The sequence below is a fragment of the Rhagoletis zephyria genome, unplaced genomic scaffold, assembly GCF_001687245.7.
Source record: "Rhagoletis zephyria isolate East Lansing unplaced genomic scaffold, Rhagoletis_zephyria_1.1 Rzeph_scaffold_00977, whole genome shotgun sequence".
NCBI classification, from domain to species: domain Eukaryota; kingdom Metazoa; phylum Arthropoda; class Insecta; order Diptera; family Tephritidae; genus Rhagoletis; species Rhagoletis zephyria.
Genome location: NW_016158061.1, coordinates 28673 through 160263, shown reverse-complemented (window position 1 = coordinate 160263; position 131591 = coordinate 28673). Strand labels below are relative to the sequence as shown.

The 131591-nt window shown below is 36.1% G+C and overlaps 5 protein-coding genes across 6 annotated transcripts; 1 reads left to right on the top strand and 4 right to left on the bottom strand.

The window, feature by feature from the left end:
* Positions 1-18304: 18304 nt before the first annotated feature.
* On the bottom strand, positions 18305-46723 carry LOC108362288 (peptidoglycan-recognition protein LB-like). The gene is made up of 3 exons (XM_017615216.1): positions 45957-46723; positions 18617-18967; positions 18305-18532 (listed from the first exon to the last, which is right to left on the bottom strand). The coding sequence occupies exons 1-3, from the start codon at positions 45991-45993 to the stop codon at positions 18318-18320; spliced, it is 603 nt and encodes a 200-aa protein (XP_017470705.1). The 5' UTR covers positions 45994-46723; the 3' UTR covers positions 18305-18317.
* On the top strand, positions 37656-85890 carry LOC108362286 (trichoplein keratin filament-binding protein). The gene is made up of 3 exons (XM_017615213.1): positions 37656-37679; positions 37752-37829; positions 84166-85890. Exon 3 carries the CDS (start codon positions 84219-84221, stop codon positions 85851-85853), a length of 1635 nt encoding a protein of 544 aa, XP_017470702.1. The 5' UTR covers positions 37656-37679; positions 37752-37829; positions 84166-84218; the 3' UTR covers positions 85854-85890.
* On the bottom strand, positions 51998-54030 carry LOC108362287 (peptidoglycan-recognition protein LB-like). 2 transcript variants are annotated; one of them, XM_017615215.1, is made up of 4 exons: positions 53914-54030; positions 53697-53807; positions 52969-53400; positions 51998-52862 (listed from the first exon to the last, which is right to left on the bottom strand). In XM_017615215.1, the coding sequence occupies exons 2-4, from the start codon at positions 53794-53796 to the stop codon at positions 52678-52680; spliced, it is 717 nt and encodes a 238-aa protein (XP_017470704.1). In that variant the 5' UTR covers positions 53797-53807; positions 53914-54030; the 3' UTR covers positions 51998-52677. The 2 variants fall into 2 exon arrangements, with proteins under 2 accessions (XP_017470704.1, XP_017470703.1); XM_017615214.1 differs by having other exon boundaries at positions 53697-54030.
* LOC108362290 (peptidoglycan-recognition protein SB1-like) lies at positions 56135-57221 on the bottom strand. The gene is made up of 3 exons (XM_017615218.1): positions 56932-57221; positions 56481-56828; positions 56135-56388 (listed from the first exon to the last, which is right to left on the bottom strand). The coding sequence occupies exons 1-3, from the start codon at positions 57014-57016 to the stop codon at positions 56135-56137; spliced, it is 687 nt and encodes a 228-aa protein (XP_017470707.1). The 5' UTR covers positions 57017-57221.
* On the bottom strand, positions 74455-75657 carry LOC108362289 (peptidoglycan-recognition protein SB1-like). Its single transcript, XM_017615217.1, has 2 exons — positions 75144-75657; positions 74455-74666 (listed from the first exon to the last, which is right to left on the bottom strand). Exons 1-2 carry the CDS (start codon positions 75655-75657, stop codon positions 74455-74457), a joined length of 726 nt encoding a protein of 241 aa, XP_017470706.1.
* Positions 85891-131591: the final 45701 nt, after the last annotated feature.

Here is a 131591-nt window from a genome sequence, read left to right as displayed (position 1 = left end):
GATATATAGGGTGCTGGTTAAATAATGTGCTAGACTTTTATAAAAAAATAATAAACAATAAATAAATAAAAGCAAAATAGCCAAAACTGATCAAAAGGTCACCTAACTTAATTAGCTGACCACAAGGGTATGTACGTTTTTTGATTTCTGTTTCCATTATTTTAGCTTTGCCCTGTTTTTAATTGTGCACCACTTTTCTTTCGACTTTCAACAACGGTTTGTTGTTCTTGCTTTGCTGCTTTTCTTTCGTGAAAAACTTTTTGCTTTCGGTTTATCTCCTTAGTTTACATTTTGCGTTCTTCTTGCTAGTACATATATGTATATTCAAGCGTTTATATGTGTGCTTGTATGTGTTTTTGGGTAAAAAAAAAAACGCAAAAGTTGTTTTTAATTATATTTCGCTAGTTTTGTTGTAGTTTTAGGAAGTTTTACGAAAATAAAATCGTGCGGAGGCGGTGCTGGTAAAAAAAAAATGAGAAAAGGGGAATTCGAAAAAATGTATGTATGTATGTATGTATGTAAGTTCATATATGTAAATAGTTTGTGAAAAGACTGCGAAAGCGATTTATTTATTTCGACTTGTTGACTTTCTCCGAGCTATTGAAAATTGAATTAATCGGCGCTTTCTCCTCTGCGCTTCTGTTTCGTGTTTATTCAATGAATTTGTTTTTCTATATTTTGATGCCTCCGCCCCCACATTTGCGCTGGCGAGTCCATTAAACGGCCACGCAAATTTGATAGGTCATTAATTTCGATTGCAATGCAAATGTTGCATTTGGAAATTTGTAAATTTGCAGCGCTCTGTGCGAAGATCTCAGTTAGTATATTAAATGGCAGCAGAGCAGTTGCTATCATCGCTAAATTTAAACATTTCAAACGCTTTCGCGACACGCTAGGCCGTACATTGGAAAAAGTTTCGATCCGAATGCAAAGCTATTACTTTGAAAGTGAAAATATGTACATATTTTTAAGTATGTAAATGTATGCACATAAAAATTCAGCTGTTGCGCGACGCAGACGTGCGAAATTGAATGAAATTGTTTAACATTTTTAGAATTTTAATTTATGATTGTTTTAAAAAGTTGTAATTATTCCAAATTTTTTTATCATTTTCATTATATATTAACTGTATATTTAAAAAATTTTTTCGTTGCACATTTCACAAAATTCAAAACCAGTACAGTTGTAATTCATATTTCACACAAAATTTGTATTTTTTGGTATGTTTTTTGTTTTGCAGCATTAATCGACGGTATTCTTTTTAATTACAATTTTTGCTTAAAATTTCAATACATTTGTATAATTTTTAAAATCAACCAAATCGTCGTTTCTCTGGCACACAGCAGTCCACAACTTCCAAATCTCAACTAAATATTTTGGATATTCAAAAGGCCTTATTCGACTTGCCTACAATTTTCAAAAATCGCTCACACTCACTGCTCAAATTCACAGAGAAAATTCCTAATTCGCTTCGTGGCAGCGCCTTCCTTCCCAGCCGGATTGAACTTTGAGTGTTTTCATTTGTTTACTTGTCATATATTTTTGCGCTGTATTTTGAGTTGTTTTCAAAATATGCCCGGTCTCAATTTTGAGTTAATTTTTAAAAATTTCTCAAGCGATTTTTGCAAAACCCCACTGGTGCTTTTAATATAAAATGCAATCGAAGTTTTGACGCGATATTTTGTTTTGCAAAATAAAATAATGACTTTTTTTGGACAAATTCCATGCATTGTATACCGTGTGCGTGTGTGTGAGTCAAAACAGTGTGCGAAAATGCAAGTGCTTGGGATATATTTTGTATTCAGTTAAAGAAGCACATATGTCCAAAATACATATTTTTTTTATCGAGAGCATGCAGTTTTTCCCCAGGCTTTCAATATAAAAGTGTTGCGCTTTTTCTATCGTAATTATAAAGTTTATCATATTCTAAGACTTTTGTCAAAATATTTCGGAAAAATTTTAATATTTGCGTAAGGGGGATCAATTTGAAAGTATAAATAAATAAATAATAAATAGTGTCGTTATTTTGATTCCGTTGAAAATTTTGTAAATATTTTAATGCAGAATTTTTATTTCTAACTTTTCTATCATGTAAGGTGAATTTTTTGAAAAATATTTTATATATAAAGAAAATGGGCTTTTGGAGATATTTTTATACAGGCTCAGCTCAGCTAAATCTTAATATGAAATGTTTGCCAGAAGTTTTAAAATATAATACATTTTATATATCCAATTTAAAAACAGTACCGCTTTTTTTTGTATGAAGAGAGATCCGCCCTAATATAAATGTGAATGTACGCACATATATATATATATGTACATTCGTTTATTAAGCATTGAAATTACAAAAAAAAGTCAGAGTATCTTCTACTTTACAGTAAATTAAAATCACTTTCCGGGTAATGGTAAAAATGTGCTTCCCGTGTGATGAGTTCCTGGAATATTATCGCTAACGTCATGAAATTTAATAACTTCAGCATTTAATACGAAATGAAAATCCGGAATTGGTGGGAAGTGATGCAAATATTACAGAAACTCTATTCATTTGAATGCATGTCCATAAGACTGAGTTGGCTTCCATGTAAAAGGAAAAAGTTTGTATAGAACCTTTCTAATTTGAGAGTAAAATTACTCACTGACTATTGCCAAATTATCGCTGATATTCGATGCAGTCAATACACGGCGATGCTACACAACCCCTCACCAATAAGTTTTATAATCTCTAACCGAAGTCTTCATAGTCCTCAGAAAAAGAAAGTTTCAGACAAGTTTTACTCAACTTCAATTTGATAACGGAAATGGTTATTTGTATGTATGTGTTCTGTGTGTAACATAGAGGCAATACGAGCAAGAAACAGCGTTACTCATACGCCATGGACGAGTATTTATTTACGCGTTTGATCGTCACACTTAGTTGGAAAACAAAAACAATTATTACGCGAAAGTCACTAATCGCAGCCAAGTACTTCCCACTGCAATTATTTAGAGAATTTCTTTCTCTGCAAAGTAGTTTTTATTTATCTTTTTGATTAGTGCAGTTCAGTTGACGCAGTGGCGTTGAGTTGGATACAAATTTGTTAGTTTTTCATTAATTTAAATAATACCCCGGTGACGCTGGATAGAAAATTTTGAATATTTCATTCTGGACATATTTATCACATTTTCAGCAAGTCTTGAGTCTTTAGATTGTGCCAAAATGACTACATAGCAAATATGGCTTCTATAAAAATACATATATAGTATATATTCAATGTCCTCAAAAAAAAAAAACTTTAAAAAGCTTCTTGACTTATTTTATGAAAGTTCCACATTTACTAAACACACAAATAGTTCAGCAGCAGCGATTTACAGATAACACAGGTAAAGAACTCGAACTCACCGCTGGAGCATCGAAGAATATGAAGCAGTTGCACAACATTTTTGTGTTTGCAAATGATTTCACAAACCAGTGATTTCACTCCCATGAAGTTCGTCACATTTCCTGTACTTACACTGAACTTCGATGCGATAAGGGCAATCGATTTCCAGTTGCGATATGCAGTGTTTGCGTATAGTTACATAAAATCCATCCATTTTGAGCTATAAGTCCTTCCTATCTTCTCCAAAAAAAAGTGTACGAAGTTTTTTTTCTGAAGTCAATATTTAATAATTTCCTATATCAACAAACTTTTGCGCAATTTTAAGCGCATGAAGCAACTAATTCTACTGCTAAGAGTTTCACTCAAAACATGGCGTTTCAATATTTGTCTAGCCGTTGAAAAAGCTCGAAATTTTTAGCGCCTAATTAGTAAATTTTCACCTGAAATCTAATGAAGTATGCTCAACTATTTATTTATTTTTTTTTTGTGAATTTTGTAAAATGTCAACGCTTCGAGCTAAAAAAACATTGAGGCGAGTAATGAGAAGTAAATAAGAACCAAAAAGCGCAAAACGAAGGCAAAGAAATGCACTGCACAGTAAATATTGCCTGCGGTGCTGAGAAAACGTCAAGAGAGTAAACGAAAAAAACGGAGTGAAAGGGAAAACAAATTGAAATTACGCAAGTCAGTTCACTACTTTCTAATTTTTGCACTGTTTTTCAGAAAAAAGTCAAGTTCTTGTTTTTCTTGGAAATCACGGAGCTCAGAGCTAATTTCAAGAATACAGATTTGACTCATCTCAGTAATCGGCAAATGCCAATCGCGTTGTACGAGATTGCGCTTCCATGAACATTTTTTTTTTGTAAATTTTCTTGCCACTTAGTGTCAATTCCTTGCACCGTTCACGCTCACGCTTTAAGCCAGTCGCAAGCACTCACTTTCAGCTTAAACTTTGCTGGCTCAACTTGTAACTTTTGAACTGGAATTTGGACAGGGCTTGGGTAAAAATGTTAACTACTTGGGTTTCCTTTTACCTTGCGACAAGAACCACTCGTCCAGAAAATCCAAGCCCATCTTGACTGCTGATAAATTTCTCAGTTATGTGTTTCAATTTACCTGCTACAATTGGTTTTAGTAGGCGATTTTCGTAAGCAAGTTATATACATATGTATGTATGTATGTACGCGTATTCGATATGAAGCTTTCTTTAAATAAGTTGCAAATAATTTTCACATTTGTTTAAAATTTATTTAATACTATTCTCTCGTTGATCATTGTGGGATTTGCGACTCGTTATCCACTTAGCGATCGTATTGCAACTGTTTGGCAGTTTGAAAAATTGTGGGTTCATTGTGGTGCTGTTTCGCACTTTTCTTCAAGTTCTGTAGTAGATTTGTTGTTGCGTATACGCAACGAGTGCTGCTCGAATCAATTGCAATAATTGGGCGAATCGATGCAGTTAGTTGAGTGTGGCATGCAAGGCAATGCGAAATTCTACACTNTTTTTTCAAATTATTGTTGCTTTTCCACAATAAATTTTCATTAAAAAACGGCCTCGAGCTCAAAAAAAATTGTTGAATTAAAAAAAAAATAGTGGAAATCGAACGAATGACTTTTTTATTTTACCTTTCATTTAAAAATTATAAATTTTTCTACACCTAAATATCTATGGAGTAATTATGAAATTTTATTGTTGGAAGAGCACTTCTCGTTTTCTTCAAAACGTTGTTAATCAGTTCAGTTGGTATAATAATTGTTTTTCAAGGCAGCATCTCTTTTGCCTCTGCAGAAAATTACTAAAAAAAATAAAAGTCAACCCGAACAAAAATCGTTCACTGCTGTTTTTGTTGTAGCGACTTACTACTTACTTACTTACTTATGGAATGATGATTATGGAATTCAATGAGATTATGGAATTCAATGGGAGTTGCCGAAGGTGTTGATTGATTCTCGATGAATGGCCTGTCTATAAAAAAATCATATTTGTATGGCCGTTCTGGTTTATTAACGAAAAACTCTTGTAAAGATCGGTGTATCCAATTAGGTGTGAATAACAAATGTTTTTAATATTCTATCGGATTTCGCAATAAAATTATTTTTTTTTTGTATAAAAATGATTTTTAACACCTTGCTAAATATATCTCATTCTAAATTTTCGAAAAAAAGCTACAAAAAATTTGTTGACTCTTACAAAATAAAACATCTCGCCATAAAAAAAAAATATTTTAAAAATAGTTCTTGAAAAAGTCCATTTTTTTGAACCACGTTTTTTAAAGAGAATTAAACAGTGAGTGATTACGATGGTTTATTTTAAATCCGTAATTTCCTGGTGTTCACTACGTAAATCAACTTCAAAAAGTTCAACTTTAATAGCTAAGATAGCCTTAGGACAATCATGAGCATCTTATATTTAGAAATATTAAGCCCCTTTCTCTAGCTTTAAAACGACGTTCAGATAAAAAACCCGAGCTATAACGATTTGAAGAAGAACATGAAAATTGTAAGCGAGTTGGAGACATGGCATCATTTTTTGGACGAAACTATTTGCCCAAAAGTTCTTATAAAAACTAAGTAGATGAAAAGTCCAGTTGAATATTTGCTGTACATTTGATAAGTTCTACATTTTTCTACAAATCCTCATTTCTATTAAAGCTTTGGTGGATGACAGGGAGATGCATCACAAAAAAAAAGAAAAGAAAACACAAAAAAAAGGAATTATTTTCCATTTTAATTTATTTTCAGCATTTCAGCTTTCAAAAAAATGTTGTTAACGGGTTGATTTCTTGTTTGCTAAAGCACTTTATTTAAAGAGCCAGAAAAGGAGCAACTGCAACAAATACATGCACATCAGTACTGCTGACAATGGCCAAATATCGATGGTTGCTGCTTTTGTTGTTGAAGCGTAGAAACCCAACAACAAAAACATGCACCCTTAAAGCGCAGACATTTCACGAGTGAATTTATAAAAATTGACCGAAGGCAAACTGAAAATTGTTATTTGTTTGCTAATGGTAAACAAAACAATAAAGCAGCGGCATCAGCAGTAGAATTGGTTGCAGCAATAAAATCGCCAGTGTTTCGGAAAAACTGTTGGCAATTTCGTTTTCGTCACAATAGCAGTCACTACAAAAATAACAACGACAGTAGCAAAAAAAAAAATAAATGTGAAAATAAAAATAAATAGCAACGACAAAACCATACATAGTAGATACATAGATATGTATGTACATATGTATGTACAGCAATTGCTGCTGCTGCTGCTGCGGCTGCTGCTGTTGCTCGCGCGTTAACAGCAATAAACATTGACGACCATCGAGCCATGGCAAGCCACCAACTGCCGCAGCAACGGTGGCAGCTAATAACAAAAGTAAAAGCAAAAGCAACAACAATAGCCGCAAACTGCATTTTACAGCTCAATTGAAAATCACAGCGGAAAAATAGCAACAACACAAACACAATGAGTCGCTGTTTTTCCACGCGCTGCTGCACTTTTTCCATCGAGCAAAATGTGTAAAAGGCAAAGGCGAGAATAGGACGATAAAATTGACTGCGACAAGAACAGCTTCAAACACACAGTAAAGCGCAATAAAATGGCATTTTTTCCGCGCGGTGCTTTCATTGCGCTTCACTCGATTAACGCACATTCACACTAGCAGACCATATAATACACACACACACATATATATGTACATATTATACATACATACATATATAATATATTTATATTTATGAGCGCCGATTTTGTTTGTTATTATTATTGCTTTGGTAGCCATGCTTTATGTTGCTTGCAACAATTTCTACTTTTCTGCTCGTTTGTCTTTTCAATTGACATTGGGCCCTTTGTTGCCGTTGTTGTGCGCCATTGCAACAATTAATTGCTGTTTTCCGGTTTACATAGTGGCGCCCTTTATTGCTATAACAACAACAACAACAACAACCGAACCTAACAAAACCAAAACTAATCATATTTATATATAAGGGCTATTGAAAAAAAATTTTGCGGCAAAATGCGCAAGTGGTTTCAATTGCCCTTTCCGCTTGCGAAAATGTATGAACGAATCCCCTGCTGCAATATTTGAGGTTCTCGCCTCTTGCTGGCTAGTGTTCAATTTGGTATTGTTGTTGTGTGACTTTGGTACTTTATGAACTGTTCGATTGCAAAGTTAAAATTTTTCATTCAAAGGGGTGTGATTTTGTTCGAGAGGGCCTTTTGTTGTTGCTTAAGTGTGTTTGTTGTTTGTAGTGGAGGAGTATTCTGAAAGAAGCCAAAACGGTAGTTTTATTTCGATGTAGTATTTATTTAGGTGAATTTGATAGAGTGCTTCATCACGCCTTGATCAAGTTGGATTAAGCTGCTGCAGCATGCTGTGGCTGTGCGCTGATTGACTCCGACCGTCTACCTGGAAACAAAAACAATAACCTTGTCCATAAGAGCATTGTACTTCGCAGATTTTCGTCGAACAAATGTTCGGCAGACAGTCGAAAAATACGAATGAAGATACTACTAACTAAGAGAGCCCTCTGGAGCGGCAAACAAGTCTTCAACAAACTCGATTCCTTCAACCCCACGAAGGATACGACAGTTATCATTGCCGGAAAGTCCATTCTGATGGATTACTTTTATATAAGCCGATGGACCCGTAACGACCGGCATAACCAGTAGCACTTGGGAGCGTTCCAATTGTTTAAGTCCAACCAGAGCAAGATTTAGCATTTTAGTTTACCCCTTGGTTCTGCCAGCTCAAACAAATTTGTCTTTTCATGATAACATTTCAATGTTTTGAAAAAATATTGTTTTTTCCCAAAGGCAGCCCAGAGTTATATATATATATATATATATAGTGAATATACTAAATATTCTTTACTCTTTGAGATCAATACAAAGGAAGAAGAAATACCGAGTAGGTCGAAGTCCTTTTCAAAAGTGTTAAACTTTTTATTGGAAAAAATCTTTCCTATCGAAGCTCTCTAGGCCCAGAGCTCTAGCAGTGCAAGGATATCTTAACGTCCTGCACCAAACCTTCTTTAGAAAATTTTTCCAATACGACGGCCTCTTTCTTTCGTGGTTACTCAGTTGTGATCCGAAATACTTTTTTTTAACCGACTTCACAAAAAGGAGGAAGGTTATTAATTCGTCGGAATATTTTTTTTTATATGTATGATACCGCATGACTTCGGAACATGTTAACCGATTTCTAAAATTCTTTAAAAAAAAAGGATTTTTGCACTAGTTCAGAATAAAAAGTTGACATTTTGTGAAAATTTGTTGAATTTTCCTAAATTTTGTCTTAAGTGTGCAACTGTGATTTACACGGTTTTGGTTAAAGCTTAGACGATAGTTTAAAAAAACCATAACAAAAAAAAGAATGTAGCTGGAAAAATATTACCAAAATTAAAAAAAAACAACACGTGGTCATTTGTTTGAGTCACTGCATATCACGAAAAATGTGGCTTTATGTTCCACTCATGTGCCATGACTCTCGCTTTCGCGCCACACAAAATACGTATGCAACTACTATATAGTATATGTTCTCATATCCATACATATGCATTAGGGTGTCCATCGAAAATATTTTTCTTTTGATATTTCAAGACCCTACCCCCTAATTACCTTCCTTTTTATATCGTTTTAAATAAATATTGATGAATTCCTTATGCCGAATTTCCACTAGGCATTGAAATGACAAAAAATGTATGCCATTTGAAAAAATGCCATGTGGAAATGAACCTTATTACTATTTTTTTAATGTACTGACACGATTCTTTTTAATGCCCGACTTTGTCATTTGTCATTTTCGCCATTTAATGCCTAGTGGAAATCCAGCATTAGCCAACTGCTCAAAAAATCTGAAATCCGGTACATATACACAAATACATACATTCAAGGCCGTATTCAGGAAAAGTTACCTAACTTCGACAATTTGTTTGTGATTGCAATAAATGAGGTATCGGTTTATTTGAAAGTAGATTTAATTTAATTTACATAGTTTTAAATTGTAGAAATTTAAAAAATTGAGAAAAAATGTTTTTTTTTTATTAACCCGATGAAAAATCCCAACTATCCAAGTCGGAAAATAGATTATTATACATCATTTTAAAGGGTAGGGTCTTGAAATTTCCAATTTTTTTTTTCGATGGGCACCCTAATATGCTTGTATGCAGATAAAATTATTTTCAGAACTTAATATAAAACCACTAAAATGCAGCTCTTGGTTCGCTCTACACATTTCAATGCCTAAAAGATAAAAATTAATTCATATGCATTTATTTACATGCAAGTAGTTTTAGTACCCATAGCTACGAATACCCTTCGGCGAGTTAAAAAAGTTCTCGGCAAATGCAAATAACTTTTTACCAGAAAACACGAAAGGCTTAGGGCACATGAAACACATGCAAATCGTCAGTTAGAATATGTTTTCGAAATTTTTTAAAACTTTTAAAAAATTCATCGACACCGCAGATTTGTATGAAGTATAAAAATAAAAATAACGAATGGGCGTGCGAGTGAGGTTTGACATGCAAGTGCCACACTGTTGGTGCCGCTTACCATGGCGCTTGGCAAAAGCGCCCTAAACAGAAAATCAGAAATGTGAAAGTTTTGTGAACCACAGCATCCAAATGTTGCAGAAACAAAATGTAAACATGCCGCCCAACCGCAACACTTAAAAAATTCGGTGCGGTTTAGTGTGCCACCGAACAGGGAGCAACAACAAAAAAAAATAAAAAAATGAAAATTTATATTTCCGGCCACAACTCGGATTTAGGTATGCGGTGTAGTCTGGATCGATGATACACGAAAAAAGGGAACTTTCTTTTAAATGTGATAATGGGGATGCGATAATATTTATTGCTGTAGTTTCTATTGCCGCAGTGCAGTGCTTGCCGCTGATAGCTGCGAAAAAATTTAAAAGCAGAGCTTCGGTCTTAGATAAAGTTCGCTTAATCCAATGTCACTTGTGTTCTAGTAAAAGTTCTGAAAGGGAGCGATCGCTAGATATTTTTTTAACAGATTCTATGATAAGATTTGTAATATTGCCAAACAAAACTGATTCAAAGGAAAGCTGAGTCAATATTTTTTGTGCGCAATTCGTGCCATTGGCGCTCCTTTGATGTACCCCATCTTTGAGGCTGATCTATTATATTTAGAGAAAACTTCACGAACAATTTTTTCAGAGACTTCGTACTAAACTCAGCCATATGAAGGTCAAAAATACTGAATGGTCAAGAATAGATAGTCTCAGGTTCAGTAAAGCTCTTTCCTTTTTTTCTCTAACAAATCGGCATGGAGTTATCCACCTCGCCGAATGCATTTCAAAGCCTTTTGGCTGTCAACGATTGTAGTGCTATTCCTTGATAGAGACTAAGGGCCGGTTGTTCAATATCTGATTGACCCAAATCGGAGGTAGAAATCGTCGATAGTGTAGTGGTGGTCATAACCAGACATTGAACAACCGGCCCTAAGGGTCGTTTGCACTATGTCCAACTTACACTAACTAGAGGCAAAAACTCCAGTTAGGCACATCGACTGCTTTATCTTTCACATGTTATATGCATGAAATCGATAACGATGTATACATACATACATACATACATACTTCCAAAAATATATAGTAGATATAGAAGCCAATGCGACAAAAAAATTCTAAAAAAAATTAACGGTAATTCGTAGCCACTTGAAATTTGCACATTATCAGACTAAAATTGCAGGGGCTAAAAAACTGTGTACTCAAAAAAATTCTATCACTTCCGAGAAAAAAGTTTGAAATTTAGGTGAAAGTTTGTTACACTTTTTTGTAGTTTTCGACAAATTGTTGAACTTGGGTATATATGGGGTTTGTCCGAGAATGAACTAAAGTTTAATTGAAAATTCTTAAAAATAAATAAATAAACATAAGGGGCACACAATATCACTTGGAAATGGCGTGCTATAGATATGACCGGTACTGTATATACACACAGTTTACTTACAGCTTATTTTCGTTTAATTTATATTTAATTCAATCTACATACGTAAATTTACTCTAAACTTTGCAATGTATGTTAATGCAACAAAAGCGGATGTAATTGCTGCCAGCAAAATTAGAATAAAGATACATACATAATTAACAAAAAGCAAAAGCCTTCTGCCACCGAAAAAAAAGTTCGAAAGCATAATTTTGAAATTTTAATGCGCACGTCGCATATCTAAGTACATACATACGCCATGCCAAATTTGTGCAATTTTGATATTTCGAAATAAAAACTGTGGTTTATTTAGGTGGAATTTCTCTGTTAACCAACTACTTATGTATGTATACTAGGGTAGTCCAAAACAAGCAAAGTGGTAATTTTAAACCCCCTAGGATTGTTCTATATCGAAAAAAGTAGACCAATATTTTTTATTTTTAAATAAAAAATTAGTTAAAAATCGCCTAACGCGCTCAAAGTATTCCATAAATTTTCCAACTTTTCGTAGAAATGGTATTGAATTCTTGAAAATCAATATTTTTCGCTCGGAAAGCTCTAGTTCTCTTCAGGAGACTTCCAATAACAATACCCAATTGTTTATTTAACCATTTTTTAATACTAAAGATTTTTTATTTATCCCCCCATTGCATTTGCTGGCATTTTCTGGGGGTTTCGGCGGACCTATAAAATATAGTTGCTATGAAAAAATTTTTAGATAAATAATTGCGTGTTGTTATTGTGTATTTCCTAAAGAGAAACAAAGTTTTCCGATCGAATTATATTGCTTCTCAAGAATTCTATACCATTTCTACGAAAAGTGGTTTTTCCCCAGATAATATGTGTACATGGGAAACTTTGAGCGCTTTGAGGCGAACTCTAAATAAAAAATTTCGGTATTGAACAATCGTGAGAACGGTGAGAGCATAAAAATTCCGTCTTTACTTCATTTTTGGACCACCCTAATGCACACATTGTACATAAACACGCACACGCACCAGCGGCAAGTTGCGCGAAATCACTCCGATTCACCGGATGCTACCCAGCTGTTTCTATGTAACATTATCAATATTTATGCATTTCCTTGTTTGGTGTTGCTTTTTAATGATTCTAGCGAAAGAAACCAATTTTTTGCTGAAAATCTGCGAACTTTTTCTATTAAATACTGCTTACATTTTCCGTGAGCTGCCGTCGGCCCTGTTGACCGAAAAATGTTGTGTGACCGAAAGGCGGAACAGAAGTTGGCCAGTTGGTTGATCGCAAACGTGTTGCAAGCTGAGTAACCGCAAAGTGGCAGCTGTAAGCTGCAGTTCCTACACACCACAGCTACTCCACCGCCGCACCACTTTGCCCCTGTTGCTCGCTCAGCCATGCGCGTTCTACTTGAGAGTTGGCATTTGGTGGCGCTAATGCGCTATTCCCTCTACCTCCCCACCTTCGCCCCCCCCCCCCCCCCCCCCCCNTTGTTATGCGTAAAATGTTAAGTGCAGCGGATTTCGTAATGCAGTGGCACTTTTTGGCGCGCCGCACTTCCTTCCCTCCACCTTTCGCCTCTGCGTTGCTCCATTAACACTTATTCACAACTTTTTTTTCCCGGAAATTTTCACTCGCATTCTGCTTTCGCAGTTTTATGGCGCTTACTTTAGCGTATATTACGAAATTATAACAGCCTTTAGGGCAACAATATAGTTTTCTGATTATTTAAAGTTGATTTTGTTGTTACTTACCACCGTGGTGCGAGCGCTCGCGAGTATCCCCAAAGTCATCACTTGCATGCTCTGCTTCCGCTCTCGTCTATTCGCGCCGGCATTTGTTTGTTCGCACTTGGTTGCACCGAAATGGCAAGTTGGATTTAATGGAAGCGTTCTGCTTCCGCTTACGAATCATTAAAAGTATGCTGTTGCGCTATAATGCTCATAGTTTACGGCCTCGCTGAGTTGAGTGACTGGCGGGGGGGGGGGGGTTAAAAANTCAAATGGCAGTGGCAGCAGCGGAACTGCGCATTCGCTTCACAAAATTATTTTTAGATTATTGTGTATTTAGAATTGGAGCGCATAGAAAGTTTGCTTTTAATAACTAACCAGTTTTGTGTTTTCAAATTTAAATGTAATGGCTTTTTTAAATTTCGCGGTGCGGTTTTCAAATTCATTGCGAATATTATTTTAATGCGCTTTGCGTTGGCTCGAATTGTTGCATTTTTGTTTTATTTTCGACTCTGCTAAATTGCATACAACTGCATCAGCTTAGCTATGCTATTTATTCGCAACAGGTGGCATCACGTATGCAGCATATTTCTTTCACGAATGCCCAAAAGTATGCAATAGAATTATGCATCGCTGGCATAGCGCACTCGTTGGCTGGCTGGCTCACATTGTCTTCCCTTGCTTGCTTAAATTTTTCGTCGCAGCTACATTGGCGTCTCCGGCACTTTCGCTTAAAAAAATTTTAAGAATTTCCCCATAACGTATGCTCTTATATGTACGTAGATATCGGTTGGCACTTGCGCCTCATAACCTTCATTGCTTTATTTGCAAAGCAGAGAAAACTTTTTCAAATGTCGTTGAGAAGAGCTAGCGCCTAACTTAAAAAAAAAATTTAATTTCGCTCGAACAAAGAATGAACAATGAATTGCTATTGCAGCAAGCAGAAGGGCAACCAACTTGTGGAGACAACTAAAACACGCAACTCCTCAATTAAGAGTGAGCGAAAAATAGCGAAAAAAAGTTCGTAATGTACGCACAAATGTACATAAATGTAAAATAAATATGGAATTCTTAAAATTCTGAATATAATAATTTTTGCATAGACAAACAGGCGATGCCGCTGTCTGCTGCTTTTGTTAACAACTTTCAGTAGCATAATGATGAAAAAACATGGTGAAACAATGTCGTGTTTGTATGAAAAGTTTCGCTGGAAAAAAGTTTTAGAAAATACCTTTCTGTCTCAAAAAATCCGCACACACACTTTCAAGTATTTTGGCTTGCATGTGGCACAATGGCCACTGTGGTTACTTAACGGCAATCGGGCACAGTGCGTTAACATGCGTGCGTTCACATATTTTGTGTCTGTCTGGCAGCATCAAAAGTTTCGCCATAACATTCGACAGTTTAGGCGACATTCTGGTTTTTAGCATTTAGAATGGTTACGCTTTTGAGTAAAAAATGCGAAAAATATATTTTTTAACTCAAACTTTTAAGAACTCCAAAGGCACACATATAATTTGAAAACTTACATACGTTTATAAAGTACATTCATACATACATACACACCTAGTAATTTTAATAGCGCACCCTTTTGATCCTTAGTATGTACAGTTTTCCTTCTGTTTGTTAAATATTCATGATTTTTTTTATAAGAATTTTTCTGAAACAAAAATCGTGCAAATCATATTGTATAAAAAATTAAGAAAATGTCAACGAAGGGTTAATAATATTTCTAGAAAATATTCTGTTTTGTAGCCCACTCAAATTTGTAATAATAATGTGCAAGTTTCAAGTGGCTGTAAAATAGCGTTGATTTTTGACAATTTTTTTTTGACGGTGCTGCGCTTTTTTTCCATGTATGTAATTTTTTTTTTCGGACATATTTACTTTGTATGGAAAAGAATGCATGAAATTGCCAACAAAAATAAAATTGTTAAAAATCAACGGGATCTTGTACTCCTTAAAACTTGCACTTTATTGTACTAAAACTCCAAAACTGCATGCCCGAAATTTTCCTAAAAATATTATTACCTCATTCAGTCATTAAGATAGCAGCGCACCCCTTTGCGGATTTTTAATATATTTTTTAATTTTTATGAAATTCTATAATCGGATTTTCATGCGGTTTGTTGTATAATATGCTACATTTTTAGAAACAAGTAATTTTTGAGCAAAAAACAAAACCAACTTCAATTCTCATATAAGAGTTTAAGAGTACCGTTAATTTCTTTGTAATCCAATGATCGGATGTAAACCAAATAATATGGGACTACCTCTGAGGTTTCCTTTAAAAAAAGAAACGGTTGATATGGTCCAAAGTTATGCGGAATCACACCTAAAAAAAAATATATATATATTCCGACGAATTGATAACCTCGTCCTTTTTTGTAAGTCGGTTACAAATTAATGAATATTAAATAAACAAAAGGAAAGCATACGAGGAGTGTACATGTTAAACGCAAATGTGTGACTGTAATTTTAGATTTTTCTCCTTGGTTATATTCAAATTTCTTGGAATATATTCTAGCGACTTCTTGAATTTACAGCCGCAGACATCGCTGGTACATAGGGACTTGATGATTTACTAAATGACAGCCACTTCTGCTTTTGTGTTGTTGGAAGCAAACAGAGAGTGGTGGGGTATTGCACTTTTTAACTTTAGACTTTTTTCTTTTATACATATTTTGTTCGAAGTAGAAGTGTGCACCTACATTAGGGTGGTAAAAAAAAAAAAATAAAATATAGTCTCACTCCCTGGGATTGTTCTATATCGCAAAAAAGTGCCCCTATTTTTTATTTTGAAATAAAAAAATATTTAGAGGTCGCTCAAAGCACTCGAAAGTTTTCCATGCATTTCATATAGGGGAAAAACAACTTTTCGTAGATACAGTACAGACTTCTTAAAAATCAATATATTTCGCTCGGAGACTTCCAATAATAATACCCAATTGTTTATTTAACCATTTTTGGACCACCCTAATGCACATACAGTGAGCTCGCGATAATATGAACTAATTAAAACCAAGACTGTTAAATTTGCGAGATTGTTCATATTTACGAAACGCTCAAGAATTAAAAAAACAACAAGTTTCATTAAAAAAAAAAATGTTTTATTTGAAACTTTAAAAGAAACTTGTATTCGTTTTGTTTGTTACACAAATAAACAAACCGCATATGCAGGGGAATTTCGAGTATTGTGGTATAGGTATTTTTTTTTTAGTTATGTAGCAAATGTACGAGATTTATTGTAACTATTATTTATTATACGAGAATAGTGAAACTTAAGTTATAAAATATTTTTCAGTTAAATACTACTTGTATTCAAAAATAACAAAGTTATTGAAAAAAAATTAAAAGAAACCAAAAAATACCTACTTCAAAAGTTGGAGGGTAATATGGTATATATGGTTAGGATAATGTGGTATACTGTACCACATTACGATAACGCAGCTGTTATCATCTGTATCATGTTAAAAATTACCTGTGGAGGGTATTGTAATACCTTAACCGACCTCTTGTCTACCACCATAACCGATTTTCAAAATTTCCAAACAAACTCATACAAAACATAAACTTTCTATTAGCCGAGACTTGATTAACGAAATACAAAACTTACCTACTGCAATATTAAAATTTCTTTTCTAAAGCAAGTTTGTTTAACAAATAAAGTTGATTTCTTGCGTTTAAAAAACTTTAAAATCTTGGATCACATGTTTGAGGCATATTTAACAATAAGAAAACCGAATATGAAGTTATTCACTGTAAGCATTTCCGAGCGATACGTATGAACATTTCAATGCAAATAACTAGGGGGTTCCCCAAATTACCAAGCGCTTGAAATTCGTTAAAAAATTTTTAAATCAATAATGTTCATATTTTGGAGCTTTTGCCTAAAGTTCATATTTTAGAGTAGTCAATGGTAGCGAACAAGTGTTCATATTTAGGGATGTTCATATGTTAGGATGTTAATATTATCGAGAGTTCACTGTATGTATGTACATACAGTATCGGTCATATCTATAGCACGCCATTTCAAAGTGATATTGTGTGCCACTTATGTTTATTTATTTATTTTTAAGAATTTTCAATTAAAATATAGTTCTTTCTCTAACAAACCCCATATAAACCCAAGTTTAACAATTTGTAGAAAACTTCAAAAAAGTGCAACAAATTTTCACCTAAATTTCAAACTTTTTTCTCGGAAGTGTTAGAATTTTTTCGAGTACACAGTTTTTTAGCCACTGCAATTTTAGTCTGATAATGTGCAAATTTCATGTGGCTACGAATTACCGTTAATTTTTTAAAATTTTTTTTTGTCGCATTGGCTGCCATATAATGAATAAACTCAATTTATTTGTATACGAATGAAAACCGCAACACCTTTGGCGAAAAAAATTCTAAAAAATCAACGGTGACTTTCAGTCCCTTGAAACTTGCACATTATCAGACTAAAATTGATTGGGCTATAAAACTGTGTATTCAGAAAAATTCAAACACTTCTGAGAAAAAAGTTTGAAATTTAGGTGAAAATTTGTTGCACTTTTTTGAAGTTTTCTACAAATTGTTAAACTTGGGTTTATATGGGGTTTGTTAGAGAAAGAACTGTATTTTAATTGAAAATTCTCAAAAATAAATAAATAAATATAAGTTGCACACAATATCACTTTGAAATGGCGTGCTATAGATATGACCGATACTGTATGTACATGCAAAGTCGAAATTTAAAAGCAGTTTTGTTTTGTTATTCTGTTTTCTGATACCATTCCCAACCAACAGCATCATCTCTAATATGCGTCTCTGTGCCGCATTTAAATGACATCGTGAGTTTGTATTCTGCATTTAAAATAAGTCAAAGTGAAATCGATACATAAGAGTACTAATAAATAGCTTTAACCCTTGCCTTCCCTTTCGCCCTCTCTCTAAGCTATTAAAACTCTTCGAAGAAAGCTCCGAATTAATTTTTATTTTTATTTTATTTATGTAAAGGTTTTTAGGTTTGTTTAGCGTACCTCATAGGCTCTTAAAAATATGTATATTGGAGCGAGTTGGAATATACGCACTATGTACGTATGCATGTATGACTTATACAAGTCGATCTCAAATGTTGACATATTATTAATTACACATTTTTGTTTCACAGTTATGGTTACTAAGTATTACTATTTGTTTTAGCCTATTTAGCTTTATAAGTCGTATTTGTAATAGTTGCTATGCTTTGAAAAATAGATTTGCTACTTAAAATTAAGAGCGAACTTTGAAGAGGTGCAAGCCGCTGCGTAAACCTGCGCCTAATTTTCATTCGACGTCCTCCTCACTTTAATATATCATTATCCGTTCCATTGTTGGGATTGATTACAAAATGTGGCCACGATGAAATTTCGTCAAACAGTCTGGCTCCGGGACATTCGGTGTCACGCACCTGCTTATGCCCCAGCAGCTTGTATTGTGGATGGATGTAAGCTTTTTCTACGCCAAATTCGATCAACGATTTGGTCGCTTCCAGCATTTGTGGTGGGGGCAGTTCAGCTGAAATGAATCGGAAAAGAAAAGAATTTAGTTGGCTAGCTACTATACATACATATGTATGTATGTATGCGTGTATGTACTTACTACGCCAATCGCCAATCAGGACAATGCCAACACTCTTGTCATTGTACTTGGGCGCATGCGCACCAATCACATTGAAACCACGTCCCACATAAATCAAGCCATCGCCTCCGATCGCAAAACTATAGCCAATGTCATTCCAACCGCGCGTCTGCTGATGGAAATCCTGCATGGAGCGCATCGCTTTGATGCAGTCGCCGGACGTGTAACAGGCGCTCGGCATGTACGAATGATGGATGATGACATATGGCGCTGGGCCGTTGAAGTGTTCGACGAGCGTTGATGGGCGCGCACCCCAGTCGGCGCGCGAAACCATGTGCGTGGTGCGGGTGGCGGGCATCTCCTGGCCGAAACCTGAAAGGGGACGAAAAAAGTGAAGACTGTTATGAGTGAGCTGTTCTGTTAGCTTTGGCATTCGATTTTGTAGTTATTTACAATTGGAGATAATAAATTTTGCAAGCAATCGGTGCGGTTGGTTGGTGCCTCCCAACTGCAGGCGGGCAGGCGGGCAGGCGGTCGGTCGGTCTGTTTGGTTATTGCGACAGCTGTCACACGATTTATGTATTTAAAAAGAGTGTGATGTGTATTTTGACAATTTAAGTGCAAAATTGTTTTTATGTGCTGAAATATGTATGTGACAATGCAATTAGCTGAAACCTATAAATCATAAAAAAATTATTAGCAGCAAAGCCCCCTGACCATTGGATGTGCTAGTAAAAATTTTAAAATAGTTTTCTATGCACTCTTAATCAACAAATTTTCATCGAATTATTTCATATAACTAAGTACAAGGTAGCTGAAAAATTAAAAAAAGGCCGTAAAAACAAATCCATATCCATATCTGCTGTATAAAAAATCGTGCAAATTGAATATTGTTTTTATGTGCCAATTTTGTTTTCGTTTTTATGTTTTGTGATTTTACATGTATTTAACTCTAATCTAAATGAAATAGACATGTAATGATAAGGCGCAAAAAATCAAGCTGTTTTCGCCTGAACTATTATTTATTATTATATTTAAATACCGCAAAAAACTACAAACGTTTTTTTTATTGCCTGCATTGTGTTGAGCTTATAAGCTTTTAATTAATTTTGACAATTCATTTTGGCATGAATCAGTTAATTCAATCCGCTTTTAAAAAATGCCCGACTAACGATAAAAAAAAATATTGAGATTGAAATTTAAATGCTGCTGAATTAAATACCAACAAATCAGTTTGCTGTTTAAATTTTTAGATTTTTTTTTTCTCTTTCGTGTTTGCACAATTGCCTGCCTACAAAACGACGGTTGCGCGTAATGCGTACATATGTATGTATAAGCTATTATTATGTGCATTCATGCATGTGTTTAAAAATGTGTACGTAGTACATACATACATACTACTAGGGCGGGTTGATTTTTTTTTATCGTATAGCAAAAACGTAAACCACATAAAATTCTAAGAAAATTCTCCGAAGAAACCATGTATCTAAAATAAAATCCTAATCCGCGCCTCCCGACTTGAAAATTTATATGGCCGCCTTTGCCAAAAAAAAAAAAATAAATGTTAGAAAAAATTGGATTTTCCAAAAAGAAATCGAATTTTCTAAATAAAATTGTTTAGTAAGGTAGTTCTTTTGCACTTTATATTTTTTCTACACTCAAAATTTGTTTTCATTCAAAAAAAATATTCACCCAAGTAAAAAATTTTCAAGTCGAGAGGCGCGGATTAGGGTTTGATTTTAGACCCATGGTTTCTTCAGAAAATTTTCTTAGAATTTAATGTAGATTACGTTTTTGCTATACAATTTTTAATTTTTTTTTCATCCATACAAATCAACCCGCCCTAATACATACACATTTATATACAAAGTATACAAATATGTTGTTTGTTTGGTTTTTTTTTATTTGTAACTGTCATAACTTCATGTTTGCTGTCAAATGTATTATTTAGCATAATGTTTTTGTCTAATTTGTCATTATTAATTAAATGCAATTAAATTAGTCTCATCGTGAAATATGTTGCCTACTCTGCGATGCTCCCAGGCTGCCTCACCTCACCTACGCCAACCGATTTGTGCGCCCGAAAGCGCGCTAAACAAATTGCTATAACTGTTTAAAATTCATCAATGCTGACATTATAAATTCATCGCCATACGCGTTTGTATCGCTGAAATTTTATTCTCTTGTGTGGTCGTTTTTGGCTTTCATTGAATATTCAATACGATTCGATTTGTATCGTTTTAATTAAATTATGTTGTTACAGTAATAACAAATCGAACCAGTACGACTAATGTCGTCAAAAGGGATACAGGCATACATACGTACATACATACATACATACATACATACATACATACATACATACATACATACATATGTTTGCATGTAATACCATCAGATTAGTGTCGAATATTTTTTTGGTGTGTGCTCATGGATGTGCGACTGATTATAGCCAAGAGCTATTGAGCTCATCTGACCGATATCGAATAACATTCCATTCACGTTTCCTTTCTATGGGTGTAGCAAAATAAATGAGAGAAAACACATTAATTACATAATTTTCAATTATTCATATCGGCGTTTTATTTTTGAATGATGTTATGGATAGAGTTGCATGGATATTTATAATTTATCTGCTGCATAATGCACAGTACTTCCTACACATGAGAAAATCGATATAAAGGCGATAATGTAGTTCAGTTGTAAATAGTAAATCATTTTACTTTTTTCTAAAAGGTTTTAGAAATTTCAGTTTCAGAAAAGGAAAAAAAAATGAATGAGTAACTACTTACATCAATAGTATCATAGTTCAAAATAATACAAAATCGAGTTAAGTATGCAGAAATTACCGCTACCTGTCAATCAAAAACGGAAAAAATTTAGGCAATTCAAATTCTCGCATTTTTGTTTCAAAAACGGCATAGTAACATATATGTATATAAATTTAATATTTCTTTTCACATTTATTTGTGAAATCGGATTTGCCCCTCGTACTTCCTGAAAGAAAGTTCTGCATAGCCTTAGTTTTAAGCTTTACGTCTTTTTATAAAATTCTAAAATATCGCCTTAAAAAAACACTTTTTCAACGGAATAAAGAGTAAAGTCCCAAACGAACATACATATACATAAATTTTTTTTTAATTTGATCCCAACTTTAGTTTGGTTTATAATTAGGGGATTCCCTTAAACTCGTAAAGTCTTAAACCGTGTAAAACTCGTAAGTTTACGAGGCTTTTATGGAAACGCCCGCTTTGTGAAAATGTGTTAATAGTTGCGTAAAGCGACCGTTTGACAGATCAACCGGGATTTTGTGAGACAGTTTTTGTTTGGTAGTATTTTCCCTAATAGCCCGCCATCTTGTCTCTGTCACTACTGGCTAAAAATTAAGATTGGAAATGCCGAAAATTAGCAGAAAACCCATGTTAGTTCAGTTAGTGGATGAAAGTCATTCCTTTTATTCAACACTGAAGTTTACGATGTCATTTGCGCATCAAATTTGCCTCGTAATTTTACGAGGGGCTCGTAAATAGATCTCCATACAAATTTTGACATTTCTTTTACGCGGCTCGTAATTTTACGAGCTTTACGAGCTTTATGACGTTTACGAGGCTTTTACGAGTTTAAGGGAATACCCCTTTATATATTTTTTCTCGATACATGAAAATTTTATCTGTTGACTTTGATGATCATAAAAAAATCACTTCTTTTTCGGTAACGTTTGAACACAAATTTGGAGGGCAAATACTCCGCCATTATATCAAATTAAAATTTCCATTATTTTGCTCTCGTAAGTGCTACCTTCCATATACTACGAAAAATTGTAGCTTTTATTTTTCCCGATCAAAAGATTAAAAGAAACGTTTGGAACATTGTTTTTATCATGCTTTTGGTTTTTTGAGTTATGGCAGTAGGTGGAGTTTTTTGTAAGCGAGCGGGAAAAGAACGCTCAACTCGGGTAACATTTCTTTTTAATTACCTAAGCAACCCTGTGTTGGTATCTGGCAAGAAACATGTGATTAGTTTAACAGGATTTAGGTACAAAATCAAAATCAAATACAAAGGTATTTGCTAATATATATATTTATTTAAAATATAAGTCATGTATATAGGGAAACAAAAGTTTCCCTATCCACATTCCCATTAACAATTCACAATAGAGCAGTTTTTTCACTTAACAACATTACCCTTCAGGTCGCGTAATTTTTAACCGACCTGGCTGAACTCGGATAAATAGCCGAGTTTGTGTTGTGGCTTTGCATGTATTTCGCCATTTAAGCGAGTGTTCTTTTGTAGCTCGGTTGCAAAAGAATGCACTTAATAATGAAGTAAATGAGCGATATGTGGTAGACATTAGGGCGGCGATGGGCGGAGAGAGCTTTTACTCAGAACGCGCCCATACAAAATGTATAAAAAGCTTCAAAGAGCTTTGCCCGCGGGCAAGTCAGCGCCCATAACCGCGTTAGGGTATCGATTGAATGGAGAGTGTGAGGCATGCATAAATATAATCTGTGCTTGCAACCCAGCAGCTTTAAGTTTCGAATTATAAAAATACTTAATTTTTATATAGATTACACTTATAATTTTTTCAGAAGCTACCTATTAATATACCTTTTAGATTCATTTTATTCTTTCAAGATCGCTCGTTTGCTAGAACATCATAACAAACAGAAAATTAGGTACAGTACAGTATAGAATAATTACTACGAGGATTGCTATTTATATTTCTGGCCTTATAGTGTTGTCAGGCGTCATCTGAGGTTTCCATTGGAAAGTTTGACATATTTTACCATAAATACACTCAGAACTTTCTAGCCAAATGAGTGGTGTTCACAGTGGCTTTAAAAACGCATTTCAGCAAAAAAAGTGGAATTAAACGGTGAACATTTTGTTGCCATTATTTTTCACAATTTGAAAAGAATGCATCGATGAGCTAAAATCATTATAAACCGAACAAGGACCATCCCTTAGCACCGTAAAAAGTTGGTATGATTAATTTTCTCGTAGTCGCTGTTCGCTCACCGACAAATTCCATGAAGGTCGTCCAAAATCAGTTGTGCCAGAAAATATCAATACTGTGCGCGAAATTCTAAAGTAATATCGGAATGGCATCCCACGAAATTTAGACAAAGCCAAAAACGAGGCTCTTGTCGATTGGTGCAAATATGCTGGAACGAATGTAAAAGTATATTGATCATCATGGAGAATATTTTGAAAACCCTTAAAAATTTCAACAAACAATGTTCAGTTTTCAATTGTTTGGCTAGAAATATAAATATCAACCGTCGTAGTACTAATATTGCGCTGTAAAAAATAATGATTTGGTTGAAGATTGAGCTAGAGAAACATTTTATAAATATTGGAAATAAAACGTAAAGGAAAATCTCCAAAACGCAGAATACAAAGATATAATGGGGCACTTTTTAGTATAAAAATAATTTGTTTTAAAAAAAGGAAAGGGATTAGAATAGGTCAGGTAGCAGCACCGTGCGGAGCACAATTAGACATTGTTTATATTGTACATTGTGGCATAACTCGATACAAAGTTTTTTCCTGGAACGGTAACTGCGTTAAATAAGAATGCTAGGAAAATAAATAAGAATGCTATTAAAAATCAGGGACCGAAAATAACCGGGGTTTTTAACAGTCAAACTTGACAAAAAATATTCTTTAAGTCCGATATAAAACTTCATTCCTGATAATAAAGAAAACGCTTATCCAAAGTAAAAAAATTTGGTATCAAATGAAAGAGGACTGAAATAGATTTTAGACAGAAATGACAAACGAAAGTTACCACCTCTATTTTTATTATTTTTTCTATAATTTGTCACCAAGCTTAGCCCTGTCGATAACCATGTAATCGGCAAAAGCAACTGTCGGGTAGTCTCACCTTTCCAGCTGCTTTCTTGGAGCACAACACAAATTATAGAAGAAGCTTGGCTAAATAGTTACCATTTATTTATTATATTAATATTTTTTTTAACATAAAAGTATTCCGCTCGTATTCCTGTAGAATTTAGCTTTTGCAAGTTCTAAAATCATTTTACCGTTTACACACCTGTCTCATTGTGTACGGACATTATCGCTAATAACGTCAAACGCCAACTGATGCTCATCGGATGACATTCAATCACACATTTAAATCACTATAACCACTGTGCTCTGCCTCTGCATTAAGAATTATGTTTCTTGAATTCTTATAGATATATTTTTTTCGCAATAACTAATATTTGCTAATTCATCACAATATTAAACTTTCGGTATTTGTAATCTTTCAATCAAACGAGATTTCGGATTCGCAGCTCCGTATACCGCGTCAGCTTACCAGTTTCTGAATGCAATTCTCTCAAGCTTGCGCTGTCACCCAAAGCACATTGTATGCAAGTATGTATGCATGTAGGTTTTTATGTATGCACATATGTACACATGTAAATATGTAAATATATCCGCATACAAAAATGAATGAATGAGCGAAATCTGCCCCATAAGCACGGTGACCATATTTATGCGAGTCGAATACGGGACAAAAAATAATTTTGCTAATTTTTTCCATAAAAGCTAACAGATCTTAGCAACTTCTTAAATGATCTTAGATGTATATATTAGCCCTGACACACCATCCTTATAGTAACATCACAAATTTTTAGGAAATCTTTCTGGAGATCTTTACTCAACAAAATTTTTTACAAAAGTTTCGTTAAATTTTAGTACGATAAAGTGCTAGTTTTAAGTAGCTAGGACTTACCGTTAAGTTTTGGCATTTTTTTTTGTCGAGGGTACTACGCATGTTTTTCATACAAAGTTAGTATGTTCGACAATTTTAGTGCGCTACAAAACAGCAAACAAATTTTTTTTCTAAAGGTTCTGATTAAAAAGTTTGACATTTTGGTGAAAATTTGCAGAATTAATTCTCATAGTTTTTGCGCAAAGTCCGAAATTTTGATTTATATGGTTTTTATTAGGAAAACAGTTTTACTTAAAAATAATAATAAATATTAGATAAACAAGAGAAAACCTTGCTAAAATGTAGAATCCTAAATTATATTTTGATCACTGTATGTGTTCCTCGATTCGAAGCATAGGCATTCAGATTAGAAAATAATAACTGTTTATGGAGAAAGTTACGATCATATTCCAACATCATTTAAAACTGGTTCATAGACATGCAATTTTAATGAGATTTAAAGGCGTCGAAATACCGAACCCCGAATACGGGACAAATACAGGGCATTAAGAGAAATACATAACATTTGGCGTCCCGTATAAAATAAATTAATTGACAGGACATTGGTAAAAAAAAGAGGACTGTCCCGTATAATACAGGACGGATGGTCACCGTACCCATAAGCCGCGGCATGAATGAGCCGTTCTGCTCAGCTAAGTGACGCAGCTGTTTATGGCAAATAAGAAGCGTAAAATGCTGAGAAGACAAACAACAAAACAAACAATTTTATTTACATACACATATAACTAAATATGTAAAATAAAACTTTAAGTTAATTCTTGATTTGTGAAAGTAAAAGTTCCAGTCGTGCTTATAACTAAGGTGGAGGTTGAAGATATTAACACCTCATTAGCGGGTGGCAATGAGAGCGCTAGGAATAAAGTAGATATGTATTTACAATATCGGTTCTAAATCTTTTTTTTTTAACTTCTATCGACGTTTCTCGAATCAAAGCAATACACTAAAAAGAAACTAAGAGCAAAAATTAAAACAAGCTTGAGTTATTGTTGTGCAAATCTGAGTGCGTTTTTGTCTCTCTGCACTCACTGCAATACTTTATTGAACGGCAATTATTTATTGAACGCTCATGAAAAATCCCCGCAATTTCGATTCACATCACTTACGTGCAAAACACGAATTAAAACAAAAAAAAAAAACCATGCTCGTTATAAAGATATTAAAGATGTACACACTTTCGTACGTGTAGCCGCACAGTGTGTAAAATTATATCTTTTTTTGTGACAAAATATAATATCCCTAGAACGAGCCCAAATATTGAAATATACATAACTTGGCATAAAAAACTCCCGTTGGCTGAAAGAATTACCTTAACATTTTAAATGACCTTTTTTCCTTCCTTGACCTTAAAAAAGTATGCAATAAAAAATTTAAACACATTTTTGTTATTTATGCGTCAAGAAATCTATTTCTCGAAAAATAATACCTCAACCTTTTTTAAAGGGTATACAATAAACCTTAGGTAAAAAAAAAATACAAAAAATAAAACTATTTACTTTTGAAGGCCACTTAAAAGGTCTGATTGAATGCAAATTTAGCTTGACCTCAGAATCGACCTTAACAAGGAAAATGCGTGATTTTTTGTCCTTTTGACTACGAACTCTTCGAAAAAAATTTTAAGTCGATTTTTTTCGAATTTTGTGACCATGGGTTCGCAAGAACAGCAAATATATAGTTATGTTCAACACTATTTTACTGTTTTCCGGCCAAAAAAGGGGAAAAAGTGAATGTAATTTTAAAGGTCAAGGTTATATTTTTTTATCCAACGAGACTAAATTTTTCTGAACTCTCCACTTAAAGGCTTTAAAATACCGCTCATTATTCTCGTTCTCGTTCTCGATATATAACATTTTGTCACAAAAAAATATTCTTTTCCACACGTTGAGCCATAAGTTAAAGTATGTACTTAAGTTGATATGAAGCTACTATCTAACTCGAAATGGGCGAGCAAGCGTGTGGCAATGTTGTCTTAGTTGTGCGTAAAGGCCTTTGATTTACTGGTGTTTACTGATACCTTTTCAATGAATGAAACGAATGAAGCAGCAAAGAAGGAAACGAGTAGTTCAACAATGGAGAGTTTGTTTGATAGAATGTAAAGGAGAACGAAATCATCCCTGAGAAGCTTAGTTACAATAGTATATAAATACCGCTGAGTTCTCCAGCCTCAAACAGCAATGATAAAAATCCAGTAATGCGTAAGCGCGTTAGAAAAAGTTTATGCCTAGAAATGAGGATCAAAACAAACAGGCTTTCACTGGTTACTTGGTTCCCCGCTTAGATAAGCAAGAAATTATGCAATTTCTCATGGCCAATTAAGAGGGGGGGAGGGGAAGTTTCTTTACATTCATACACGTGGCTATATGTAAACATTTTCCCTACTTAATACTGCCAGTTTGTTGTTACCAATTTAGTAATTAAATTATTCTCATTGTTTGCTTATATTATTTTTAATTTCCATACAAACAGGGTATTTTTTTTTGTATTTTCAGCAACCGTTTTTTGTTATTGCCTCCATGCAATCATTAAATTCCCATTTAAAAACTGAGTAGTTTATTTTTCGCAATCGAGTGTGATTTTTGCGATAAAATTGTCAGTTGTTTAGCCATTTATTTGTGTGCGCACCGTTAGGGGAATAACACATGAAGTTGTTTCTTGTTTTTCCTTTTTCTGCTACGCTGTCGTTTTAGCGTTGGAAGTTTTTTTTTTTTTTGTTTGAAGTTGTCACTGATAAATTTGCAAAAGACTAAACATTTCCGTAAATTTTCGAGTGTCAGTCTGTAATTTAGTCATTCGAGCAATCTGTCATTTTGTAGCTTAGACTATTGGGTTCGTTAGTGTGTCATCAAAAAACAGTTGGTGGCAATTTGATAGCGAGAATTCGATAAAAAGGTCGTTTGGCGAGTTGAAGGATTTTTGTGTTTGTTTACCATTCATTAGTTGATTGTTTTTGTTTTATTAGCGAAAAATTCGGGTTTTAATCCAGTGGATGGAGGGTTATTGGACGTATCAAATGTTAATTTGTTTTTACGAAGCTAGTTAGTAATTTTTTTCTTAACTAAATGTTGACCTAATTTGCTAATTGGCGCAAATTTTTGTTTCTCAAACTTATATATTTTAGTGCATAGTTTTAGTTGCACAGGCAAATTCATTCGTGGCCTTTAAATTGGGGAGTGATTGCAGTACTCGAATGGGTGGCTTGTTTGAAATAGCAGAAGAAAACTATTTTTTAACTGACTTCAAAAGAGGAAGAGGGATCATGGCATTATTAAAAAACAAACGGTATTCCTAAATTTCTATATAAGCATATAAACGATACTCGGATATACATAGCTTTTGACAGCGTGAACAGAATTCTATGAATATTTTTTTTTTTTGTTGGAAAGCGAATACCTGGAGGTGGTCCCATACTAATTTGATTTAATTCCGAGGATTGGATCATGAACAAAATTAAATAATGGTTTTTTCTTTACTATTTATCTCTGCGTTTTTGTGGTTTTATTGCGTGACTACAACCTCTCCTCTAATAAAAGTGCAACGCTTTTTCCAATTCATTAACCTACTAACTCGATTTCGTTTTCAATATTGCGCCCTCATATATACTTCACAACAGCTATAAAGCCGTTAATGGTTGTCTACTATTTCGTTTATGTTTTGCCAAATTTTATGCCATGTCATTTAATGTCTTAATGTTTTAACAGTTCATCATTTCGGCTGCTGTTTCTTTCCGCGCCTCATCTCCATATCTCTACGATTACAGCAATCATTCACATCATTAACTCTGCCATAGATAGATGCAGTGAAATATCAATTTATTCCTAAGTCCTCGAATTAATTTGTTAACATTTCATGAAGTGACATAAGTACTCGCATAATTGCCGGAGGCGTTTACTTCTTAGTGTAGCAAAATATAAAGTTTCAAACAATTTTCAAACATAAATAACAACAATGCCAAATGAATGACAGCTGCGTTATTGACTGAAGACCTTTGCCCCTATAGCCTCAATGCCTGCTGTATCGGATTCGGTTATAATCTTTCAGAGTAAGCAACAAATTTTTTCTGTCCGCGCTTTTCAAAATACGTACTCTATGTTTACATGAGTGTATACATATTTAAATATTTACGTGTAAATATGGCATTGAATTAAAATGCAACGCCTAAGAAAAATTGTGCGATTTGTCTCTAAACCGTTTGACACGGATTAGTCTCCATGCGGCAAGAATAGAAATTAATTGGAAAACTGTACTAAAGTATCGCAGGTGCTCTTATGTTGCTTATAAAAACAGAGCATATGAAGTTCGTGACCAGGCGTTTTATTAAAAAAAAAATACTTCGTCAAAAAATTATCTTATCACTTCATTAAGTCATTGCATACGTACCAATTAAGGATAAATATCTCACTTGACATTAAGAGATCCCAACTGACATGTTCTTTTGCGACTAACCTCTGATTCAACCCTTACCAGTCGCATTTAGGACAAAGATGTAAACCCAAATGGAAAGTCATAACAAGTTAAGAGTATTGGGGGGAAAAAAAATTTAGAGCGAAAAAAGGGACTGGATTTCCGTGGTTTCATTCAGTAAACTTCTGAAGCGTCGATACTGAGAAAGTTTGTTGCTCAGCTTCTTACGATTCCATTACAGATAGGGAAAGCGAATACCAATGCTTCTGCAAAAGGGAGTTACTGTACTGATCACCAGGCATATATATCTTTCTATATCTTTTTTTTAAATATTCATAATGTTTTGCAGTATAATAAAAAGTATAATATTCCATCCTACTTTCAACCCAAGCCCCCATTTACAAAATATTTAGAAGTTATTATGGTCCATTGACTATACGCTTACAAAAAACGCTCGCAAAGAATTGGAAAATCAGACTATAACGCTCCTCAGCCCAGGTTTAAAAACGGATACACGCCATAATAGAGAAAGAAGGATACAAGGAAGAGCTTTGATCTTATTTCCTCATCTACAATATCTTTAGAGATATCTCTAAAGTGAGTGAAGTAGTTTGTGCAGCTGTATTTTATCCGCAGCATGGGATTGAACAGCCTGACACGCTTACGGTCTGCTGCAGCAACTGAAATCTTAGCGGCCCTAACTCGACATCTAAATATTGAGGCAATAATGGCTTTATTGTCTAACTCGCTTTCTATTCGACAGTGAAGGAGTGTGATAGACAAGTCGCTTTTTGGTGGGTGCCAGGTCGTAAATGAATTGAAGTGAATGAGCAGCACATTAGGCATCTAAATACCCTTGCCTAAATTATCTACGGAGCTAGACATGGCAAGGGCATCGGAAACGAAGTCATCGAATACTTGGCGTACCTAATAGGTGCAGAAAAATTTTTTTCCAACTCGGAAACCGATTTTACCTGCAATTCTTGAAGCTGTATTCTTTACTATAACTTTCGACTGGAATTTGTTAGATCCTGCATTTTAGATGCACCCAAAAAAAAACTTCTTTTAATTGAAGAAAAACAGCAATCAAAATGAAGAAAAATGGCAACGAAACAGCACTAAAGAAGTTTTATCCTCTTTTCATGTCGCAACATTTCTTCAAAATGATAGATTACATCCACGGTTCCATATTTTCGTGTACGTCTTTACACATTCCAAAGAAAAATTACGCATTCGGGAGAATTTTTTACTCATTCGGAAGAACTTTCAACCTTAAAGTAAGGAAAGTTTTTCTTTGATCCAGAGATGGATTTTTGGTTCAGTGTGTTAATAAGTACATAGCAGAGACTGCTACGATATATAAAGTCTAACTTAAATGTAAACAACGTTGTTGCTGAGTTGGAGTGTTAAACACAATTGTTTTGGTTCTTTGTACATCGGTAAATCTATGAACAGTTATGGTAAATATTTTATTATATGTAAATATATACATATGTACATAGGAATGCGTTGAAAACATAATATCGAATATTTAGTACTCAGTGAATTGTAAGCGAATGAATGTTTATCAATCATTTGCATTTATATGAATGTGCGGCATGCAAACTGCGAAATGAAACAAAATAATAAAAAATCAAACAAAATCGTAAAAATTGCCTACACACATGCGCACATACGTATACACGTATGTGTAACAGCCTGAAACAAACGAATTTTCGAATATTTTTAATGTTTATTTCTCCCGTGCAGCGGGTGGACGCTGTCGGCTGTTAGCAGCGACGGCATCAACCGGAAACCGTACTTAAATTGAGATTTTTTATTTAAATATTTATTGCATTTCACACAATTTTCAATTTTGCACAATATTACGGTTATTACTGTTATTTCATTTACGCAATCGCTATTTTGCCGAAATAAACAATATTTCTATAGCATTTACATTTTTATTGCTGCCATCTCACTTCAATTGATGACTCGACGATCGATGCAATAAAGAAAGAAAATGTTGTGGAAAATAATTGCACTCAATGGAGGACTCTGGAATGACTACTGGCAGCGGCGTATACTTTTTTTATTGCTGCAACCAGAGGTGAAAATGTGCAGAACACACAAAAATACTATTGACCCAGGGCGAAAAAAGCTGTGTGTATATTGAATATTAGGATAAAATACTCATAGATAAACAAAACAGCTTTAAAAATTATTGCTGCTTGTCTGTGGCTTAGCGAATTATTTATTGGCCAATTAAAAATGGCGTGTGCTAAAAGTTTTTATGGCACTTTACTTGAGCAACAAATATTAAGTAAATGAAAAAAGGAAGATAAAAGGCCTTGTTATTATAAAACTTAAATTAACGCCACTGCCTTCTAATATTCTGGCGTATTTAAGTTATGGCTTGGGCTGAATTAATAACTTTTTCTGCCATGAACCGTTACTTTGTTGAATTAAAATTTTTGTTTAAAAAAAGAATGTCTGCTGTGCATTTATTTAATGTCTTATTCGCGATTCAGATTTTATATTGTGAAAGCACGATACGAAATCTTGCAGGTTTCTAAATATCTCAATATTCCTCCGAAAAATTCGTCTTAACTACAACGATAATAAACAATACGTTTATCACATAAATAGTCTGTTCTGATAGCAGTCCGGTTTACAGGATTTAGTCAGAACTTACAGAAAGTCGTTCCTATTGACATAAAACCTGTAAGTGGGAACACTTTTGAGAGAGTAACTGAGCGACTGTTCCTAGTCAGAAGTTACAGGATTTAGTCCGGAGTTTTTTTCCTGTAAGTTCATGAAAACAAACAAAAACAGAAAGCGGCGAAAGCAAAGAACCTTATATTTGTAAAAAAATGGAAGTAAACAACGAAATATTTGAATATGTATAGATTTTATTAAATAGTTAGTGATATTTCAGCCAAATCAGTGTTGTACCAATGACATGTAAACAAACCGACTGGCGTTTTTACAGGAAATAGTGCTTTTTGCGTTCCCGTGCACTTCTGCATCTGTTCTCCTTTTACTCTCATTTGAGAGCGTAAAATTGTAGTTTGACAGTTCCACAGGTTTTAGTCCGAAGTTCAAAGGAACAGACTAAATATGTGTCAAGAGGTACATTACAAAGCGAAATTCCTTTCACACTCCTATGGGACCTAATATTTTGAAGAGGGCTGCCACCTGTTTGAAAGGTCTAACTCAATTAACTAATACAAAAAGTATATGAAATATAAAAATACCGTAGTCAAATTAAGGAATTTTAAGAAGTCTTTAGTTTGACCATTTGAAATTTTCGAAGAGGGTTGTCGCGTGTTTAAAAAGATACATTAAAATTATATATTTATATAGGAGGGTTGCCTTTAGTTCGAAAAATAAAATTCAAATTTATTCATCAGTTTATTGAAATACATGTGTATCATAATGTCAGATGAAAGACATTTAAGAAGATCTTAGTTTAGGAATACTTTTGAAAAAGAGTTTCCTGTAGATGTGTGGTAAAGTTTTAATTTTTTTTTTAATTAACTTTTTTCATCGGTATAGGGGATTTTTTGTCGGCCGCTGTGGTGTAGTGGTAAGCAGTGCGCGCTTTCACTCACCAGCACCTGGGTTCAAGCCCGGGTCAAAGCAACATCGGAAAAAATTTAGAAAAAGGTTTTTCTTAACAGCGGTCGTCCCTCGGCAGGCAATGGCAAACCTCCGAGTGTATTTCTGCCATGAAAAACAGCTTCACAAAAAAATACAATCGCCGTTCGGAGTCGGCGTAAAACTGTAGGTCCCTTCGCTTTGTGTGACAATATCAAGGTGCACGCCACAAGTTGGAGGAGAAGCTCGGCCAAACACTAACATATGTGTGTGTGTGATTTGAAATTTGAAGAAATTAAAAACATGCACTATGCCAGACTGCTCTTCACTAGCACTCGGATCTCTTATAACTCTGACTAAGTTTAGGAACATTTTTTAAGTTTTGGGCGTTTTAACGCCATGCGGGTTCTCTAGTTGTATATAAGCTGTCAACTTTTTTTTAGAATAAACGTGCTTGTGGCCGTATGTATGTAAATACTGAAGCTTAAAGTTTTACATTTCTAGTGGCGTTGTCTACTTATGTATGTATGTATTTGTAAAAGCGTAGTCTACATAAGAGTAGTTTCATTTACCAATTTAATGAGGCTCAAAGGTTGAACTAATTAGCGAATGAAACATATCGTTCGCGTTTGTTAAAAATGAAAATCAAAGTTAAAGTTACGCGTCAAAGTAAGAGCCTTCGGCATGAAATGCGCGAAACCGTAATTGAGAACTTTTTCGCCATTGACGAAGGAAAATACATTCATACAATTACAAAGCTTGTGAATAAGGATACTACATAACTACATATGTTTGTATGTTTATCAGAAAATAATGTATCAGTAATGGCTAATTCAAAATATGCTCACAAAACAAGGACAATCCGTGCTTTGGGCCTCAGGATACTGTGTTTGTTGGTAATTGAAAAAACGCATAAGTAAGAAATTGATTCCAGGCCTTGTAAGACCCTAAAGCAGGGATCATACGAGGTGTATGTACATTTGTAAATATTTGTAAATTTTCTCCGTAACCTAGTGGTATTGTTTGGAATGTTGTTATTGAGCTGAACTCATTCTTGATGAAAGTTTTTACGAAGACAACAGCACTCTGTGACCGCCAAATGTACAAATGTACAAATCGTGTGATCCCTGCTTAAGTCTGCGTATGTACTGAACTCAAGTACATGTAAAAAGATAAATATGTGTGACCGTATGTTCTCTGTACTTATAGAAAACGAGACTCTTAGTCAAAATCCTTTCAGGTTACGCATACGCCCCAGCAGGCATAATTGTACTCCAGAGGCGACATGAGAGAGCTGCCGTTGTTCTACATGTGAGTGTCGGGAATTAAAAATAATAATTCTTACTTATAATAAGGGAATGAGAAAATGGAACATAATTGCATATAACGCGCTTTTAAAACACTCCTTTGACAAGTGGAACAAAAATGGCGGCAGTTACTGAAAGCCAGCCCAGGCTGTGACGGCGAAGTTGCGGCCGGGGCGGAAGAAATAGTCAGAATGAATGGAAATCAAGTTAATTATGGTTCTCTTCATGTACAAAATTGACAGCGCGTTTGTGTGAATGTTTGTGTGTGTGTGTGTGTGTGTGTGTGTGTATGTATGTGTGTGTATGTGTGTGTGTGTGTGTGTGTCTGTGAACCTGCATAATCATATTAATTCGTCTGTGCGCTGAATATTTAATATAACGGTTATAAGTAAGCATGCAAATTGAAATTGAAAATGTTTTTTTTTTTTTGTTGCTTCGAGCGCATTGAAGTTTACATAGTATCATTTCATTGTTTACACCAAAATGCAAATACATAATTAATTTTCATTAATTAGTATTTAAATGTTGGTAAATACATTGCGCATACACGCGCCTACAGTTGTATGTATGTATGTATTTAAGTATATTAACGTTTCAAATTTACAAAAATTAGTAGAGTGGCAAATTAAACTAAAATGTTATGAAATAAAATTCATCTAAAGCGGGCGCTTATTATCAGCTAAATACATTCAGCATTATGTAAATATATTTGCTTAAATGTTATTCAACTCTTTTGCCATTAATCGTTTAGAATGCTGCTGTTGGTGTTGTAGTTGTACCGATTGCGTAAAATGTTGCTCTATTTATGTAGATATAATTTGTTGTGCCGAGTGAGCAGTGACTGGTTGGTTAAACTGTGATTTCTGTTATGTATTTTAGATAATTAGTGCGCATTGAGAGAATTGCCAAAACTAATTTGTTTAAACGGTGAAATATTTAATTACAACTATTTGCTTGTGCGTATGCGGGTGCGTGTCGGCATTTATTTGTGTAGATACATTTGGATTTACATATATTTCAATTTAGATTGAAACAAATCAACGGATTATCGCTCGCAGCTTTGACAGTACAGTTAAATGTATAGGGTGATTCGTGATGATGTAGATCTTTTACAGCAATTATTTGTGATACGTTAATGTTGCTTTCATTATTTTGTTTTTATCAGGCAATTGGTACTACGGTAGGGCTACCAGACGGCGTGGTTTCCTGGTTCTCATTGTATTCCCGTTTAGGCCGCTCTCCCCATCCGTTTGCTTCCGTTTTTTTCGTTTGCGGGAACATTTTTCACAATACATTTTGTTCTTGTGCAGAACTAAACCAAAACCTACCTACGAATTGTTCCACAAAACTACATTTTTTATAATGAATATCAGAATTTACTCCAAAATAATGAAACGCCGGAACCACAGCAACTGTACTTACAAGGAATATATAGACACCATATTCACTTGTATCTTCGATTTTGATTTGGGTTATAAGGATGCCGGTGGATGGGTTCAGGCTTATGGCAGCCCTTTACTACCGGCTTTGTCAAATTTAGTGATGGAGCCATACTTATTTAAAATGTGCGTAAAAATGATTCAAATGTTCTATGAAAATGCACATTCTGAAAGAAATACATTTCGCACTTTGCGCGATTTTTTCGGTCAACATAACTAGTCATCTAACAATCAGCCGTTGTTGCGTTTTATATATGTATCAAAGATAATCTGCGTTCCTAATAAATCACCCTGTATGCATTGGCAAAGTGTTACGTTAATAAATATGTAATTAAGACTGGGTGTAGCTAAATGTTAGAACTAGTAAACAATCATGGCCTCTTACGCCTTCTATTTTCTCTCTCGTCATGACTCGGCTACACTTCAAATCATTAAAATCATCAAAACTAATTTTGCTTATTTGCTATGCAGAGCAAATACGCTTTGCCGATGAACCGTTTGCACATTTTAATGAAGTTCAAGTAAATATCTGGGGAACATGTATTCGCTTCAGCAGCAACGCAATTGATGTTTATCGTAATTAGTAATATATATGTATGTAAGTGATTTCTTTTTGTAGTCGGGCAATCATTACGAAAACGCACACAAATCTAGGTAAATACTTGGGAATTGTTAAAAGCAAGAAATTTTTGCTCACTGATCTTGCAGCAGCATACATATTCCCCAAAGAGTTTTGGGGAATGCTACTAGAGTGACAGTCCTTGGCCAGATATACATCTGGATGGTTACGGTTACGTAGCCCCGACTGTCGTGGGAATTCCCATGTTAAAGCCCGATTTAAACCTGTATATTTAGCGTTCAATTAATAAAGAAATCAGGATTTTAGCCGAAATTTCCAGGCGGACACTTTTAGAATTTCGCGTGCTTTAGGTTAGGTTAGATTGGAATAGTTGGAGAATAAAACCTCTCAATACATCTTGATTTGGAATAAAACGTGTTGTAAATTTGTTATATGTACTTCTACATATCGACCCCTTTGCCCAAAATTATCGTAGATATGTTACATTTTCCACGAAATTCATTTTTTGATGTAACTTTTTTTACACCCCATAACGCATCACCTGTTCCAATATTACGGCTTAAATCCCAATAGCTACCCCAAATATTGACTGTAAATTTTATCGTATGTGATAATAAATTCTTTCTTGTGCGCGAAAGTATCATACGTGCTAAGAAATTAGAACGTGAAGACTTTTCTACAAAAAAATGTGCTAGCCAAACAGTAATATACGATAATTTTGCGCAAAGGGGTCGATATATTCTTGCAACGGCAATAGTCCAGTGCACTGTGCTTGCGAATTCGTCAGTCTCACTACCCCGTCAAATCCCAATATCTACGCCATTCAGTAAGGCACTTTACACTGTCTATGAGAGCTTAAAACTCTCACAGCTGATTTTAGGACATTTGTGAGCGTTCGAAGATTTCTGATCACTGTGGATTTCATTGGTATAGGCACCCAACTACATAAATAAAATAATTATCCAGTATACTCTCTTGGGACAGGATCCACCTGATATAATTTTAGTTGACGTAACTTATCTCTTTTCTCAGTATATAGGTATGTGTATAATTTTTGCTTTCAATATTTACACTACTTACATACTGACATACATCCGTTATTTCTTTACAGATTTTTGCATTTATTCATAAGATCGCCAAAAGCAACATTTATTTTCGTTTACAATACCATTGAAAAGAATCGGCTCGGGTAAGTTTCTGCTCGTACAATCATGGGTGTGTTCAGAAATGCATCAAGCCAAAGCATCATACGCATTTATTTCTAAACTATAATTGATGGAAATATCCAATATGCGCAACCACGGCTAAATGCCCAATTGGAACCTAGTTGCGTAATTAAGGCACTTCCATCAATTATAGTTTAGAAGTACAAGAGGCTGATGCCTTCGCTTGATGCATTTCTGAACGCACCCCTTTTTCTTTCTTATTCCCGAGTACGCTCGCTAAATAAACAATGAATTATGTAATAAACATACATATCGATGGTACTCTGCAAAAGCGACTCACTCAAAATTCCCTGTATTAAAGTTATAGGCCTCTATTATGAGTTACATTCGATCTTCGGCTGTGGTCGAAAGTGCTGATCGAACGAATTTTAATTTGATATTATGACTCTCATACGATGAAGAATAGCGCTGTGAATTTTATACATTTAGGTTGTTCGCAATATTATATTTTCCATTAATGAGAAGCTTTGTTTACAAATCGAGCAAACTAAATAGTGTGCATGTACATATTTATGTAAATTTGTCCAAATTAAAATGAAGTTAAAAAGAGAGCGAGTTTATAAAAATGTGGTAAAAATTAGTACAGCGGAGTTCTGGTTCGACGATTCATCAGCAGATGAGAGCATAGTAAACTGGCCAGGAGTAGAAAAGGTTTAAGTGGAGCCGAATATTCGAATATATTTTTACATAAGAATCAGCCTCATTGCGTAAGTCGTAAATTAGGCTGAATTGTACGACTCGACAACATTAGCATTGTGTACTGTCGTGCTGAAATAAGTAAACGACGAAATTTGTCGAAAACTATGCAGTGCTGCCAAGTTCTTCCGTTTTAATACACTAGTCGAGTGGAAATTTTAAGCAATGACGCTAAATTTTCGATACGATTCGACTCTCGAAAAACGACTTGCATTCGGCACGACTCTCGCAATGAGGCTGAATATATTTAGGAAATTCGTCTACATATTTATTAGAAACTTCCGACTGTCTAAAGAAGCGTTTGTAGCGTTTTTTCATTATTTTCCTACACTTGGCTACGGCATCGAAAGCAAAATTTTGTTTGACAGAAAATTCGATATTCAACGAAATTTTCGACTCGGATGCATAGCTCATAATACGAATTTCATAGTTGATCTTCGCTCTTCGATAACCAGCGAAGTTCGAAAATCGAATGCAACTTATAATAAGGGTAAAGTTCATCACCAAGCCTTTATTTAGAAGAAAAGAATTTAGAAACAGCAAAAAAATTACCTGACACTAATACTTGGTAGATCAGCCTTAATTTTTAATAATTGCCTCAGCTTTTCTAGATCACTGCCAGGTGTCGAATTCACGTATAAGTTTTGAGTTGCCTCTGTATGAAACACTACCGGTTTTCAGGATTTTAGCTTGGTTGCGATGGAAGGGTGACTTTTGGCCATTTAAAGAATATTTGTTTGAAGGACAAACTTTATATACTCAATAATAAACAGTCAACTAGTAAAATGATCAAATAATTCTTATCGTAACGTATGCTAAAAGCCGTTTTTGATGCTTAACGAGTACTGTAACAGTTAACGTCAGAACTTTTGGTTCTGGGTTGTTTGCTGAAAAAAAACTTGATTTAATTATGTGAAAGAAAAGTTTGAGATACCATCATGCAATTGCTATGCGTTAATATAATTGAATATTTGCGTTGTCCTGTCTCCACTTAATTTAACTGTATTTTTTACAAACTAATTAAGTAGAATTCAAAACAAATCTTAAATGATTTTGTGACGCGATTAAATTACAGTAAATTGGTTCACATCCGCAAATGTTTGCGTAGATAAATTAGCCACTTATAAACTACCCAACAGGAAAAGAAACTCGGGGACGATCAGTAACTGGTTAATGATATGCATCCCTACTTCACTGCTCCCGTATAAAGACACATAGCAGAAAAACGATATGCTCTATAAAAAGTGCCACAAAAAAAAAAAAATTAAAAATAAAAATCGTCGCAATTTTTAGTTGAAGCTTGCACTTGATCAGACTAAATTTATATGGGCTATTAAACTGTATTGATGAAAATTTGTTGAATTTTGCAAGTGATGAATAAAATTATGTGATATATTTTTTATATTTAGTCAAATGCGGGCAAGAAATATAATTTTTCATGCAATTATTGATATGAAATATTAATTTATCTCTCGTTAGTATGTTAATTTAGTGGCCAAAGTATTCGCTGTCAAACGTCCATGTCAAAGCCAACACGAAAGATCTATGTGAACCGGCCTTAACTGCCGTCCCTAAATTGGAGCGCTAGGCGTTGCGTTTTCCAACGCTATACCCAAACAACGCTGCTTAATATTTGACGTTTTCTCATTTCCTCCCGTTTCTTCCTTAACTATTTTGTCCCTCTCTCTTTCTTTCTGTCCCCTGCACCCAACTTCAGAACATAGCGCCCTGTCAAAAATGAAAATACCATTTGCTCGGCGCTAGCATCACGTTATTGTAGGATGTTTCATGCAAATTGTATGGGTATGAGGATTTTGGACAGTACTTCGGCGCTTGACGCGCCAAATTTAGGGCCGCCAGTAAGTGTAAGGTTGCGTCTCGAAATACGTTTTACTCCTTTTTTCTTCTGGTGTTTCTAGCAGGGAAACTCTATACCACAACTTATTTTTCGCTTGCGTGCGCTTTTTACGTCTACGCACTTACATACTCTTTGTTTAAAAATTTTTTTTTAAGCTTGAGCATCCGTTATTCTGTCGTACGTGAAATCAATGAATGAGAAAGTAGCACTGAAAAATGCTAGTTAATCGAATATTACAATTTGCAAAAAAAAAAAAATTTACATATCAATAATGAAAATACATAATAAATGAGCCAAATTATAAAAAATGTGTGTAATTCAAAATTAATTAATTAAGTCTCATACATACTTTCGCACGAATAAACACACACACTGGCACACATGTTTGCATAAAATACTCGTCGGTGGCTCTGTGATGTAGTGAATTGTGAAGAGTTCAACAATGCGAGTTCAGTTCGTGGCTGAGTTGCAGGTCGGGCAAGCTCGGGCAACAAGTGGAAAATTAAATTTAAATATGACAATTAAATAAAAGACCACAACACACTTGGACACGTAGCATTGTCCGCTAGTTTTTACATAAGTATTGTCATTGTTGTAAGTGTGTGGGTTTACGCTTATTTTTCGATTACTTATTTGTAATGGCCTTTAATTAGCGAATTTAAATTCATTTTTGCTACACCGATTTTAAATACTACGTTTTTGTTTCGGGTACTTTAAAAGTCACACATTCTGGCCTCATTGAGGTTTCACTGAGGTGGGCAATGTGACGGTAAGTTCCAAGGATATAATGCGACTCTGTATAGAGTAGACCAGAACAGTTTTTAAAGTTTTGATTGATTTCATCCTTCGAAGGTATTTTTTACCTTCGATATAGATATCAGATACTAACCCTATGCCAGTTTTGGAGGCATCTGTAAAAATTTGAAAATGTATGAAAAGTCCAGGCTTGTCGGTGGTTTTAAAGCATCACTCAGCATCTGGCAACTGAACATTGTAGACCCCGCTCAGAAAAGGTAATAGTGGCGCATTATACGGGGGCTTTGGAAAGAGATAGAAGTTCGTTCTAGTTTTGGTTGAGTCAATGGAAAACCCATTCCCAAACATGTAAAAAATAATTCTTTATGGGAGAAGGTTTTTCCTATAGCCAACATAATCCGACAAAATTTTGGCACTGCCTTTCCTAGGTATGGAAATAACCGCAATAACTGGATTTCCTAGGCTTCTTCAAAACCTGTTCATAAATAAGTTTTTCTTTTGTCTTCGAAGAACAAAGTTATGGGTATCGGAAAAAATTTAAAAGCCGTTGAAATTTTTTTTTTCGAGCAGAGCACAATCGACGATTTTGGTCTTTGGTGTGATCACCATTAGCTAGTTCGTCGAAATTGAAAAACAACTAAGACTGAAGAAAGCCTTTCCGATGAGCTATAAATTTATTTGCAAAGTCTGGCAAGTCGGTTTATTGAAAACCCTCTAGAAATATGGGCCGATTACAAAATGCAGTTTCCGAAATAGTGCAATATAGTGTACAAATACTTGACCATAAATAGTAGTCATTTCCGTGCCTTCTGAAAGGTTTTTTTCAAATGTGAAAAGCAAATATTTAAACACATCTATTTAACTTAATTATGATCCGATCGAAATCAAGCAATTAATTAGCAACTGTCGACTATTTTATGTTTTTATGTAATGCGATTTTAGTTCGATAGCGCTCTTTTAGTTAGGTGACGTAATAAAACCCAAAAACAATGACTTGTATGAAAATCACGATATCATCCTCATTTCAATAGAATTATTAAAGCTTTTGACATTTATTATTGTGCTGTGCACTCTTGCAGCTGCATTATTTATTATTGTTAATTGTTTTTTTTTGTTGTTGCTGTTTTCATACTTCAATATTCTTATGCAATTTCGTGTATGTTCGTGTTGTGGTTTCGCCTGATTGTAGCGTGCATTACATGGCATTCTCCAATAAAGAAGTTAACATTGATTAACAAATTGATAATTGTGATTGTGTTTGTGTTACAACGCTATAAAAAGTGCTTCTGAAAATTTGATGCCAGTAATACTAAGAATGAAGAAAAAATCGGGGACTTCCACTGAATTTCCTCTTTCATTTGGTACCCATATTGATATTCTACATATGTACCTTGCACGGAATTTTTAAAATAATATTTTGAATTAATGATAGCTTTAAATTTCAAAGTCCTTTGAGAAAAATCCTGACTTCGGATAGAAAAACTAAAATCGCAAAATTGTTTCGGGCATTTTGAAATTTTTTGGTTTTTGTTGCATGCTGTGTTATTAGATTATTCAGTGAAATGTGGCTGATATACATAAATACTTGAACTTCAATGCCCATTAATAAACTTATCTCCTAAATCAGTAACATTAATTAGAATGCTGGCACGTACATAAATACGTACAAATATATGTAAGTACATATGTACACGCGCTCATAATTTTATGAATGTATGTGGGTACTTTTTGTAGAAATTGTTGTCAGTGCTGATAAGAAAGTCATAAATGCTAATGCAAAGTTAGCAAAAGCTCAATCACAGGCAGTGCACGGACGTCCAGAAAAATAATAGTAGTAGATTTTACATACAAAAGATGGCACAAATTTGTAGTTTTTTTGTATCTATATTAGATAGTTTTTAAAACTGGGCCCGAATCATGGCATTCGTGATCGAATGAAACTCGATTGGAATGGAATGAAATGAAATGACAGCTGTATTCTCTCAAATACCTTTTAAATTGAAAAATCGAGCTCACAACCAAATGCCGTAATCTCTCAAACAAAACAAAAAAAAAAACAAAAGCGATTCGAATTTGATTCCATCACGAATGCAGTAATTTAGGCCCTGTATTCATTTANTTAATAGTGGTAGATTTTACATACAAAAGATGGTAGAAATTGGTAGTTTTTTTTGTATCTATATTAGATAGTTTTTAAAACTGGGCCCGAATCATGGCATTCGTGATCGAATGAAACTCGATTCGAATCGAAAGAAATAAAATGACAGCTGTATTCTCTCAAATACCTTTTAAATTGAAAAATCGAGACAACAACCATGTNAAAAAGGGGCTCAAGCTATTTTCTCCACTTAAACAAATTTTTTGACTAAAAAACTTATTGCAAACGTAAAATAACGGAAAAGATTGGTAGATTCTCAGCCTATGTTAATAAAAATGGTTGAAAANGAAAAGGGGCTCAAGCTATTATCTCCACTTAAAAAATTTTTTGACTAAAAAACTAATTGCAAACGTAAAATAACGGAAAAGATTGGTAGATTCTCAGCCTATGTTAATAAAAATGGTTGAAAATAAAATACAAATAAAAAGTTGTAAAGTCCGTGCACTGATCACAGGGCTTAATGGAAAGCAGTTACCCAGTTAACGAAAGTTTACAACATTATCGAATCTGTAATATTCCTAAAGTTTAATTAATATTTTTGCAGTTTTTCACTGGATTTTACATCAATGTAGTCGGGATTTCATTTAAAATTTTACACTACTACCTTATGTCGTGTATTTTAAGATCTTAACTACCCCTAGATGAACAAACAGATAGATTGAAAGGCTAATTAAAAACATGTGTAAATCCCTGCTTATGGTGATATAAGAAGGAAGACCTCCGATCACATTTTCTACGTGTTCCTAGAAGAAATAACCTTACCTTTAATAAACCCTTCCCTACAAAAGATCATTAAGGTTTGTTTGGCTATCTGCTCTAAGGTTAGATGGTGGAGCTCCAGTTCGAGAACTACCACAGCGCCGCTGTCGGCCATGTTGGCATCGCTCCTGTTTAGTGAGCGACTAACTCACTTTGGCTAAGGAGATTCACGAAAAATCATCACTTCTATCGAAGCGCATTTTCATCTCGGCGGCTTTGTTAACCAGCAAACCGTTATCGTTGGGAAGCCAAAGCATCCTTAGGAGGTGACAGTTTGCTGCGGATTTTAGAGCGGAAGCATCGGTGGCCCCTTTTTCTTTGAAAATGCTGCTAGAAACACCATTTCATTAAGCGGTGAACGCTACAGAGGCATGATACACGACTTTTGTGGCCAGAAATTGAAGATATGGACTTGGACGATTTTTGGTTTCAGCAAGATTGCGCGCCATACCAACCAGCCCATGTCACAATCGATATTTTACGCGCTAAGTTCGATAATCGTGAAATTAGTCATCTGGGCGCTATCGATTGGTCATTGCGGTCAATCGGAGCTGGGATTTGACGCTTTAATGCTTTTTTGTGGAGTGCCGCGAAGGAAAGATGTTATGCGAACAATCCATTACGGCTTCAGGCCCTTAAGCCGAATATCAAGCAAGCCATTCGCAAGATAGTGCTAGAAACTGTCATCGAGGTCTTGGAAAACAGGATGCGCTACTGTGGTACCGGATAAGGCAGTCACATCAATGAAATCGGGTTCCATAAATAATGGGAATGTTTACCGCTTCGAATAAACCATTAATAAGTCGAAAAATTTACTTGAGTTATTTTTTTTAACTTTTAAAAATAGACCACTATATTAGCCGTTCTTTATACAACTGTTTCAGCAACGTTTACTGTCAGTATAAATCCCAAATAATTCACTTCGCCGGTAACATTAATCCCTGACAAAGTAGCCAACCCACCAGTCTTCACAAATGCACCAAAATCTTCATGAGTTTATTTTTAGTTATTAAACAAACTGATTACATATATACAGACTATGTGATAATTTACAAGCCATTTTAGCTCGAATTTGACGATTTCGTTAACTTTTCTGGACTGGGTAAGTATATGTACAGATGTATGACAGTATTTACTTACATGTGAACATGTGTACATATATATGTATGTATGTATGTATGTATATGCATAAGTTCATTTGTCTGCACTAGGGTGGTCCAAATAGTAAAGTCGGAATTTGAATGCTCTCATCCCCTTGGTTTGTTCTATAATGAAAAAGAATATACCCCTAATTTTTTATTTAGAAATCACAAAATATTTAGAGGTCGCATAAATCGCTCAAAGTTTTCCATGTATTCTATATGAGAGAAAAAAAGAAATTTTCCTAGATATAGTTTGGAATTCTTGAAAATTTATATTTTTCGATCGGAAAACCCTGTTTCTCTTCAGGAGACTTCCAATAATAATAGCCAATTGCGCATGTAACGATTTTTTAAAACGTACTAAATATTTTTTATTAGTCCCCAATGCATTTTGTGAGGTTTTGGCGGGCCAATAAAATAGTGTTACAATGAAAAAATGGTTAGTTAAACAATTGGGTATTATTATTGGGAAGAAACAGGAACCATTTACATATAGAAAAAGTTTGTTTTCTCATATAAAATACATAAAAAGTTTGAGCGCTTAAAGCGAACACTAGATATTTTTTAATCTCACAAGAATTGGGGTAGAACAATCGTAGAGGGTGAGAGCATAAAAAATCCGGCTTTATTTTTTCTCATGAATTTTTGGCCACCCTAGTGTACACACATATAAGTAAGTAAGTGTATAAGTACATGGTGGCATATTGTATTGATAACTTACCCCACATTGATAAAAGGAATAAACCAAATGCTGTCATAATTTATAATTTTATTTTGCATGCACTTTTAATAATTCGTTTCTGTGCGATGGCATCAAATTCGCCAATTCACCAAATCACTTCGACTAATAAATTTTCTCCTGACCGAATTTATTTTTTTTAATTATTTCTCCTTTCTCTTCGATTTTCTCGGGTCGATTTGCACAGCTCGTTTGATTAATTTTACGGTAATTTTTTGTCAAAACAATTTTTGCCGGAACGTTTCATTTAATCTCCGTGGCAGCTATACAAAATCAAAGTAAACAGATTTCTTGTTGGCAAGAAATAATATTTGTTCGATTACGCGTTTTTTTTTTTGCGGATGTTGCTAACTTTTCGACTGCGATTTCTATTTGCTTTTCCGATTTTCCGGTTCGTTTTGGTGGTGGCCTGCGTTCTTCCGCCACTCGAATGTCTCAATTGATGATAGCCAGCCAACCCACTTCGACGTCCGTACGTACACTCGCTTCGAGCACCTTTGCGATGTGCGCTTAACTGTATAATCGCTATCTCCCAACTAACACCCTAACGTGCCGCACTCGAAGTCCGATGGCTGAGAGTTTTTTTTTTGCGATAAGTATACGAAAAAAAACTCGCAAAGAACACAAACATTGCGGCCAACAGCAACAGCAACAGCAACAATGGCGCGCTGTTGCCGGTCAGCGAATGGATGCAATAACAACACCAGCAATGATATTGGAGGTTACAAAAACAATAACAAGGCAACAGGTTTAGCAAAAACAACAGCCAAAGCAATAAAAACCAAAGTAAATAAACAAAGTTTAATGAAATTAAAATAAAATCACCGTAGCAAAGCTAGAGAGTTTTTTCCCAAGTGTGAGGAGCGCAGGCAGGGATGGCCCACGAATTTAGTGATGGATTTTTGTAATTAATACAGAAGCTTAATTTGAATTCAAATAAAAGAGCTTTGCTTGTTTAAGTTAACAGTTTTGCTTATTCTATGTCTCCCGCTGGGTTTCGAGGGCTCTCCGTCAAACTTTGCTACAGAAAAGAGCAACAATGAAAATACTAACAGTGAGACCTAAAAAATATACGTACAACAATCAATTAAAAATTATAAAATTGTAAATTAGGTCAAAAACAGATGAACGGTTTAATTTATAAGGCTAAATTTGCTACACAAATCCGGTTATGAAATGCTAGGGTTACGTTGTTCGATCATTCGCATTTTTTCCAAAACCGGGTTTCGAGTTTCAATAAAAAAAACCCGGTTCCCTATTTTGAAATTAAGAAAAATCCGAATAAGCCAGTTTTGTTTTGTATTGTTTTCTTACAGTGAAAATCTTATGTTGAGCCGAATATCATAATAAAATCATTAATAATAAAGTTTTTTTTTTAGAAAAGAGCAAAGTAAAATAAGTTCAAAAGTCTTAGGTATTTATATCAAAAGTAAAAGAAATAAAAATTAGTAAAAAATTCACGCTTGGTCTTATTTAAAATTTTTTTTTAATGCTTTATTGCATTTTTTCTGATTTTTTTTCTAAATTTTTGGAGTGCTCTTGCTGCCATAGCAGAAACCGGTTTATTCGTTAAAAATTTCGGTTTATTAGATATTTGATAAATCAAGGATATGAAAAAATCACTTAGCGCCAAATTCACAGTGCGTAGTTAACTCAGAATCGGCAGTTAACAAAATTTTTGTACTGAAAATGGCCCTTATAGATATAAAAAAATAAACCGGTGGAAACCAGTTTGGAAAAACCGAGTCCATCACTCCAGTTAGTGTCTCTTAATGCTTATGGCATTTCCGTTTTTTTTCAATTACCCTTAGTAAAGAACTTCTGTTTCTAACTGACTGATTTAAATAGTGTTCCCAAATGCATTCATAAATACACTACACAAAATTTAGACATAAACCTTCAGATAGTGGACTTATGTCGGTTTTCAATTTTTCTCTTTACCTTAAAAATGATGTACAAAAAATTGTTCGCTAAATTTTATTTGAAGCTTATTTATACCTACATAAGAACATACCATTATATGTAAGATAAGTCATTTCTGACAAAAAAGGGTTAACTTTAAACCACTGTAGGAAATAGTAATTAGGAGGTCCAAAATCCTCAACTATGACGCATAGACGTTGGCTTAGTCATTATTCCGTTGAGAATCTAAAATAACTTTATAATTGTTCCACAGTGCTTTCAAAAAATAAAAATAAAAATTCGGTATGCAAACATTAGGCTAGCACTGTTGAGTGCGGCGCTAATTGTCTCAATGCCATTGTTTTTGCACCCTCAAAAAATTATCTTTTGTTGTGGGTGTGCTTTTGAATAGCGGTTTATGTTTGTTTACTTCGTATGAGCATGCTTCCGCGATCAAAAACGGTTTTTTTTTTAATGTTGCCGAAGCTTTTTCTCTCACTTACAGTTATTGGTATCCAATTGTCTCTCCATTGTTGAAACGTGTTTATGCACTCTTGTGATTATTTGGCGCTCATTTCAGCGACTTTTCTGATTGCTACTACAAAATGTACATATGTATGTAATTTATCAATGTACCAATACTGCCGCGATATTGCGAGTACGATTGTTTCTTACGTATGTTTGTATATATGTAGATATATGTAGATATGTAAATTTGTGTAGATTAAAAAGATGGTAGTCAAAGAAATTGCTTGCAATAGTGATATGGAATATGGCATGTAAGATTAGAGGTTGTAACCAAATTTTTTTTGTCGAGTATTGAAAATTTTAAATATGACGCCATTGTTTTATCATCAATCGTTTACATAAGTAGATATGTTTGTGTCTTTTCCTATCTTTGAATCGATTTTTAATCCTGTTGTAAATGTGTTATAATTACGCATTTGACTTGGATACTCACGCTTGAGTGCGATCAGAGTTTTATCAACACCTTCTCAAGTGTATGGCTGGCTAGTCGTACCGTTAGGAAGCAAGCATAAAAATACTTCGTGCAATCAATTAAAGTGGCATTGAAAGAAAGACCACTGGCGTGAGATAAGTGGAATGTTTTTCTTTTTTTTTGTACATAAACCATTAATATTTTGAACTGATTTATTAGACCATTTGCATAGTATTACTTTAATAATTTATGAGGGAATTGGGCTTTACTACTTCTATTGTTTTTTACCAAGTGCATACGTACGTTCGTTAGTTACGGCTTTTTTGCATTCAGAGGCGCTGTACGATAGGGCTGCTCTATATTAGGGTAACGATAAGCATCTTTCACAATAAAAAATAAGTCGCTACTGTTATTCCATTAGAATTGTAAAATCTTTTTTGTTTTTTTTTTTAAATCAAATTGGTTGAGACTTTTTCCAATTCTATCAACGCAATCATAATAACGAGATTTTTGGAGGTAATTTTAAATCGGTCCAGCTCATATAAATCTCAATATTTTTGCGAAACATTTTGGCGGAAGTCTTACAGCATAATAAATATAACTCTGGTGAAAAAACCTAAATTTTTTTTTGGTGAGGCAACTTATTTACATACATATATGTACATATGTATCTAAGTATGCAGTTAGTTAGAAGTCTTCTGTATTTTAAAAACGTCAATCAAACAAAAGCAAAAATGAGGTATATTTATTTAAAATACTCTTTTGTATGCAGCTTTTTTTCCGCTTATCAGTTGAAAAAGTGGTAAGTAGACCACGAAGAGTTCTTACTTTGCTTTGCATTAATGTGATGGAATTTTGTGTTGGTACTTTTTCAATTGATATGAAAAGGGGATTTTTTCAAAAGCCAACAAAAAAAAAAAATTTTTGGTTTTACTAGTGTGCCACTTTTTCACATTGCACTTTCATGCTTAACTGGAAACACGCGAGTAGTAGATTCGCTGGAAATTTCGATAAACTGCAGCCATGTCAAAATCATAACCGACAAATTTTTTTGCTGTTTTTCGTAGTATTTGTGTTCCGTAGTTTGAGTTCAAAGAAAAATCTCATCATGGCGATGCTGTTTCATTTAAATGTAAAAAAAACACCACAAAAGTGGTTGCATTTTCGGGGAAACACCCAGCATATGGACTTGATCACGAATGCTTTAATAAAAAGAAAGACATTATTGGACTTTTGTTTCTCGTATTGCTTCCGTAAATTAAAATTGTTTACATTACACTCGTTCGAAAACTAGCAACTGAGTTTTCTAAAATGTATCCTCAGACTCTACATTTTGGGGGTTTCTAAGGTTTTGAGTGAAGCCCTACAAATTTCAAAATTATAACGGAATGTTGAAAATTTCGTGCTATTAAAACAAAAAAGTCATGTGCAAACCGGGTATTATTTGATGATCAAGATTCTCTTTTAAATTTAATATCCATCGGTTTGCTTTCGTGAAACTAGCTATTAATGGCACACAATATTCCTGTTTTTATGTTAATAAAAAATGCTCCTAACTTTGCTTCCACACTAAGTTTGACACTCAATTATTTCAATTTAATGACCAGTGGCAATTCGGTAATATTCCGAATCGGTGTAAGTCTTTTACTGTGCATTTTCATATTTTTAGTTTAAATTCAACGCTTGTAATAAACGCTGGACTGTAGTATTTGGTACTGAAACTGGATAAGCAATTCTAAACGCATTTGACACAGTATACATACACATACACATACACAGAATCTGTGTGAACATTTTCAATTAAACCCAAGTCTCAAATAAAATTAAAAACAAGAGACTGAAAAAAATAATATTTTGGAAAAATTTGCTATTCTTTTAATTCTTGTACAAAGTTCGAAATTTGGCGAAACTTTCATAAAAAAATAAACATAAAATAAAAGAAAAAAGCCTGTTAAAAGGTCCCTACCGAAAATCCGCTTTTTTAGAATTTTGATTGGTAATAGCAAAAATCTTGTTCACTGTGCTCTAAAAGCAATCTGTGTGAAATATGACAATTTTTGATCAATATCTTAGGCCCGCCCAAGGCCATCAAAGTTTAATATGGCCAAAAAATAAAAATTAATAAATAAATTAAGTAATAAATTTTTTTACTAAAATTGCAATAATCTTCTAAAGTATTAGTCCTACATAATTTGGTATATGCACCTTTTTTTGTAGAGAATCGAAGTTAGCTAAGAATTTTGTTTTTTTAGTATTGAACTTTGATGGACTTGGGCGAGCCTAAGATATGGACCAAAAATTTTTAACATTGCACATAGATATTTTTTAGAGCATAATGAACGATATTTTTGCTATTACCAATCAAAATTCTAAAAAAGCGGATTTTCGGCCCACGCTAATATTTATGTACTGGCTCAGAACGTTGCACAGTGAGATTGCAGCGGAAAAAATTAAGTTTTTTGAACATGCAATTCTTATATTTGCTTTAGACTTATAAAGCAATATCTGAATAAGAAAAATTCGTTATAACCTTACGGAGTTGACAATAAAAATGAAAATAAAAATAACAGAAGTCAGTAGAATTTTATTTAACTAAAATTTATTGCGACTTTTATTCAACTGAGCAATGTGTTTTTCTAATAACTTTTCGATTTTTGAAAAAAAAACTGGGCTCATAATTGCGACTTTTAAGGCGTTTTTGAGGTTAAGTTTGCATAGGAGGTATGTGTTAAAATAAACGGATTACTCCATTTTTTTTTTTGTTTTTTGTTATAATATTAATGCTAACATATGCGCAAAATTTCGGAATGATATGTTAATAGGTACGCTTTTTCAATCTCTCACGCCAAATTCTGTTTTTTTTCCTTTGCTTATTTTTGTCCATAAATGTTGCGTACGGAAAATTGTGATTCTACACAGTGGTCTTGAAGCAACCATAGCTATGACTAAAATGCCAACCAAAACGGCTTACATAACTGTCTTTGTACATAATCATAGATCAAAATTTCGTTGAAAATAAAATTCCATCTGCTCCTATGCTTAAAATATTATAAAATGTTGATCTAGAACTTTCCAAATCCAGTTATATAATCGCGAAGGTCTATGNCTGTGCGCTGTGACTCCTTATCGGTATCGGCGAAGGTACTTATACGTACAACATTCAAAGGGCCGGTACTTATAACATAATGAATGTTTCTGCCTATTAATTTAGCTCGCGAATGCCCTCAGACTGGCAGGGACACCATTGGCCCATTAGTTGTCCATCTTGGCGATTTCAAAATAAGGTATAAGCATATCTGGAAATTAGTATTTAGATTTCGTAAAAATAGCGCACCATGCTAGAGTACTAAGTGAAAATCATTTTTTAAGAAGTACATACCTAACTCTTGGGCTAGACGAATTTACTACTGGGTATTCATATGACATGCATGAGGGCATGCATTCTATTATTAAATTTTTACGTACTTTAAATGCCACTCATAATTTATAGTCGAGTAGTATTATTCAGTCTATTGCCGGGACTCCCCCTTTGATTTCAATTCTAGTACTTAACCTTCTTATCATTCAAGCAGACCACTCCAAAAGCTGTACGACTTCATTAAGCCCTGGTACAAGAATATAAATAACGATGATAACAATATAAAGATAACAATACACAATCGACTCAAAATTTGCTTTAGAAATTGCGGGAACCATACATTTGCTGTTTGGTTTTTTTTTGGCACAAATACAAGTACTTACATACAAATGTACACACAAATATGTTTGAACAATAAATACTTCTCGAATAATTTAATAGAAATAAGCTACAACAAAAAAATTTTAAATACTAATGAAAAAACTAAACCCTCCCTTAATCGTTCACTTTGCCTGCTCCCAATGCGGCCACTGCTTCACAGCCGCATAGAGTGCATCACCCGGACATAAAGTGTTGCGCACCTGCCGATGGCCATGCAAAATGTAATCCTCACGCAAATGACCAGCCTCCACCGAGTATTTAATAAAGTCCTGTGCGACTTGTTGCATTGGCGCTGGCGGCTGTTCCTCTACAACAAACCAAAAAAAAATAATAATGAACACTCTGTATCTATCGTTGTCATGTCATTGTCATTTATGCATCCACTCCACGCACTCCGCGCCACCATAACTCACCCATGAAATTACCAATTAAGAGCAGACCAATGCTGCGGCTATTGTAGTTTGGTGCGTGCGCACCGACCACCTCGTAACCGCGACCCTCGTACACATTGCCATCGCCGCCAACGGCGAAGCTGTACCCAATGTCCGACCAGCCTTGCTTGTCCATATGGAAGTTCTGCATGGAACGCATCGCTGCTTTGCAGGCGTCTTCCGTCCGGCAAACGCCCGGCTGATAGGAGTGATGCAGGATAACGTATGGCGCGGGTCCGCTGAAATGAACAACCTTGTTGGGGGCGCGTGCGGCCCATTCGGCGCGCGTGATTAGCCGCCAGTCACGCGTGTGTCCTAATATTTGGTTGCTTGGTACCTCTGCATCGGTGTTATCCGTGCTCTGCTTCCTGTCGTAGCTGCTAGGTATGGCACCAGCTTCGCTCGTCTCGATCGCTAATTGAATGCAAAGCGAAGGGAGTGAGTGGTGGCGGGGAAAGCATGAAAAAGCAAACATTTGTGGTTAGTGGTTATTTGGAGCAAACAGGCAGACATGCATTTCGGCTCATAACAATACGCCTGCCAGCTTTCGAATGCGGCTTGTACTAATGCCATGCTGCACACACACACACACACACATGCTCATAAATATACGTACATACATATCTATTCGCACCCGTTTGATAGAAGAAAATTAGAAATTTCGCAATTTGCATTGTTAGCGAACGCAATTTAACTGGCAATTAACTCACAAGTAAACATGGCCAACAGCAAGCCAGCCCACAACAGCAGTCTGTGCATCGAAGTGGTGCGTCCGGCGGGTGCGGTCCCCCTCCTGCTTGTGTCAACCATTTTCAACAAAACTAAATAATGAAATAATGAAATTTTCAGCGCTTTTTGGTCGGTTTGTTGTAGCTGCCTGTTTCCCGTTTCCGTGTAATGTTTTTCAACTTGCACCGATTCACGTACCCAATATTGACTATGTATTTGTTGTTTCGCTCTAGTTGTTGCTTTTATGTAATTCTATCCTCCTACTTGTTGTTGTATTATTGCTTTGCTATTCCGCTGAAAAACCGGCTGTGGTCATGTCCGCTTTTAATTGATAACTGAGCGCAGCTTTCCGATCACCAATTAAAAACTTCAGTATGCCCGACTGTTGTCCGTTGTTGTTGTTGTAGAGGCAATGCATAGGAAATGTTTACATGTGCCACATTACTGTTGCTTCTCTCCTTCGCTCCCCCTGAAACTTCCCCTTTAGTCCGGTTTTTCTTTTTGCGCGTGGCTTTGTTGTTTGATGGCTGAGACTTTTGCCGCTTGATCGCTAAATCGTTTCGAACTTCTTAATCTGTTTTAATCACGCTCGCTCTCAGCTTCGACATGCGTTTGCTGTTTGTACTTCGCTCTTTGCTTCTTAGCAGCGCTGAGTGATTCTCACAAAGGTCAGTCGGGCCAGCATGTAAATAAGTTAACATACATATATTTGTTTTTCTTTTTTATTATTATTATTTTTTTTTTGTTTCTGTTCACCAAATTTTCGGGAATTTTCTTCATTTTTACGTTCTAGTGAATAATATACAACAAAGCTCGCACTTAACTCACTGATATTCATCAGAGGAACTTTGGCCATTGCACCACTCAACGATATGTCTACAGCGGCGAGGGGCACCGCCTTGCCCGCGGGTAAAGCTCCCTTAAGCTCTCCATACATTTTGTATAGTCACGTGCAGAGTAAAAGCTCTCTCTGCCCATCGCTGGTCTACAGGTTTGATTATAAATTGAGGATAAATATGAGGCGCGGTGCCAATGCTACTAAGAAACTCTTCTGCTGGCTGAAGATATCACATAAAGCGCCATAACAAATAACTCAAAGACCAAGCTCCGTGATAATGAATTCCCAAGCCCGCTTAGATCAAAGCTTAATAAGTGGGCAATTTTGGGCTAAACTAACTTTTATGTCTGGCCTTTTAAGGAAACACTGGGCTATTATGCATATTTCTGTATCAGTCCAATGATTGCAAGTTTGAAAATTCTATTAGAAGTACAAGCGATTGCCAAACTCGCGGCCCCGCACCACCTCCGCCATTTACTCACTCTGCTACTTTAAGTATAGAAAAAATCCATTTTTATTTTTAGTTGTTCTTCGGATGCAGGCCGGTCACAGTCTTTTGGATTGAAGCCGTAAATTTTCTGCTTGTTCCAGGAAGACTTACCGTCCAAGCTGCTCCGTGTCCCACAAGGAAAATTAAAAAGTCGATGGTCTCCTGTATTATGTTACCATGCCTGAAAAGAGCTTCGATCCACGCGGATGGCATGGTCAACCTAATCACAGGTAGGTTTGAAGGCACAACCTCTAACCTCTATAATAATTCGCTATACGTAGTCGCAAAATATTTAGGAAAAAATTATTAACATACTTATGTAAATGTAAACTCTAAAAAGGCTATTACAGTTATTTTCTACAGAAAGCAGGAAAGGGACTAACTGTAAAAACCTTTTCTCCAAGGCGAAAAGGTACACTTCTCTGAACAAGTTAAGTACCTTGGTGTTAGTTATTCCCAGCCAAAGCAGGCCAAGCTCAGATATATCCAATGACTTGCCTGCCTGGCCATCTTTGCTGCAATGATAATAACGCGAACCGCGGCTTTCAAGGCACTTCTAGTTTTGTGGATGTATGTAGGCTTTCAGAGGGTTAGCTTCGGACGTATCTAACTTCAAGGAAATTGTTTACTAATATAACGAATTACAGTAATTCAGCGAACTGCCATGCAGCTCCAGTACTCAAAACAGTTATATCCGGATGAAAAGGGAAGCACAGAATTAGAGGGCAAATAGGAAAGCTAACAGACAGAGCGAATGTTTCGTGTCATAAATACATATCAGCAAGGATACTTCGCGGTACATGGATCAAAGAGGACCTGTAACCAAGTAGAAGTCTGCTATGTTAGATCGTCCTTGTTTGCGATAACCGTATCACCTGCTTTGATCCCTCCTCCAACTAAATATAGACGGCTATCAATTTGTTATTTGGCGCTAAAAATAAAAAGGGTATTCTTCCGACAACTTTAAAACAAAAATCTGTATGACTGTGCTTTGAAAGTTATTTATATCGTAAATTAAAATTTGTGCTATTAACTTTAGCATTGTCTATAATACTGCGAGGTGACAAATAACTCCTTCTATTTACTACTTTCTATGGCTTCACGGTCAAAGGCACATCCACAGTTGCGCCTGCCTGGACTGGCAGATAAGCCACAACCCCCACATCACTTTGCCAATGCGGCCAATTTTGTATCTCCGAAAAAAGGACATCGCCCGGACAATCCGTGCCATATCTCACCTGCCGATGGCCATACAAAATGTAGTCCTCATGCAAGTGTCCGCCTTCGATTGAATAATTAATAAAATCCTGTGCCACCGCCATCATCGGCGCCGGTGGCAGCTGGGCTGTAAAATTCATAAAATTGATTGTGCACCTTCAATTCAAGATCGTCGTCGTCGTCGTCGTCGTCGTCGTTGTTGCAATCATTGACCCTTACCTGTAAAATCGCCAATTAACAGCAATCCAATGCTACGATTATTGTAGAGTGGCGCGTGTGCTCCGACCATTTCGTAGCCGCGCCCCTCGTACACATTGCCATCACCACAGATGGCAAAACTGTAGCCAATGTCCGCCCAATGGCGGTCATTCATGTGGAAGTCCTGTATCTGTTGCATGGCAGCACGGCAATCATCTGCCGTCAGAGCAATGCCTGGTTCGTATGAGTGGTGAATGATAAGAAAAGGTGCCGGCCTTGCAAAGCGTTTGCGCTCCATGGGCGGACGTGCGCTCCACTCGTGGCGCGCTATAAACTTCCAATGTCCGTCGTCGGTAGTCTGCATGGGGGCTGCAAGTAGAAATATACATACATACGAATGCTTACATATTTAGTACATGCAGGCAATTCCATCCAGTACTTTTTTTCCTATCACACTTATGTATGTACATACCTGCCGAGCTGCCAAAGTGTCGATTGAAGAGGCTTTTACATGAAAGTGCCAACAGAAGTTTCAGTAAAGTGTTGGAGGTGTTCATGATTGCTGCTGCTTCTTGTTCGCTTTGCACTTACATAAGTACTTAGATAAATTTCAATACATTTTTTATGTTTATGTTTGCTTTTGTCGCTTTTGTGGATCTACCTGCTGCTGTTTATAAATCTGACTTTCTCCAAAATATGGCTGACTAACCGCCACTGCATTAGAGACAAGGTCGCTCCATATGATGGCTGTGCTGAGCTGCTGAGGGCGGCTAAAGTGAGGTGCGAACGAAAATTGCGTCAGCTTTTATACGTTAATATCTTTCACAATTATTTGCTGCTACAATAACATACAAAGTATGGTTCAGTTAGAGTTTTTTACTAATTCGCTCTTCCTGCGCTCTCAAATTAGGCAGCAAGCTGTTGGGGGATTTTTGTTAGCACAAGTTTTTCATTTATGGAAGTTGCTTGTTTTTGCTATGTCAATCGTTATGGTGAAATATTTAAAAAAGTCGAATTAGGCCACTTCTCACAAATGTGGCTTTGTTTGGGTATTATTTGTTTTGTTTAAGTTTGGTAGTATAAATAGTGACGCTTGGCGGAATGCTAAGAGCTCGGCATAACAAAGTACCCGGACGTTTTTGACGATTTTATACATTTATATTTTCCATACCAAATTTTTCTTATTTTTTTATAAAAGTAGATATTGTTCATTCGACAACAAAAGCCAAAAAAATCAATTCTTTTTGATTTCATACAGAACTCGGGGAAAAATTCAAGAAATAGCAAGATGCTTTCATCGAAATTTGCAGTTTTTCCAATCGATTTCTTAAAAAAACAATTCGAGTAAATGGACAAGTTTAAACTTGATTTTTAAGAATTTTTTCGTTGAGGCTGTTGCGAACTTTCTTTCGTATAAAAAAAGATTGCGCTCATACTTGAAACTTGCATTTATTATACTAAAATTTAATGGGTTACTCAAACATTTTCTAAGAAATCCAATTGAAAAGTTAAAACTTTCACATCACAAATTAGATGCAAAAGCTTAGTTCCACACTTAACAAAAATGAAAACAACAAATATTTTTTTGAGCTGTTCTCCAATCAGTCAACATTAGAATGGGAATGGCAAGAATTTATCTACAATGGAATCACAAATAAAATAAAAGCGATTTTAAAGGCACCCTCTTGCAGTTAAGGTCCTGAAAATTGACCGCCGGAAATTTTCACATTCGAGTCTCAGTTTGTTTTCAATCAAACAGCTCCACCCGCAATGCGATTTCATCTACCAAATCATTTCGTACTGCTGCCGAAGAGGTCGTTTCCTGCTATGACAAAATTGTTCCCTACGGCGCCATGTCTAAATTTGGCTTCTCACAGGATTTACACAGCTATGTATCTCTACTGACTGACGTTCAAATTGGGAAGAACCACTCCAAGCCATTCGAGACCAAACGAGCTTTTAGAAAAAGCGACATATTTTCGTGCGACTTTTTTTTAATCTGAAGTGAGTCCCCCAGTTCTGTATACAGCGTAAAACTCTGTCGCAACAAAAAAAAGACTTTGTAAACAAATGCTCAACAATGTCAATACTATTAAGTAAATAAAGTTATAAACGCACATAGATAAATCGCGTGCAGTAGGTAGATATGTATATTAAGTCTTTGATATCTGCTACTAAAAACCCCCTTTTCTAACAAATCGAACGCTATTACCACAGACTTAAAAATGTTACTTACAGCTAAATTATGCGCCAATCGTTTAAATATTAGCGAGTGCCACTGAAAAATTGTGAACAACTAAAACAAATCCAAAAGATAGCTGAACAACGCCCACAAAGCAGCGTAAACGCCAACTTGAAGAAGATAGTCTTTAGCGCGAATCAAGAAATGTCGCGAAGATTAAGTGAGACTTGCCAACCAGCTTAGGTAAAAGCAAACACAAGTACTGACATACAGATTTACATATTAGAGCAACTGGTAAATGCATAATACCTACTAGGTAAGTAAGTAAGGTATTTTTTGTGGTGGAGCGTGGTTTTACGCTTTCGGTATTCTACGGGGATTACCCGAATCGCATCACAAAAATGTTCAGCAGTGTAGAGCCACAAAACCGTTATTGGTTTTAGTGGAGCTTTTGCCGGCATACCTGCGTTAGCTACATTACCTGGCCTCCTGTCGGTTTCTTGGCCATGAACGCCTTGTCGCCATGGCTGCCAACTATACTTAGCTATGGAGTGCCATATTGAGGATGAAAAAGTGCCAAAATGTGCCAAATAGAAAAATGAAATTGCCAAAAAAGGTGCAATTCTCTTTTTAATTCTCCCCATTTGGCATTAAAACTACACTGAGGGAAATAATGCATAGTAAAAATGAATACTTTATATTTAATTATCGTTTAAAAATGTTCGTATTTAAAAATAATATTTTCATACAAAATTTATTACGCACGTATTTGATTGATCACATCTGAGTATGTATATGTAAGTGTACATAAGCACCCCAAGCATGCAGAGCGCCGCTCTGAGAGCGGCGACAACAAACACATACATACATAGTACAAATCGCGTGCTGTGGTGTTGATGGATATTCAACATTTGAAAGCAAATTTATATGTTTGGGTTTAGCTGAGTGCGCAAAGATGCTTGCCACAAGTTGTTGATATCCGGAGATGGTCGGGTTCGAATTCCAATGCAGGCAACATGCAAATTAATATTTTTTTTGTAGTTTTTGTTTTGATTATTCACTTCGCGGATGCTTTTTCAGTATGAACGCGGTCATTTTAATATGCGCGTAATTGAATTGAATATTTACCAATATACAGTACTTTCGTTGACGTTTATAGTAAGATCAATTACGTTTCTATTTGATTTTAATATTTTTTTCCCTCAGTGTATGAACACATTTCTAAAACAAAAGTCCAATACCAAATTAATATAAATCAGTTGTATACAATATAGAAATTAGAAAATTTTAGTTGAGAAAAACAAGTACACGCAATGGATTTCACAAAAATATATTAAAATATTAGTATTTATTTTTTAAAAGTGCCATTTTGGAACTTTGTGCCGAATTGAAAAAGTAAGTGCCATTTGAAGTAAAAGAGGGCCAAAATGGCACAGTTTGAGCCAAGATGGCAGCCCTGCTTGTCGCCCACAATTACCGAGCGTATTACAAGCGTATTCTTTGCGGTTTCTCACTCGCTAATGATGCGGAAATGCAACGATGCATTTTTTGTGGGATGCGGTGGGAGGCAAATGAGTGAAGCTTGAACCGATGACAACGTTAGCATGGAAGTGATAGTAAATGATATTCAAAGTTAATGAAGTGGAAACAACTAAGAGCGCTTTATGCACTAAATTATGTAATTAGCTTGAAATTGTTGCTCATAAAAGATTATTTTACTTGTTGTGCATAGATTTATTTAGAAGTGTGTAAGAAGGTAACAGTAGTAAACTTTCTTAGGTCACGAAAAAATTATGTTCTACCATTCGAGAGTGTTCTGAAAGTACTTTCGAGAAGTTGGAACGACACTACTTTTTAATCCACAAAATCTAAAAAATAAATTTTATTTAATAGTCTATGATCGAAATCAATTTTGCAAAGATAACATATTCACATTTGCGCATTGATTTTAATTGCGAATATAGCTAAAGGTTTTTCTGAAAGAACTTTGCAGCGCTGTGTAAAAACGGCTCCGCAAATACCCATATTAATGACCGCGTAATTATATAAATTATTTATTGATTTATGTGCACTCCTATAAATTACCAAAGGGGAATTTTTCAACGCAGTCGTCACAAAAAAAAAAAAAACATTTAAAAAGTAGAAAAAATTAAAACAACTTATACCGACCCTGATGGAAACAAGTGATTTTTTTTAAATCAACTAATTGAAAGAGTACTTCAAAACAAATGCAATGAGTAAATCGTTCGAATTTTTTTACTCTGTTTGTCTAAAAAAAAAAAAAAAACAATTTGTGTCTTGGAAGTATGAAAAAGCATCTGTGAAGTCCAGAGCGCAAGCGTATTCAAAAGAAACACACTGACTTTGAAGTTGTGTAAACCAAATTAATTTTAGAGGAGTTGAAATTAAATGCACAGTCTGACAAACTGAACATTTGAAAGCACATTTACATGTCTGGCTGTAGTTGAGCGTGCAAAGATGTTTGCTACAATTGGTCGCAGCCAAGAAAGTCCATGTTCCAATCTCAGTTAATTTTAAATTTTTAATTTCGGTTTTTCTTAGTTATTAAAAAGCATCTGTGAATTGCAGAACGAAAGCGTATTCAAAGGAAACATAATGGATTTGAAGTTGTTTACGCCAAATTCATTTTAAAGTGGTTGAAAATACATGCAGGAAAAGGCAATTGACTGAGTTGGTTACAGGTAGCATAGTGAGAATTTCAATTATTTAGTTGTCGTCGAAAATAAAGTAGTTTATAAATTACTTTCAAAGTAATTCAATTTCCTGCAGGGGAGTATCTGCAGGCAATTATTTGCAAATTTCGTTGAACGCAATGTAAATAAAGTGTCTGAAAAACCGTTAAAACAGCTGCATTTTAATACAAATTTAATGATAATGCTGTTTTTTTGCCTTATCACATAGAAAAAGATATGCGGTTAAATTGCCTTTGTTGAAAGCTCTCTACACAAGGCTAAGAATATTAGAATAATTTACGTTTGTTTAGCAAAATATCCCACACGGTTTTCAAAAGTGTATTAGTTATTCGGCCTTATCCTGAGTTTCGCCCGAAAAAAAAAAATTCGTCCGGAAAAAAAATTCACCCGAAAATTGTTCATCCGCCTATAGTGAATACACGAAAACCAAAAGTGAAAAGTGAACCGGTTCGGGGAAAACGAAACTCATAATAAGGCTGATTCTATCAAAGTAGTAATTTTTGTAATTTGGTGCAAAAAAACATAAAAAATCTAGCTTTCCCACTTAATTATCAAGAGTTTAGAAATATTTGTTTTGTGTTTTCTGCCAGTATATTTATGTATGTATGTAAGTTTAGACGTCTTCAGTTTACTGAAACGTTTTAAAAATCACCTTTCTCTTAGAATCTGTTGTTTATTTCCAATAATGTAAACAACAGATGAAAATTCCCCCTACACGCGTCAAGAGTGCCTTCACACACACTTCGACACACACACATCAGTATCAAAAGAAATGGCCAACAACAACAAAGCGTTACTTATTGGCACATCTATGCCATAGTTTGACTTTTCTTTTGGGATTTTTTTGGCAATAAATTAACGAATTATGAAGAGAATAAACATTTGTAGGTATGTTTCTTCATTAAGGTGGTTCTCGAACGCAATTTGTTGCCTTTTTTTATAGCTTCCACCAAAATATTTTATGTGGTCTATGTCAGCCTCAATTCAGACTTCTGGAAAACTCCACAAAAGTCGCGTGGTTGGTCATAAACCTTTAGATGGAACTCGTTTAGACAGTAAATCATTGCCTGAATCGAAGAATTAAGAAGATTAAGAACGCCTCTTTTCAGAATTTGATTGAAGAGGGAGGGCCCGATTTCAGTTGCCACTTCGAAAACGCTATATCTCAGGCTGTCATCTGACAATAATGTTTTTATTCGTTAAAAAAAGGTTGGTGCATTGGAAATGAAATTTATTTCATTATTGAAAATTATAAATATCTTTCAGATTTTTTTTTCTCTTCATCCAAGTTTAGTCGATTGCTATAGAGTTGTGTGAGAAGATATTGCTGCTCCAAGTGATTTTTTCGTTGGAACCAATATAGATTATATCTCCTCATCATATTCGTGTTCCACAAAAGCATGGGTTTCATGCGGTAGCACTGATATTTTATTTAAATTTATAATTTTAAATCAGATTGGAATGAAAGTTTAAAGGGTACAAAAGCAAAGTCTATATTACAGTAATTGAATGGAGTTGAAAAAACTGAACTGGGTGATATATGAACTAAAGAAATAGTTTCTGAAATGTAACATGATTTTTGGAAATCGTGAATGTATTTCTACCACGAAAAAAACTTCTCCTAAAACCATTCGCAGTTCGAAGGCGGTGTAGAACTGTATGTCCCTCCACTTTCCACGAGACCCCCCTTCAAGTATTGCAGTAAGTAAGTAAGTAAGTCCCTAGTCTTCGTGGCTGCTATCGGTCTTCTGTCCGCTGCATCACGTCCGATTGACGCAATTTAAATTGTATTTAGCGCTACGTACGGTAATCCATGTGACCTAGAACTTGAGCATCTGTTGTCATATTTCCGGCGTTTAAAGTTTACCCCGCTGCTGATTTTGTTGCTCTTGCTTATGTAGCGCCTGCAATGTTACTCAGATACTAAGTTTGATACAACTAATCTCCCATTTTGTGGATGACCACTCTAATGTCCAGTTTCAAGTTATTTTTTAATGGCCAGAGCTTCCTTCCAATTTGAATGAATACGCATCTTTTAATCTTTAATTATTTTACAAAATTTAAAACTGCAATTCATATGAATTTAGGCTCGAATATAGCGAATAACAAACTGACCATTGACAACAATTTTCAAGAAATTAATATAGCCAACAACCACTTTTTCTAAGCTCTTTGCGCCTTAATAATTTAATGAAATTTTATAAATGAATAATAAATGCCCCCTGACCTTTTCCGCATCATATTTTAGGGATAATAAATACCCTTTGCAACAAATGAAAACAAATGTTTACCAGTGTTCTTCGTCCAACCTTCATTAACTCCTGCTGTTATTGGCTTTTTGTACTGACCTTCTTTGTTCTATCCTTTTTTAATTACAACCGCATCAGTTAACTTTTTATCCTTTCTCGCCTTGCGTGGGAATCGAAACAGAAAGCCTCTAATAAACAAAAACAAAAACAAAAACAAAAGCAGAGAAAAACTAACTTAACAACCAAACTAAATAAATTAGCGCATAAAATAAACTTTTCGACCCACAAAGTTTTCGGCAGCCCATGATGACATATTCGCCGCGCTTAAGCTCCTAAGCTGTCAAGCCTAAACGCCTGTCGATATCCTCCTTTCCTGTACATGCAAAGCACAAATTGTGACAGTTAACACTTTGTGATGGTGTGTGTGTGTGTGTATGAAAATGAGGGAGAACCGACATTTTGGGACACAGAAGTTGTTGCTTTTGTCGGTGGCGTGATACAGTGCAATTTCTTAAACGAAGCCATAGACACGCAATTAATATTTTTATGTCATTCGCCGCTCTATATATATTTTTTGAATATTTAACGGAAAACACATGTGGATAAATTTTTTTGGTAATTATATTTCGCTTAATAAAACATACTTTTTTTTTGTAATCGACTAAATAACAGCGCATTAAATGTGTCGCCTTTTAGCTCATGGATCTACCATTAAAATTTGTATCAAAGCTTTTTTTGAAGCCCTTTAGCAGTTATTTATGTATACTGCTACATACAAACGTACTTGATTGCTTAAGTACTGCTACAAATATATCTATGTATGTAAGTCTGATGTTTATGTAACCTTAACATGCAATAATAGTTAGTAGTTTGCTGTCGCCACTGTTTCGGACATCCGTCCTAGTATGGGCTGATCGTAACCTTACTCCGAGCCTTTTCTGTTTGGGGCGCTTTGTTTCGCTCCGATAAGCGGAAAGCGAATGTGTCAGACAATCGACGCTGATTGAAGCGATTTGTGGTAGTTACTCAAACTTTTTCCAAAGATTATTAACTGTACCCTAATACATACATACATACATACATACATACATACATACATACATACATAAGGAAGCACTCTACATACAGGACATACTTAGAATTTATGTATGCGCTGAAGTAAGTTACGCTCTATGCCACGTAAAGTTATAGCTTGACCATCGTCTGCGCCTTATTTCCACTTCATCCTTCATCGTTTTCCATCAGCCATTCGTTTCAGTTAAAAGTTTCATTATGTCACTTGAAATGACAAAAGTTTTCCAACTACCACTCCCAGTTAAATGAAACACCCTCTGTTAACACCCATATTTTATGTTATTGGCGCAAATAAAGCGTTGAATAATTGAAATTGTTGCCACGTCCATAAAAGTGGGAGAGTGAACTTTGTAGTGTTTTCGATGATTTCCAGCGTCTGATGCGTGGTGTGTGTGCGACGGCGGAGTTTTGCAGCTTATAAACATCCCAGTAAGAAGGATGATTCCATAAGAAGTATTCAAATTGAATTGAATTTTACTGGACGATATATTTAGTGCGACCGGCGCGCAATGGACTACAGCAATCAAAAATAGTAAAAAACTTAATTCTGAAGAAACAATTACGCAGATTCATTGCAGGATATCGAACTAACTAAATAAAAAATATCTTTTTTTTTTAAATGCATATTTACAGTCACGGCACGAGTTCTAAGTAAATGCAATGAAAATTAAATCAATTTTGTAGAAAAAATGTAGATTTTGTTGCAAGTTCTTTAAACTGTTTTCACTTAAAATATATGTATATAAAAGAGTAATGCATGAATCGTTTGCATTTATGCAAATCCGTTATTCCGATGCATCATTTAGCCAAAGGTACACGCATTGCCATTGAATGAGATCCGTTCTCTATCCTCCTAGCAAAATATGGCGTTTTTTCAACCGTTTTCCGACGACGCTCTTCCCCTCAGCCGTCGATATGATAAGCAGCTTGCATTATACTTCTTTCTTGCATCAGCTTGAAGAAGTCACATGGCAGTAGGTCGCCTTGTCTATAACCCCGTTTGGCCTCAAATAGCGCTGAGGGATCCTCTCCAATTCGGACGGATGTTCACTTAAAAGTCAACTTACATAGTCGTATTAGTTTTGCGGGGACACCAAGTTAAGTCATTGCTTCATGGATGCAGATTTGTTCGTACCTATAGTCTTTTCTAGGATTTGATTCATAGTAAAAATGTGGCTAATGGTAAACTTACACTGATATCCAATCAGCTGGTTCACAAAAGACTTCAGCTTTTCGCACAGAAATGTTTATAATACCAGGTATGCCATATTAACCCCAAAACCCAAGAACGTAGCGCTGTGGACGTTTTTAAATTTAAATGTCAGTGCTACATTGTGTATCGCTGCATTGGTCAGCATACTTTCGAAAAAAAAAACAACTGATTTCGAAAAACTGCCACTGCTACCGCGCCATTGTGTTTTGGGCTTTAATTGGCGCAAACAGCTGGATCTTCATCGTTGTATATTAGGAAGAAATTTGTATTAATCTTAACATTAGCCTTTGTCTTTGTCCTTTGCCACTGCCTCTTTTTCTCCTCAACTCTCTCGCTCTGTCTTTATCGGCCTTAAACTTTCAACGCTTCCTCTCTACCCGCATTCACCATATTCCCCCTTCACCTTGGCACTAAATATTTAACGCAAAGGTCTCCAAAGGCACCTTAAAGGTTTCCCTTCAAAAATGATTTCATTAATTAAAAACTCTTGGTAGAAACAAGTTTATCCAGCGGCATTTCACATACCCAGAGCAGCTAGGTAAATAATTTTGTTTTCAAACTATTCGAGTAGTGATTACTTTGATTAATCCATAACTGACTTAGTTAACTGATTCTTTGCTCAAATAATCGAATAAAAACACAGGCCTAAGTAGAATAATATTCCAACGGGGTAGTATCAAAATTGACGAGTTGCCTATTTATTAAAGCAAATACGGTTCTCTGGCACTTTAATTTGCCTTGAAAGGCATTCACTTGAAAGAGTCAATCAAATGAATGCTGAAAAGTTTCGGTGATACGATTACTTCGAAACAGGAATTCTCTAAACTGCACTCCCCCTTTTTTCAATTTTCCTTTACATTTATTTTTGAGTTTTGATTTGTTTTGCTGAAGGCGTGTTTTTCGGCGAATTTGAGGGATTATTTCAAAAACTTTTTTTATAAATATCAAAAATGAAAATAATAACAATAAAATCGAAGTAATTTGGCCGAGGGGTAGGACTGATATGCCACAAAAGCTCTGAATCAACGCCAATTTTGTGATTGTACCTTTGTATGTATATTTATGTATGTACATATGTACACACATATGTGTCTATGCATACGTACATACATATATGCACACATACTTTTCAATATTTAACATTTATATATATAAATTACATACTTTGCCTTTGCGTGCTTTTACTCCATTAAATTTGCCACGCGCGACAGTCATTTAAATTTGGGGGAGGAGCTGCAAAGTTTCGACATTTTACTGAATTTTAAATAATGTTTTTTTTTTGTAGAAAAAACACCGACAAATTTAGCTATATAGGTATTTGCTTTTTTCAATTGGACCAGATTTCGCACTGCTGCTGTTTGCTGAGATTACTTACTTATTTACAGTAGATACTCCAGGAAAGCATAAAAATCTAAATATGCTTGAAGTATGTATATTAGGGTGGTCCAAAAATGCATGTGAAAAAGTAAAGTCGGAGTTTGTATGCTCTCACCCTCAGGAATGTTCAACACCGAAAAAAATATCCCAAAATTTTTTTATTTTGATATAAAAAAAATATTTAGAGGTCGATCAAAGCGCCCAAAGTTTTCCCCGTTTTTTATATGGGGAAAATACAACTTTTCGTAGAAATGGTATAGAAATCTACAAAAACCAATATTTTTCATCTGCAGAAGATTCCCAATTGTTTATTTAACCATTTTTTCATCGCAACTATAATTTATAGGTCCGCCAAAACCCACAAAAACCCCGAAAAATGCAAACGGGGGGNATTGGGCATAATGATTGTAAGTCTCCTGAAGAGAACCAGAGTTTTCCGATCGAAAAATAGGGATTTTCAAGAATTCTATACCATTTCTACGAAAAGTTGTTTTTTCCAATATAAAAATCCATGGAAAACTTTGAGCGCTTTGAGCGACCTCTAAATATTTTTTGATTTTAAAATAAAAAAAAATAGGGGTGTACTTTTTCGATATAGAACAATCCCTAGGCGGTCAGAGCATTACAATTACGACTTTACTGTTCTTGGACCACCCTACATATATGTACATCAACTATACACTCACTGATCCCAAAAAAATCAAATCTGGTCAAGTGGTTATTCAAAAACATAAACATTAGACGTCCTTTGATTTGATAGCTTTTCGGAAATTTGCATTTAAATTTATTGCAAAATATTTTTTTGTGAAATTTTCTTTGTACGAAAATCTGCACAATTGCCGATGTGTGCACGTACATAACTAAAGCGAAATTCTCATTTGAAAGTGGCCATATTATGCACCTACCTCCTCTCCTATCTATTCTGCATTTAATGTGTGTTGCACGTTGCTGGTTGCACTTTGCACGCTGCTCCTATTACGCATGCAAATTGCTTTGCTACACACATTTTGTTTTTATTTGTTTTATGTAGCTCTTTGCGTTTGCTTTGTTTCTGTGGCTTTATTTCTGTTGTTCTTTTGTTGCGTTGGTAAACTCGAATGGTGTTTACTGCTTAGACAGGTTGCACTAAGGTGCTTTGTTGCCACATTTGCGGCAACTGCTGTCATCTTCGTTATTTGTGCCACTAAGCCATCGCCTTACGTCGTCTCATCTGTTTTGTGCTGCGTGCATTTTGTTTCAGCTCTATCCATTTATGCTGACTTTTCTCACTTACCTTTGAGTTGGCTTAGTTGAGTGGATGCAGTTAAAGTTTCAATATGATAGAGTTGCCAATTAAATGCGAAAGTAGATTAAAAGTAACTTAATACATTCCTCAGTTGCTGTAAAAAAACATTTCTGTATTAAATATGGACGTTGTGTTGAAGGCAAAAGAAGGATTATTGACAAATCAATCAGAAAGAGAGCTTAATTTTTTATCTAAAAAAATAAGTACATAAAAATATTCTTTAAAGCTTTTAATAGTCGTTCTTTTAAAGGGAAAACGAGCTGGACTTTTTCATTTCCTGGGACATTTTCAACTGTTTTAAGGATATCTTCCATATAATTTTAAATGCAAAGTTGTAAAAAGAGCACCTTTCGCTGTCTTTTGCGCTTTCATAAATGCCGCTAGGTTGACAAGAGCTTCAGATTTAGTTCTGGAGGCCTCTAGCTCTACCTAGATCGGTTTGTCCCTCAATCGTTGTCGTCAAGCTCAACTAAGATTAAACCCAGGGAAGCGTTAAGTGACTCTCCGTATGTCGGGCACTCATTGGGCCCATCTGCATTTATCCTACTCTAGTAGGAGTTTAGTCTGCTGCAGTATCCAGAACGAAATTGGGCTAAGGTGGTGTGGACCTCCTGAGGCAAACGAAGTTCTGTCTCATCCACGTCAGGTGGCTGTGTTCCCAAAACGGTATTCACAGGTCGGGAGTCGGTGTAAGTCGAAAGTGTCGGTTAGTTCGTATAAATGCCCTCTGGCGTGCCTAGGCTAGGGCTCTGCAGCAAGCACCCTACTAGGAATTGTATGTGTGTGCCAGCATAAGAGATAATAGCCACTCCCTCTGGTGGCTGAATGAGTTTTGAAATGTAGTAATGAAACAGATGCGAGGAAAGGACAACCCCTTGTGGAACCCCCTCTGTAATTTTTCTTGGTTTGCTGGTTTTATCTCTAAAAATTACCGACGAATGTTGATGACTCAGAAAATTCGCTGAGTGCCTGTGCGAGAGAGGAAGCCTCAATGTCTTCTAATAGCCTGGAGCGGCTGACGGTGTCAAACGCCTTTGACAGATCCTCTAGCCCTCACACTAAGACTTTTTGGCAACTCCGCTATCAGGCTGCCGCCCTACCGTCTTATCGTCACCCGGCGAGCATACGTACAACAACAACTCATTACATTATCTCAAGTCATACAAAATTATGACAACCTGTTTATGCAACAACAGTCGTGTTGCAGATACTCGTACAAATGTTTGTGAATTGAAGTGGCACACGGAAATGTGTGATGCAACAAAAGTGAAAGTAATAGGCAACAAAAACAAAAGAGAAAAACGCCACAACAGCAACTAAAAGTAAGTACAATGCAGCAATTTTATCGCATCGGGTTTCTTTTTAAGAAGCTGCCATAAATAAATATACTCAGGTATTGTTGTAAGTTTATGTATATATATATTTATGTATGTGTGTATGTATGTGCAAACACAAGTAATGCTGCCATAGCAATTCACTCAAAAGGCGCCTAGAAGCACACCTCTAAGTGCATGTGGTGCTTACATACATACATACTTACATGCGGCATGTGTGCGTTGCATTTGCTTTCTTGGCTGTGCGCGTGCTCTCATATCAAAATGATGTTTTGTGTTAAAAGAAAAATATTAAAATGCACACTCATGGAAATTTCTTGCACCATATGCACACACACACATACATACATACATACATACATACATATGTAAACAAAATACGTGTACGCTCGAGCTACTCCCTTGGACTTATATATTAATTTACACTTTATTTTGCTGTAGCTTTTTGAAATGTTAAACCGTTTGCATCCTCAGGAGTTGGTGCGTGGCGTTGGTGTTTGGGATTTTGGTACTGGTGCCAGTGCCGTTGTTTTGGCGCTGGTGTGAATTCAGTCGTCGTCGTAACGTGCGAGGATGCCACACGCGCATTGAAGGCATGCACCTTGGCTTGCGGTGTTGGCAGGTTTGTTGGCTTTAGGTTGCAATGGCGCACGTTGTAAAATTTTCGTGATTGATATGTATATGCGTACATATGTATGCAAGCATGTATGCGCCTAGATTTGTATGTATGTACATACATGTACGTGTATGCAGTTTTTTCAAGCTGATGGTATTACACCAAAGGTTTCGTGTAGGTACTCAAAAAAACTTAATATAATCGAGTTGTGGCTGGAATGTGGCAGATGATTTTATGTGCAACAAAAGTAAAATCATACATTTAATTTTTGTGCTCTATGTGTTTAATTGTGTTATGTTCATATACATAACAGATATGTACGTATATACATACACATATGAAAGGCCACAGCAGCCAGATAAATTTACTGTTCTTAAATTAAAGTTTCTTCTTCCTAATTGTTCTTGGTTTGTTTGGAAATACCTAAGCAGTCCTTTATTTTATTTAGCAATTTATTTTATTTTAGCAATTAATTTAATTATTTCCCGGAAAAAGGAAATAAACAAAAGTAGGTCTTTGTCAAGACGACTTTTACATATCCACATTTCGCCCCATCAAATTCATTGTTTTTCTTGACTTTCTCTATTTTCCTTTAATTACGCCAGAGTGAATATTGATTCACTCAGACAAAAAAATACATAAAATTGAAGTGCGTAAATACATATGCATACATGTGTATTATTTATATATGTATATAAGAAAAGTGTATTAACTCAAAAATTCCCTTTTTTCAAAAAACCTAAAACTCAATATAATCTGAGCTCATCTTAACAATATTCCCCATACAGTCTATACTGTGCACTTTGTCCGTCCAGTAGAACTTATCCGCACTCGGTATGAACAATGGCAAAATTTAACAAAGTAGTAAAGCAATTGGTGATGTTTTTGCAGCCGACTCAAACCGACAAATGCTTGGTAGTACCAAATAGTACGACGAGGTAGTTTTTACTGTGCTTTCTGCTACAAATTATTGTAGCATAAAATGCTGGTTCAGCTTTTACAGGGAGGGGAAATATAAGATATGTGAAAAATTCTATTTCATAACATCTAAAATGGTAATTTTTGATATCAGATACTTTTGAAGAACATGTGCGATACGAATATTTTTGTGAGCATGTATGTATGTACCCTTGTGGCCAGCTGATTGAATCAAGTGACATTTTAACTAGTTTTGGGTACTTTTTTTATTTTGATTATTTATTTTTTATAATTTTATTATAAATCCGAATTTGGATAGCAAAATTTACAGATATTAACCGGTTATCCGGATAACAAAATATAACGGATATTAACCGTATACACGAATATTCAAATATCCGATATCCTAAAAGATAATTATTTTATTTTTTTTAAACCTATCCCACATTAATGTGAGGCCCTTGGAAAACAAACCAACCATCCTAATATGCACTCACTCATATACACTTTTGCAGCAAACCGAGAAAATCGATCAGGCTAATTTTTCCATGCTAAAATATGTTTGTGTAACGATTTGTGCTGAGCTGTGCGATGCCGTCAGATAAATATGCCAAACAGAAATTGAATATCGAATTTATGATACCCACAGGTCGTACAAACACGAGCATATACAAATCCATTTTTACACACACACACTTATACGCATGAGCTCACATCCGTCCACCACCGCCCCGCCCCAATGGATTTGCGCGTATTTTAGTTTTGTATTTGAAAACTTTGTAACACAAATTGAAAACGCTCGACGTCCGTGTGTACGCTGAGCCGTAAAAATTGAAATATGTCAGATTTGCCAAGTTAGCTTTGGGCGCTAAAATCCACACGCGTTTTCGAGCCGCATCGGCGGTTATGATTTGCTTAGTTAGTTAGTTAGTTTGGTGGTACCGCGCTGATCCAGCACTGCGATGGGTTCCGCGCGACGTACATACATATTTACTGTCAACCGCACAATTTGTGATGGGCTTTTGCCGTAAGCTGCGAGTCCATATTCAAATGTTCAGCTCAAAGAGTATATCGCGCTTTTAAATCGCTCGCCACAACTGAATTTGTTTTTGATTTAGTGCTTTACGGGACGGCTGCGAAGGGTGCTTGGAAAACGCAGTTGAGTAACGGCTAAATTGAGTTTTTCGTCTGCCGGAAAATGAAATTACAATCAGTTTTATTTTGGGATGCGCGGAGGTGGAAGTAATCGATGAATTTGTGTGGGCCAGTTTTGGGCGAACGGCAAGGTGGAAGTATCGTTCAGTGATTTTTGGATAATAATTCGAGTACTGCTATCGAGCGGCGAAATCGCTTCATTTTTTTTCGATGAATTCGCAAGTGGCTTAAAAACGTTTTGATTTTATGTGTGCGGTGCATTTTGTCAATTAATAACTAAAGTTATATTAGTATTGCACAAAAGTGTGGTAACGAATTTTGACTTCCGCCCGCGCCTTATATTTCGACAACAAAGTTCATTTGCTAAATTTTCACAGGTTTTAAATTAAACGAAAGCGGTTGTGTTACTTACGAGCTGTTTTTCTATTCAGTCATTGGTAGTGAGTTTTACGTGGCGGGTTTTAGGCTGAGCGCCCAGCCCATTGCTGGGTGCATCTTCCAAATTTTAGTGTGTAACGTAGCATTTTTTGCACTACAACATGCAGCTAACTATGCTCTGCTGCAGTGCGCACATATAACCAACGGTAAAAACCGCCAGCAATAGAAGAACAGCGTATTCAAATTAACCACCAACCATTTCGTTCGCTGAACTGATTGCGACCGCGCCCACCAATTAATTCTCAACCAGTGTAATTATAAAGCGTTAAACTTGTGCGAGGTTAGGTCAGTCTTGCTAGATCACCGCTGTCATCTTTCTGTCACCCGGAAATAGTTTGCCAGTTAGTCCGTAACCATTGAGAGCCATTCGCCTCCGATGAGGTTCTTCTGCGCCGATACCCGGTTCTCTCCCCTCTGCTTGAACGAAAGGTTGTCGGCGCTCTCGCTACAGAGCGGTGCATGTTTTATTTGGCGGGAGTTAGAGGCACCTTCGCCCGGCTCTGGATCGGCTGACTTTAGAGAGTCCTTAAACCAAATAAGTATGTAAATGTATATGCATGTAAATTGCTAATGTTGCCCAGGGTGCAGGAAAGGGTTTCGATGCCATCATAGACCGAGACTCACCACAGAGTGACCCTGTTGAGCATATCCAGTTAGTTATGGGATTTATGTCCAATCCCGATGGTAGATTTTAGTGGGTATATTAACATATTATTTGAAATCGGCGTTTCTCAAATATCGTTAAGAGAGAGAGTTAATCCTCAAATTCTTGTCTGAGAGTATCTTGAGTTCTGAAGATTAAGACCCCAAGATCTAGGGCAATAGTAATCGCTATTGTAGACTAGCTCACCTGCTGCGATTGCGAACATCGACAAGCTAATGAGAAAATTGTTAACTCTAAGGCTTTCCACCCTACAGCAGTAACAAAATACGGTTTAGTTCCCAGGTTTATTAACTCACCTCGTGCATTGGTAGTCCTGCTGTATTTCTTCGGAGCAATTTTGAATACTTATTTTCGACCAAAGTCGAATGAACCCTTAGATTAAATGTGGCAAAAGCTTCATTCGCTAGTCTCAAAATAATTTTTCCATTTAATTTTTAGTAATTTATATTTTGCTTAAAATTCTTATGTTTTTATTAAATATGTTATTAAATTTTTATCGAAGCCACGGTCTTCTGCAGTTCTTCTTTGGCTGCGCATTCCTTTTGCCTCTATGCTTCACCACCAAGCTATGCATATTTATAGGCGCTCGCACTCAGGACCAATTAAATTTTCTAACTAAGCGCCAGACTAAACAACTGGACAGCAGACATTAAAAAAAAAATAACATTACTCTCACTAATTTGTAAATTCATTTACAACCCATAATTCAATCCCCTCTCTTCCTGCCACATTTTCTCCCATCTCCGTTCTTTTCATTCCTTGCCAGACGCCTGCGTTTACTTTTTCCTTTCATCCACGTTCATGTGGCATGATGGCGCATAGTGCGCCCACTCTTTCAACTCATTGCACAGGCGGTTACCCGGACAGTATGTGCCTTTCACTTGGCGATGGCCTGGCAGTGCATAGCTTCGGTGAATGTAACCCACTTGCACGCCGTAAATTATAAGTTTCTGCAGTTTAACCAACATAGCGCTAGGCGGTAGAGTGTCTGTTGGCGATATAAAAGAAAGAGAAAGTGCTCATGAAAGTATTTAAGGATATTAAATATTTCTACATTATTTGGAAAATTTATTAAAATATGATTCAACAATTACCGCTCCCATTTTATCACAAATAGATCTGCTACTCGCATATGCTACACATCGTATTGCAGCTTCTAAGCTAGCTAGCTGACATAAACTTCTGCAATTCATAATCTTAACTACTTTCCGCTCTTCGCTTTCCGCTTGCATAAATGGCAATACCGTAAATCGCACTCGCCATTGCGCAATCATTCAAATCACATGCAAGCACCCAAGTCATTCTGCCGCACTCACCTCGCTGGCCACAAATACATCTTAGAATTGAGTGATATTTCATACCAGGAATCACCTTGTTACGCCATCCCACTTCGTTGCAGCTTTGCCCCTCTCGAAACACACCATTGCCTTTTTGCCCTTTTTCCGGCACTTAGCCACTCACTCACCTGTCCAATCGCCAATTAGAGCGATTCCAACACTCCGCGCATTGTAGTCGACAGCATGTGTCCCCCCCACAACGTCGAAGCCACGCCCTTCATAAATCTCGGCGCGGTCATCACTGCCACCGATTAGGAAATTGTAACCGATGTCATCCCAACCGCGTCCCTGCTGATGCGTGCGTGGTGTGGCGCGTACGGTGGCTGCACATGCGTTGGCGTTGCGTCGACATGCGGCCGCTGGTGTTGCGGTGTGATGAATGAGCACATGTGACACGCCATCCACGCGACCGTTGCGAGTGGGTGCGTGAAGCGGTGATGCCGCCTGCCAAGCGCTGCGAATTGTCCATTTCAAATTGTATTTAGCGCTGCTGTGGTTGTTGTTGGTCATATTGTTGTCTACTGTTGTTGCAGCAACTCGATTGCGATACTGGAAGGTTGCCGACGCTTTCGTGTTGGTGGTCGCGGTTGGCGCTGCCAAAAAGTAGAGACAGTAAGTGTTGAAAATGTTAAGTGGGTTCATGGAGAGGCGAAGATTTATTATTCTCATTCGATATGAATTTGTACACCTGTGCTGGATAAAATGCGCGGGAACTGTGTTTGAAATGAGAGAATAAAAATATGGAGTAGAAGAAATGGCAGAAGCAGTAGGGGGTTTGTATCGAAGCATGTCCAAAATTCAGGTGTATACATCTCGCACTTTTAATCATATGCAAAAGTATTTCGAAATTTCAATTTTGTGGGAAAACGCAATCAAAGTCAAAAAGACAGTTGAAAATACCAATATCTTCGCCATTTTTGGGAAGTTAAGCCATCTTTTAGGTTGAACATGTTCTACTTATCAAGCTTATTAATTGTATGATGAAATCTCCAAAAAACGTAAATTTTGAGTTACATCTCTATATTATAAAACGTGCGATCTCAGTGTTTGAGAATTTTATATGCGGTGCTAAAATTATAGTCAACTGTACAGATCGCTTCAGCGTCAAATCTCGCATGCTGCTAGGCGCACTATTTGTTGACTTGGCTAAAATAGAGCTAAAAAAAGGAACAGTCCAGTCCCTTCGTCTTGGTCTGCAGTTTGTATAAAAAAAAAACAATGACGATAATAAAAGCGATAACAATATCGTTAGCAAAATCGATAATAAAACCGATAAAGATATCGATAGCAAAATTGATAAAAATATCGGTAACAAAACTGATAAAAATACTGATGACAAAATCGATAAAAATATCGACAACAAGATCGATAAATATGTCGACAACAAAATCGATAGCAAAATCGATAATAATATCGATAGCAAAATCGAAAACAAAATCGATAAAACAACCGATAACAATATCGATAAAAAAATATCGATAACAAAATCGGTAAAAACATCGATCTTTATATTGATAAGTTCCGAAAATATCGGTAGCAAAATCAGTAACAATATCGATAACGAAATCGATGAAAGTATCGATACCAAAAGCGATAATAATATAGATTGCAAAATCGTTAACACAATCAATTAAAATATCGACAACAAAATCTATAAAAATATCGGAAACAAAATCGATAGCAAAATCGATAACAAAATCGATAACGAATATGATAAAAATATCGATAAAAAATATCGTTAACAAATTCAATAAAAATACCGATCGTTATATCGATAAGTTCCGAAAATATCGATAGAAAAATCAATAACAATATTTTCTTTATGCTTATTTTTGTTTTGATTTTTATGTTTATTATATTCATACCGCTTCACCGCCGTTCGCTGTAATTCTGGGTAGAGCTTTAGTTAATGAGCAAATTTTTGAAAAGTATAATCAATTTCAATCTAAGTCTGATTTAGCCGGAAAACCAAATGTCATCAATTACTCATTTAATTTCGCTATTAATTTTTTCTAAGGTGTCTGTATAGCTCTACGGATTTGCTAACGCTCTGGGGCGAGTATTCAAAATGGTATTTTATAAAGAAAAGTTCAATTCCGGCACTCACGCAAAGTCACAAAGTTGAAATGTTAGACAAGATTGATGAGTGCGGTCTGACAGCTGGTGAAATTGTAGGCGCAATTCCAGTTTGAAATGTAAATTGAAGCAAACAAAGCGTATGTATGTACATACGTATGTATTTATGTACCATCCAGGTGGAATGTTGCGTGAAGCGCTGCCGCCAAAAACATTTGTCATGCAACAAATGTAGCGGTGGTGGCATTGTTGGCATTGGCCTGCCATGAACTTACTTGCTCGTTCGACTGGCGGTCGGCGATGGTATTTGATAAGTTTTCGTTTGATATGAATTTAAAACACATTATGTTTAAGAATCAAAATGTGTGTTTGGAATTTCACTACGAAGCTCAAATACCTGCTTGAATTTCGGCCTTCAGGAAGCACTCCAGTAGCAACAGCTGAGTGAATATGAAAACTGTGCGTTTTGCCGTTGACATTTTAAATACGTTTGAAGTTCTATTCGCCACAAATATTTCCTTTAATGGTTTGCACAAAAACACTGCCTCTGCTTTCGCTTACTTGGAACCACTTGCGACGCCTGTATTAGTGACCTTCGGTCGTAACTGCGCCAGCATTTTATAGCAGCTTATGTTGGCGCTTCCTATTGTGTGCAACATTTATGGGCGGTATGTAATTTTTCGAAGATTTAAGGGCCTCTTTTTTTTAGAATTTTCCTTCCGAATAAACAATCAGTGCGAAATGTATATCTCTTTGGAACATAAAAAAGGAACAAACCAAAAAAAAAACACCTCCCACGCCTATCGGCTGCACATTGTTTCAGCGCCGTCATTTTTACTACGCACACCGCTACAATCAGTGTCGTCATCGAAACCGCAATTAATGTGGACGTCGCCACTTCCTCTTTCCCGCCCATGCCATCTACGCTAGCAAGGAGCTTATCAGCATCGGCTTGGCTTAGACTCTCATATTTCCGTTATTGCCTCGTCATTGCTGGCATTGTTATTGCTTTGTGCTGCTGCTGCTGTGGTGCCTTATCAGTGCGAGTGCCGGGGAAATCACTATTTAAAATTGCGATAGGCTGCTAGCGACTGCCTCCGTCTCAATTACGGTGGTCTATAAGCGACGTGACCGTTTGTCCGCATGTCTGTTTGCATGGAAATGAGCATCCGTCCGGGTATTCCCACTGTCGCGGCGTATGCCTCCTCCTCAATTATTTTTCATTGCATTACCCACGCGGCTTCTTTCCCTAGACTCGGTGGTGTTTTTATTTCTAGATTTTGAGCCTACCAAATAAAAAGCCCAGCACGTTCGTTATCGCACTCGGGTCGTCTTCCTCTGTGACTTATGTACTTTAATTGTTCGCTGTGGGCATCAAAGCTTTCAAGTAAGTATTTAGTAAATTCCGAACACCATTGCTCTTCTTTTCGTTGATTTTTTTTCTTTTACATTATGTTCTTTAAAGCCGTCTCATCTGCCATAAACATTTGCCGCTTGACTACCATCAGCTTTCTTCAGTCCTTGGATTACATAGATTTTTTAGAGCTTCCTCTTGTTGCCCTCACTTCTTCCTTGAGCTCCTCACTCGCTATCACTCCACAGCATCTTTATGTTCTCAGTCATCATTTTGGCACATTTTATGTTATTAGCTCGCCGCCTCTGCGCGCCATTACTCTCAATTACCAACAACAATGACGGCACAGTGAAGGCAATGGCTGCGTTTGTTTTTCTTGGCAGCGACAATCGTCGTCTTCACGCAAATCGAGCTGATTTTTACCCTCCATTCTGGCATTCTGGGGAATCAGATTGCGCGCTATACTGCAGAACTTAGCTTCCGCACGGCTCATAACGACTTTCCGTTATGACTGGCCTTAGCGGCCGCGTGGTTGATTGCTCGTTTCCCATTTTTATTTTTCAGTTTCAGTTTCCGTTTCCTCTTCCCGTTCGAGGCGGCGGCACAGCGATTCTTTGCCAATCTAGCGGTTTTGTTACTTTGCCTTTCCTTTTCATTGCTGGCCTTTGTTTTATATCACTCTGTGCTTTGCCGCTCTTCTTTCTGCTATTGATACTTTGCTAGGCATAACTATTTCCTGTACGAGTACCGTTGTTGCGCGCAAATGATTTCTAAACAAATTGCCCATCCATCACAAAGGCTTGAGAGCTGTTGTCTTCTTTTGATGATTCGAAGATTGCCACAATTTCATTGAACATTTTCTGCCTCTGCAGCAGAAATCGCGAATTTTCTCGCTTAAAAGTGGTTCATTAGCATAGCGATAGCGCCTTGTTGACGCATGTAAACAATTTGAAATACATATGTACATATATAGATACAATAGATACATATTTAGACAGTTGGACGGACATTATCTGTAAGAGATTTGTAAGGGGGAATTGATTTTTTCTTTAAATGCTTCGCATATGCAGTAAGGGCAATTGTTTCAGATAAAATTGCTTAGTAAGCATCGCTGGCAAGTGGGCCCATCCGACAGTTTTGAGCGTCGGATTGATGGGCGTAAAAAAGGAAAACTAACTTGCAACTAAATAAAATGTGGGCGATGCGGTGTTTTAGGATTTGAGAGTTGCGCCTTTTACATAAGTTGAATATATAGATTTTAAAATCGTTAAGCCAGAGTCACACGATTGGTTCACTAGTACAAAGTTGTAGAATTTTTTATTAGTACAAAAATAAAAAATTTGTTTAACATTTACAGCATTAAAAAATTAACATAAACCCAGCTAGAAATTGAATTGACAAATGTAAGAAATTGTTGGCCTAAATTGGTTTACATAAAGCCTAATACATCAAAATTCCGACACATGCCCAATCGTCTCACCCTGACTTAAGTTATGTACCCATATCGATAACAAATGTAAATTAGAAAGGGACTACGGAATGCTGTAAGATATTCCCATGATTTTGTATAAAACAATTTTAAATTTTCGATTGGTACAAAAACAAGAATACGCCCCAATACCTGTCGATTTCTATCCGGATGAAGGATTACTTGTCCTAAGCCTTTAATGATGCTTAAAAGCACGCTTGCGGCTAGCAAAGATAAAGCTAAAGACCACAGCCTTGTTAGTGAAGCTGCGGACTCGTTTCTCTTACCAGTCGGGTGGTAAAAATCTTCAAATATCCCTTCCATTATATATGGATCTAAAGAAACAAGAAGCTATGGTTCGATAGTAGCATTGACAGCTGCATCGGCACTGAAAAGCTAAGAATGGTCTTATCCAAGAGTCTTATGACCCAGAAACTCATTAAAAAGGATGCCTAAAGATATTTCTAAAAGCGCAATTACAATAGAATCAGAATGTAAAAAATCCAGCCGCCATAGCCGCATCTGTACAAATGCGAAAACGCATTGCGATTACTTTTGTGAAGCACTTCTTCTCTGGCTGCAGAGAGCGGACCAGCGGACCAGCAGACCAGGCTGTGGCAGTGGCTGCACAAATTATTTTCGAGAGCTTAAGATATTTCGCTGATTCGCAAATCAAGCTAAATGTAGACGGGAGTATGCTTTCAAAAGCTTAACTTGGTTATTCGAAGAAAATATCGATGGACACTGCCCTGCAGAGTTGGCCCTTGAGATAGGCGAGTTCCCTTAATGGGTTTCCTGAATAAAGATGGGGTATGCATGAGACCCCCAAACTGGTAATCAGAGGCACTACTGCTGCTTTATGATCGCACATTTCATCGTCTGTACCGGTGCGGTCTTACCGAACTAAATTCAGTCCACTTTTACTTCGAAGTCCCTTAGGCAATCATACGTGGAAGGGCCAAGCACACGCACATCCTGTTTTTATTTGAATCAGCAGAAGGATCCTGTACACTTGTATCGACAAATAAAATACTTCATCAAAATTCCATTACAATATACATACATACATATGTACGTGCGATATAAATATGCCCAATCAATTTGTTTGCCTATCGCACCACCGATTCGCAGCAGCATGCACAACATAGCTGATACATATATGTATGTAGTTATCACACGAAACAAAGTACATAACACCCGCTGCCAGCGCACCCATCCAATTAAGCGCGATTTGTTTAATTATCACGCACATAAAATCCATTTAAGTTGCTGTTAAAGCCTCTAAATAAAATTACCTAATAAATAACCCAACAGCCGAATGAGAGGGGGAGCAAAATAATATAACGGGGGTTATGAAAATGTGAAAGAATGAGTGTGTGAGAATGAGTCGAGTTGCCCGGAAGCTTAAAGCACAACAGGAATGCTGCGCGCAAATAGTTAAATACTACGCCTCTGTTATGGAGCGTGGAGCTGCGAAGTCACCAGGACACGAAATCACGGCTGGCAAGTGTGAGTAAATAATCAGCAGAACAAAATCATTAGCACTACATTCGCAGGCAAAGCGTGAAAGCCGGCGCAGCCTGTATTGGCTCATGCGCTGGTATCAGGCGTCAGGGTTCACACGCGCGGTGGAAAGTGATACAAAGGTGGATGTGTCACGCCTGGGATTCTTGTATTTTTTTTTGTTATACACTTTTCCGTTTGTTTGTTTGCTTAAGCGCTGTCACTGCCATTTAGCCCCACAGGCATTGGTGCGCTGCGGGAGGAATGAATGGAAACATATCAGCGAAGCCCATGAAATTAATTAGAACAAAAATGCGCCTATATTTGGCAAAGGAGCTTAGAGCGCTTGCCATTTGGGCCTACATCATTATTTGTTTGCCCGATAGTATCAGTTTAACTTACTAGGCTGCGTGAATTTAGCTAAATTTTGGTGTTTGTGCGGCAAGATTTTAATGTTAAAATGGGAAAACTTCATTGCGGTTTGCCGTTGAAAATCAGTTAACACGATTATCATTATCACAAGCGAACGGCATTAATGCCATTGATAATGAAGCAATTTGTGTGAGTGAAATTAGGTGCACGTTTTTGGAATTTTATTAAAACAACTAGCTAGAGCCATTTTTCCGAATCTTCATTTAATAATGAGAAATGATTTTTCTGCCATTACTGCACTACTTTTTTCATAAAAGTAGAATCGAATCAGTATCAGGACCACCCATTTTCATTTTATTCCATCTATCCCAGAAAATTGTTAGTTAGATAGGCCTTCTCAAGCGAAGTAAGTCTAAAGGACTTACCATAGAAGGGCTGCTGCTTTATTATTTACTCGAATATAAAAATTTAAACTAAAAAAATTAAAATTAATTTAACAAGCATTTTATGTTGCTATAAAACATGTTTGATATTTTATTACATTAAACGAGCAATTCACTTATATATGTAAATCTGTACGATTTTGATTAAATTTTGTATACACATAATAATTTGCATTCTAAGGTTATCTAAATAAATATTTGGCCGTATGAATAAAAACTAAGCAATTACTTTTTCTTAAAATTGTATACCTTTTACTTCAATTTTGTTTGAATAAATCGAGTAAAAGGTCTGAAATTTTAAGAAAAAGCATTTGCTTATTTTTTATTCATACGGCCCATTATCTCCGAAAGGACTTGTATAAGGTTGCCACCTATTCGAAATTAGTTACAAATTGATTCAAACATCATAATAAATGGAAATTATTTTAAAAATCAAATCTCTAATTAAAAAATAATAATAGGGTTGCCACCTATTTTGAATCGCGTATTTTTTTATTTTTTTTGTTTAGGAAATTAAGGTGCATTATTACTGTTCATTGGTACCGAGAGAAGGTTCTTAATTCCTTCCCAATATACTAAGTATCCCTTGGGATATTAGTGTAAGGTTGCCACTTATTTTCGATTCTACACAATTTATCTGAAACATCGCAATATGGAAATCAAATGAAAGGTATTGATGAGAACTTTGGTCCAAAAATATTTCCGATCAGGGTTGCCACGCTTCTATGTATGTTATACAAATTTTTATTTTGTTAATTTCAATCGGCATTATTTTTGTATATATTCACAGTACATATACGCTGGGTTCGAGCCCAGTTTCTGGCTAATATCCCAGCAGGCAATGGCTATCCTCCTTCTGCCAGGAAAAACAGCTTCTCATAACAAAAACAATCGCCATTTAGAGTCGACGTAAAACGGTAGATCCCTCCCCTTTGTGCGACAACATCGCGATGCATGCCACAAATCGGAGGAGAAACTCTGCCAAACACTAACATACATATCGTCGACGATTCTGCAAAACGGTCTATGTCACTTCATTACTTATTATTACCTTTGGTGCTTAATTGATCTGTTATCTGTATCTGATCGCTTCTGGCAATCGTTCGTCTTCATCAGCCAAAGGTAGACAGTTTTGTCATTCGTTTATTAGGGTGTAAGTGTTAACGGTACTAATAGATCGATAAAACTGTACAATTGTAACAAACACCTAAAAGGATTTCGCAAAGTTAGCTCAGTGAAGTTTAACACAGTAAAGTGCAAGTTTGAAGTAGCTAAGACTTACCGTTAATTTTTGGATTTTTTTTTTTGTATGGAGGAAAATGCTCCGTTAGAAAAAAAAAATTGCCAAATTTTGTGGGCGTCTTGCGCCAATTTTTGTGTTGCGCTTTGCATGACTTTAGTACTTTTTTAGTAATCCGAATAAGAGCATTTGTAAATATAAATAAAATTAATGACACTGTTGGAAAAGGAAACCATTTATGATATGACGACTAATGAAGAGAAAATACAAATATGTATACTTAACATCTCTGGGTAGGATTCACGGTGTATAAAATGTACTACGAGAAAATTGCGACATTAATTTTACTATAGGTCACTTAAGAATTAGAAATTAAATGTTAGATGATTAGTTTTTGACCAAAATGTAGAATTTTAGCAAACTTCAAAAATATTTTTTTTTTTATGAATTGGAGCAAACTCTAATGACTAATGTTTGGCCATTATTTCGTTGGGGTTTTAAAAAATAACTTCCAGATTGATACAGTGTTATTGCGCTGTGGAAAAATTCTAAGCTTGCATTCAATAAAAAAATAAAAATTTGTAAAAAATGTCAACAGCTCAATATTGACACTTGAAACACAATTTTGTTTTATTTACAAATATATCTAATTCTCAAACTACTTTCATCTTTATTTTTCTTCAACATTTTGCAGATTTCCCCTTTCCACAGACGACGTTCTCGTGGATCAAATAATAAAGGGCCAAGATGTCCGTACATTCCCATCAGATGCAGGCACTTTTTGCACGCCGTCGAGAAATTGAACATGATCGTGTTGAGCGCACAGCCGCTGTTAACCGTTATTACGATCACTGGGGCAAAGTGACAAGTCGCTTCGAGAACTGGACCAATCCCGAGTACTATAAGAATGCGGAAGAGCAACTGAAGCAACGCCGAGAAAAGCGCGAGAAGGAACAACAGCAGCATAAACGTCGCGAACGCTTGCGTGAACTCTTTGAAAAAGAGAAGGCGATGTATGAAAGAGAGTTGCTGGCACGCGATAGACCACGACCGCGCAAGATAAGCGCGACCAATGAGCAGCTAGAGAAGATTGGGCACAATCAGAGAGAACGTGAAAATATTAAACGTAAACTCGACCTGGAGGCTAAGTTGTACGGACGTTGGCGCCATGGTGTGGACGACGATAATGTGCTGTTCGAATCGAAGTCTAGCAATGAAACGCTCGCTAAACTGAATTGGCTGGATAAGAAAATCGAAGAACAAATGGATCGTGAGCGACAAGAGGCCCAGAGCCAGGAGCGAAACCTTCGACTACAGAAGGAGATCAATCGCACAGAAGAGGTGCAAAGGGAACGCCAACTAATACGCGAAAAAGAGATAAAGGAGATACGTGTGTTGCAGGAGAAGCATATGGGAGAGCTGAAGCAGCGCCAGGTTGAAGCAGATGATTTGAAAGAGGAGGAGAAGCATTTACGCACGTGCCTTGCGGATTTGGAGAAGGAGTTGGAGTTGTTGGAGGAGAGCTGCACCTTAGTGATGGAGACGACTGGCGACGTATCGCAAGCGTTTAACTTGAGAAAAATCAAAGTGTTCATACGCAAGCGCTCCGAGGCATTCTGCAATCAAATCAAGCTCTGCATAAGCATACTGGAGCGACTGATCGCCTTTACCACGCGCGCAGATACTGTGAAGCAGCTGCTGAGCAAATACAAAGAGCATTTGGAGGCGGAGTCGTACACGTTCTCGCAGGTGGAGGCTATGTACGAATCGGAGGCTAAGTACAACGTGCAGCGCCTCGAGTCCGCGTGGCAGCAACAGCATTTGGAGCGTTACCACGAAGTAAAGCAACTGTTGACCGAAGAGTGTTGCACATTTGGCGGTCGTATCAGCGAGAATCTTCAGCGCCAAACAGAGGCCTACGAGGTGCGCTCTACACACCTCTCGGCACTAGAGAATTCCAATGAAAAACTGAAGCAATTAATAGCCGAGGAAGAGCAGTCGCCGCGTAGCGCGCCGACATTGGCTGGCTGTGATTCCACGCTGCGGTTGAGCGGCGGCTTCGACCATCGTGCCGATGCAGCAGACCGCACCTCGGTGGCCGATGACAATGTCAGCATTGCCCAACTTATGCCCAGCAGCGCACGGATTGCAAGCGCGCCTACTTCTGCGACGCATTATGGACGGCGCAGACCCACTTCCACAGAACTGCCCAAAGTAACAAACTCCTTTACGAATTTGAACTTGGACGTTTGGCAGGATTTGCCATCTGCACACCATGGCATCGACTCGCCGCGTTTGACGACACAGCGATCGATCAGCGTAGTGACTCCAGAATCGGCGTCCCGCCCAAAGTTCGCGCGCAAACGTGTGGCCTGGACATAAATGGAACCGTTTTATTTTTAAGAATGCATTTTGTACTTTCTGGATGAAAAAATAAATTTTTTAAACATTGAAATAAAATTTTAAAGATAATCTAATACAAATTATAAAAACATATGTATGCATTTAGAAATTTCATTTAGATGCTAACAACAAATTGCAGTATGTCCTTTTTACCTTAAATGGATTTTAAAATGCCTTCGCTGTACGCTAGCTTTTCATAGTTTTCCGTAATTTATCACAGAAACCACTTAAAACTTTCTCGCAAACCCCATAGTTGCAATTAAAAAGCATTCACATTAAAAATGCTGCAGGCGGTTTTCCTTCACCTCTGACAACTGTTCGCAATGATGCAAAACTCATTTCACGCTGCATTATTTTGAACTGAAGATATCGGTGCTTGGGGGAAGTAGCCGGGAACCTTCCACTTAAACTTAAATTAACCGCTGAACTACAATTCCTGAAAATACCATACCAGCATCTTGATCTGAATGTTACTAGTAGTATATTATTTTCTCTTGGAAACGAGAGTGGTCAAAGTTTTTGCTAACTCAGCGAAGCAGCTATTTGAGGGCTGATTGTCGAAGTCGTGAAATTTTCTCACGTCCATCTAAATTTTTTAGTTTTAGGGTGGTTAATGATTTTCTACCTTTTGGTAAATAATTGAATTACTTAACTTTTTATTTACGAATCGACTTAAGGCATATTATCTTGTTTTGAGATATAAAGTACTGGTACTAACCCTCTAACTCCTATAGCAGTAGAGGTCTTTTTGACGGAACTTTTAAAAACTGGCAGTTGGAGGGTTAAGATGTTCTACAAATTTGTTTATAAAGAATTTTATTAGGAGTCACCCACACTATGTTTAAGATAATGCATTTTTTTACCAAAAAAAGTCCTGCCTTTAACCCTTCGTAAAAAGTTTCTGGTGTTGGTTTGGAAAGAATCCTCTTGTGGCTTGATTACCAAGTATTAACGCTAACGTTTGGCCATAATTTGGTTGTAAAGACCAAAATGGCTATTTTACTGATCTAGTAAAAACCTTCCTCAACTTTTTTTTTCTTAAATGGTAGCGATTCCACAACCCCAGGGCGCCTGCAAACCATGTAAAACATGTGGCTAGTGATTAGCTTTACAGTATTAAAAAAGACTTGACACCCAATTTTCGAACCTAATTTTACCGTATTATAAGGTTTATTTAATAATCGCTGCTAGTAATTTTTGCAACCGGTAATAAGTGGAAGGTTCTATTATCTTTTGCCCTATCAGTTAGAGTTTCTTAAAATTGCGCAAAACCCTTTAATTTTTTTTCTATTACTTTATGTATTTTTTTCTCTTATTAACGCCACTATGCTGAACAAAGAACATTTCCATTTGAGTTGATCAAAATTCGACAAATGGTCGGAGCTAAACACATGCGTCCGTTTATGTACATATGTCGTGAATGGGTTAAAATTAGTGGAATTAAAATGGGCGTAATTTAAACGGGAACACCGATTACATGTAAATACTGCCGCCCAAACCTTTGACACAAATTACTAAGTAGGAAAATAACCAAGTTGGGTTATGAGAAGACCGGCGGTAGTGGGAAGCTGCAACAGCTAAGCCAGAATGAGCACAAAGCATTCACATGTACTATATTCATACATACATACATAATAACGAACGAAATTTAGTAAAAAGCAGAGCTAACTACCAATCAGCGCTAACTCAAGCTAGTAACAGAAAACAAAAAAGTACAAAGAACCAGGTAAAGTTACTTTGAAGAGATCAAGGACTAAGCGTGGTACCCACAATCGCTCTTGTTGCAGTGCGCACTGTATATGGTAAGCAGTGGCGTATGAAGCAGGGGGGGAGGGGTAGTTGTAAGTATAGGAACAAGGAGTAGGTTGTGCAGCCAAGCGGCTCGGAACCATAAAAATCATAAATTTTTTTGAGAAAATTTTTATTAAAATGGTATAAGCTGGAGGAGCCTGCCAGAGGCATTTTTTTCCTTGCACACACCCCCTATATACTTATAATACTTAAAAAACTCCTTTTGTACACAAGATTGAATTTTCTTGCGTATGCCTCTGATATATATATATAGTCGTAGTAAATGTATGTATGTATATGCGCCATGTGGCACCAAGTACTCGACCTATTAACTTCTGAGCAACTTAACTAACAGAGTGTGCCGAAACATGCATGCAGTAACGGTAAGTAAGTAAGTAAATGAGTAAGTATGTAAGTTGCGCCCATGGACGCAACACATTTGACTTCAATGGCATTTTGTGGCAAGAAGGAAGTATATATTACAAAATTTGCGCAATGCAAGGATACTCATGCATATAAGTTTATGCTTCCTCAGCGATATTGGCTGGAGAGGCAAGTCGAAACGTGTTAAGTGAAAAACACAGCTAAGTAATACTCGCTTCCTGATGCTTGTTGCTGGTGTGCGTCTCTATGCCAGTTAGAGTAGAATGGCACGAAAGAGCGGTGTCGTTTTACGCTTTAGCTAACTTTTATAACTCTATTAACGTAATGCTGATTACATGCTAGGCGGTGAAGGGGGGGGGGAGGAAACAGTAGGGATATATGAAACCCAGTCAACAATTTCTTTGTGTTTAAACTTGGAAATAATCTTTGATTGCTTTACTAAGCGCGATTGTGTTATTTAACTGCAGTTTAGACAAAACTAACATATCACAAAGGTACTCACTTACTTACGGAGCGAGTTATTTCTGACCTGATGTTAATCGCACGAGGAAGATATGTAAGTTTCACTGTGATTTTCTGCAACAATTAAAATATGATATCGCTCCGGTATGTACATGCTTTGTGAACACTCTGTGCAAATAATATCAAAAATAATACATTTTGAAATAATGCCCTTTTCATGTACAAAAAAACATGCAGAAAAGGTAACTGTACAAGTGTACATGTGTTTTGTTAAAGAACTATTTTTGGATTACGTAATATATCTCTCGAAGCAATTATCGCAATTGCTCCGCTGATTCTAATAGAAGTTCTTGAATTCGAGGTAAAAATAATATATGTACGTGGGCAGCGAAAATATAACAAGAACAAACATGTCGTTCTATAGAAATCTGGCAGCGGCGATGGGATGAATAACATATTAAAAAATCAGTGCTGACAAAATGTTAATCTTATTCATGTTTAAAAAGTTAACCGAGATTAATGATTAGATTCAATTGATCATAATCTTCTATACGATTAATGATTAACCTTTTTTACGCCTGATTAGTTTATTTTGCAGCAAAAATGTTTTATGGGTGCTTTTAATTTTCTATTTCTTTAAGTTTTTGAGATATTTTCGATTCACTATTATTTGTTCCTCTTAATTACGTATATTTTACAAACCAATTGTCCAATCGTAATACAAAATACGGAAAATGAAAGCTTATGAAATTCTCTATAAACCGTATACATACGTATACACCGCCTTTCGATAGGTTTCTGAGAAATAAATTAATCACTCCACATTTTAAGTTTTTTTTTGATAAAAAATTTAAAACAAATCAAACTTTGACTAGGAAAAAATTTAGAAAATAACATATTCCATATAATTTTTTTGCATTTGTTTTAAAGCCTGTTCTGTTACAAAAACATCAAGCTATTTATGAAGAAAATCGATGGATAAATAAAAAAAGAATGAGTGGTCAAATGAACATGCGCAAGGATTTTTTTGTGTGAAATATGAGCTGCTAATTCACCATAAACACTTGAGTAACACTCTTTTCTCTTCAATAGGTTTGGACATTGTAATTTGCCATATTGCCATAGAAAGAAGTTCAGGAGAACGCGGATTTAAAGTATTTTTCTAACACTGCTACGGTCCTGAAGCAAGAAACTTTTGACAAATCATTATTTGAGACCTGAAATCAGTTGAAAATTTGTCCCTAAGAGAGGAAGATTAAGTGGACAGAAATGCATCTATGTAGATGCTCTAGGAATATTTCTGCACAAAAAAGATTTTGAAAAGAATTATCGCCTACACCTTTTTGGCGGTTAGGGCTCGATATTAACTTAGCAGCTTTCTATCTTCAAAACAATAAGTCCATTACCGACCATCCAGTTTTGCATACTCTAAATATGTATTCTATGCTCTTTGAGTTTTGGTCAGTGTTGTCATCGATAATTCCCTTCATCCGAGTTAAGTTTGGGTATTGCCTCTAGGACCGGATCAACTGCAGTTAATTCCCGAGATAATTCCGAATGAACGAGTTGATCCGGACCAACGCTGCCGTCTGTCTATGCTTTAATTTTAATGACTACAGGGAGGAAAACATTTTGCTAAACTCTAGACCTTTTCGAAAAATGGCTTCCTGCATAAGGCGGCAAGCGGACTGCTCGAACAATGCCCCAGTGCATGCCAGATGGCGCCTTTTGCGAATTGAGCTGTCCATATTTGTATTGCGAATTAAAAAGTGGGCAACCAATTAGGAGAAGCGCACTATCCCACAGGGCCCCAGAGTAAAATAAATATATTTGCAACTATGCTTATCTAATATTTTACAAATCATGTCAATTTATATATGTAAATACGCAGATGTATGTATATACTTTATTCAATTTAATATGATACCAAAACCACAACTGCATTAAAATGTAGATACTTAATTAAGAGTACTCGGAAGATTTCGTTCGTTTTGACAGTCTAAAGTCTTAACGAGAAGAGTAAATAAATCTCCAGCAAGGGAAAAGGTTTCACTCAATTCGCCGTCTATTCAACATCTCATAGTTTGCTTTCTCAGCACCATTGTGACAACAGAAAACTACTTTTCAGTGCTTGTACCGTTTCTTTTCTACAGCCAAAGCAAATGTAATTAACATTTTCCGCTTTTAAGAAAATTAAAAATTTCTTCATTCTGCACAACAAATGTACGCGTCGGCTTTTATTTAAATTAAATTTCTGTTGCTTGAGAAATAATAAAAAGCAGAGCGGAAATGAAGCCCAGTTAACGTCGTAACCACTTAAACACACACACACACACACACACACATACGCACCTCCCGGGTGGGGACTTTGATTCCCAGTGGGAACGGTCACCATAGCTGGGCTCTAAGCTACCGGGGGGGTCGGCAGGTCGCGGATAGCCGGACGGCCTGTAGTAGCAGGTTAGTTGCGAAATAAGGTTAAACGAATAAGCAATCCCCGACNGCTTGCGATTTTTTTTTTGCCAAGAAAGTAGAGCGGAAAGTAAGCGAGCAATAAAATCAACATTCAAAGTGGCGCGCTCGAGTGCAAAGGCACGAATAATTGTGAAGAATTACGCATCCAACAACGCGGTGTAAACGCATACACCCACACTTTTCAGTTAACCCTTTGCTAAGCATTTAATTTTAATTTAGCACGTTGCCGCGTGCATTCTCAAATTGCGAGCGGTCCGAAACTGGACGTTAGCTGGGCATAGCGCCACACTTGGCATGCCGTTGGGAGGTCCGTGCGTTCTTCACTCGTCCAAATTGAACTTCAGTTAGCTCGTGCGCCCCGTTATGGAATACATTTCCCCGTAGGCTTTCCTTTGCGCGCGCTCCTTCGCGTTCACTTCGTGTTGCGGTCGTCGTTCCCAGCGTATGTATATATGTATGTATGTATGTATGTATGTAAGTATGTACATATACATATGCATTTTTATGTAAGTATGCGCACAAATTTGGTTGCCTGCGGTGCCTCCGGGCACGGTGCGATGGACACGCCGGACACTGTTGTTGCCATGTACGAAATTAAATTCGTGCTCGGTGAGCTACTACTGCTGCCACAAGCTTTTTCTTTTGGTTTCTCTTTACTTGTTTTGTTGCAACTGCAGCGGCAGCTGCTTTCTTCGGCTGACGCGTTGTGGGAGATCCTTTTCAGCTGCGTATTTTCTTCGCCGCGCATTTTCATCAGCTCTTCAGCAGGCGAGACTCAACAGTTGCACTTTTTATGGTGTTCTATGCAAAACATGTTGCATACTTTCAGGTTTTAACAAAATTCACTTCATACAACGACCACAGCGCGAAAAAAGTTTGTGAAGCGGCAGCCGAAAACAAACCCAGCAGTAACGTTTCGTGGTAAAGTATAGCGTGTGAAATGCGTCAAGTGCACTTTTGATCTCTCATAATGTCTTTGCCGGCGCCACAGCGCTGCTTACCTTGTACATACATACATATGTATATATTTATATGCGGCAAAGAGTAACGGCACAGCACTGCTGTTGCGGTGACTCGTTTGGCTCACTTGCACAATGGGTTTTTCTTTAACTGAAAATGTTTTACTTCGTTGCAAGTTTTGCAATTCAGATATTCTCTTTTGGCCTTTCCTTTATATTTGCATTTTCTTTGTGACGTTAGCCAACAACATGTAGTTTTTTTTCTGTCCTTTGAATGCTCATTTCCTTTGGGCGCGTCGAGCAGCAGAAAACCACGAAATCGGGTTTGAGGCAGGAAAGCGGTACTTCTTTGCTTCCTAAACACATTGCAATTGCCTTGCCATACATTGCGTGAGCATCTTGCAAATTGGAAAGGAGCAAAAAAAAAAAATGAAGAAAGCGTGCGGCTATACCACAGATGTTTTTAGTTTGTTTCAGTTACGCTGGAGATCTCTTCAGCATACATGGCTGAGTTGCACCCAATTTTCAAGCCGAAAGCCGTTTGACTTACTGCGCCTTTGCATGAAATAATTTGTGTTTTTCTTTTTTTTGTTTCCGTCGTCATTTTCGGCGATTGTAAGTACCTTTTATAAACTCCGCTTTAACTCTCTCGTCAGTGTCCTGCGGTTTGTGTGCGTGTGGCGTTAGTATCGCCATCAACAATATCCAACTTAAGACATTTGTGTGGTGGCCTTTTTTTCCCCTCTATTTACAATTCAGTGCTAGGTCGTTTGTGTTGGGGAGAGTGGATTCCTTTTGACTCCAACTTTGGATTGATTAGTTATTTTGTTGTTGCTGTTAGTTAGAAGAGAGCTTAAAGTTTCTTAGCTTGGTTTAGTAAATAGACCCATAAAGGCGTCTAAATTCTTAATACGAATACGTTTTAAGTAGCTTGCACAAGTTAATGGTGGCCGTGGAAACCGTGTGGGTAAAGGTCCTCACAAAGGATGTTCTCATGAAATACATTTGCCGTTCGGAGGCGGCGTAAAATTGTAAGTCCCTCCATTTGTGTAACAACATCAGGACGCGTACCACAAATTTGAGGAGAGGCTTAGCCAAATACTTAACAAAAGTGTTAGCGCCAAATATTATTTCTATCGATTCCAGAGCTTACAAGCAGCATAGCACGATCAACCTAGTCTAAAATGGATAAACGGAGATAATAGGCAACTGCCGGACGAGAGCACACATCAAATTTCTTCAGGTATAATTTAACTATGTGAATTGAATGTGAGAACGCAAACACCTCTCTGCTGAATCCTTACTTGGCAATTTAAAGCAATTTAAGTAGTCTGCTCCCCTTTTCCCTATATATGAATACATACTTATGCTCGCACTCAGGTAGACCACATTTAAAAATCGAGAAAACAATTTTGGCAACTGCTGAATCCGCAGCCATGAGGCGTTTTTGTATTGTTGCAAAAGCAAAAATGTTGCTGAGTTGGTTCTTGCATTCCCTGCAATGTTTTGCTTTTTGTTAACACCTGCACACACGCAACCAAACCGATATATCAGCCAACCGACAGAAGTGTACTTGGAAGCCAGCTGAGCATCTGCACACCACAACGCACAGTAGGCCAAAGAGCCCCTTTTTCTTTGGGAAACTAAAATTGCAAAAAAAAACCCATATTAATAAAATTTGTGTTGTGTTCTTGCTAGAAATACTCTTAAGGCTTAAATTTAAATTACACTTCAAATAAACGGAAACTTTTGTAAAAGGAACTTCAAGTGTTTCATTATGAAATTGGCCCTAAAACACTCAAGAATGCATTTTGTTTTTATAAATTACAAAGGGCGGCTTCAGCACACTCAGTAAAAATAGGTTTTCGATACCAGTTTGAATTTAATATCCGATTTGCTTGTGCAGTTTCACGTACGTGTTGTGGAAATCTGAGACGCGTAATAATGCCCCATTTATGTCTTATTATTTTTGTTCAATAAACGCTACTTTTTGGAATTAAATAAAAATAAGTTCCAGTGAAACAAATATAGAATTTATGCAAATTTTTCAAATTTCGGCCAAGTTCGGTCATGCTGAAAGTGAAATGAAATGAATAAATGGATATTTTCTAAGTTCAGAACATCTAACCTCATACTACGTTCCTTGCATTAAGCGAGTAAAGCTGATTTTCTATGCAGCTAATGAAAGAAGAAATCCATTCCATTTGCTTGAAATTTGTTTGTAAGGAGAAACAAAAAAAAAACCAAAAAAGAACAAAATTTATTGTACTTTTGCCACAGATATGTATGTATGTAGATGTTTGTTTGCATTATAGGTCGTGAAAGGGTTAATAAAATTTGCTGATCGTGATTGGGTTAATTGGCGAGTGTTAGCCTGCTTTAAGCTATTCTTCTGGTTTTTCATTCAAATAGTGAGATTGTGAACAGAAAAAGGCATAATTTGTCCTACTGTGCAATGCATCGTTGCATAACCAGCCAAAGTGTGCCAACGATTTGTGGCAGTGCAAGTAACAGTAAACACATGCAAACACTCACATACACATATGCATATACATATATTTGTGTACATATAGGCGATTGCATGGTGGTAGTGCATATTTTGAAAGATTGTTGCATGTTAAATTGTTGTAAATTCAATTTGCAAAAGTTTGGACTTGAATGTGCGGACGACGGGCATGTTGCACAGAGGCGAAATCACCGAAGCGCAAATCAGAAGCGTTGAGAAAGTAGTGAAGGTGTGAAGTGAGCCGGCGAATTTAATGGCGAGTGCACGGTAAACGGGTATATAGTACATTTGGATATTAGTGAAATGAAAACAAAATCCACTACGAAATGGTGGGGTGCATAAAGCGCTAGGATTTATGTACTTCTTGCGCAGCAAGGGAAAGTGTTGATGCAGTGAGCGATATGATTTCTGCCAAAATTGGCAGTGTTGCAATGTTGAAGGGGCAATTACGAAACCTGAGGGAGGGGGGAGGGGGGCAATTACAAAGCCTGAGGCCATGGCACGCATTAATAATTGCTCATACGAAGCGAATGCTATTTTTGCGGCAGCTGACCGAAGTGGTTTAAGAACTCTGGAATTTACTTTTGCATTGGCAAAAATTTTGATATTTTGTGAGTAGAATAGAAAAGATAATTAACAGATAAATTATATTTTTTTTTAATTATGAAAATTACTAACTTTAATTTCATTACTTAAAAATTTTAATTATTACTAGATATATTAAAAGTTTCACTATAAGAAATTCAGAACACCAGAATTTCGAAAAGCAACGTTCGAAGTGATACTTTAACTGGACAAAGTTAGACTTTTTATGACTTCCCAGAGTTAAGTTGTTTGACATTTCGTCTTTTAATAACTACACTCTGGCTCATTTCACTCACTCACAATAAGTTTTGTACTAAATACTATGTGTATGTGTATACGAATGAATTGTTTTTGTTGAATGGTGTCAAAGGCATATTTGCTTGGAACAAGTGTATTGAGTATCAGTCTATGTACCTACATTGAAAGTTTGTTGCGGTTCGGTTTGTTGCAATTGATATTGCAGAAATGCAGGTTGGCGTAACAGTAACAAAGCTTTGCGATGGTAGCATATGTAAGCTTGAATATCTGCTTACACTGATGTCCTTGCAAATGCTCAAAGATCCCAATAGAAAATTGTGAAGCCAATTGAAACAAATTTCTTGGATAAGGGAAGCTTGCCACTCATTTCCAAGGAAATATCTTCAATAATGTATGAGATCCTAAATGTGGTAAGTCGAAGGGCAGCGTTGCATTGAACTTTCTTATCACGAAAACCTGTTGGAAGAAAGTTTAGTTGTTGGTTCCCTGTTACCAAGGAAAACACCAGCCGTTGACTTTCTTTCCTACATCCACTAAAAATTTACGAGTCTTTTGACATGCTTTACGTTAATTTCTATCGCATAGAATTATGGGCAGAGAGAGAGAGAAGCTGTCTAATATGTGCTCTACTAACTTTAGTAAGAAAGACGAGACGCGTTCTTGTCTAAAATAACGAACTTGCGGACTTCAAAGCCCGACCAGAAAAAACAAGAAGTACCTAATTTTATTGGCAATTCCTAAAAAGCACTCAACTAACTCAGCTTAATTTTCTACAGGGAAGTATAAATGAGTAGTGTGTATATAGGGTTGTCACCTGACTTTAATTTTCTACAGCTTCAGCTTATGTTGACACATACGTATATACATAACTATGTATATCTAAATGTATTTGTGTACATACGTATGTACATTGGCAAGCAGATGATCTCAATTGCTTTCGTTTAGCTTCTGAATTCAATCTGAGCTTCAATGCTGCTAGCTTTTGTGTGCGCCAAAGATGTGTGCGATACTTTGTGGTAAAATGTTATTGCATTTCTTTTTTTTATTTATAACGGGCAGTTTGTAGTTTCATTTTAATTTTCTTTTAAGGAAAAAAAAAACAGTGAAACAACAACTTCGACACTTTGAGCTGCAGCTGGCAGACATTGTTAGCTGTCAATGCCATTGCTGCTGCAACTATTGTACGATATTGTTATGTTTTTGTGGAGGAGTGTGGCAAGTGGCAAGTGGCAAGTGCACAAAGTGTGGCAAGTGTCATTTTTGAACATTTTAATTAAATTTAAGTGTCTTCGTTATTTTCTGTTAATGGATTTACATTGAAGAAATTGTTAGCAATGTTGCTGCTGCAACTGAGGGGACGGACTGCACACCAACAACATCAAATTGCACTTGCAACAAAATATTTTCAATGTCAATAACGCATAACCAAAACGACTAGTTACGCCACAATCTGTAGTAATTTCGAAAATGTGCAACAGCAGCAATCTTCTACCAGCAAGCCAGATTGCTCGATGCGCGCGGAAGCTGGTGATTATTTTACTTTGCAAAATCCCTGGAAGCCAACAACACATGGCCGCCAATGAGTTGTTTTTTTTTTTATTATACATAAATGCAAACTGACTTTGTTCCTGCCTGTGCCGCATAATCATTTGTTTTTTCTTTGTAATCGGTTTTTCTTTTTTTTTTTTAGTTTTCCAGTGCAGATTTAGGGGAGGTGTAACTGTTTGATGTTGTTGTAGTTGCAGCTGCTGCTTTCGTTGTCATCTTAGAATATGCAATGCACTAGGAAAAATCGCTTAGCTATACAAAATATTCGCTGCCGCCGAATATCTCCACCTTCCTTTGTTTGTGTCGCCTTGCATTTCTGCTTTGTTGGATATTTTCCCCATTTCCGTCCTTGCACTTCTCGTTTGGCTTCTCTTATTTTTGCTTGGTCATAAAATTTAATTTTATTAAAAGTCAAGTGTGCTCTTTCCTTTGTGTGTTCGCCTTATTTACGATGCTAATTACACTTCTAATGGGGTGCAAATCCGTTGCCGCTGCACTTTTGCTGATGCTTTTCTTGCCGCCCCTTCAAGCCGCCTAAATGCAAACACTATTTTTTTTTTTTGTTATCCTGGTAACGGATTTTGTTCTATTCTATTGGGGTATAGCTGTTGGCTCATTTGTTAGGATTACTGTGGCACTTTTCACACAAAGGATATTAAATTTTATACACAAAGCTGTGCAAGCAAATGGGCAAAGAAGTAAAACCAAATTGAATATGGACATTAAAATTTGATCGCTATGACTCTGAACTTTCGGTGGTTGTGTTGGCTTCTAAATTTTTATTCGTTATAAATATTTATGTAAAAAAAGTGTAGAGCAATTTCGTAATTCAAACGAATTGACTGAGTTTGTTGATTTTAAAGATTTACACATATAAGGAGATGGTTTAGTGCCGTAATTAATTTCGAAATTTGAAAAAACAATCTTCGGCCGTTGCCTAGATTGCGTTCGAACGCTTTCAAGTTCGGTGTAATCTCATATCCCGTTTTACCTTGAAAATGCTAGTGATAGACCAGATAAGCATTTTTGAGAGGGTTCAAAGTTCCCACAATACCGATCACTTCTTCAAATTTATTATTAATATTATATATTATTTTTGTAGTTTTTTGATTCCTTAGTGATTTTGCTTTCATGAGGAACCTTTCGATTTTAATTATTCAATGTCGTGAGATCAAGTCGAGTACTGGATCGGTATTAGATCTATCTAAAGATTTTTTACCCTATTCCAAGTCTTGAACCAAATTACTTGTATCTGCAAAATTTACCGTTATTCAGTAACAAAAAAACGTGGTTCCACTTAGTTAGTATATCTTATGAACCAATATAACAATCTGAAAGTAGGATACGACAAATGAAAGCTTACAAAATTTTCCATACACTAAAAACTGTTACAAAAAAAAACTAATTCGTAAAATATACGTGATTAGGTGGAACCACTTTTTGTTGTGAGCAGGATAACGGTAAATTTAAAATATCTTGAAAACTCATCCATAGAATTAAAAATTAAGTCGATTTTCGGAATCATCGAGCAATTCTATAAAGGAATGGGATAGTGGCATCCATTGAACATTTTTGCTGTAAACCTGTCAAATTATTTTACACTTATATTAAACATTATTTTATGCTCTTTAGTTCTATCTACTGTTAAAACGTGCTTTTTAGTCTTTAAAATCAGTATCTTTGCAGTTTTCGTATTTCTTTGCCTCTGCATCTTGCCGCTTAAGCAATGTTTTTACACTGTGCATGCACAATGCTGCGTTCACATGTTTTTTGTTAAACAAAGCCTGAAATAACTCCATTTAAGAGGGGAAAAGCTAGTTTGGTTGAGGTGAAGCATTAGGTATGGGTTTCATACAAGTATAGGGAGTAATTTTAACCCGAGGTAGTATTTTTTTCAGATTTTTCTCAAGCCTTTTGGGGCATGGTGTTAACGGTTATCAACTTGACTTAAATTTGCTAAAAGCAGTGGAAAGACACAACGAACATAAGATTATCAGACTCCGTTGAAAATTGTTAAAATTTTTTCAGTTTTTTGACCATAACTTTAATTTTGGGGGTGTATTTAAAATTCGAGTGCCAAAATTATTTTTCATATTGATTCAATAAAGCCCCATGCTCGTAAAAAGTTTAAAGACAAAACTTGAACGCATAATGCCGAATTTCCACTAGGCATTAAAATGACAAAAAATTGGAGGCATTTAAAAAATGCCATGTGGAAATGAATTTAATGACTATTTTTTTTTAAATAATGACAAGAATATTTTTTAATGCCCAAGTTTGTCATTAAAATTTCTGCCATTTAATGCCTAGTGGAAATCCAGCATAAGTTTGTAAACAAGAAACCAGATAAGTTTTATTTGGATTCATGTTGAACAAAATGGAAATAATACACAAAATTTATCTTATTTATTTGTCTTTGTTAGGGCAATAGAAGTCAAATCAACAATTCGAAAATCATTGTCTGTCCGTCTCTAGAGGTCAAACTAAAAATATAAAAAGAAAAAATGAGAGAGTTGCCACCTGTTTGAAAATTGCACTTTAAGTAAATTGATAAGATAAAGTAAATATTGCAATATGGCTGTCAAAAGAAAGAGGGTTAATAAGACTTACAGCCGAAAATATTTTTGTAGATATTACCACATGTTTGAATATCTTAATTTAATTTCTTTTATAAGATAGATAAAATATTGCAATTTACCAGTACTAAATAAAAAAAGAAACCCAGCAAGTAATTACATAGGACCTCGGCCCAAACAAAGCATAAAAAAGAAATTTAGCCAAAAGCGGTCAAAATATGGCATTTCTATTATATCGGCCATGGTGTATGAATATACACCAATACTTAAGATGTAAGAAAGCAAGCATCCCATCCACAGTTTTGATTTTATCGACAACTATTCATGAGCGCGGTCGCCCCTTCGCAGGCAATGACAAATCTCCGAGTGTGTTTCTGCTATGAAAAACAGCGCTGCCATAAAAATACAATCGCCGCTCGGAGTCGGTGTAAAGTTTACAAATAGTTTAATCGTAGATATGAACGTATGCGCGTAAAAAAATATCTCTAATGTTTTCTAAAATAGCTTTTATTAATTGAAGTTTAAGTATCAACTATTCTCACCTTAAAATTGGACCAACGATGCGTATACGCAATATAAAATAAATCACTACACCACACACTGGTGACGAGAGGAAATAAGTAAGTACGTAAATTTCTTTTATGGATCACCATTAGTATGTAGGTAAATATATCATAATAATGATGTTTGGCCAAGGCGAGGACCTGCAGTTTTTGGCTGCCTTTTAATGGCAAATGGTTTAAATGAAAAGCTTCTTTCATGGCAGAAGTACACTCGGGGTCTGCTATTGCCTGCCGAGAGGCGACCGCTATTAGAAAAAAAAGGTTTTCTTTCTTTCGTGTTTGATGCCAGGCGAAATTGGGCTCGATATTAAGTCCTACAGAATGGTAGTGGGCACTTCTAGCCACTACACCACGGCGGTCCTTAAAAATTCATATCCTTCTCCTACACTACTAAAGACTATGGAAAAATTGCCACCTTCCGACTAGTTCGCATCCAGCCAAAGGTTTTGCCTGGTATAAGTGAATTATTTATGTACTCACTTAAATAGTACGTACTCGTATGTGCAACAATAACTGAAGTGCATTAGCAACACGTAAGCACTTATTTCCCTTGCTTTTTCATGAATTGTTTTTGAAAAGTTTTTTTTTTTGTTTTTTTTTTTTTGATTTTTCATTGCAATTGTGCTACCTCACTTTTGGTAGAATATTTGAAATTATTGTTTTAGTTGTTGTTTGTTGTGAACATGTTGTGTGAATTCAGTGAATTATGTTTGTTTTGGTCGTTGCATGAGCTTTAGTCCCACAAAAGTTGTTGCTGCTGTTATGTATGTACGAGTATGTTCTGCTGTGCACAAGAAGAGTTCATATATTTATAGAAACGCAAGCATTTACGTGCATACATTAATAACGGAATGCGGTTGGCTTGACCACGTTCACGTGCATGCGAAAAGGAGCAGCAGTAAGTCAGTGGTGAGCACTGCCACTTCCGCCGGATGGACACTTTGTGGAGCACCAGTGAGCGCTGTGTACACTCCGACTGGTAGAGCGGAGGAGGCAGCCCCTGAAGGCCCTGAAGGGTTCGAGTTGAGTACCGCAATTTATTTATTTATTTACCTGTCAAGTTAAAGTAGAGATTGCAAATGCCGGTCAATAATGAATGTGCTGCCTCCTGCGTTACACCCACGCACAGTGGGGCAGTATAAGTAGTTCCATGCGCCGAAACATTAAAAGCTGATCGCTGCAGTTGCTTTTACATGCAAAAACGAATAAAGTTACTTACATACTTTTTTTTTTTACGCACAGACTGTAATGGGTGTCTTAGCCATGCGCCTACAGCTAGCCTATAACGGTAGTAGACCACTATTAAGAATGTGCGCCAGCTTGAAATGATACCACTGTGCCACATCGTTATATTTGGCTATCTTCTATTTCGTAGCTTGCATTGGGATTCCAGTTGCTCGAGTTGCTTTGTAGCCGTTCAAGTTAATCGCTGCTTTGCCCGCACCTCCTGCTAAACTAAATTCAATGAAGCTAGTAACCAAAGTGTTAGTCTGAATGTTTATTTGTTTGCTTTTGGGTGAGTGTGGCTGTGTGTGTGTGTGTGTGTATTTTAATAAAAGGTGCATAAATAGCACTCAAGCTAAAACCAATTAATTTTCGAATGCAATCGACATCCACTCAACTATGTGGACTGACCGAGAGAAAAGGCTGAACACGTAGTCGGTTCGGTGAAAGGCTGTTGCGGAAGTTTCTATTGCAAATGAAATTTTAGCTGTAGTTGTTTATTAGGCAAGCAGGCGTGGAGTTAGAGCTTTCTTTTTTCTGGCTGCATAGTTTCTGGCGTATTTAGTGCTTTATAGTGATCTCACTTTAATGCTGGTGCTTACAGTCTTTTTTTGTGAGAAGTCGATTTCGTTGTCGAATCAGAAAAATTTATTGTTTTCCTACCGCATTAGTGTCTGAGAAAAGTTATGTAAAAATTTCTGGTTTTACATTTAGAGTAATTAGTAAGTAGGTTTTGTAGTAATTCCATAGCTAAATAACGGGGATACCGAAAATTGTTCAATTTGTTCAATAATAAAACAGTTTTAGTGTTGTAAAGCCCTCTAAAGTCTTTAGATATTCCATACAAGCCCTATTAGTGGGTGATAGTAAAAATGTACCTAGTAGCCTTAATTGGTGATAAAAAGTAAAAGGCCGCAATATATTTTCTTCATAAAAAAATATGTTTACTCTGAATCGCTTAACAGGTGACTAAAAGTTGGGAATGGATTTCTATCCCCGGTAAATCTTCCGGTGATCAACTATTCAAATTACCCTTGGCGAAACCGGCAATCGAATATACATACATATATACATATGTACATATGTAGATCAAAATAAGAATAACACTAACGCCATGTTCATTCATTGGCTATTGTATCCGAAAGGGAATAAATATTTAAGGATAAGGATAAGGATAAGGATAAGGATAAGGATAAGGATAAGGATAAGGATAAGGATAAGGATAAGGATAAGGATAAGGATAAGGATAAGGATAAGGATAAGGATAAGGATAAGGATAAGGATAAGGATAAGGATAAGGATAAGGATAAGGATAAGGATAAGGATAAGGATAAGGATAAGGATAAGGATAAGGATAAGGATAAGGATAAGGATAAGGATAAGGATAAGGATAAGGATAAGGATAAGGATAAGGATAGCGATAGCGATAATGATGAGAATAAATATAAAGTTAAACATGAAGATAAAGATAAAGAAAAATGATAAAGAAGAAAAAAGGATGCAGAAAGGGATATAGAGAGATATAAACAGACAAAAAAAAAGGCGAGACCGAAAATTTAGATATGTTATGTTGGTAAATGTACATCCACTCACCTCACCTCATTTTCCCTCAACCCACCGCACACACTAACTGCCCTCAGTTCAGCTCACATAACCTCAAACCACCTCACCTCAACAACCTTTAACCGCAACGGGGAAATTTTAACCGCTGGGCGAGCACTAGTTTTCATAAAATTGCGAGTTTTTTTTATGAAAGGCAGTATTTAAATAATTTTCTCATAAATATATCTACTATGTACAAAAATTTGTTAATGAAATGAAATAATTTCACCTGCTTCTAAATTATGCGAAATATGCGTCTCCCGATCTCCACCTGAGCGAATTGTTTCGCTTGCTTTAATGCACTCAGCGCATTAAGCTGACACCTCGCGCAGATAAAATATGAGAAAACACAAAAAAAGCGCTAAAATATACGAACACCAACTGACCAAACCGTAAAATTAATAATTTACAGTTGAATGCGGTTAAAAGCTACAAACTTTTTTTTTGTAAGAAGTTTTAAGCCCCAAAAGGTTCTATTCGCCTGTCCTGGCCGTAAACCTTTACCTTATCCAGTATTTTACTCTTTAAAAGTTTTTCCATTTTGAGGTGCTAGTCGCCTTCCCAGTATAGCACCAAATATAAGAGAGCAAATGAAAGCTACCATTTGGACCACCGAGGCACTCTTTCCACCTTAAGCTAAAGCTTAGATACATTCGTGAAAGTTATCGTTGGCTAAGGTTAATTCTAGTTCTTGAATTTTTGGTTTCCTTGATGTTTTATGGAACCGAAATTCATAGGTGAAAACCCGTTAACATAAGAATTTAACACCGTGCAAGGATTTCGTACTAAGTATTTTGGCCAAGGAGTCGATTTTACGAAAGGAAAAAAAAAAACATTCCTTTATTCCAAACTTCCAAATAAACCGGCTTCGACTGTAGCAGAGCATGGAGCAGCGAAGTGAGTCTAAATTCCATCCATTCCATGCTGCATTATCCTGTGCGCCAGGCTATTTATCCTCTTACTTAGACATACATTATTCATGCTTATCAAGTTTATCGAACCCGTCAGCGGCACAAGCGGTCGGTGCTGATGTTGGCGGCGTAAGGCACCAACCAGCGTGTAGCTACCCAAAATGGAGTGTAATGTGATTTGCAAACAAAATAACAAGTAAATATGTACATGCGAATATATGTATGTATGGGGATGTACATACATCTGTACTTTACTGCATTTGTGAAAGGTTATCTCGCTGAATGAGTAGCTTGTAGTTCGCGTGGCTGTTTGTATGGCTAGACGACAGACAGTCTGGCTAACTGAATGTGAAATAAAAACCGTTCGTCTATGCCGTTTTTTGTTGCGTCTTGTTATGAAATATATTTTTGGCTGCAATTATTTGTTATTTGTTGCATCTCTACATTGTTTGGCAGGAAATGAGCGAACTGGTTGAGTGTCGAGAAAATGGTGTCCTCACAAAAACTATTATTAATGGCCAAAGGATAGAAGGAACGCCAGTGGCGATAATGTTCGAGACTGCAGTAGAATAGAGAAAATAATGATGCTTGCAGCTGATAATGTCACGAGAGTAAAGCTAGGAAAATACTGCATGTAGCACTTTTTTGGCAGCCTAAAAATTTTCGATCCAGAAAAGAAGAGTGGTGAATGTATTGGAGTTAAAAAAATTGATTGCCGTCTGATAGACTGCGGTTGGTCAGATGCATATATGTACATATGTAGGTGTCGCCTTGAAAATAGAGTAAAAATTCAAATAAATCTCATACACCCTTCCGTACTTCCCACGTTGTCGAAATGCGATGGCTTCTTTTTTGCCACTTGCAATTTTTCATTTTTTGTAGTAATTTTGAGAAATAGAATAGAAAATGAAATGAAAATCTTATAGCAAAAACAGATGGCAACATTGATCCGGATTAACGGTGCAGTTGATCTGATCAAATTTGTACCCTGGCCTACGGCAGTACGGCGGACTATTTAGCAGCGAGTTTTTAATAAATTTAAATTCACAAATTTTAAATAATAAATCGTATGAAATAAAATAAAATAAAAGTGTAAAAAATAGAGAAAATAAAATATATAATTGAAGTAAAAAATATAAAAAATAAAAGTTAATAAACTTCAGCAATCGATTGAACTGGGGATCAATCTGCGTCCTACGAAATTTCAGTACCAAGCTCCGAGCACTCGGCTACGTCAAACGCCAAACCCGCTGACTTTGTTTAGTTGCTGTGGTCAGTGTTGTCACCGAAAATTCCCCTTATCTATATGAAGTTTGAGGACAAGCTGCAGGGCTAAAACCGAACTGCAGTTAATTCCCAAAATAATTCCGAATTAACGAGTTGATTCCGATCAACGCTGCCGTGTGTCTATGCTTTTACTAACCATCAGAACAGCTAACTTTTTACCAGTTTTATGTGGGAATTTCCATTGCTACGATAATAAATAACTAGTAGTCTTTTGACTACCTTCAATACTGGTGACTCGTTTCTACAAAAAACGCGCATATTGATTGATTGATTCCGTAGAACGAATAATAACACTGACAATGGCACAACGTCTAAACCGGTTGGTTTCGAAATAAAATTTCACTGCTTAATTTTTATTGAATAAATCTAATTGAATACGTTCATATCTATGCACATAGATAAACAAATAAAAGTAAATTTGGGGCATTGTGTTCTTTATCGCTGAGCTGCTACTTTGTTTTTACCAAATGACTTCTTATTAGTTCCTGTTGAGCGCACATTCAAGTGGCCGTTTGGCGTTTGGGACTGCAATAACCCTGCGGTGAAAGCTGGTAGTTGTGAGCTAGAATGCTACTTGTTTGCGTTTCAGCCCATCTAGTTCACTTTCTATCACTTCTCTATGTTCGCAACTGGTATTTTTAACGTGGCGGTGTCACACGGGTTGTAAATTGTCCGCTCCTGCATCAGCACCTACCAGTAGAAATACCAGTTTCCGGGACAGTCTACCGCTCATCCGCCGTGAAAGGAATAAATGTCAAATAGAAAAAAATTTCACTTAATATTTATGGTGTTTGAGTATTTACAAATTTTTAATTTTTTTTATTAAAATTGAAATAATTGACTTCATTTATTTTAACCACCTCCAAGCGGACTGCAACCTGAGAACTCAGAACCAGATAGTCTGACTAAGAAACGGTTACTGACGGGTTGGAATTACCCTGCGGAGAACTGGTATAATTATAGTCCATGACGAATTGGTATCGTCCCCATCGAATACCAGTTTATGAACTATAATTTATAAGAAAGTAGTTTTCCTTTTTTCTACGAGGAGGTGGTATAATTATAGTTCATATCGAACTGGTATGACTTCCATTCTTAAATAATAGTTCATAAACTGGAATTTGTGCACAGGAGTAATGCTTTTCACTGCAGGGTACATATGCAGATACATACGTATGTGTGTTTATATGTGTTAGGCATCATGATCAATGCCATCAATTACGCATTCGCATTCAAAGGACAAATGACATCAATCAGGCAGTCACTCAAAATGTCAAGCTAGGCGATAAATTTCTAGGTAACTTTCATATACATACATATGTACATACAAATGACAAATGTACATACATATGTATTAGAGGTATACGCCGCCGGGCCACGCCGCCGCCGCCGCCGTTTTTTGTCATTTCTCACGCGCCGCCGCCGATTTACGAAAATATCGGCGCGGCGGCGGCGGCGGCGGCGTTCGGCGCCTAGGGAATTTTGTACAAAATTTTCATGTTGTATGCACATTGAAATACATCGTTTGAAGGAACTAAATACTACTCGTATAAAAGCACTATTTTACGAAATGAAAATTACATTTTTAAAAGATGTTTTTTTGTCATAATTTGGGCCACTGAACATTTAAAAAAAANCAAAAACTCATGAATCTAGAAAATCGTATTTTCTGACCTAAATCGACAGGCCGCGACCTCTAAATGGCCTTTAAAAAATCTATAAAAATAGGCAATAATATTTCTCATAAAAACGAATCAAATTAGGGGGTAGGGTCTTTAAATTTAAAAAAAAAAAAAATCATTTTCAATGGGAAACCTAATGTATATACTATATAGACTTTCTTCTGTTCGCCCATCCATCAGCAGCAGTCACTCAACATTTGAATTCAATGAATAAATTAAATAGAATTATAATCTGATGACATGATGAGATTAGAAGCCTCATGGCTCTTTGGACTCTACCTTATGGGCAGTAGCGCCGGCGTTTCCAGACGCGCCGGCGTCGCCGCCGCCGCCGATTATTTTTGAAGTTGAACACGCCGCCGCCGCAAAGCCTGTCGGCGTAAACCTCTAATATGTATGTTTGTTTTTATGTATGAGCACAGCACACCAACTCACAAGCACACAAGCAAGCATGCATTCACAATTAATGGCGACAACAACAAACACTCAAATAAAACAAATACCATTTGATGACACACATGACTCACATGACTCACATCGCCTTTCAATCTCTTCTCGTCAGCATTCAAAGTCTTGACTGCGTGAATGTCGCCTTTTCGGTCGCAGCGCACATTATGTACATACATACATACCCCTTTCCACTTCATTTATTGTGTGTATGTATGTATGTATGCATGTATCCCCACCTGGGTACCATCCCACATTCTACTTGTGTGAGCTATAGCATCGAGTTGATAGTTTTGTTTATGTTATCAGGAATGTGGCATTCTGCGCTGAATTATTAATGATCCTGCAGCAACATTCTCAAACAGTTCATAAAACCCTCTCAACAGCCGCAGGTTTTGTTCGTTTTTATTATTCAACTGAAAATTATTGGTCTGTAGAGGGGCGCAAAAATCGCGTGAACAAGTTTCTGCGCGTGGCAAACATTAAATGTTGAAATTTGTTTTAGTGAAAGTTTAAGTTTTTAGTTTTTGGCTTAAAGTAAATTGAGAAATTGGTGTACCACTTGTCGTTATAGCCAGAGTTTAAGCGAATCTTTGATGTTGCAGTCACCGGTTGTACTAGACACTTAGGGTGTTCGAACCTAATGTTTTGAAGGGAAACTTCTTTAGCGGCGGTTGGTTGGTTGGGAGTAAATTGGCAAATTCAATGGAAACTGCACGCGGAAATGATGCAACGGAAATGGTGCAACGGAAATGGTTGGGGCTGAAACAAGTGCTTCTTGTGTGTATGTACATGGTATCAATAACAAAAACTTGCTAATAAAAGGTTAAAGAATAACACTTAGAAAAAGACCAATTCAAGAATGAAAGTGAAGGTGAGTACGTACATAGATAAAAAAAAGGATAAAGGCAAAGGTAAAATAAAAACATAGACAAAAACAAAGATGCGTAAAGATAAAGGAAAATGTGAAGACCAAGGTAATTTAAACATTCTACTTATATAAGGGCAACATGTAGATTAAGCAAATGATAAGCATAAAATAAAAAACAAAGAGAAATACATACATATATAGAAAATGATGAGGATGAGAATACCGATAAAAGTAGAAATGAAGATAGAGGAAGAAAGATAAGAATAAAGGTAATTATAGAGAAAAGGATATAGATAGAGACACAGGGACTCAATCTGGGAACTATTCTCGAGACATATTTATAAAATAATCGATACTTTTATCGGTTTTGTTATCGATATTTTTATCGGTTTTGTTATCAAATTTTTTATCGATTTGCTAATCCATTTTACTATGGAAATTTTTATCGAATTCGTCACTGATTTTGTTAGCGATATTTTATCAATTTTGCTACCGATATTTTGTCGATGTTGTTATCAATTATTTATCGGTTTTGCAATCGATTATTTATCGACTTTGTTATCGATTTTGTTATTGATATTTTTTTCAATTTTGCTATCGATTATTTGAATGATTTTTCATACGATTTTTTATCGATTTTGTTATCGATATTTTTATCGGTTTTGTTATCGATTTTGTCATCGATTTTGCTACCAATATTATTGTCGAATTTGCTATCAAAATTTTCATCGAACTTGTCATCGATATTTTTATCGGTTATGTTGTCGACTTTTTATGGATAGAGTATAAAGATTAAAATGAAGATAAAGGAAAACAGAATAATATAAATGTAATTAGAACGAACAGGGGTAGAGGTAGGGATCTAGATAGGAAGAAGACAAAAAATATAACTTAAGCCAAAACAGATGTACATATGCACGTACATACATAGCTATGTATGTATATTGGTTATGAGACAAAATAGATATGTAACGTATGTTTCACTTCTCCAGTGTGGCCCACGCGCACTAACTTTTTTTATAATAGTTTATGGACAATGGTTTTCAAATTCGCCTATAGTGAAACCTGAACGATTTATGGCAAAAATAAAGTCCAGATAAGGTTGATTTTCATTTTAAGTTTGCATTGTGAATCAAAAAAAAAATCAAATTTTAATATGGAAAATGTTACTCATACGCTATGTAACATTATTACTTGCTCTCTTTCTCTCTGACCCAACCTTAAGTTTACGTGTTTCGGCGTTTTTTTGTGTTTCATTTCAAAACTTGAGATTTTCCCTGCAGTGTTATCAGCTTTCCAAGCCTGGAAGGGCGGACCTCCCTATTCCTTTGCCACCAATAGCGGGTTCCGAGTTGAATTTTTTCAGAGCTGGAGCGTCTAGGCTACTATTTTTTAAAAATTGTCTGGTGGAACGAAAAAAAGAGAGCTTAATTTCGAAGATATTTTTGAAGAGGGTTGCCATCCTACTAATATTTTAAATGTGAAAGTTGGTATGTTTGGATGTGATGATGGTCCATCGCGCGGATACGACTGAACGGATTTACATGAAATTTCGCAGGCAGATAGTTTATGACCTAGATTAGAAAATAGGCTATATTTTTGAAGAGTTTACAGCTGTGAAAAAAGTTAAATGAAATATAATAATTTTAATAAAATATTTCAATGCAGGCGCCATATGGAAAAAATTTAAGACAGCTTAATTTCGAAGATATTTTTGCCACCTGTTTGAAAATGAAATTTTGCACACTGATGGTTTATGACTTCGATTGCAAAATAGGCTAATTCCTTAACAACTTTCCCAAATTGGGACATTCAAATACATTCATATATCTGGAAGCATTTGTGGGAGAGTACTGGAACTTGGTAAGAGGATATCCATGTGAAAGCAATCCCGTACTCGCGGCGAAAAGTAAGAGTTATTGAACAAAGGGGCGTGGGAACTCCTGTGCCAATTGATGTCTTTATGCTGCATATCTCTGGAGGTGTTTATTGCAGAGGCTTGGAGGTTGGCACCGAGATGTGTATACAAAATTGATTCCATGCCCTTGGAGAAAAATTGGGATTATTCGAAAAGGGGGCGTGGTACCATCCCAACAAATTCACTATTTTATACTGCATATCTCTAGAGGTGTTTATGGTACAGTATTAGGACTTGGTATTGGGATATGAAAATTCAATTCCAAACTCATAGAAGAAAATTAAATAATTTTTCATATCTGCATAAAAACGAGGGGTGAAGTTCGCATGTGTAAGCTAGTATGTACATAAATGCATCAGGCGAAGAAGAGAGTACAATAGAACAGTGTTCGTTTGGAATAAAAAGAGAATAAAAAATATGATTGAATTACATACTTAGTTGGGCAAGAGGAATTTAATAAAATTATTTTAACAAAAATCAAAAGCAATTTTTTTCCTGGCAAGCTCAACACAATACAGCCGTTCTGAGAACTTTTTGCAAGTGCAATAAACGGCGGGAGCTTTTCAACTATTTGCGCAAGCAATTCCTGCTGTTTGTCGAACGTGAATGTACATATGTATGGCATTTAAAATGTATGCACCATTCTTGTCCTAATAACAGGAATTCATGTGAGCATGCCCTGCAGGGAAACCGCGAACTAGTGAACCAAATTTTTAGTTCCGCCAAAAACGAACCAGTCCGATAGTAAATAGATCCCCGCCAGTTCAAAATTAGCGAAGTGTGGTACATTAAATTTTTTTTTTAATTTTTTCCATTAGAATTCTATATCTAAGGTGCCGAATTTAGAACTGGTTCGGAACTATAGAAAAAGGGATGCAGCGGGGGGCTTGTTTACTTGACATAGGTTTGTGTTTGATGGCTTTTTCGTTCAAATACACTTCCATTCTGCACTTCCCAGATGCTTATTCATAGCTTGGTTATAGAAAACAAAAATTTGTGGTAAAATTTCAACACCTTGGGACCTTCTGGAATGTAACCAATAAGAGAAAGTATCTCTGCAAACACAGCTACAGCCAAAAGTATATAAACGTACATTTCTTACCATCATTCAAACAAATTTAATTTTAAATTGAAGACAAATTTCTTTGAAAATAATTTAAAATCGCACACACGGAATAACCAAAAAGATTGAAAAATCATGATTTTAGGACTGGTTTGGAACTATCGAAAAAGGGATGCAGCAGGGGGGGGGCGGGGGCGGCAATTAACACATGCTAGGACATCGCCATGTTAAATTCGCCAGTTGTTTGCATGCAAAGGACATTTATCGCGAACCAGTACTGGGTCTAAATGTACTAGAAGCGCACCAGTTCAGAATTAGAGATTTCCCCTACAGGGTACATACATATGTATGTAAGTGTGCATGTGTGCGTATATAAAGAAATTAATATTGAGTGAGCGTGACATGGCATTGCAATGGCAGCATTAGGCAACTTGAAAGTCACTTGAATTTATGCCTGACTTTGCCAAGCCCCTTTCAGACCAGGGCATGCGAACAATTAAGGAATTTAAACTTCATATGTATGTAAATATGTTTGTGCATAAATATCGACATGTGTACGTTTGCTTGTATGTGTACGTTTGTTTGTATGCTCAGGAATGCAGCAACGCGGCAAGCAATTACATTTCATACATACATTTTCGATAATTAAACGGAAAATTAAATTCACAGAAACGCGATCCGCACAAAGGATGGCATTTTCCAAACATAACGAAAATTTGAGTGATTCCGCTTTGGTGCGGAGCCGTTGTTCCTAGTATTTTAATTAAAAACAATAGCGGAAATGATAGACTTTCAATCAAAATTTCCGGTCCTCTACACTTGTACTCCAAAAAATAAATATGAGAGGGAGCGTAAGTAATGTATAGTTGGGTATATACATACATGTATGTATGTAAGTATATATTGTGCAAATTTATTTAAGGTTATTTTTGTTGCGTACACTTTAAAATGAAATATTCAGAATAAATAAATGAAAGTAGGCGCAGTGGTGGGATGAGATGAGTGCAGTTGCGCGGAGCTGTTGCGGGTGAAGCGCTGTGTTGACTGCCTAACGGCATTTGTGTTATTTCCGGTTGGTTGATGCGCTTTAGCGCTGATAAATATACACAGAAGTGCAGAATTGTGATAAAAAAGTACGCGGAAAATTTCAACAAAAAAAAAACGATGCTTTTCAATATAAAAACTGCAGTGGTAGCAAAATAAAAAATGCAGCTTAAATTGCATTAAATGCACAGTTGGTAAAAAAATCATAACAATCGACAAAAAAAAAAGAAAGATGAGGAAATAGATTTTTTACCAAAAAAAAAAAAAATAGAATGAAAAAAAATGATAAGCGCATTGCTTGAAAAAATTAAATTCCTGCATGAGAGCACAGCAAAGCATTGCACAGTAAGCGAAAGCAAGCGAAATGCGAATACTCCGGCGGGCAGATTGGGGGCATAGCAACATAATTTCACTGCCATTTTTTCCATGCCAATACCAAACAGAAACAGAATTCCTTTGTCATAAACAAACAATCAGAGAAACAAATAATTTTGTGAAGAATAATGCAGCTCCACTTGCTTGTGTATGTACATACACATACATAGTTGTGTTGCAGGCGTGTTGGTGTGGCTATGTGCGTGCATGAGCGCAATTACTTGGCGCGCTTGCCTTTGAAAGAATTTCGAGCAAATTTAACAATTCCGGCAATTCACAAAATCGCAAATCCAACAATGTCACGTACACGCCCCATATAACCAATTCATAAATTGCTATGGCGTACTAATAATTTTCTAAATGCAGCTTTGTTAAATTGTGGACGAGTGTAGCAAGCAATTTGGCGCTTTTTTACTTGGGCATTACTGGCAGTGCACGTGCCGTCTGGCGCACGAGGAATCGCGTGTATGTGACGACAGGCTGATGGCTGGGCGCAGAGCGGATGGACGGACGGACGGACGGACGGACATGTTACTGCCGGAGTGGATGGCACGCATGCATAGCCAAGTAGGCAAACAAAGGAGTGCAATGCATGGCGCAACAGCGACTTAGGAAGTGACAAGTGGCGCACACGCCACACGAATTGCCCAAGTATGTAAGTAGGTATAGGAGCGAGTGTGAAGAAGTGGCACTCGCTAAAATGTGTCACCCCTTCCTTAGCAACATCCTTGCCTTGCGAGTGCACTGTTAGGTGAACTGGCGCTGGAGTTGAAAGCGTATCATCTTCGTTAGACTCTCTTTTAGGCACTTTGTTTATCCGTTATTCATTTGGTTTATTTTGAGTGACAGTAAACAAGCAATCCGTACTTTGATGTGGCAATAAATGTGCGCCAATCACTTTAAAGCGCCGTACACACACACACAGGCAATATAAGTAAATCACGTTCGAAGCATTCATGGCCAACAAAGCGTTTAGCAGCAACCGTCTACTATCCACCACAACTTCATGCCACTCGCATGACTTTTGCTACCCCCCCCCCTTGTTGGAGTTATTTCGCATCGCTGCTTCTGTCGCTTTTGCTGCATTTGCTGCTCTTTTACGGCATTTTGTGTCGCGGAAATGGCAGCGGATATCTGCAGTTATGTACTGCCGGTGTTGTCGCTGGCACGCACTAGAATGCAGTCACCGACATTAAAACCAACATCGTCCTCGGGCAAGCAACAGGGTAACCAACAGTGGCCTGTAGGCACCTAGCAGTGGGCATTCCTGTCGCTCGCACAATAGCTCGGCAGTGCAAGCAATTTAGCATCAGGAGCACTACTCCCTGGAAATGGCATTGTTTTCTTAGCAACAACACGTCCACTATGTCGTTGGCAATAAAAACGACAACTGCACGACCAATGCAAGCAGACAGTGTAGTGGGCTGTGCACGCACACACATACATATACATATGTATAACTCTCAGTAACAACAAAGGCATAACAGTTTACTGCATTTACCGACACCGGCACCGCTCTCGAACTGCTATTATTTTAGCACAAAGGCTCGGCAAATTTTAGTCTTTATATGCCATTTCCGTCGCCATTTCGCCGTTGCGTGCCTTAGTTGATAACTGCTTGTGTATGCGGAGTAGCTGTTTTGTGCCCTGCAATGAGTTTACTGGCACATATTTGAAAATTTGGATCGTAAACTCTCATAGCTGCCATTCGTTGCACTCGGAACATTCAGACAAATGCCGAAATACATTTGCTGAAAAAAAGCACAAGGCAGTTGGTACTTTACTACACATACATATACACATATACATATGCACGTATGGGACATTTCGAGTAAAACTCAGCCAACCATTTTTTTGTGCAGAAATAATCACTAAATATTTCATTGGCCTATCACTTTTTGTTTCTGCGGTATCGGTTATAAAAATTGAACAGCACATAGGATTAGAATAAACGTCCACAGCTATGACATATAGCTCCCACACAATTGATGGTACAGATATGCGATTTTTTTTAAACCTCCTCCATTTATGCAGCTAGGAATATAAAATTATCCCTTCAATAGAATCACAACCACAAACTCTTGCAATGGCCAGGCACTGGCTTAGAAAGTGTTGAACTCTTTACTTTGGGTCGGGTCCCTTGCAGCTGCGGCAGAAATCTGTTGATGGATATACCGAATCCAAGTCCCCGTCAAAGAGCCATCAGGCCTCTTGAGTGAACCTAGCTTTGTGGTTCGGTCCTTATTCAGAACTTTTACCAGCCCAGTTGTTTGACCCAAGGTTTCAGTTCCGCTGTAGTATTTTTCAAAAGTTGCCCTCTTCGTGGAGCGAATTAGTCTCTTATACTCTCTCTACGTGCAGCGATATACATAATTCCCAGTCCATCTCAAAACTAGTTTTGAGGGCCCGGTTAAGAAGTTTTCTTGACTCGCCCCTCAATTTATGAAGCTCTTTGTTCCACCAGGGAACAGGCGTATGGCTAAGAGGTGGAATAGACGGACAAGTCTTATCCAAACTGGCACGAAGGACATCGGTTAAATTGACCACCGCTTCTTCAATGACTTGGGTGGAGCGTGTCCGTGGTCTGGTTCCCAAACTCCTTTCTAAAACACGGTCGGTCCTTTTTTAAAGTTTCGTTTTGGCGCAGGGCAAACGGAATCCTGCGCAAGTTGAAACCCGACGTACCTGTGGTCCGAGAGGAAATCTTCACTCAGGACTACCCAGTTTAGGACTGACTACTCTAACTGAGAGTTAGATAGGGTAAGATCAACCAGTTACTGTCTTCTAGGCGTAAGCTTACGGCCCACATTAACAGGTTCACATGTGATTTATGGGAACAGTTTTGTATCTTGTCCCACAAGCCACTAATCATACACGAGCAAAATTAATGTTGACTTCGGTTACTTATTTCTAGGTGTTTGGCAAAAAATACAGTAGGGCTATTCAGGATGTTGTGGATATGGTCTTGAGTTTGCAGTTGGAATTCCATTTGCAAATTTTATGTTTGCTGCCATGGCAACCGTGTGCATTTTATTATTGTGAGTTTAAAAATGCAGCGAATGTGCAAATGCAAGAGCATATGCACAAGATTCTGTACTGCCCTATAGTATTTGTACAGAAACATACAGTAACAGATACGGCATTCTTGAAAATTTTTCTGAGATAGAGCGTTTTCAAACTGGCTGCCGAGATAGGTCGATCTTCCATTCAGGTCTCGATATGTTCTAAATATGAAAGAAATTGAACCATAGATACGGGTTTTCCAAATTTCTCAACTCGGGCAAAATATTAGTGGAGCTCTTCCTTTTCATCTAAATAATGCAAGTATGAATTATAAACTCAATATTTGTAATTTTTAGATTAAGACACTATTGAAGTAAATGAACAATATATTGTAAATTTTAAAGCTACGAGCCTTTAGCTATGGAATTTTTGTAACAAAAATATGAAAGAGGAGCTAGTCAGCCGCAGTTTAGTAGCAACCGTTTAAAATGTTTAATATACTCGACAAATCCACGGAAAGGGTTATGCCTTGAGGTCACACATTGCTTTTAAGTATAAAAAGGAAAGTCATCGCACCAAATGTCATAGAAAAGTGTAAACATGTTTTGAAAAATTTAATCAACAATGTCGTTGGTTGTGAAGTTCTTATAGTTTTTTGTCAATACAGTCGTGTCTCTATATAGCGAACGCCCGCTATAGTGAACACCTCCTGAAGTGAACACCGAAATATTTACACAGAGTACTCTAAATAGTAAACAATCGAAAGCCTCTAAATAGTGAACAAAATCTTAAAAGCAACGGCAAGCATAAATTGACAAAAAAAAAATACCAAATTTAACCGGAAATGAAAGCGGTTATTCCCTGAAATTTATCACTTTATGTTTATTACTAGAAAAGCTGCTACTATTTGATGCTAATGTTTATTTGGTTCTTGTCGAGGAGTTCCAACCGCTTGTGCGTGGATGTGCGCTGTTTTAGGTTTTTTTTAATATTTTTTGTGTGCTAATAAATTTAGCATTTAAATAATTTTTAAGTGTTATCATGTCTGCGAGGAAATTCCTTTCGTTGAAGCAAAAATCTGAAATTGTAGAAAAAATCGGAAATTTATGGTGTAACTGCAGACATCTTCATAGAATGGTTTCACCATTGCTTCGTCCCTCACGTACATGAGTAACACATTTAAAATTCCTAATAGTTTTACCGAGTATTTTTTCGTTTTTAATTGTTATTAGACTCTAAATTATTTGCTACAAAAGGGTTTACAAACCAAAGCTATCCTACTGCTTGATAACGCCCTTAGCCATCCGCCAGAAGATGAACTTAAAACTGCTGATGGCTCAATATTCGTGGCTTATATGCCTCCAAATTTAACGCCTTTTATTCAGCCTGTGCATCAAAATGTGATTCGCTTAACTAAGCTGTACTACAAAAAAAAAACATCTGCTGTTATTAACTCTAGGAAAAGATGACATCATACAATTTTTAAAAACTTTAACTTTTAAAGATGCTGTATCATTTTTAATGCTTGCTTGGAATCAGCTGACGGCAAGTGTAACAGCGAAATGTTGGAAGCCTTTATTAGAATATTTCAAGGCCACAGAGCCAAATGAAAGCGAAGATGAAGACGATGATGTTCCTCTGAGCTTACTTCGCCAAAAAATATTGCAGGAAAAATATTAAGAAATCGATGATATACAGGGTCTGCTGCAAGTTGTAATACCGAAAGTAATTTTATTGACCCTATTGACATTCACCTGCTCATTTCGTTTTTATGTACTTTAATTGTCTTAGGAAACCTACACTGAAAATGATATCTAAAATTGGAATACAATCTAAGACGACGAACCAATTGATTTAGAGAAAGATGCCGAGGATACTGCGGAAGTTGGTGATGATGACCAAGGCGAAGGACAGATCGGAAATCCTATAAAAGCCACTGAAGCTATTAAAAACTGACTATGCTGGCATAATAGTATTGAGAACTCTACGTGAAAAAGCGGCCTAAAAGTCAATTTCCTTATGCATGAAGCAAACATCTACACGCGAATTCTTTCAATAAACATTCATATGTCCATTTATATTTTCCTAAGTATACATTTATTCCAAAGATCTGTTGCACTTACATATACAAACATGAATTTTAAGCAAATAAAACAAGTTTTTGAACAAAATAAGTCAACCTTAATATAGTGAATAACCTGGATGCTGTGAACAGGCCATGCAAAAATTAGTTCACTATATCCAGACACGACTGTAGTTTTAAATATTTTTCACAGCAGTCGCATTTGCTATTTTCAATAAGAAGTGGATTTGTTCAAATGCATGTAAATATATATGCATTTTTTTTTGGGTTTCACTACACTAAAGGCATACATATATACATACATATGTATGTATATGCATATGCCAGTTTGAGAGTTATACGGTTTCCAACGCCGAAGTTGGCGATCGTTGTGAACGCTTTGTAAAATGGATCCAACACCGAAATGTATCCGAGCGTCGGCGGCTCGTGTTTACCATATATCCGAAAATGTCCATCAAAGGCCTGTGTGTGTGCGTGCATCGTTTTCATTGCATTTAAGTTGTTTGCTTTTTATGTTTTCGGGAGTGTAGTAGCTGCGCTTGCACGCGTACATATGTAGGTATGTGAAACCCCAGCCAGCAAAAAATCCGAAAATGGATCCGAAAAGGGAAAAAAGTTTTCCTCTAAAGTGTGCGGCAAAAACGTAGTATGTATAGAAAATTGTTGTGAAACGGATACGGTTTTGGCTATGTTTCAGAAATTTTTCTGAATGAATTTTTCGTTATATACACTTTCCTTCTGCACTTCACATATGCTTTTTTATAGTTCGAAAAATAAAATGAAATTAAGGAAGTACCTGGCGGCATTCAAACCTGGCATCTTCTGTAAGCTAACAAATACCAGCACGATCCCCTGCACACTCTGCCGAGTATGTACATATAAATGCTTTCAAATGTTCAGCTTGTACAAATAAAATACACTTATGGCTTTCAAATAACATCATGATTTTCGAACGTTTTCCACATATGAAAATAAAATAAAATTTAAGTAATTTTCTGTTCGTTTTCGTATACGAAAACCACACCGTATTTTCAACGTTGAACGGGTATGAAAAGCGTACTGGTTTTTGCGATGGCAAATACTACGCTACGACCAACGCTTGGCTAATCCAAACGATTATTAGGCTTAACAGCTGCGGAATAAGTGTTTTAGATTATTTTATTTTTTTTAAATCAACATTTTAATTAAAAAACTTCAATGTTTTCTAGATGCGCCGGTTACAATTTTTTTTTCGATTTTATATTCCAAAAGTGTTTTGAAAATAAAAAAATTAGCCAAAGTTATGGGCATGCAAGCAACAGCAACATTTTTGTTTTTTTTCAAAAACCGATATGGATGGACATAAAACTTAACAAAAAAAAAAAAAATCAGGGAGACCTCTCAATTGGTATACATATGTATAATACATACATATCTATGTAAATTAGACTGCCCGCAGCTCAATATCAAGGAAAAATGTTTTTCTTACCAAATTTCAACGAAAAAGCTATGTCTCAATCAGAAATCGCTTAAAATATAAACGGTAAACATTATTTCCTAGTTAAGCCGATGCTTTTATAGTAATTTTCCGTGTGCCAATCGTTTTTCCTATGCATATAGAAATAAATCCTGTGGCTTGAAAAATCGTATTTAGGAATATTTGAATTCGTGTCCCGAATTTCGCCTGAACTGCAGTGAAATTATTTGCAAGCTCTCGCTCGCGCTTAATGTGGCATCGCTAATTCGGATAGTTAGTACACTCATAATACCTACTGAAAATAACGAAAATTTGTACCATACATTTTATTTGCTTACTACTTGGTTCTGTTTTATTTTCACTTTTTCCGAAATATGTACCCTGCGGGAAAACGCACTAGTGCCGGGTACTAGAAAATTTAGAATCTTTAATTCTCTCTTGTGTGCTGCATCCTTTTTTCGATAGTTTCTAAATTCTTCACCTTAGAACTATGGAACTAGAAATTTGATTCTTTAGTTTGTGGTTTCCCTGCAGGGTATGTATAAATATATGACAGTATGTGTGTGCGCGCTGTTGTGCTGGTAAGATCTGCCTCTATCGGACGTTCAGCTGCACATTCGTTCGCTTTAGCGAAAACAAATTTACTTTGTAATTAAAAACCGCAAATTTCAGAGTTATGTACACTAGTTTGCTTTGCTTTACATTTATTTTCCACACCAACGAAACACACATACATACACATATAGACATATTAAAGGGGAAACCAGAAAATTATGCTACGTGCATGTACTTGTATTAACAGTTTTCAATTGACTCCCAGTGTTTGCTTGTGCATGTGTGTATGGAAAAATTATTATACCATACAAAAACACTGTTTAACTACGGTTAGTGGTAGTGTTTAAAAATAGCAAATAAAATTTTGGCCAACATCAGCATGTAAGCTCTATCCTGTCGCAGCTGTCACACACATACATACATACATATGATTTAGTGTACAAACATATATGCACATCCATACATATTCATTTGATGTCCTTGCGGGTATACCTGTATCCGCGCTTAAAATTACAAATGAATTTTTATGTTTATTTTTTTATTAGTGTTCAAAACTTGCTCGTCCAAGCCAGTGAAATTCAAAATTTGCAAACAGATTTACAAACATCTAAGTACTTAGTTTAATCAGGTATCTGTAAGCAATATACACTGCACATTTGGATTTATGTTTTCGATTTTTATTATACCGTTATATGCTTGTAGTCCTTTTCAGATTGAGTGCATGCCACTGGAAATGGTTTACTTACAGGTCTATTCTGCACGTTACCGAAGATTTTGTAACCGGAAAATTGTATTACCAAAAAATGTTACCAGTTCTTGTCACCGCGATTCTATGTACATTGGTAATGCAGTTAAAATATTCAGTAATTCAGCTATGAAGAATTGTGCAAATCCTGGCATTGAATATTTCACGGGGCAATACTTTATTACCAGTTCCTGAGATGGTAACGAAATTTACCGGTTGCACGAGTACACACAATGCGAAAAGGGTTTAAAAATTGACAGTAACTTTATTTACCGGTTACAAATTTTTTAGTACCAGCGCAGAATAGACCTGTTAATTATGAATAAATGTGCTCACATAGAATTACGGTTTCAATTGTTTTTTGTAGACAATTTTGGGGATGTGAAATTCTTTGGGGCGAATCAAAACAAATGGTAATAAGTGCATAACGGGCCTATGTCTGGTTGTTCTGGCTTTTACAGCTTCTCTTGGCCATACTCTTGAACTTCTGATAATTTCTGATCAGAATGTTTTCTCTGATCGAGGGCTAACCCGTCCGAGTCATATCGAATGCTAACTAGAATTGAGACTGGATGCAGAACGTCAAGATATTAATAGGAATTAGTGAGCTTTATTTTTGTAAGAAAAGTCTGGCAAAACTCCTACAGTTCGCCATTCCATCTTCTTCGGTAGCCGTCATCTACGCGAACAGTGCCATACCTAATGTGACCAACTATTTCATAGCCCAAAGAAGTACAGGTTAGGTTGGATTAAGTTAACGCCGCGAGTCGATTATGAAATTTTGAATCCGGCTAATTTCGATCCCTGAAAGCTCAGTGTTTGTACAGAATTGCGAGCAAAAATGCTCTGTCAGAACCGCCATCACTAGCCCTTGAGAGGTACCGTGTTTTAAAGTGCCCTATCAAAACACTTGCTGTAGCAAATTTGCTGTAGTAAATCTTTGGTTAAGGGGAAGGTTCAGAAGGCGCAGCAGTTGAGCGAAACCGTTGCTGTAAAAAAATCAGTGATCGTAATGTGTTCTCTGAACGGCTTGATACATTATCAAATGATCAGAAAAATATTACGATCATCTAACAGGCAACTGTTCAGTTGATCAGAAGCACAAAACGACGAGTTCAGAAGGTGCCATCGCAACAGTTACTGAGCTGTTGCGCCTGCTCAACGTGCACAATGTTAAACAAATTAAAATTGTTTGGTTCGAATACTTTTGGTATATAACCGCAGGAAATTTATTTAGCTCTTATCTACTCGTTTACTACAAGTTTTTTGCGCCTGATTTAAAAACATTTGGTTCAGGATGTAAATGATGTCGTTCGCTTGTTTATAATTAGCCAGTTCTAGCTCACAAAATTTGTGAAAACAATGCAACACCTCTTCACTGAAGGCAAGAACGAACGCCTTCCTCCTTCAACTTATACAACAAATTGTTAATACGAATTTCCGTGAAAGTCTGGGAATATTGCTGTGCATCTATTCAGGAGTACTGCGGCAATGACAAGTTGACTCGGCAGCTGCAACGAAAAACAACAAAAGTTGCACGCAGCTATTGTATAAAAAAAAAGAAGTGAAACAAATAAGCGGACGAACAAGCGAAAAAATAAAAATAAAATAGCGAACTGCAAGAGAAAAGCAAGAAAAATATTCGGGTTGACAGCTTAAGCTCGCCTGAGTGACAAACTATGAGAATCTCAGCAATGTGTACAAGAACAACTGACAACAATAAAACCGCTGAAATAATGGGGTTCAGTGGGAAACACCTGCAGCATATTTGCAAAAAGTTGCCACTAATTAAAAGAAGCCCAGCGCAATAAAACGACAAAACTCACTGCAACACAGCTGAATGTCAACCGCAGTTGTGGCGGGGAAGCGAGAAGCGAACGGGGAGAAAAAAGAATCTAGAAAGAGACATTGAATGTGAAAGTTACCTCTAGGTGATCGCATAGTTTTGACGCACTGAATTGTCGAATACATATTATGTATGTATGTGTATACTTATGAACGTCGGCTTTTGTGGTTGAGTGGTTAGAAGTGCATACTTCCACGCGGTAGGTTCAGGGTTCGATCCCTGGTCCGAACAGCATAGAAAAAAGAAATTCGTTACCTAATATTATTTTTTAAATTAATTTTACTTATGTATGTATGTATGTACAGTAGGGTGGCCCAAAAATACAAAGGAAAATTAACTTTTTTGATTTTTCCTGCTGCCACTCCCCAGAAGTGAGGAAATCAGTTAATATTTACCCATGCCGCCGGGGCTTTGGCGTTTCCCATATATTTTACATGCGGAAAATATATTTTTTCGTTAAGAATAAATATTTTTTGATCGAATAAGACTATTTCCCTTCATAAGTCTTAAGAAAACACGATGATGCTTATTTAGCTGAAAAATTTTACTAATTGTGTTTTATAAACCGATAATCCTATCCTATTTTAATAACCACATCACGCACGAACAGGTCCTTAGTTAAGTTTAGGGTTGCCAGATATTTTAAAATTTAAAATTATTTAAAGGCTTAATAAAATAATTAAGTTTTTTCATCAAAACTAAAAGCGTTTGAAAAGATTTAAAAACATTTTTGAACAGGATTGCCACTTTTATAAAAAAACAACAACTGTTATTAAACATTTAAGCTTTCTTAAGACCACATGGATATCAAAGGGAAGATTTATACACTCCCGGGAATGTTTTAGAAAATAGGTACATATATTTTTGGATAGGGTTGCCATTTATCTATAACAAGTATTTTTGAAATCATGCTATATGCGTTTAAGTAAAATACGAGTTTCAAACAAAAGGTGCTTAGCTGCAAATTTTACTAATTGTGTTTTAATAACCGATAATCCTATCAGTCATACACAAAAATTAGTTATTTTATATTTCGATAACCACATCACGCACGAACAGCTCCTTGGTTATGTCTAGGGTTGCCAGATATTTTAAAATTTTAAATTATTTAAAGGCTTAATAAAATAATTAGGTTTCTTCGTCAAAACTGAAAGTGTTTGAAGAGATTTAAAAATATTTTTGAACAGGGTTGCCACTTTTATAAAAAATACAACAACTGTTATTAAACATTTAAGCTTACTTAATACCACATTATGGATATCAAATGGAAGGTTTATGCACTCCCAGGAAAGTTTTTGAAAATAGGAACATATTTTTTGGATAGGGTTGCCATTTATCTATAATAAATATTTTTGAAATCATGCTATATGCGTTTAAGTAAAATATGAGTTTCAAACAAAAGGTATTACAATGAAGTTCTAAAAAGATCTAAAAATAAAATTAGTGTGATATATCGTAGCTACCATGTCATACTATCGAATGTGTAAAAATGCATATTGCATCATTTCACGTAATTTACATAATTACCTCATCATCGTTAACAAGTGGGTGGCAACCCTATTTAAAAACATGTGAGTCCAAAGATTATGCGTACACCTTTCGTGTGACATCCTTAATGTGGTATTGTGGTTTTTAATAATCATAGTTCTATTTTTTTAGAAAAGTGACAACTGAGTTCAATAATATTTTTTAATATCTTCAAACGCTTTTCGTTTTGAAAAATAAATTTAAATTTTTTATTGACCTTTAAATAATTTTAAATGTTCAAATATCTGGCAACCCTATTTTTCAAAATTTTTTAACACATACCCACAGAAATGATCGAATAGAATGCAAAAAAATAAATAAATATAACCAATGAGTTGTTCGTGCGATATGTGGTTATGAAAATTTAAAATAACTAATTTTTGTATATAACAGATAGGATTATCGGTTATTTAAACACACTCGAAGGTAAGTAGTCTTATTCGATCAAAAAATTTTACTTTTAACGATTTTATAGCAATTTTACGAAAAAATGTATTTTCCCCATGTAAAATACATCGGATATTTCAAGGCACCGGCGGTACAATTAATCGATTTTCAAATGAAAAAATTCATATCTCCTTATTTTTGATATTCTTCAGATCTGGAGGTGGCTGGAGGAAACAAATTTTGGGCCACTCTAATATATCTATGTAGGTATGTGTATAACATACACCGTATTTAAATATGTACTTCCATAAGTATACACATAATGTACATACAGGCTACCTTGTCTAAATTGTGGTGAATAACAAGCACTAGGGTGAGTTGTTTTAGTTCTTTAGGATGCTGGAAAACCCTCATATAGATCACACCACTGCTCCCAATGACATTGACTAGGTTGTTAACTTAACTAACTTGTTGCAACACGTTTTCTGCATACGCGATAATTTGGAAATAAGATATTTTTATGTATAGTCGCAAAATTAATGATTTTAGCCACGAAAATTCTCCAGAATGAAGCTTTTATTTTTCGATAATATTGGCTTCAAGCGTTGTGAATTTTTAAGTGCTTAATAACTTTTGTCAAGAATCGCTCATGCCTTATAAGCTTTTGACAAAAATAAAATTGAGTTCAAATAACTCCTGCGTCATCGTCGGCAAATCATACGTATTACATAAATAATTGAGTAAATATTGTCGTAATAAGCACTGAACAGCTGCCAGTGCCACTGCCACCCCCATACAATTCACACTACGTATGTATGTATAATAATGACCCGTGGGCTAGATACTACAGGGAAATTACGCACAGCTGCGTCATATTTGCACTGGAGTGTTGGAGAGTTGCGCAGTGGTGCAAAACTGGGATTTACTGTTAAAAAAACGTCCGGAGCCTTCATTTTCAAACCGATTTGATTAATTTATTTATTTTTTTAATCAAAACTAAACATAAAAAACATAAAAAAAAAACAATTATAGCGCTCTTCCAAAATGAAAATATGTTATAAAAAATAAATGTATATATATTTTTTTAATTTTTAGAAACTTTGGTCATGCAGTTTTATTGTCTATTAAATCTTAACAAAGTTCCTTCAAAAAGAAAAAAGATTTCACAAGGAAAATTTGAAGTGTTGTAAAAATTTTCATAAAAATGTAAAAGCTTTTGTTTTGATTTTTAAGCCCATTAAATAAAGTGCATACAATTTTCAAGTGGCCTAGATTCGCGTTGAATTTTATAATTTTTTTTTCTGGAAATAGTATAAATTGCATAAATAGATTTTTTTTAACAATAAAAAACACATTTTCTTAGTTTTGCTTAAATTTTTTTATAACAATTCAAATAAAAAGGCTCTAAAACTGCATACCTAAAATTTTCTTCAAAAATCAAAACCCAATTTTTTAATTGTGGTGAAAATTGTTTATAACAGTTCAAATTTTTCTGGCCAATTTTTTCTTTGCTTTGAGAGAACCTAAAAATTTGCACAGTAAATTCCAGGTTTTGGACCACTGTGCTCTGGCATTCTAGCATATAGTTCGTTGCGCATGACTTACAATCACAACACAAAATAATATTATTTAACAAATCAATTTCGCATGACTGTCATCGGGTATAATATTTAATTTTTTCTTTTTTGATTACGAATCTGCCCGTTCGATTGTAGGTTGATTTCGATTTGCTTGAATGTTAGTTGCCCTGAGTGGGGAGAGAGCTTGGAACGAACCTGCCAATTGGGAAGCGGGCGGTATGTAAGCGAAGTAATCGTTTTGGCAGTGTTTCGAAACCATAATCGGATTTAGTTCAAAGTAGACAAACGTAAAGATACGCTCTTTGTTGCGGGCAGAGTATGAGGGACATGAGATGTAGGTGGAACAAATATAAATATAAACTTGTTCATATTCACATATCGACGATGGTCCTCTGCAATAACGACACAACTCAAAATTCAAAGAAACAAAACCCTTACTACTGCTAAGCGCCTCGTGTTCCTAATCCTTGCGTTATCCTTACTACTTATTTTTGTAATACTTACTACTTACCTTACAAGGGATTAAACAAGTTGTTGGAGAATTGGGTACTACCGCTCGATGGGATCCAAGTTCGGTGAAAGGTACGAATATCATTAGTCATATAGTCATTGCTATTAGAGGTCAACTTGCAATAAGGAATCCATCTGGTGTATTTCTGACATTCTCATGTTATGCAATTCAGAAAAAACCCAAATGTTTTAAAAAGACAATTTTCAGGACGAGAGCTTGCTCGACCAGAGGCTGTTACAGAAAGAGGTTACTAGAAGGGTGCGATTTCCAACAAAATGTCTTATGGGGGCCATTGGTATACTCATCGCATTCTAATGACCTTATTTTAAGTTTAACAGTTAAGATATAAAGTGGTTTCATTTAACCTATCGTATACATCAAATTTAACTTTGTAAGCAGAAGGTGACCCTGTTCGCAATATTTTCAAATTAAAATGTTTTAAAACCTTTTTTGTCTGACACCCCTATTTTGATACATATTTAAATTATAAAATTCTCTAATTCAAGTTGAGTTTAATTTTTAAATGAGGTGGTAACCCTCCTACATGTAGTTTGAAAATGGTTTAAAAAATATATAATATCGTCAAATAAAATCAAGTAAAGAATCGATTTATTTGCTATTTTGATACGTTAAGTCATTTCTGTTGAAATATTCATCCGGAAAGATAATTATGAAAATATAGTAAACCTTTTTTCGTGGAATGCTCGTCGTATCCACGATGTAGAGAAATCACTGTATGTACGTGCGACAATGTATGATGGGTTAATCGCTGCAGTGTAAGAATGAGTTCATGTGTTCCTTATTTTAGCTATGCCGGAGCATATTAGTGAAGCCACGAAATCTGCTTTCTATCAATAAAAATTTAAAATATGGCTCCTTAGCAACCGAGCTCGGGACTCAAAAGCAAATTTAAATCGCATGGCAACCTACATTTCATGCCTTAATTTTCCATACATACTTTCACAAACAGACATATGCACATATGTACTTATATATTTAGATAAACATAAACATATGCATTCATCAAACCCGTTTTCATTTTCAATGGCAAACAATGTGGTCTGAGCTTCTACAGGATGTATTTACACTAAAGCCACACACGCACACTCATTCCAATCGAAATACTTTTGCATATGCATATGTGTAAACTCAGCACACTAGCACTAAGGTCGGATGTACATACGTGGTCGGCCGGACACAGGATATGTAAATAAACACTGAATGCCGCAAATAAGTTGGCGATGATGCCGTATGGCACGCATAAAGTACTCACAGTCACGCAAATATTCAGCGCTCATGGCGATGTGCAAAGCATTTTGGTTTCATGAAATCTTCTAGCAATTACCAATTGTCAGTATATCAACGCCTACTTTGCGTCCACATGCTTTGCGCCGTATGTGTGCTTGTGGTGTGTGGGGTGATGTCGCTGTAGGCCTGCTGGAGTTGTTATTATGGAAAATGCAATATTTTTGGACAGCTGTTTGTTGCGTGACCGGAGCGCATGGCCTCAGATATCGCTTAAATCTTGGCAAACAAAAGCGGTTGCCAATATTATACGGTTTTGTAATATGTCGACAATATGTATTTAGATTTGGGTATTTTGCTGGGAATTACTACAGCGACATTCCATGGTCACGTAGAGACACCTATCTGTTATTGTAAGGCGGATAGTTTTAGCTACGTTCATGAGACACGTCATATTTTAATTTTCGGAGAAAAAAATAATATAAACCATAGCATAAATATCAATTTTTTGAATTGTTATATTTACATAGAAATTTCATCGAAACTATTAAGCAAGGACCACGCAAGTATTAGAGAAACTTGTTCGTAAGAACCAAAGACACCAAAGACGGTACGTAGTAAGAAAAAAACCACAAAAAATTAAGTTGTTAATTTTAAGAAATTTTTTAATAAGTTGTGACGTACAGACAAATACTTGTCCGACAGAGTTCAGGTAAGCAGTTATAATTGTTAGTTATTTCATATCATATATATTTATGTATATATTTTTGTAAGAATTCTGCATTCTCCCCTTTTCTGGATAGTTTTAATGTGATGAAAGTTCTAATCACCAGATATCGGTTTGAAGTTTGGCCATTGCAAAACAGCCTGCATTTTCTGAGATACCCTTGGGCCGGAAGATAAATAACACGGGTCAGTAATATTATCATCATGGCTCAAAATTTTTTTCTCTCACTAGTCTTTTCACATCTCCGCGGACTCCATAAACTATGATATATTGAAAGCAAGATGATATAAAATAAATAATATAAAAAAAACTTTTTAATATACCACGCTTTTATAAATGGACTAAAAAGTAGAAAACAATATTTCTCAGTCCCATAAAATTTGTTTTGATAACTTTTGATTTTGAAATTTTAGCAAAAGTCATTATAAAAAATCTATGAAATTGAAAATGAAAAACGTGGAGCGCATGCAATACAAAGCATTCGATTTAATTGACAATAGTCAAACTACATAACGTAGACCTAAAATTTCTACAGCGAAAGTAGAACTTTGAAATCGATTTTAAGCGGTCGTTATTCATATACCCACATACATACATACATATATTACTTTTCATATCAATTCAAGTGTATTACATGCGCCCCACGCTTTTCATTTTCAANTGAAAGTTTCTGGACGCACAACATTGCAAGTTGATAAAAGCGTTGTAAAATGGGCGAAATTGGACAATAACAACGCCCACCTCCCATTCAACGGTATTTGTAAAACCATGATATTTCCACAAACACCAGAGACAAATTTTTGAAAGCCGCTTTACCAACTCCCTCCAAACTTGGTATGAATGTTACTAATGACGATTTCACTTCTTCCAAAAACTGTTACCCGTCCCTGGTGCAAAATATTTTTGCTATTACACTCAGCCTTGTAAAAAAGCATGTTTTCGCCTTCTTGTCCCTGTCTAGCCCACGCATTTCACGCATTGTCGTTTTTAAGAGCCATCTTATTTTCAGGGCAACCGTCTCCCCTGACAAAGCTTCAAAGGGCAGAGAATGTGCCTTTTTTGCCTTACAAGAATGTGACATTTTAAGAAACGAACACAAAAATTTCACACCGTTTGCCTTTATTTTAGAATCCAAAACGAAAAGACAAAGGCGCAATCAAAAGGGTACATTTTTTTTGTAGAAGCGAAATCACCATAAGAAACTCGTTAAAAATGTTTGAAATCGGGCATTCGCCACGCCCTTCTTCCATGTCTTCTTCCTCCACTTGGCCAAGAAGAGGTGAGAAAAGTAATAAGGTAGCTTAAAAACAACAAGGCCCCCCCCCACAGCCGATGGTATATGATGATGATAAGTGCAGAAAGATCTAAGTCCACTCGAGATAAACCAATGGCGCAAAAGAGAGATGCAATTGGCGAAGTTTTTTCTTCTCAATCCAAACCGGCGAACTGTTGTAGCGCAAAGTAAGAAGAAGAGGAAATACATTATTTTGTAGGGTCTGCAATCCATCCGTTAAGGTTTTCAAAAAATAAGACGACTGGCGGCTAGTCATACCTTACCTATTAAAATGGCATATAGCAAGCGGCCAATAGCCCTTGCGTGGAACTGATTCTTCTGATTGGAATTTCTTCGGTCAAGAATAAGGTGAAGGTTTCGTTAAACAAACGTTCCTCATATCTGCCTTAGCGGAGTCCAAGTTATTTGAATGTCCATTTTCATGTTGATGAAATTAAAGGAACATATTATAATAGTAATAGATTTCCCAAACTTCACCTCCGATTTGTGGCGTGCGCCTTAATGGTGTCTCATGAAGGACCATGATCCATTGGAAGCCTCGAATTGCTTTGGGAGTTTAGTTAGCGATGAAGAATAACTACTGCTATTTCTCTCTTTATTAGCGATAAGTCAGGTTTTTGCTCGCAATCCTAAAAGAAAACTTGGGAACGTCAAGTAAGTCTTTGGTTAACGTCCCACAAATTCAGTAGTGCTTCAATTAGAACAAAACGGTAATTTATCTTATATTTCCTGTAGTTTGCAGGGTCATTATTTGTATTGTATAATGCAGTGCAAAAATGGTTTGCACCTAACTCCCTTCTTACCTGTAGAATTTTACAAATTCATTCTCCGACAGCTGTAGACCTAATTCAATACTCTATTGTTTAGCTTCAACAACAACTGACATAGTAAGTTGAAAGTTATTTAATGCAAATTTACTCGTTTGTATTTACATATGGCGGAATTTAGCCATTGTCAAATGCGTTCCAAATTAACGAGGATATGCCTTTGTTCGGCATATTTAGTCTGCTTAAGGGGCATCTGAATAGTATTCGCCTTCGTTGGCTTTGCTGTGAGAAGTGGCCACCGCCCAGATAATAATCGTAAATTTGACACACGCACAATGAACACCAAACAATTTACATAATTATTGTTTAACATTGCCCGTGTATGCGCTTGCATGTAGTACCATATATATTAGGGTAGTCCCTAAAAATGTCAACACCTAAATTTTATAGGAGGCATCATTTAATTTTTTTTCTACGTATATCCACAAAAATTTAAAATTTTTTTAAAATTGTTTAGCGGTCACAACCAAATCATAGCTAACTAGCGTTGGAAAAACTTAGGTTTTTTTTTATAAAAATTGCAAAAAAATCTAAAAATTGTTTACTTGAAATCTGATAAATTTAACAGATTATTAAAACTTATTTATATAAACTATTAAACTCGCTCAGTTATAGCTGGCCAAGGTAATCATTTTGTCAAATATTTGCGATAGATTTTTTTTATAAGTTTTAAAAGTTTCTGGGTGTCTTTATTTTGTACATAGAACAAAATAAAAGAATGCCTCGTGAATTTGATATTTTAAGGATCACCCTGATGCACTTATTTATCTAGCTACTTATTGAATTTTCATCTCATCGCATCAAAGTGTTGCGCATACGCTATGACTAGACTGCGGATTTTTATGCAGAAAAGGGAGTCTAGAAATATGTACCACACAACTACTATAAGCAAGATGCATAAATTTTTATATACATTTTGTTTATAGTTAAGTGGTACATATTTTTAGGCTCCGCTTTCCACTAGATAATAAAAATATTAATTCTCCTCAGATTTGTGGCGTGGGCCATGTTGTTGTCACAAAAACAGGAGGGACCTCCTTTAAACTAAACTTTAAGTTCTTTGAAAAAAATTTTCTGTTAGTCCCATCTTGACTACCCCGTAAATTGATTATACAAAGGTCATCTGCGAAAAAAAGCCATGCATTGGTGGCTAAGCCATTAGTTGCAGTGATTGGCTGTAATAAACGTCTTAGGCTATCTGCACACTTGTCGTCCAATCACAGTTGCGTTATCGTCTCGCCCTGAAATTTTGAGCCGAGCATATGCATTTCAAAGGAGATCTGCACACTTGTCGTTATCGGCTAGTTATCGGCAAATCGTAGAAGATGCAGAAACGGATAAGTACGGCACTGTCGTTTGCTAATCGTTGTGCACGCATTGTTTGTTTACATTTTATGGGG

Excerpts from the sequence above, each read along its gene's own strand:
- LOC108362288 (XM_017615216.1), bottom strand. The coding sequence starts at position 45,993 with ATGACAGCATTTGGTTTATTCCTTTTATCAATGTGGG. Across the intron at positions 18,968-45,956 it reads ATTCCTTTTATCAATGTGGG|GTTTCGGCCAGGAGATGCCC; the intron begins GTAAGTTATCAA and ends GTCCCCTTTCAG. Across the intron at positions 18,533-18,616 it reads CCTGATTGGCGATTGGCGTA|CTGAACTGCCCCCACCACAA; the intron begins GTAAGTACATAC and ends GATTCATTTCAG.
- LOC108362287 (XM_017615214.1), bottom strand. The coding sequence starts at position 53,796 with ATGGTTGACACAAGCAGGAGGGGGACCGCACCCGCCGGACGCACCACT. Across the intron at positions 53,401-53,696 it reads GCTGTTGGCCATGTTTACTT|CGATCGAGACGAGCGAAGCT; the intron begins GTGAGTTAATTG and ends GCATTCAATTAG. Across the intron at positions 52,863-52,968 it reads CTTAATTGGTAATTTCATGG|AGGAACAGCCGCCAGCGCCA; the intron begins GTGAGTTATGGT and ends GGTTTGTTGTAG.
- LOC108362290 (XM_017615218.1), bottom strand. The coding sequence starts at position 57,016 with ATGAACACCTCCAACACTTTACTGAAACTTCTGTTGGCACTTTCATGT. Across the intron at positions 56,829-56,931 it reads ACACTTTGGCAGCTCGGCAG|CCCCCATGCAGACTACCGAC; the intron begins GTATGTACATAC and ends TTCTACTTGCAG. Across the intron at positions 56,389-56,480 it reads GTTAATTGGCGATTTTACAG|CCCAGCTGCCACCGGCGCCG; the intron begins GTAAGGGTCAAT and ends TGAATTTTACAG.
- LOC108362289 (XM_017615217.1), bottom strand. The coding sequence starts at position 75,657 with ATGAACCCACTTAACATTTTCAACACTTACTGTCTCTACTTTTTGGCA. Across the intron at positions 74,667-75,143 it reads TCTAATTGGCGATTGGACAG|ACACTCTACCGCCTAGCGCT; the intron begins GTGAGTGAGTGG and ends TATCGCCAACAG.
- LOC108362286 (XM_017615213.1), top strand. The coding sequence starts at position 84,219 with ATGTCCGTACATTCCCATCAGATGCAGGCACTTTTTGCACGCCGTCGA.